The sequence below is a fragment of the Carcharhinus amblyrhynchos genome, chromosome 19 (assembly GCF_965287045.1).
Source record: "Carcharhinus amblyrhynchos chromosome 19, sCarAmb.v2.hapA, whole genome shotgun sequence".
NCBI classification, from domain to species: Eukaryota; Metazoa; Chordata; class Chondrichthyes; order Carcharhiniformes; family Carcharhinidae; genus Carcharhinus; species Carcharhinus amblyrhynchos.
In genome coordinates this window covers 24532800-24676978 of record NC_137342.1, presented here as the reverse complement: position 1 = coordinate 24676978, position 144179 = coordinate 24532800, and the positions used below count along the sequence as shown (strand labels likewise).

Below are 144179 nucleotides of genomic sequence, written 5' to 3'. Positions count from 1 at the left end.
AGTGCAGTACCCAGAACTGTGCTCAACATGCCAGCTGAGGCCTAATTATTGCGTTGTATAAGTTCAGCATAATCTCCTTGCTCTTGCACCCTACACCCCTATTAATAAAACCCAATATACTATGTACTTTATTATCTGCTTTCTCCTGTCCTACCTCCAATGATCTATGCACATATACATCCAGGTGTCTCTGCCCCTGCACCACCTTAACAATTTTACCCCTTATTTTACACTGTCTATCTTCTTACTACCAACATATGTCATCTCATACTTCTCCACTATTAAACTTATGTCACCTATCTGCCCACTCCAACAGTTTGTCTATGTTCTTTTGAAGTTTTGATTTACCAGAATGATATCCAGACAGCGAGATTAAATTACAAAATGGCTGGCAAAAGGCTTTGCTCAATTAATTCCGGATAATAATCAGAAGGTGGATAATTGGAATATGGATAATAGACATTCCACTGCACTATAAAAAGCAAACTGAATCTGTGAAAAGCACATCTTAAAGAAGCTGGAATCTGTCACACAGGGATGGTGAGATTATTAACTTGCTAAATGCTTTTGATTATAGATTTCAGTGTCTGTTTAATATTATGAAAATGCACTGATAGCATGACAAAGATTTTGCTGATGAACAAAAGAATGGCAGTTTTGAAACTGAAAATGTTGTGTAGGCTGTGAAAGGTTTTGCAAACTCTTCAGAAATGAAAATATCAACTTACTGTCAATGACACAGCTTGCCACCTAAGCTATGCCTTTAACTAGAATTATTTTTGAGCAGACATTGCAATTTAAAAAGAAAACATTTGGTTGTTGAAGCCCTACCCAACACTGAGTCACACCAGGATTCAAAATGATTCAGAGTTTTCTCATAAGATCAAACATTGTTGTGTAAGCAATGTAACTCTTCAGCCAGAAGATGCTTTGTTTTCCTGTGGGTACTTCATGGTTGCTAAAGAATGCAGCCCAGAGCTTGTGCTCATTTGGTGTTTGTACTTCTTCCATTTGTCTTGTTATGTCCAGTTTGATAGTTGGTTTGACATTGTTATTTGATCATCTCACTTATACCAGGAGCTCATTCAGCATTTCAGGTGTTTTGATGTGGTCATTGGCTTTCACTGTTGAATTTACCCTCCATTCCTCTGTGGCCAGCATCAAAAGAATGACCCAATGATGGGCCAATCATTGACCCAAATTGATGTGGCAAAACAGTCTATCAAGAGTGAAAGTTTTCTTTAAGTAATTCTCGGCCTTTTTGGCTAAGATCAAGTGTAGTATCAACATGCTGTGCTTGGTATTAAGTTACATTTTAGCTTCATTTGAAGCAATTTTTAAAAGCAGCATCTTGTCCTTTTGGCTAAGATGCAAATGAGATCAAGCCTTGGAGGAGGTGCAATGCCTACTCCAATCAGCTTGGATCATGCAGTTCAAACCCAAGACAGGAGGTGAGAGCCCTGTCTTGTCAGCTTGGATCGGAAATGTCTCAACTTGTTGAGACTTTGAATTGGACTTGATTTGATTGAACTGGAATAAAAAAAAGGAACTAGGGAAGTGTCAGTGACAATTGTATTATATCACAGCTTATAGAACCATACAAGGGCAATTGTAGAAAATATGGTTTTAAAAAGTGTACAATATCAAAGGAATGCTTAGACCATGTGTAAGAAGTCCCAAAGAGTTAATGAGATGGGCAACAACATACATATTAAGAAAGAAATTGCAAAAAATTGCAACATCAAGAAAGACACCAAAGTGATAGAGATATATAATGGTGAGAAGCCATCCATAGCCTATTAATAGAAGCAGCCTGTTGCTATAGCCACAGGTAACAAATATGCTCCTTTTTAAGTCAAAATCTAAGTGAGGCAATCTGCTCTCTCAAAGCTGTACTATATAAAGAGATTTTTAAAAATTTGTCAATGAATTGTTACAGAAGCTGTGAAAAACATTGAAGAAAAAGCTTTTATCTCTTGCACATAAAACAACATAATCTAATGTGAAAATCAGTGAGTGGGAACTTTTTAATGGCATACGGCAAAATGGAATTTGATGAGGAGTTGCAGATAATGGCCAGAATGTCACCACCGTTCATGCTGATGGGATTTTCCCATCTTGCTGCAATGAATGACGATTTGGCTGGGCGCCAAATTCTCTGACCTGAGACGCTTAACTAAATCAATTTGCTATACTATGCTTCATAGTATTTCACCATTGCTCTACTTGCTGTAGGCCAAGATGGAGTCCAATAACAAGCCATTGATCAGAAAGGGCGATGACTTGGGCCATGAGAACCACATCTCCTGTGAAAACAGCAGATGCTTGCACTTATTAGCCAAACTACTCAAGTTGGTCCCCTGTAGTTAGGAGTCGATCCAACACAAACAGCCATATGTGTTCCAGGGACATCTGAAAAGATGGCCAGTTTAATTGATCCTCAAATGCATGCATATCTAGTCCTGTCCCATAGACATCAGTTTTGCTGTGCATCCGAGTACATGGCAGAAATATGTTACAAGCTATGAAAACAGAAAGCGCTGAAAATATTCAGCAGGTTTCGTAGCATCTCTGGAGGAGATAACAGAATTAATAAGAAAGATTTTCAGCTCTTGCCAGGGTTGGAGATGGGCATAAGCAGCAGGTAGCCAATTGCTCTGATGAAGAGACTTATTAAGTGAAATTAAAAGATGGTGACTGGGATTTTACAGTCGGCCTTCAATTCCCTGCGCCGTTGGAGCCTGTTTGAGTGCTTGGGACAAGCGCTTGGCGGCACATTGTGGTGACAATGCTTCACGCAAGTTTTGAGATCCCCCCACCTCCCTCCCCATCACCACCTGCCCTGTCCACCTGAGTGTGAGAGCTGGTGAAAATACTTATCAATTCAAGATGAGAAAAAAGGACATTGAGGGAAAGTGTCTTCAAATGCCCTCTCTGTGACTTAATTGCCATCACAGCCCACTGTGCCTTTCGATTCTGAAAGGTCTCTGATTGACCCTCCCTTTTTGAGAGGCACCTGACAACCTTAATTGGACAGCACACTGTTTCCATGCCAATGAAGGCTGTGAAACACAGTAAAAATGCCGTGAGTTATTGTTTCCCCCGGGACCATGTTCGGGACTCAAAATCAGTCCCAATGTCAGTTTCTTATTCTCGGTGTGAAAATTCTGTCCTATGTTTTGGGTCGATTGCCTTCTGCTAGCACAGATATGACTTAAGTAACCATTTTTAAGCAGGACAGGGAAGGAGTATTAAAAGGCAATGCGGTTGCCGTCGTTGGAGGAAATGTGTTTCCAATGATTCTTTGAATGACGGGGTGGAAACTCTATCATTCGAACTTCCTAGCTCATTACACAGCTACCCTTCCCTAATAGAGATGATGCGAGGTTCTCACCAGCTCTCCAGCTTGTGACCAAGACATCCAACCCTCCATAAGATACTGACCTTGGTTTCAATTAGTGTCAGCTCTCAGCTGATGAAGACACCACATGGTTGTTATGTATGGCTGAGAATAAGGAGGTGATGCCCTTTGAACATCAACAGTCACCAAACTGTCACTGAGTGCTTCATATAGTCCAAGCAGCAAAATACTTCACTTCTGTAGACAAAGACACGAGTCGGAATTTTACCGCCTCACCTGCCCAAGGCTTGTAAGATCTCATCCAAGGCCAATGGAGAGAGCCGTTCCGTGAGCCTAAAGATCAGTTAAAATCCAGCCATGGATCACCAGTGGAGGGCAAGCAGAGCACCTTCAGGGTGGACAGGAGACTTCTTAAGGAAATCTCCTTCACGCATTGCCACGACTGAATTGTTTAAGGATTGAAACCCTGAGCGGCACATTTCAGATGAAAGATGCTGAAAAGTAAATCATGCATCTCAGTGGTACCCAGGTCATCGTGGAACATGTTCCTCCAAAAATTGATGGAGGGCTTTTCTCAGTGAAGCAACTAGCCTGTTTAAGGATTTAAAACTTCCAATCCTGCCCAACTGCAAATTTTAGAATTTTCCAGCCGTGCTTGCCCCAAAACTGGAAAATCCTGCCTAAGCTCAACAGACCTATCCATGATCCGCCCCTCATCACTATGAATCCTGTGCAGGCAGAAGAAGAAAACTTAGCTTTGTTTCTCGTGCTACTTTTTCACTGTTTCTTTTCCCAGTTTTTGAGTTCATAATTTTTCTCTCTGCTGTTAGTCAGATTTTGGTAATAATTTAGTGGTGTGCTCAAATGGAGGATGTGTCCATATACAAAGGAGATATAAGCTTACTGTCTAACACACCACAACACAGGGTGTTTTTGGTCTCAGATTACAAAGTGTTTTGAAAACTGATTCAAATCCTCAGAGGGAAGAATGGTGAGTCCCATGGAAAGAATGAAGCCACTGTGGAGGTCACCACTTCCTACTGAAGGAGACCCAATCAGTCCCTGAATCCTCATCTTTTGGTTCATAGAACAGCCTCTGTAACAGTTGGCACTCCGAGCAAGACATTGACATGGCCACAGCATTGGCAGTGAGTGCCTATTTCTAAAGCTCTGAATCCGTGTGTGTGTGTGTGTGTGTGTGTGTGTGTGTGTGTGTGTGTGTGTGTGTGTGTGTGTGTGTGTGTGTGTGTGTGTGTGTGTGTGTGTGTGTGTGTGTGTGTGTGTGTTTTTGGGAGTGGAGAGAGGGCAATAAGATTTCTGAGCAGTCTGGGACATTTACCCTAATTAATCACTTTCATCTGCCAATAATCCATCAACACAATGATGGCATCATTTGTAGGTATGAGAAGCACATAGGGGCACAATGTAAGGAAATGTCATTTGGTGCAGGCCACAGAGAGTGAAAAAGAATGAGGCTTCACATTAAAAGCATTGTGCCTGTTACATTTTGGGCTTTCTCCAGCAATGTAATGAATCTTTGAATAGACTTCCCACAGACAGGTTGCATCTCCTGAGTACTGAAACCTGTTTCTTTGCCACACTGAGTTAACGTCACCAGATCTAAGACTTAAACCCGATGGTGGGAAATTACTTACCAGCGGATACGTCAGATACCCACTGTGTCTGCTGTCAATTCAGATACTGTGAAACTTCATGCTGTTCGACCACCGTATGCCAGATCCCTGTCCAGAATTATTTGCAAATGAAATGATTCATCGAAGCAAGGACACAGGCTAATTATTGTACAGGTTAATCAGTTCACACTACTTCCCCGAGGTTCTCATTGACATATGGAGGGAGAATATGTACTCCAATGTGGCATTTTGGATCGCATTGTAGCACTTAGAAATAATGTAATAGCAGAATTAGCTCCACTTTCCAGGTATATTGGGAAGTGAACTTCTCTCACTTGTTTGCTGAATTTTGCTATAAGAGCAATGGCAACATGAGATAATTGTATCATTTCTCTGGGGCTTCTGCAGTCCTTCTGGCAACGTTATGTTGTATGGAGGAAAGGCACCCTGAAGAAATTAAGCCCCCAAATGATGGGGGAGCTGCAACAGGATGCAAATCCTAATTCCACCCTATTCGAAGCTCCTATATCATGCAAAAGGGTCTGAGTATTTTTCACGTAATAATCAGGTTTGATAGACTAGAAGAAATCAGGTCAACACATGTTAACTTACAGACATTGTAATGTTAGCCAAACTGGAGAGAATGGCATTAGTGTATTCATAAGTGAAGCATGCCTTTAATTGCTAGCAAACACTTCATAGAATCACTACAGTGCAGAAGGAGGCCATTCAGCCCATTGAGTCTGCACCAACCACAATCCCACCCAGATCCTATCCCCATAACTCCACATATTTCCCCTGCTAATCCTCCTGACAGAAAGGGACAATTTAGCATGGCCAGTTAACCTAACCTTCATGTCGTTAGTGTGTGCTTAAACTGGACCAGATGCTGGGCAAGACGACAGCTCAGTGACTATCACGGTTTGCTGTGCAGACACATGGATTTGGGCCTGTGTCTGTGGGAGTTTGCGCATTCTCCCCGTGCTTGCGTGGGTTTTCTCCGGGTGCTCCGGTTTCCTCCCACACCCCAAAGATGTACTATTAGGCTGATTGGCAGTAATAAATTGTCCTTAAGTTAGATTCCCTCAATGTGGATGGCCATAGAACAATAGATAAGGGTCATGGGTGGAGGGGGGGAACTGGTAGTGTTAAAATGGCGGCACGGGCTCATTGGGCCGAAGGGCCTGTTTCCCGGGCTGCTTCTGTTCTTTGTTAACCTGCACATCTTTGGCATGTGAGAGGAAACCCACACAGACATGGGAAGAACATGTAACAGACTACACAGTCATCCAAGGCTGGAATTGAACTTAGGTGCCTGGTGTTGTTAGGCAGCAGTGCTAACCACTGTCCCATTGTGCTAACCACTGTGCCATTAGTTGGCAGACGTTAACCATGGGAAAGGCCTTCATGTCAGAACTTTCCAAGAATTACATCCTCACCTAAGATTGAACAAGATAGGATGTAGAAACAGCAATAGATGATTCAATCTCATGTATCTGTCCATGATTAAATTTGATCATCTCTGTATCTCAACTTCATTTACCGCCTATACTTCATAACCCTTAATACCTTTAACAAATAAAAATCTGTCAGCCTCTGTCTTGAAAGCTTCAGTTGACCCAGCATCCACAGGTGGAGTGAGTTCTAGACTTCAAAGATTCTTCATAGTCAGGATTTTACCCTCGGGGCGCACCCAAAGTTGATGCAGAGAGAAGTAGATGTGAAACCCATTCCTGTCTGAAATATATTAATGGGATATTACACTGGATGGCCAACTAAGGCTCTTCCAACACTTAACACATCTGCTGATTGGGTCTGTGTGCAGCAGAAGCAGGAAATGTGCCCACATCATGATGTCCGGGGATGGAAAGAGAAGGTTGGCCTACCTGACTAAGAAGGCCTGAACAGAGTCACTGGGCACGACATTGTGTGTCACACTTGGCTGCAGTGCCTCAAAAGGCTCAACAATCTTCTGTGCTCAACAAGGGTAAGTGAGGAGCTGGCATGGAACTGTGCAGACACTGAAAATTGGCCAGAGGGCACTCCCCAAGGTCATCACCAGGACAGCAAAGCCATCAGGCTGCCTCCAATGTTATCAAGACACAGCACCCACTGACTAAAGCACAAAACGGCCTTGTCATGGATGACTTTATTTGTGTTTATTATTTTGAGTTTTCAGTTAGGTTTGGAATATCTGTATACCCTTTGAGTTTTGTGAAGTCACATAAACATTTTCTTTAATTCACTGGGCTGAGTTGGCTGCATGTTTTAAACACTGGCCAGATGTTGCACAGGCCTGTAGCTGTTGGACATTTTGTGGTGCTGGATTTCTGGTTTGGGTTCTAGAGGAAAGTTTTATTGCGACTAAGACTTTGCCATCAGACTGAGTCGTTCTATATGCCTTGGGTGCCGAGTTGATTGTTCGCTAGATCAATGCATCCCTTGTTTCCCTGCCCCCTGAATGTTCCTATTGTCCGTCTCAAAGTCCTCACCCTGTGTGATCCCAGGCTCATCCTCAGCCCATCACTGGAATCACCCTCCAGGCCTGTGGTCCTATTTCACTCTCCTCAATCTCCTTGTCAGAGAACAGTCCCCCGCAATTACCCTCCCTCCCCCGTCAGAGCAAGGTTGTGCAGGGTGCAGCGTATGTAAACTACGAGGGAAACACACACTGACGGCTATTCCAATGATTCCCTGGGTTCGTTAAGGCACTAGAAGTGCATCTTGAGCAGTCCGATTGTCCTCTCTCCACCAATGTTCTTCTGGAAGTGTGGCTCCTGTTGTGTTTCTCCTTAGCCTCAGTTCTTGGGTGATGGGATGTGGTGATCAATCACCTTTTCAAGAATTAACCTTCATCGCCCAGAAACCATCCATCCAAATTTGCAGGAGCCACAGACAGCCTTGGTACTTGTGAGTGTCACAAGATGTAAGAATTGTGTGACCCCTCTGGATAATGGGCATGAACTTGGAGAATCTCTTTCCGGTGGTCACGGACAATCTGAACATTCATTGAATGGCACCTTTTTTTGTTTATTAAAGCTCTCCTACAAATGTTGCCCACATGCATGCAGTCTGTAACACCCTGGATGTAGGGGAGTCCTCCCGTCATGGCGAACCCTCGTGTTCTGTCTGCCTGGCTGCCCTCTCTGTCCAGTGATGAAAATGATGAAAATGCAGGGCAGTCTGAAGATGACATTGGTCACTATCCTGACACAGATGTGTGCAGCAGAATTGTGAGATGCTGCACATTGAGGGCAACTGTGACTTTGACCCACCAGCATTAGATGCCTCCCCCCACACAGTTGGAGGCAATTTCAGGACTATAATGTCACAATCTGATGAACTGGTGTGGCGACAATAATCTCCCCTCAACAGCAACAGAGATAGCCATTGACTTCAGGAAGCCCACCAACGCCTCTGCTTTCTCAGAAGACTAAGGAAATTTGGCATGTCTGTTTTGACTCTCATCAACTTTTATAGATGTACCATAGAAAGCATTCTTTCTGTTGTATCACGGCTTGGTACGGCTGTTTTGATTAAGACCGCAAGAAACTACAAAAAGACTGAAGCCCAGTCCATCATGCAAGCAAGCCTACCATTCGTTGACTCTGTCTATGCTTCCCATTGCCTTGGAAAAGCATCCTACATAATTAAGCACCCTACCCACCCCGGACATACCCACTTCAACCTTCTTCTGTCAGGAAAAAAAATACAGAAGTCTGAGGTCACGTAGCAACTGACTCAAGAACTGTTTCTTCCCTGCTGCTGTCAGACTTTTGAATGGACCTACCTCAAAATATGTTGATCTCTCGCTACACCCTAGCTATGACAGTAGCACTATGTTCTGCATTCCCTCCTTTCCTTCCCTATGTACGGTATGCTTTGTCTGCATAGCGTGCAAGAAACAATACGTTTACTGTATACTAATATGTGTAACAGTAATAAATCAAATTAAATCAAAATCAAACAGATGTCACTGTGTCCCTGGAAAGGTGTAGCCTCCTGCAGTACTGCACCTTAAACATTTGCAGGTAGTTGGTGCCTGTATATCCCAGCCACTGGATAGTTGTGTCTTTGGCCTCCCTGCATGCACTACACCAAGTGAGCCAGGCCTCTCCTCCTACAGGTCTCTGTAGCTAAATGCTAACATTAAGGTTGTGTTCATTTGTCCTGGATCCCCTACCAGTTTTCCTGTGTCTACTCCAGCAAATCCCTTGATCATTTTAATCACCCCAATTTAGACTATCTCTCAATCATCTCAGCTCAAGAGAATACCGAGACCGAGTTTATGCAACCTATCCTCATAATCCTACCTCTTAAGCAAAAATATTGATGGTGAATCTGCACTAAAGCTCTGATGAAAACAGTATTTCTTTCTTGGAACACTGTGCCCAGAACTAAATGCAGCATTCGGGTGGGATTCGATTAACTCTCTCCTCAGCTGGAGCATCCATTCCTCGCCTTTTTTGACCTCCAACTCCATTAGGCTTTGCCAGAGATCACATTTAATGGGATTCCTTTCAGTGGAACAAGAAGATTTGTGAATTGAAGTGACTTTAATATATCTGAGGAATACAGAAAGCCTTGACTACATAGAGTGTTCTCAGAGTGAGGGTGAACTGTTCATGTGTTACCACAAGATGATTCGAAATGAAGTACCTCAAGATTGTGTAGATGTTAATGGGATGTATCTGTTTTTAATTGATTATGATATAAATATAATCTTTATACTGTAAATTCCATATTCCTTGTATTGCATTCATAGTATCATAGGATCCACGCAGTGCAGAAGGAGGCCATCCTGTATACATTTATATATATATATCATATATAATGTACACTTCACAATAAGACTCTGTCTATTCCCTGAGTTCCATGGATTGAATCTAATAGAAATCATTTGCACACGACCATGAAGGAGTGGTCTGTGCCACTGATACTCTGGACCAATTCATGACTTCAGCCTGAGAATCTCCAGTTTCTCACACTTAACATTTAATTTTTTTGCAAAATCTTGACCCAACTAATGCACTGCTAAGGACTGAAAATTAGTAACTTTATTGTGAACAATGTTCAGTCATTAGAAACTTGACTGGGAATGGCAGATTAGTAATTAATGCTGTTTCGGAGTATGTAGGCATAGAGATCTAACTCCCTCCAGATGAAAACAATGCTGAAAATGTAAGCAGTAGGTTCTTTTTATTGCTTGTCATGAATTGGAAGGCATTGACAAGGTCACTTTTGTTGCCCTTCTGGAGTAATACATAAATTGGTTCAGTCTAATAGGCATTAACATTCTTCAATGCAACCATCTCATGCCATGCTTCACTTTTGCACCACTATGCTCACAATCAATATTGGACCATTGCTGGCTGATTCAAGCTGGACTCCTATGCAATATGGTGGATGGCCTTTACTTGCCTTTTTCTCTTTCCTCCCACCTTGGCAGGGAATATTCTGAAAGACCTCTGTAGCACTTAATTTAGTTAGTTTGCAAATATTCTGAATGCATAACATTTGAGAGATCAGATAACTTATAGGTAACTCCTGAATCTATTGCAGTCCCTGATTCTAGAAGCTGCACTTGGATGTCCAGATCTAGAGAATTTGGTCATGAAAGTAATCTGTCCTCATGATTTTAAAATCTCATGTTCGTCACTAAATATTCATATTGACAATGCCCATCTCACTCTCTAAGATAATATTGTACTACCCCATAGTTTAACTCAACATTCTCACTTCTCAGAGATTCTAAGCTTAACATGGTGGAGTCTCTTGTCATCCAAACTCTCTCAACATTGAGCTTCCCTCTCCACAGACGCTGTCAGGCTTGCTGCGATTTTCCAGTATTTTCTGTTTTTGACTGAACTTACTCTGGGGGAGTAGTTAATTTAGTGTTTCTCATAATCATGCTTAAACATGCAATTATATACAGATATGCAGTTGCATACAGATCAGTAAACCTAGTTTTTAAACAGTCATATATTACTCTTCTATATCTGTAATAATAGTATACGTTATACATATATTATCCTTTCCAAGGCCAAACTCCTACCAAATGCATGCTTTGAAAGACACCAAATTGTTGACATTTGATAGGATTCTGGCTAGCATTCATCATATTCTTGACATTTTTTTCTTTGACCCAGGAAGGGCCTGGGGGCACCTCTGGTGCAGTGGATGTGAATTGCACCCCTTCCAAAGATGGATTAGAACATGTGCCATCAAAGCACCTTCAGCACCAGTGGATTCTCCTCACTAGGTCATGTTTCTGCAATTTGGAACAGAATCTATGGTCATATTGAAAAGATTAGAGCTTCTAGCAGCACTGAAGAAGTGCAACTCTGCTGAAATTTTACATCCAGCACAATCAGTAACAAAGGGTGGTGAAGTGGCACAGTGGTCAGCATTGCTGCCTCACAGCTCCTGGGACTGAAGTTCAATTTCAGACTGCCTGAGTGGAGTTTGCACCTTCTCCCCACTTTCTGCGTGGGTTTCCTCTGGGTGCTGTGGTTTCCTCCCACATTCCAAAAAAGAGCAGGTTAGGTGGATTGGCCATGCTAAATTGCGCTTGGTGTCCAAAATGTGTAGTATATGTGAATTTGCAATGGTAAATGTGCAGGTTTATGGGGTTGGGCGGAGAGAAGGGCTTGGTTATGATGCAATTTCAGAACATCAATGCAGTCTCAAAGGGCCGATTGGCCTCCTTATGTCCTGTATGGATTCTATGGTTCCAAGACATGAATGGGAAAAGCAGTAATGTTTCAGTTTTGATCTGAATTTTAAAGATTAAGTGTGCAACAACACTGACACCCAAATCACTGTTTAAGAGTGCAAAATCAGATTCTGAATAACATTTAAATATGTATAGAAATGTGTATTTATTTTGTGATTTGCTTGAAGAAACTGGGGAGGGTCTGAGTCAGGCCATAGATCAGATCTTTGCCATTCAATAACGCACCACAATAGCCGAGTCTGGATAAATGCTTCCAGAATCATTTAACTGCAGGGATTCAATGTGGAATAAGTTTTTCCAGTCTCAACTTCACTTTCTAAAGCACAACAGTAGACTGATTTCCCATTAAAAGGGCAATCACACCAAGACATACAATAGGACAACAAACACACAACATGAAGTATATGGCACACAACAGTGCAAAAGAGGGTGCTTGCTGAAGGTTGTGCCTGATGCCTGCTACTCAACACTAAGACAAAAAAGCATTCTGCACTTATAGTTGATCACTGGAGCACTGATGGCTAAGAGAGGTTTTAAAATTGATTATAGCTTTTTAAGGCTGAATAGTGAAAATTTGCTTTCATTAAACAAACCGATCAGTAAAAAAAAGTACAGTTATCATTAGGAAGGAGCATTCGGATTTTTTTTGCCTGCACACTGCCATCTCACAGCGCCAGAACACAGGTTCGATTCTCAGCTTGGGATAACTAATAGAGTCAGCACGTTCTCCCCGTGTCTGTGTGGGTTTCCTCCAGGTGCTCCAGTTTCCACCCACACTCCAAAGATGTGCGTGTTAGATAGATTGGCCATGCTACATTGATCTTTAATGCCAGGGAGATTAGCAGGGTAAATACATGGGGCTACAGGGATAGGGCCTGGTTGGGATTGTGGTCGGTGCAGACTCGATGGGCCAAATGGCCTCCTTCTGCACTGGAGGGATTCTATGAAATTCCATGAAACTATTGGGGCAAGTAATTCTTTATCACAATTAATTACTGAGGTAAAGGCTATAGCAACATTTAAAATGGAACCAAATAAATAATTGATAAGAAAAATAAAAAAAGGTACAGGCAAAAAGCAGGAGCGTGGAACAAAATACAGACCAACGTTTGAAGAAATATCAATGGAACAGACACAATGGGCATGATTTTACCATCCAGTTGCATCATTCCTCAGGAACGAAAAATTGGTAAAATCGAGTGTGAGGCGAGTAGCGTGATCTGTGCCCACCTCCGCGCCGGTCCCCTCTTTATCAAGGCCCGAAAATGGACGCGATCAGGACCGTGCCCGAAACGGGCATGATGGCCATGTAAATACATTTGCATGTATTTAAATTGAATTAATGGGCTGCTTGCCCAACCTTACTGGCACTTCCCCCTTTACCACCAAATTATTGTGAAACAGACATGTTCCATACAAGCCCAATTCGGGCGCTCCATCAGTGAAGGTTAGTGAGGAGGTAAGTGCACACTGTCCGAGGGCTCTCTGCTGTTCACGGTGTCCTTTTGTTGCGGCCATTTTCTTTCTTGGGTGGCGGAGGCTCTGCGAGTGGGTGGGGGTGGAAGTTGTTACTCTGCAAGATCTCTGATGTCTAATTTGCAGCACAAACCCGGGTCTCAGCTCTGACCTTGGGTCTTGCGGTGTTGCTGGGACCAGTGCACTCAGCTTACTTACAGCTGAAGGCTGTGCTCAAAATTCTTGCAAATTGCACTGCTACAGCCTCTCAACTTTGAAAGGAGCTGTGATTGTGGAGAGAATGTGGCTGGGGGAATTAGGGGTGGGCTGTGATTGGGGGAAACATGTGGCTGGGGGAATTAGGGGCGGGCTGTGATTGGGGGAAACATGCAGAAGGTCGAGGGACATGGAGTTGGGGGTAGCGTGTTAGCGTGGATAGAGGATTGGTTGTCAAATAGGAGGCAGAGAGTGGGGGTCAATGGGTGCTATTCTGGTTGGCGGTTGGTGACAAGTGGAGTGCCCCAGGGGTCGGTGCTGGGGCCTCAGCTATTTACCATTTATATAGATGATCTGGAGGAGGGAACCGAGTGTAGAGTGTCGAAATTTGCTGATGACACCAAGATAGGGGGAACGGCAAATTGTGCGGAGGGTGTGGAGAGTCTGCAGAAGGATCTAGATAGGCTGGGCGAATGGGCCAGGAAATGGCAAATGGAATTTAATGTTGGCAAGTGTGAGGTGGTCCACTTTGGTAGGAAGAATGGTAGGAAGGACTATTACTTACGGGGCGAAAAACTGCAGCAGGCGACGGTGCAGAGGGACCTTGGGGTCCTTGTGCATGAGTCGCAAAAACCCAGCTTGCAGATGCAGCAGGTGGTCAGGAAGGCAAATGGGATGCTGGCCTTCATAGCGAGGGGGATTGAATATAAAAGTAGGGAGGTCTTGCTGCAGCTGTATAGGGCATTGGTGAGGCCGCAGCTGGAGTACTGTGTGCAGTTTTGGGCACCACACCTGCGCAAAGATATTTTGGCCTTGGAGGGAGTGCAGAGGAGGTTTACTAGGCTGATACCGGAGTTGAGGGGGTTGAGCTATGAGGAGAGGCTGAATAAACTGGGCTTGTACTCATTAGAGTTTAGAAGAATGAGGGGAGATCTCATTGAGACGTATAAGATGATGAATGGGATGGATAGGATAGAGGTGGAGAGACTCTTCCCGCTCAAAAAAGACAGTAGGACTAGGGGGCACAGCCTCAAGATAAAAGGGGGGCGGTTTAGAACGGAGTTGAGGAGGAACTTCTTCACTCAAAGGGTGGTGAATCTCTGGAATTCTCTGCCCGTTGAAGTGGTGGAGGCTGCCTCGCTAAATATTTTTAAGACGCGGGTTGATGGGTTTTTGATAAGAGAGGGGATTAAGGGTTATGGGGAGAAAGCGGGAAAGTGGAACTGAGCAGCGACAGATCAGCCATGATCTTATTGAATGGCGGGGCAGGCTCGAAGGGCTAGATGGCCTACTCCTGCTCCTATTTCTTATGTTCTTATGTGGCTGGGGGAATAAGGGGTGGGCTGTGATTGGGGGAAACATGTGGCTGGGGGAATAAGGGGTGGGCTGTGATTGGGGGAAACATGTGGCTGGGAGAATAAGGGGTGGGCTGTGATTGGGGGAAACATGTGGCTGGGGGAATTAGGGGTGGGCTGTGATTGGGGGGAGCATGTGGCTGGGGGAATTAGGGGTGGGCTGTGATTGGGGGAAACATGTGGCTGGGGGAATTAGGGGTGGGCTGTGATTGGGGGGAGCATGTGGCTGGGGGAATTAGGGGTGGGCTGTGATTGGGGGAGCATGTGGCAGGGAGAAGATTCAGGGAGGCTGTGACTGTGAGGAGCATGTGGCTGGGGGGATTAGGGGGTATGGACAGTGACTGTTAATATGCTAGGGGCAAGCAGCACTCCTAAACACCTACATGTTCCTCTCCATCTCCCCCCCACCCCCACACTCCACCCTCCCCCCATCCTTAGAGTGATGGGATGGCTTTTGCAATGCAACCAATCAATCTTGCTGTTCTTTTGGTTCCTGCTGGAGCTGAGGAGGAAGAGCCGGAGGAGGAATTTTGGCACAGGATGCCTGGTCCTTACCATTTACAGGAGTAGAGGGAAATGACCACCAGAGGCAGGAGGTGGCCGCCATTCACCCAGAGGGGGGCACAAGAGAAGAACAGAGTAGAGACCCCGGCAGTTCCATACATGAGTGTCATTTGAACAGATGTTGGACACCATGTGCCGCCAACACTTCTTCCTCCGAAAGGAGACAGTGCAACACCTGTGCCACGTTGCAGGACCTGGAACCTAGAGGGCAGGGGGGCACCCACTCTCAGTGACTGTCAGACTGATGGCTGCTCTGAACTTTTATGCGACTTGCTCCTTCCAGACCCTGAGCAGAGGTGTCTATGGCATCTCAAAATCAGCCATGCACACCTGAGTCAAGCAGGTCACTGAATCCCTGTATACCCGGGCTGGGCAGTACATCAAATTTAACCTGGACCAGGCCCATCAGGAAGCCCAGGCTGCAGGCCACTGCGATGATGCCTACCATACAGGGACCATCGACTGCACACACGTCACCCCCAAGGACCCCCCTACAGAATCCATGGAGATTCATCATCAGAAAGGGGTTCCACTCCCTGAATGTTCAATTAGTGCGCGACCATAACATGAACATTATGCACGTCTGCGCAAGACACCCAGGGAGTGTGCATGACAGCTTCATTGTCAGGAGCTCGGATATCTCGGAGACACTTGAGAAGGAGCCCAGGCTGGGCGGGATGGCTCATGGGTGATAAGGGTTACCCACTTTGGACATGGCTGATGACACCTGTGTGAAGATCAGTTCTGAGGCAGAGACCAACTACAATGAGGTCCATGTAGCCACCCATGCGATAGTGGAGAGGTGCATTCGGCTCCTCAAAGAGTGACTCCGGTGCCTGCACCGATCTGGCAGGGCCCTACAATACAACCCAGTGATCTCTTCCTGCACAGTGGCCGTGAGCTTTGCCTGCACAATCTGCTTCCTTAGAGAGGACAAAGAGGACGTGAAGACTGACCAGCCAGGCGTCGCTAGGGAGGATGACCAGCAGGAGAAGGAGGAAGATGAGGAGGAGAAAGAAGAGAAAAAACTTGCCGAGGAACATCATCCAGGCGCTGGAGAGCTGGCAGCTCAAATGAGGCATGGGAGGGCAGCAAGGGATGCCCTGATCACATAAGAACATAAGAAATAGGAGCAGGAGTAGGCCATCTAGCCCTTCGAGCCTGCCCCGCCATTCAATAAGATCATGGCTGATCTGTCGTGGCTCAGTTCCACATTCCCGCACTCTCCCCATAACCCTTAATCCCCTTGCCTATCAAAATCCTATCAACCCGCATCTTAAAAATATTGAGCGAGGCAGCCTCCACCACTTCAACGGGCAGAGAATTCCAGAGATTCACCACCCTTTGAGTGAAGAAGTTCCTCCTCAACTCCGTTCTAAACCGTCCCCCCTTTATCCTGAGGCTGTGCCCTCTAGTCCAGGCGGTTCACACTGGGGGGAGAGATAGAGGTGTCACACAGCCATTGGAGTCTGGAGGAGATGGGGGCCTTGTGCAGGAGGGTCCAAGGTGAGGGTGAGGGGATCACTCCGCCTGATACCTGTAGGGTGGAGAGGGGAGAGTGGATCTCTCTGCCTGAGATCAGTCGGGGGGAAGGGGAGGGAAGGACCCACAATCGGTCTGGGTGGTGGGGAGATGGGGGGATAAGGGTGTCAGTAATGTTGTGGAGTTGGGGCAATGTCTGTGAGGGCCAGGGGGAGGCATTATCTGGCCCGGGAGTGATATGGCAGGGGACTGTTTTCCTATCTTTTTTCTCTTGCACATGCACAGTTGGAGACGCCGATCAGAGCTGCAGGATTTTGGACGTGTTAAGCCCCAGGCTTGTGCAACGCAATTCAGAATCACTGATATCTTTTCAGGCAGAGTGCATTTGGGAGCGCCTGAGAACGGGTCTAAAAGTCGGATCTGAAACACTCCCAGGTTGAAGTCCACCCAGCACTTAGAATCAAAATGGTAAAATAGGGCCCAGTGGGTGAATTTTCCCATTCCCCCTACCACGGGAATCATAGTGAGCGAGGGGCTTACCAATGGAAAGCTCTGTTGACCTCAGGCGGGATGTTCCAGTTTCAGGGTGAGCGCAGCAGGAAAATCCTGCCCAACGGGCTTGATTTTACCTCCCATTCATACCACACTCCCACTGCAGCAAAGTTGGAGAACGAGGCAGCAAGGCAAATCTCCGTCCACTGCAACGGAATGGAAAAATCCCGCAGACGTGATCACTTGGAAAATTCCGACCAACAGGTCTTCTGTGCTGAAATTGGTGTTTCCATATTATAATCCATATTATGCCTGACTTGAGACTGCTCGACACTGGCACTGAGTATTTTAAAAGGAAAAACTATTCCATTTACCAGTGCTGACATTCCCCAATTCAAAGGGCTCAAAATCCAACAAAAAAATCAAAGTGAAAATGTTTATTCAAACATTGTTACCTCAACGACTTTGAGGGAGAAAATGTTTGGAAGCATTTCTTTTGTGTGCACACTTGGACTAGAACAGTCATTGCATATTTCGGAATAGTATTGCTGAAGCTTCAATAGCATGTCTGTCTTTTCAGCAACATTCAAACTATCTTTGCATTGAAACACAAATCAGACATACAGTTATTATTTTCAGTTGTAAAGAAACAGGTTTACAATTTGCAACAAGAAGATTTGGTGATGTGTGCATGGCCTGTTCCATCTGTTCGGCTGGCAAATCAAATAGGAAAATTGGATGGAAGGTATTCAAACTGATGGTCCTTTAAAGTTTATTTATTATGAATCACACATAGGCTTACATTAACACTGCAATGAAGTTACTGTGAAAATCCCCTAGTTGCCACACTCCTGTTCGGGTACATAGCCAATGCACCTAACCAACATGTCTTTCAGACAGTGGGAAAAAAAAAACAGAGCACCCAGAGGGAACTCACTCAGTAACAGGGAGAACATGCAGACTTCACACAGACAAGAACCTAAGCTGGAAATCAAACCCGGGTCCCTGGTGCTGTGAGGCAGCAGTGCTAACCACTGTGCCACCGTGGTCCTTCTTTGATATCAGTCTAATTCATCGTTCCCTTGTTCATTCTTCCTCCTGCCGGTGGAATTCTGCAACCAGTATATAGATCTTCCACTAACATCTGGAGCTATCACAAAACCACTTCTCTGCTCATTCACAAAGCAGATGCCCATAGGGAAAATTAAGCTTTTTGTGCCACATTTTTTTCTCAGTTTCATTCATGCAATATCTACAATGAAACATATCTGCCCCATCGTGGAAAATCCCGGCAAGAAAAGCATTTAGACATTTGTGAGCTGTTGAGGACAATTTGGCGAAGCATGAAAAATCATAAAATATCATTAACAATGTTCAGTATGACGCTTTCAGTGATAATGGAGCCATTTTAATGGAGAGTAAGGAATTGTAAAATTTGTGCTGTTTTGTCTTAATGTATCTTAGAAGAATCATAGAATCCCTACAGTGCAGAAGGAGGCCATTCAGCCCATTGAGCCTGTGCTGACAACAATCCCACCCAGGCCCTTTCTCTGTAACCTCATACATTTACCCTGTGAATCCCCCTGATGCTAAGGGGCAATTTAGCATGGCCAGTCAACCTAACCCTTACATCTTTGCAGTGTGGTAGGAAACTGGAGCACCCGGAAGAAATACATGCAGTCACGAGGAGAATGTACAAACTCCACACAGACAGACAGAGGCCGGAATTGAACATGGCACCCTGGAGCTGTGGGACAGCAGTGCTAACCAAGGTGGCATCATGCCACCCTGGTTAATTTATACCTGACATTGTTAAACCAGGTAGAAAAGAAAAAGATGCAGATTTCAACTAGTGAGGCATGCACCTTACCTGCAGCATTAGATGTTTTGATATTTCTTTGAATGAGAACAACATGCTTCAAGAAGACAAATTCTAAGAAATTTGATTTATAAGACATACTTCATGAGTTTATGATTTGTACTTCACAACAAATTGAAGTCATCTAAAGCACTGACAGTGTTGTAGTGTGGGGAAAATAGCAGCCAATTTACATAAGCAAAGGTCAAAACGCAGAAAAGAGATTCATAAACTAGAATCCTTACAGTGCAGAAGGAGACCATTTGGCCCATCAAGTCTGTACTGACCACAATCCCACGCAGACCCCATCCCTTAGCCTCAAGTGTTTACCCTGTTAATATTTACCCTGACACTAAGGGTCAATTTAGCATGGCCAATCAACCTAACCCACACATCTTTGGAATATGGGAGGAAACCAGAGCACCCGGAGGAAATCCATGCAGATATGGGGAGAATGTGCAAACTTCACACAATGACCCAAGACAGGAATCGAACCCGAGCCCCTGGTATTGTGAGGCAACAGTGCAAACAATTGTGCCACTGTGCTGCCTGATAAATGGCTTCATGGTGTGTTATTAACAATGTGGCTGATTGGGGCATTTACAGTTGATCTTCTTTAGATAGTACCTCCTACCTCCACCTGAGAGGGAAAACACAAGATTGGTTTAATTTCTCATCCAAAAGGTGGCACTTCTGACAACCAACACTTGCTTGAGTGGAGAATTAAAATGCAATCATCTGAATTAAAAAGGCAAGAGTGCAATCATTTATCCAAAATAGATATCAAATTTCAACCTAGCACACATAAATATTTCCATTTTCTGTTTTTCTTTCCTGTTTCCTTTGTAGTGTTCACATATGGCTTCTTTCATCATTTTATTCTGCTCAATGACTTATGTAGATGAATATACAGAGAAAAGTTAATCCACTTCCAAAAACTTAAAAAATGGTAGCAAAATACAAGTCAATTATTTGTGAAATGAAGGTAATGGTGGTTATTTGCTTTCAGTTTCCCTATCCTGTGACCCAGTGCAATGTTCTCAGGTAGTAATATTGAGATTTGAAACACCACAGCTTGGTAGGGCTCCTGCTCTGACTTAAGACTACAAGAAACTACAAATATTTGTGAATGTAGCCCAGTCCATCGCAAACACCCAGCATCCCAACCATTGACTAGATCTACACTTTCCAGTGCCTCGGGAAAACACTCAACAAAATCAAAGACCCCATGCACCCTGGACATACTCCCTTCCACCTTTCTTGGTCAGAAGAAAGATACGAAAGTCTGAAAACATGTACCAGCAAACTCAAGAATGGCTTCCTTCCTGCTGTCATCAGGCTTCTGAATGGTCCTGACATATATTAAGATGACTTTTCTCTGCACCCAAACTGTAACTGTAACACTATATTCTGCACCTATCCTTTCCATTTCCTCTCTGCACTTTATGAATGATATTATAGCATGCAAGAAACAATAACTTTCACTGTATCCCAATGTATGTGACAATAATAAATCAAATCAAATCAATGTCTGAATACTCTGAGCTTCACAAATTTGTTTCACAGTATGGTGGCACAGTGGTTAGCGTTGCTGCCTCACAGTGCCAGGAATCCGGGTTCAACTCCAGCCTTGGGTGACTGTGTGGAGTTTGCATGTTCTTCCTGTATCTGCGTGGGTTTCCTCCAGGTGCTTTGGTTTCCTCCCACACTCCAAAGATGTGGAGGTTAGGTTGATTGGCCATGCTGAAATTGCTCCTTTGTGTCAGGGGGATCAGCAGGGGAAATACGTGGTGTTACAGGGATAGAGCATGGGTAGGATTGTTGTTGGGGGATGCTTGGCCTCCTTCTGCACTGTAGGAATTCTATGATTAACTTTGAATTCAAAACACACGTGCATAAAATGTGCAGGATTCCAGGCCACCAATTAACTGAAAACAAAAAGTCAGTCAGAAACTCAGTGACCCCTCATAAGTCAGAGATTTATGTTATATAACACAGACAGGCTAAGCAGAGTATGTCTGATTTTCTGGTTCTATGTTGGTCACCCCATCACCCAAACATTCCAGTTCGCTTACATAAACTTGAACTGAACCTGATTTTTGTTATAATTTTGCTTTTTTCAGCCCTTAATCTGTTTAAAACTAAAAATGTGTCATTAGAATATTGTTTTTGTATCATTAAATATAATTGCATACTAGAAGAAAATCACCTCTTAATGTTTTTAAATGTTAAATAACAGTTATTTAAATGAATTGTAATGCTTAATGTTGATAGCAGAGTAATATTAAATATCTGGAACAAAATTGATAATATATTATTCCTAAACTCTTTTGTTTCATGCTGTCTACTCCATGCAGACTGTTTTCTTGCCTTGGCTAGATTAGAAGTTGGAGATTCTTGAGCCAAAGCAAACATTGGAACGTTCAATATCTTCATGACACTTGTGTCAAATTATACTTTCCTTTGTCTTCTTACAGCATGTCTCCAGCTGCAGATCCTGGAGGTCTAGAGCAGCAGCTGCCGACACTGTGAAGCATCCACGAGGCAGAGAGTATCATGAATAGTACGTACAGAGAAGTAGTCACATCGCAGGCTAAGACTCCACAGGCAGAAAGAGAATGAGTCACCATCAAGCGAAGTAGCAGACCAGGAAGGCAGTGCATGAATCTCCTGGGGCCATTTCCCTGCAACACAGCCTCTTGTCTTCAAGCCCTCCCATCTTCTGGCCAGCCCCTTCTAAGGTGATTTAACTTGAGGGTCATCACACCTCAGACACGGGACAAGATTGAGAAGGCTGGGCCTTCATGGATAATTCAGCTGGTATGGGAATCGAATTCATGGTGTTGGCATCAGTTACCGCCCTGACCTCAAAATTGAAGAGCCAATGTTTGGGCACTTGGAAGCTCCAGTTAGCAAGTAAACTGGAGCACATGACCAAAGTAAAAAAAAGTGTTAAAAGTCCTGCTTAATTAGAAGGGAAAAATTATTTTTATCAGAGAAAACGCATCTACTGATAGATGCGCAAGATCAAAAGATGCATACAGATGAGGTGAGCTATTCATCGTAGCTTACCCCATCTGGCCAAAAAGTAAGCCTCATACTCCTTCGATTATCTTTTCCAACTGGATGTTAAATATACATTTTCACTTCCCTCGCTGGATGCCTTCTCCAAATCTTGATATGGAAAGACATCCTTCCTTGTATCAGACCTAAATTTGGCATTCAACAGTGTGAGACAATCCCATTCCCATGTTTATTCTGAAGTAATGCTCTGGATTTACCTATCCGACATGTTTAATGTTTCATATACTTCCACAAGGTTTCAGCTCTGCTTTCTCAAACTTGCTGCCACAGCTTAGTTGTGGCTCAAAACAAATGATCGTGTACAAGGTGAAGTCAATGGAACAGACGGCTAATCCAATATCTCTCGTTTCACACCATCTCCCACAGTCAAAATTATGCGCCATTAGTGTCAACCTGAATATCACTGTATCTTTGTACAAATTTGTAGCTATCATTGTGCAATTAAGTGATTACATCTGCCTGGCATGAAATGTTTGTGGAACGATGATAGCACAGAGGAATAGGCCACAACAAATTCTATAGCTGTTAAACGAAATAGCTGCGATAGTTATGTAAATATCCCATTCAGAAACCAATAACGTCACCCACCACTCATAGGAAATAAAGGCAGCCATTCACAACGAGCATGCTAATCATGATCTGATCTGAAATTTGGAAGTCTGGTATTCTGCCTCCCTGTTAGTGCAAGTTTTCCCTAATGCTAATTTGGAGAATGTACTTCAACAAGTCTAACATGGTTTAACTTAGACCTATTGATATCATTCTGTAAAGATGTTACGTAAAGGTTAAAAATGGTTCAGGGCTTTCTTATTATCTCTCCTATTCTCCCTCATTTACTGGACTATTTTTTGGTAAACTGCTTTATGGTGCTGTAATTCTGCATCTGAATCCACTACTAAATAAAGGTATCTATGCCTGTTGATGCCTTTTTTTATTCTAAAGGAGCTAGTGTGAACTGAAAGTTTGTGTCTTGTTAAAACACAACTTTGGATTATTTGTTCTGGACTGCTTTTGTATTATCTGTTTACATGAATATTAAATGATAAATGAAATGTGAGTCATACTTGTTAAGGTGATGACTTTTCCCAGTCTAGTTAGTCTTGCTGGGATAATGAGCATTTTCCTTCAAGTCAGACTAACACAATCTAGTTGCTGAGGAGAAAATTATGGTATTTTGTGTGAGTGATGAAATAACTCACTAGTCTATTTATTAGTGTAACAAGTAGGCTTACATTAACACAGCAATGAAGTTACTGTGAAAATCCCCTAATCGTCATACTCTGACATCTGTTCTGGTACACTGAGGGAGAATTTAGCATGGCCAATGCACCTAACCAGCATGTCTTTGGGCCTGTGAAAGGAAACTGGAGCCCCTGGAGGAAACCCACACAGGTACAGGGAAAACATGCAGACTCTGCACAAACAGTGACCCAAACCAGGAATTGAAGCTTGGTCTCCTGGCACTGTGAAGCAGCAGCACTAACCAATGTGCTACTGTGCCACCCTCAACTGAATAATGTTCAGAAAAAGTTTTGTTTCTGAAAGCATGTGTTTGCCAGTTATTGGTGGGTAATTCTCAGTGGGAATGGAAGAGGAAAAGAGAAAGAGTTGGCTGTAGGCAAGGAAGATAGCAGAAGTGCCCCAAGCAAAGAATGCAGAGTCACTTACTTAACCATGGCAAAGGGACAAAGAATTAGGAGGCTTCAGCTCACCAAGAAGATTGTGACTGAAATGTGCCATCTGGGCTACAAAGTCCAGCAGGGATAGTCAACCATCTGCCATGGTTTATCAATAGCAATGAAGGTCACCACTCCCCTCACTCTGTATAACAGTGTGTCCATTGCAAGAATTAGACACTTGCTTTTGGTATTTGGATTTATAACGTTTTCACTTCTGCACAAAGAAGCAGAAATTGAAAGAATGTTATCTATTTTTGCAGAGGTCTAATGAATTCTAATCACTCATGTTCCTACAGTACAACAGTTTATTGGCTGAGAAGTATTTCAGGATGTCCTGAGGATGTGAGAGAGGCTAAATATCTATATTCTGCACCCTATCCTTTTCTTCTCCCCTATCTACTCTATGAATGATTTGTCCGTACAGTGCGCAAGAAACAATAATTTTCACTGCATCCCAATACATGTGACAATAATAAATCAAATCAAATAATTGCAGGATTATTTCTTTCACTGTGTCACAAGTCTCAGTATTGCTGGCATGTGCATCTTAGTAAGAGTTGATCCCATAGGTGAGGAAGTAACATTTGTATATGGTTGTCAAGAAGGTCCACTGTATGTTCCATGACTATTTGAGATTGACTTACCTCAGTATGTTTTGTAGGAATTATAAACTCATTAATTGCACAGGAAGCACCGACAGCTATTTGTGCAGGAATACCGAGGCACAGAACTACTTCTAACACAAGTGTCAATTGGCTGCCCTGACAGTCCGTGCAAGCTGCTGGTTCAGTGCATTCCCATCGCCCAAATTTTAATATAACACTCCCAGCAGGAACATACCCAGTTTGGGGGAGGCACATTCGCACAATGGCTCATGCTGCTACCTCACAGCGCCAGGGATCTGGGTTCGATTCTGTCCTTTAATGTTTGTCCATGTGCAGTTTGCAAGTTCTGCCTGTGTTTCCATGGGTTTCCTCTGGGTGCACTGGTTTGCTCCCACAGTTCAAAGATGTACAGGTTAGGTGTTTTGGCCATGCTAAATTTCCCCTAAGAGTCCAAACATGTGTAAGTTAGAGGGAATTAGCCATGGTAAATGTGCAGGGTCGCAGGGGTAGGGTGAAGGGGGGCCTGAGTGGGATGTTCTTTCAGAGAGTCGGTGCAAACTGGATGGGTGAAATGGTCTCCTCTTTCTGCACACCAAGGGCTTTATGGATCAGATACCTATTTGAAATCTGGCCTGCTTTTATACTCCATTTTTCAATGGGATACAATTAGGAGGATATCAAATGGGTGGCAAACCCACAAGCATTCTGCACACAATGCAGGCTTAAGGCCCAGTCATACCTATGTCTACAGAAAGTATTGTGTTAGAACATGGGCCCCATCAGTCAGTATTTGAATGCCAATTGATTCCAGGCTAACCATTGGGAGAAACAACTTTATCATCAGCTCATAGGTCTGTAGCACTCAGTTACTACCAGTAACCATGATGTGGAGGTGCTGGCATTGGACTGGAGTGGGAACAGTAAGAAGTCTCACAACACCAAGTTAAAATCCAATAGGTTTATTTGGAATCATGAGCTTTCGGAGCATTGCTCCTTCATCAGGTGAGTGGCGAGGTGGGTTCACAAACAAGGCATATATAGAGAGAGACACAATTACAAGATAATGGTTGGAATGTGAGTTTTTATAGGTAATTAAGTCTTTACAGGTACAGACAATGTGAGCAGAGAGAGGGGTAATTACACGTTCAAGAGATGTGAATTGAATCAAGCCAGGGCAGTTAGTAGAATTTTGCAAGTCCAGACAAAATGGTGGGAGTTACGTGTAGTGTGACAGGAGCCCAAGATCCCGATTGAGGCCGTCTTCATGCGCAGTGATTCTGCGTTGTCATATGCTTTGAAGGCCGCCTTGGAGAATGCTTACCCGAAGATCGGAGACTGAATGCCTTTGACTGCTGAAGTGTTCCCCTGATGTGGAGATCCAGCACTGGATTGGGATAAGCACAGTAAGAAATCTCACAACTTTAACCTGGTGTTCTGAGACTTCCTGAATGTTCACCGACAGGAAGGGAACACTCCTTCCTGGTGATTGTCGCGTGGTGTCCGTCCATCCATTGTTGACAGGAAGGAAATACTCCTGCCTGGTGCTTGTCCCACGGTGTCTATTCATCCATTGTCGTAGTGTGTGCATGGTCTTGCCGATGTACCAAGCCTCGGGACATCCTTTCCTGCCACGCATGTGTTAGACAACGTTGGCCCAATCGCATGAGTATGTACCGTGTACCTGGTAGGTGGTATTCTCATGTGAGATGATGGCATCCATGTCGATGATACGGCACATCTTGCAAAGATTGCCGAGGCAGGGTTGTGTGACGTCCCATCACGACCACAGCAACCTTATAATGGTAGTCACCACATTCTGGAATTTGGTGTGGGTCATTTAAGAATCAGAGCTGTAGTTGGGGAGGTCTGGCGGTGCTAGAATTTAATCCCTTCTAAATCTGCTATTTTTAGTGAAAGTGGAAACACAATTTTTTGTTTGGCACAACATTGGGTGCGAACAGAGTTTGTACCATAATTGCCCAAAGAACTTGACAAGGAGTCCATGACATTTTCACTGATGCAAGTTCAGCCAGTTTGTCAGCGTGAGTTCAACCCCCTGTAGGCATCTTACCGAGATGGAGAGCGGGAAATTCAATGAGATTGCTGATTTTATTGGTCCTGTAGTAGTGCTTAAAGGGAAGGCATGGCAGCATCAAAACCAGGATGTACAAGTTACAAACAGCAGCACAATTCTGTAGCATTCATAGCAGCATAATCATCAGAGGCAGTAAGCTAAATAACCCACAAGCGACCATGCCAAATTGGCATCTAGTTTTCCCAGGCTTTAGCTGTAGAATTTCTTTAACACGTGCAAAATGACCACTTCCTGACTTCTACTTCCCACGTTTGGTGAACATGAGAACAGAAGTTGGCATTAATTTACAGGGTGTTGCGAGTTTTCACTTGGTCATTTACTCCTAATTAACATGTATTATATGTGAGGCCCTTTTCATTTTTGCTGTTAGATCAGGCCACCTTGGATCAAGGGTTGACTGGAAATTGGAACAGAAGGGAGGCATGTAGTAACTAGGCACTTGTTATCTAATCAAACTATTTGGGTTCACAGAATCACAAAATCACACAGTGCAGAAGAAGCCCAGCCAATCTGCACCGGCACATAAGAAACATCTAACCTAGCTACCTATTCCCATTTACCAGCACTTCATTCATTGACTTGAATGTTATGACATGCCAAGCGCTCATCCATGTATTTTTGAAGGATGTGAGACAACCCACTTCTATCATCCATCCAAGCAGCGCAGTCCACACCACCATCACTTTCAGGGTATCAAATTTTTTCCTCACATCCCGCCTAAACTTCCTGCCTCTCACCTTGAACTTGTGTCCCCTCATGACTGACCCCTCAGTTAAGGAGAACAGCTGCTCCCTATCTACCCCGTCCATGCCCCTCATTATCATAAACAAAGAACAATACAACACAGGACCAAGCCCATCAGCCCACCAAGCGTGCGCCAATATATAGTTTCTGTCCCTCTGTTCCCCTCCCGTTCAGGTGTCCATCAAGATACACCTTGAACGTTACTAATGTGGCTTCTTCCTCCACTTTCACTGACACTGCGTTCCAGGCACCCACCAGCCTCTGTGTGAAAAACTGTCCCCGCATGCCTCCCCTAAACTTCCCACCTCTCCCCATAAACCTGTGACTTCTTGTAATCGACCCTTCCGCCCTGGGGAGAAAGCCTCTGACTATCCACCTTATCTATGTCTCTCATGACTTTGTAGACTCCTAACAGTTTGGCTGGGGCGGAGGGGGTGGGCAGAGGGGGGAGGGTGCAGGTCAGGGGAGGGGAGAGGGACACTACGTGAAACATTGGGACATGAAAATTGCCCCCTTGCTCTTTATAAATAATGATGTATTAATAATATAAGATCCCAAATACATTTAGTTCGTATGCAATTGGTCAGCAAGTTTTCACTTTAGAGGGTAGTAAAGTTGGTACAATACATCAAAACACACTAAACTTTGGTATAAATATATTGAACCCAAAATTTGTCATCTTTGAATCGTCTATTAGTCAGCGCTGAAAGATACTCAGAACAAAAATATCTGAATTTGTACGGAGGATTTTTGATCCAATACTGAAAAACACTGAGCAATAACTACCAAGCTGACACTTGCATAAACAATGATTGCAGTTTTGTCATATCTTTGCAATACTGCAAAATTTGTGGTTTGTGTAATGCTTTTTAGCTTTAACTGAACAAAGTTAACAGGACAGGAGAATGGGGGTGCTGTAGTCTTTACTCACAGATTAGTCATCCCTGAACAACGATTGAGCAATAAGAAGAAATGTATGTGAATATTTGTCACTTGTAGAAAAATAATTAATATTCATTGTGTATCTAAGGTTCCCTCAGGGGGTTGAAAGAGCATCTGCCAGAACTTGATGTGCAGACTCTCAAACCCCATTGAAAAAGAATTGCCAGTAAATTGGTGACTCAATCATTAGAAGGTGCTCTTAAAAAAGTGCAGCACGTACATACTGGCAGTGTGACTGGTCAGTGTCTCAACAGAGTGACATCTTGCTGATATAATTTTAGATGAGTGTTCATTAGTCGTTTGTTCATGTGTCCGACTGCATTCCTACTTTTGATAAAGAGACCAGATAAGTTACTTCGCATGCCTTCTCGAAACTCCACTTGTGTTCTTTCTTTGGGCTGATAAAGAATTCCAGGTTTGTACTGGGCTGGATTTTCTGCTGGTGAAAAAGGGAGAAGGTTGACTGTCAAGTGTTCACCCAATTTGGCGGTCATTCTAAAAAGTCTCATTTAAACTCTCAATTCTCAATTATTCTCAATCTGTATTGGGCCACAGACTCGGAAATAATTGCAATGCACCTTGTTTTAACCAACATACCCTTTTACTGGAATAAAGGAGGTTTTTGGGCGGCACAGTGGCACAGTGGTTAGCACTACTGTCTGAAAGTGCCAGGGACTCGGATTTGATTCCCAGTTTGAACTGTCTGTGTGGAGTTTGCATGTTCTCCCTGTATCTGCGTGGGTTTCTTCTGGGTGCTTTGGTTTCCTCCCACAATCCAAAGATATGGGTTAGGTTGATTGGCCATGCTAAATTGCCCCTATTTTCAGGGGGATTAGCAACGTAAATATGTGGGGTTACTGGGATAGGGTGGGATTGTTGTTGGTGCAGCCTTGGTGGGCTGATTGGCCTCCTTCTATACTGTAGGGATTTTATGTAACTCTATGTAAAGTAAGTGTCACAATTAGCAGCATGTTTCCTTCCATAGATTCATAGAACTATAGAAGCATTAGAAAGAGACCATTTAGCCCATCACATCTGCACTGGTCAAAAAAGAGATAAAACTAGCTTCCCATTCTAACCCTACCTTCCAGCACCTGGGCTGTAGCCTTGCAGGTTATAGCATCTTTTAAATGAGATGAGCGTTTTTACCTCCAACGCCAAACTAGGCAGCAAATTCCCAATAACCACCAGCCTCTGTTGAAGAAATTTTTCCTCATGTCCCTCTCTAACCCTCCTACCAAACACTTGAAATTCTGGTCTGCTCCAGCACCTGTGTTTCATAATGTCTTCATCCTGTGAAGCATCTTGGAAGTTTTAATCAAACAAAACTTGACACCAAGTGAGGAAAGGAACTATTAGGACACGTGACCAAGAGCTTCAGAGAACAGGTAGGTTTTAAGAAGCTCGTCAAGGATCAGAGGAGCCAAGAGTGGTGATGCTACAGGAGGGCAAGTTCAGGCTTCTGAAGGTTCATCTTGGATGAAACCAATCAGGCAGAGGGCTGTCATATTTTTCTCCATGGCAAGATTCCCTCAGGTGCAGGGGTGATGAGCTGCACCCATTTTTTTAGGAAGACACACACTCAGGTCTTTTGTGAATTGGAAGGGCGTCCATGCCCTTCATGTTCAGCTTATCCATGAACACTGTAAAGCTTCATATGTACTTCTGCAACGTTCCCAGGTAGCCTGTCACAACTCCTTCATTGTGAGGCAATCTCTGGTGACCCAGCCGTTAGCCCACCACAAGATCTGAAGTGATATCGTTCCAGTCTAACAAGGAATATCCACTGAAGGCATAGCTCATGTGGGCCATCTGGTACACAGACAGCCCAACTGTTGCCATTGTTCCATAAGGTCAACCATCAAACAGGCTGGAGGATGACTCAAGGTATGTTTCAGATGTCTTGATGGGACAGCCCTCCAATAGAGTTTCTCACGTAGTGGTCGTGTACAACACCTTGCACAACATAATGATGCAGAAAGCAGAGGAACTGGAGAAAGCTGATCAGTTTGAGCCTTGGATATCCTTGACTGAGGAGGCTTGAGAGAAGCTGCACTTGGGGAAAGCTGAGGTTTTCTCTGGGACATCAGCAGTTGGGCATCCATTGCCAGAACACTCGGGAATTTATGCCAAAGCTTCTTACAAGGGGTTCATCCTGCTCTCAACAGATTTTGACATCTCCTCCATTGATTCACATATTAGACATTATATATTAACCCTCTGCCTGATATATCTGAAAACAGAGCCTAGTGCTTCCATATCCATTGCTTTCCACCACCCCATTGCCACACTTGGGCTCAACTTTATCATCAAGTTGTGCCCGTTTTCAGGCACAATAACTTGATAAAGTCAGGCATGAGGCAAATAGCACGATCTGTGCCTGCCTCCACACCGGTTCCCCCTTTATGAAGGCCTGAAAATGGCTGTGATCGGGACCATGCCCAAAATGGATGCAATAAGCATTTAAATGCAACCTTTCTGGCACTTCTCACTTTGCCACCGTGTTCGCCCATCCAGAATCGGCGTAAAACAGACATGCTCTACAAAAGTCCGATCTGGGTGTTCCAGTGAGTGAGGAGGAAGGTGCCCAGCATCCGACAGGTTGTCTGCTAGAGATCAGTGGATGGAGGGGAGGATGGTTGTTCTGACGGCTCTCTGCTAAAGATCGGTGCATGTGGGGGTAAGGTGGGGTCTACTGCCACTCTGCCTGAGATCAGTGGGAGGGAAGGGGGGGTTCTGCTGCCACTCTGCTTAAGATCAATGGGTGGAAGGGGGGATCTGCTGTCATTCTGCCTAAGATCAGTGAGGGGGCGGGGGGGGGGTTCCGCTGCCACTCTGTTTGAGATTAGTGGGGGGAAGACGGGGTCCACTGCCACTCTAAGATCAATGAGGGAGAAGGGGGGATCTGATGCCACTCTGCCTGAGATTATTTAGGGGGAAGGGGGAGGTCCACTGCAACTCTGCTTGAAATCAGTGGAGAGAGGGGCCCACAATCGATCTGAGTGGTGGGAGGATAATAGGGTCAGTAATGTTGTGGGGTGGGGCTATGACTGCGGGGGCCAGGGGGAGGCATTATCCAGCCCAGAGGGGATGTGGCAGGGGAGCCGGATTGTATCTTTATTTCTGCGCATGCCTAGTTGGAGGCGCCGATCAGAGCTGCAGGGCTTTGGTTGTGGTAAGCCCTGCCCATAGGCTTATTATGAGCGCAATTCAGAATTGCTGATATTTTTTCAGGCAGAGTGTGTATGGGGGCATCTGAGAACGGGTCTGAAAGTTGGATCTGAAACAATCCCAGTTTCAAGTCCACGCAGCACTTACAATCAAAATGGTAAAATAGGGCCCTTTATGTCAGCACCATATATAATACACATGAGAAGGGCTTTTAGGAAAGGCATTAAACTTACAAGGCTGGAAACAAATGAGTTTTCATTCAAATAAAGCATCAGAGCATTTAACACTCAATGAAACATGCAGACATGTGTGGCCCTTGGTAAAACGACAGTAATTTGAGGTCTTTGACTTGGACCTCTTCCTGGTGCTCTCCTGTGGCTAAGGTTGACACAGAGAAAGTTCTTCCATTTCCTGATGTAGCAAAGGAAATATCCATAGCCACTGTTCCCTGGGTTGCTATACCCATGAAGGATCAGCCGCATACTGCCCCACCATCCTCAGTCATGGAGGAAGGAACCAGATTGTGTATCGCGGGTAGAGAGGCCCAGGGGCTGGCCAATGACTTCTTGAGGAGGAGCCCCATCACCAGGATGCTTGCCTGCATAAGCCCTTTCAGGGCAGAGTTACACTTGGTGCTGTGCAGAATCAGAGGAGCACCTACCAACATTTCTGTTCATTTGCCTGGCATCACAGCCACACCACTCTCAAGGCTTCTGGTTGTCGCAGTCATTCACAGCACAATGCCTCAAACCTTTAATGATCTTCCCAGGTCTGGAAAAGTGAGTGTCATCAACCCACTAATGACAGATATAAGGGCCTTTTGACATCTACTGAGCTGGACATTGTGAATGTTCAGCTGTGAAAGTCCCAGCAGCACTGAGCCTTGTGTGCCCTGGGCCATGTAATGTATGAAACAGCACTGGCAGCATAGTCACTCATGGAAGATGCCAGGATGATAGCATGACAGCAACAATATGTAAAGAGTTCTTTGGCATGATAATATCTCTGAGCTTAACATTATCATTCATGAACATGCAGAAATAGAGAGCATATAATTCTTGGGAAAGAGGGAAAATGCACCACTAATCCCTGCAGGTTCAGGAACAGGAATGGTTCTGACTCTATACTTACATCCAGATAGCACAGGATTCTGCCTAATATCTTTGCCACTGTGGAATGGACACTTTCTCTATGTGGTTACACTTAGACAATTGTGGAACATAAAACAATACCTATGACAGGAAGTCCAGAGGTCAGTCAGTATCTGGAAGAGAAAGGAAATGGGATCAGGTTTTGTTTAAGTCTGCATTCTTTCACCTCCTCTCCAATGAAAACGAAAAAAAAAAATCAATCACTCACGTTAACCATAATACCTTGAAGCCAGGAAGAACCGTATTGCTACATTGCAATCAGTGATAATTACTGTTTGGTTGTAAAGTGGTTTTCTCAGATAATTCAGTGAATGGAGTTGATGTCTCAATGTTATACGTGAGTAGCTACACACTGTACAGATCATCCCATCATTAATTGTTTGATTAGAAAAAGGTGTCAGTGATGAACAAAAAACAGCTGACTCCTTTAATTCAGCATGGGGAGGAATTCAGTTCTGGGCAGACAACTGAACAAATCTTCACAAATATTGGAGCTTAGAAGGCATTCCAGTTAAAGTCAAAGATTTTCCGGCCTCGCTCACCCCAAGGCCAGAAAATCCTGTCCGAGGTCAATGGACCTTTGCATGGTCTGTGTCCCGCCCGTTACAATTCCCATGATAGGCGGGATGGAAAAATTCCGCACCGCATGATTCTAATACACACACTCAGCACGGAGACCAATTCCCTCCAGAAATAATAATTATCTTCACTTTAACAGGCAAACAAAATCATCAATGCAGACAGTTGGATCTCAACACTGAATTCAGAATTAACTAATAAATCACTGAAATCTTTCCCTTAAGTTAATGTCATTCCCAATAATTTCTGTTTGTTGTGTAGCTAAGTATCAGATTAATCGTGGACCCAGATTTTAACACCGTGCATGACCATAGACAAGTGAATCACAGGATGAATTAGCTGTAAAGGCAACAGAAAACAGGCTCAGAAAATATTAATCCCCTTGCTCCCCGCTCCCCCCCCACCCCCCATTGCTTTGTGCCTCTTGCAGGGTGGAAAGGCATTCCCAGCCTTTGGAAAACCAGCATCTCTTGGCCAATTACAAGCAATTGAGTAAATGTGGAGATGTGTGTTTCTGAAGGATCTTATGTTGGGGAAGTGGTGGGAGGGCAGAGGCTGTGATGGGTCCCATCAGAGGAGATTCCTGTATCTCCTTGTGCCAAAAATCATACCCTGGCAATGGCCTCTACTTCAGCCTATATGCAGCCTGATATCATCAAACCCCAATCTGCACAATTAGAGAAGACTGGCTTTGGACAGATGCTAAATCTCTTAGCACCGAGGGGGTCCCCTCAGGAACTACTCCACAGCCAGGCGACAGGGAACACAGGTTTTTATTCAGTCCACTCATTCCACACTCCAGATGACAACTGCCCTCTCAGAGCAGTTCCCGGCCTGCTCACCCCAGGTCATATGACCTGTTCCCTTAAAGGGGCTATGCCCCAACACACATAACAGTGCCATCTTAACTTCTTATCTAGAACATGGAGAGAAAACAGTATTTGAGCTACAGTTTCCAGCAGTTTAAGTAACTGGGGGGCCTTTTTACTGCCTACCCATCTAATTTCCATGGGTACGGTTAATATAGTGCACTGTTAATCATATAAATATTTGTGTCAGAGTTTGGTATGAGGCAGCTTAAAGGCTTTTATCCCTTGAAACTTATTTCACAAATGTGTTGTTGGCAGCAGGACAAACAGCAGCAACAGGTTGAGGACAAATTACGGTGACCTACTTATTCAGATTGGATTTCAGACAAAATGTCACAGCAATGCCCAAAATATTGCCTGGGACTGTGAAGTAGGTTTGTACCCAGCAGGTATGTGCCTGATGGTCAGGTCCTGCCAGTTTTTGATGGAAAGTGAAACTCAGTTGGGCAGGTTATTGAATGCTTTTATGGCACGTTCGTTTGGGGCTCCCCTCCATATTAACCTCAGGGGATCACGTTCAGTTAAGGTTATCCTGGCCCAAGCTGAATGCTGTCTCTACAAGAATAATGTATAAATGAGGCCATTTACTTCTAATTCAGGAAAATTGCAACTCCAGGGATTGTATTACAGTTATTTAGACCAGTTCAACAATCTATCTTTGCTTTAATGGAGCCAAGGACTGTTTGAATTGGAGTTAATATTGGTTTCATGGTCCATGCCTATCATTTCTCTGCTCTGCTCAGTGAAACATTCATAATTTCACCTTAAAGTAAAATGCTGGTCCTGCCTGTCGCAATGCGTTTTGATCCAACTTCAATAATTAGATCAATTAGCTTGTCCCATAGTATATTGGTACAGTCATCACGTGAGATGATTTTCAGACATGGGTCCCAGGTTTGTTGTCATTATATTCCACAATATCCCTGAGTCAAGTAAAAGGACGATAAGCATTGGGGCATCGTAACAGATCTCAAAAGAATGGAAACCTCCATTGGTCAGAGGTAGAAGGCCATAGATCTGTAGTTAAATGATTTCTTTCATGGTCTAGATTTATATTGGAAGAATATTTGGCAATGAACTTTCTTACCTTGGCATTTGGATTGATCTGGTGGACCCAAACTCCTCGATTAGAATCTTCCACTTTCCTCCCCCATGACAAGTTTGGAGGTGAGACGGATGGTTGGAGGTGGGGCCCCTGCTACATTCCCACCTCCATTCTGTTAAATCTGTGACAGGGAGACTCGTGGATGTCCTTTCAGGTCCAAAATGAATAACCACACACTTGCTTAGATTAAAATTGGTTAGCACTGCTGCCTTACAGTGCCAGGGATCCTGGTTTGATTCCTGCTTGGGTGACAGTCTGTGTGGAGTTTACACCTTCTCCTCATATCTGCGTGGCCTTCCTCCAGGTGCTCCAGTTTCCTCTCACAGTCCAAAGATGTGCGGGTTAGGTTGATTAGCCATGTCAAAATTTCAGGGAGATTAGCAGGGTAAATATGTAGGGTGATGGGGATAGGATGGGATTGTTGTCACTGCAGGCTCGATGGGCCAAATGACCTCCTTCTGCATCGTGGGGATGCTGTGAAACCTGCTTGTTAACCTTTGTTGTTGGTTGTGCAAAGTCTCGATGTTTAAGTTCTCGCCCTTGTTTTCAAATTCCTCCATGGCTTTGCTCTGTCCTTTCTCTGTATCTCCTCTAGCCCTTCAGCTCTCCAGGAAATCGACACTTCAATTTTGGCCCTTTGCATTTCCCCAATTTTAATAGCTTCACCATTGGCAGCCATATCTTCTATTGCCTAAACATTAAGCTCTGGAATTCCTTACCTAAACGTCTGTGCCTCTCTAGCCTTCTTTTCTCCAAACTAAGTTCTTTGGGCATGCATTTTGTTACCTGTTCTCATAGCTCCTAATCTGATTCAGTGTCTAATGTTGTTTGCTAACACTGCTATAAAGCACTTTGGGATGTTATACTATGTAAAATGTGCAACATAAATTGAAGCTTTTGTCGAATACATTAAATGCTTGCCTGCTAGTGGTGCCAATGGTACGTACTTAGTAACATGAAGTAAATCTGTTCGGCCCTGATGGCTAAATGGGGCCTTGAACATGACTAAGAAGTGTCAAACATTCCTGCGTATGCTGCCTGTGATGACCTGTTATGTGCAAAACTCACCAGTGGCTCAAGTGACAAAATTCACCACGTGACACCTTTAAACACGTCCAAAATTCTAACAATGCTCTGCCAACCTATTTTCTTTCTTAGTGACATTATCATTTCCAAAGGTCTTAATTTATCAATATCTTCACAGTAAGGGTGTTTTCCAGATTCCAATATTCTTCATACAGTCAGTCAGTTTTATCAGAAAAGGCTGCATCATTTAGGCATTCACGCCATCACATGCCAATTTGAAATCACGGTCATGCTATGTGATACGATTTACTGTCACAGCTTTGCAGGGTGCTGAGCTATCTCCCATTTCAGTTGGCTGTCGAAAATAGATGGTGGAGAGTGCCGTTTGCTTTTTAAATATTGCGAGCTCTACAAAGCGGTGCAAGTGAAGCCTTTGAAAGTGCTCTCCACAGGGGAGCCCCCCCTTACTGAAACATGCTGTTATATCTACTGATTGCCTTTATGATTCTTTGATGTGTAATCACAGCAGTCCTATCTGATTAGCATAAGCATGTCAACTGATGCTCATCACTTTTCTTTAAATGATTGCCTCTGGGGTTAGTGATAGAGATTAAAATTAATCCCTACTCTTCGGTTATATAGTGCAGTTGATATTTGTTATTTGTTGTGGAATCCCTGCTCATGTCGCTTCTCGTTCATGTCTAATATACATCAGCAATGCTTTATCCTGCTGCAGGTGTGTATGAGAACACTGAGAGATGCATGCGATTGGATATTTGATTGCACTATAATCGTTTGATCTGAGTCAAGAAGTGAACTCTGGAAGGCCCACCATGATGGGCATCACACCCAACTGTGCTCAATCCCAACTACAACTGTGCCACATGGTATGTTGTTGAGAGCAGCCCCATCTCCATCCAGGGTTCCAATCTGAAACAGACACTAGGCCCATTGCCTTTGTAGATTACAGGTACAATGCCTTTATCATGGACTTGAGCATGATCATGGAATCATAGAATCCCTACGGTGCAATGAAGTCTATTCGGCCCATCGAGCCTGCACTGACAACAGTCCCACCCAGGTCCAATCCCCATAACACCACATATTTAGCCTAGCTAGTATCCCTGACACTAAGGGGCAATTTAGCATGGCCAATCCACGTAACCCACACATCTTTTGACTGTGGGAGGAAACAAGAACATCCTGATGAAACTCATGCAGACATGAGGAGAATGTGCAAACTCCATATGACATGTCATGACGTGCGCTGTTTATTTTCTGGGGTGCACAGTATCCACACCAGTGGTCCTTGGAAGTGCAATATGTTCTACTGAGCCACCGTTGCAGGAGCTGCCCCTCTCCCCCGAACACCTACTCCTCCACTGCCCACCCCCCACCCTCCCCTCGCTCTCCAACTAAGTCCCACCTTTCACTTCCCTGTTCCTGAAATTTCCTGCAGTGCTCGGCCGAACTTCGCACAGACCAATCCCACCATTTTCCAAAATGTTCGATTGGCTGCCTCCCAAACTGTAATGCTCCTCCCAATAAACGATGGCACAAGTTGGATTATTTCTTATGTGAAGCCCCATCCCCACAGACTGTTTCGGTTTACGCAGTGACTGTTGCACCCACATCGTTTGCAAATAGACCAAATTCTAAGCTGCGATTTGTGAGTATTTTTCTCATAGGTTTAATTTACCGACATGTTTGTAGGGCATTGGAAGGCCAATGAAGAAAGAAACAATTCTGTTTATATAGAATCATATCATGTTCCCAGAGCCTTCCAAAGCACACTCATTAATGCATTGCTTTTCAAAGAGCCAAGAGTCACAACAAAGTGCTATTATCAAGGCAAATGGGACAGTCCACATGTACACAGCAAGCTCCCACAAATGCCAAAGTTGTAAATGATCAGATAACCAAATTATTTGGTGAGATTGGTTAAGGGAGGAATATAATGAAGCCACCGGGAGTACCCCTTGCTCTTCTGTCACTGTGGATTTTGCAACAACCTGAGCATCCAAAAAAGGCCTCAGCTTAATGATCCTGACCCCGGCTGGAATAGGGCATCACACGCTGTTAATCCCCTGGAGTTGATGGACAATCTATGTATTAAAAATGATTACTTCTCCTGCCCCCCCATTCACCTTTGCTCTCCCAGTCTTGCCACTCCAAATTTGCTTGCCCTCATTGCCTTCCCCTTTTACTTGCAGCTGGGATGCAGCAGTCTGGAAGTCAAAGTCCCCTCCTCACCAACTGTGTTTCTGGACTACCAGCAGGCACCTAGCCTGAGGCCCAATGTCAGTTTGTACCTTGGATGCCCATGGAGGTGCATGGATTTTTCCCTGGATCAAGTTTGCACCAGCAGGCCATTGTGAAAAAAGTTTTAGGCTTCAACATACAGCACTCACACTTATCTACCTGCCTCAATATTGAACAGTTCTGGCACAGAGCACTGGTATGGGTATAAATGTATTAATTTTCAAGTCATAATGATACCAACTAACCAAGCTGAAATTTGCAGGAATTGTAAAGATGTCTGCACTTTGGCGCTTCTTTTCTCAGGATGCATGGACATTGGGTGCTGCATAGCATTGGAGGCATTTCCTTCACACCAATAATGTACAACAGGGATGGTATTACACTACAGCACATTCTCAATATCAATTTACATACCAGAGTCATTCTCAAATTTGTTCTCAGCAGTTACCATGTTCGTACATGTTGTGTGCCATATGTATCTGTCACCTGGTAGATGGGAGATCCTCATCTCTAACAGTTTGGCACACTGAGATTCTACTTTATTTTCTCTGCAGTTGTTTGCAGTGAGATCTGTGAAGTTTTGTTTTGATTTTCTGTGCTCTCTTCTCCTGTAAGGAAAGAAAATAGTGACCTATGAGTGAGAATTATGACATGCTGTACAGATAGATGGAGACCTTTGCTCATTGAGGTGCCTGACATTGTATAAGCCTGAGGGTGTCTATCAATGGTGGGTACACAGATGAGAATGCAAAGAGGTGCATAGATGGGGAATATATCGGAAAAACAATTTGGTGTGAGGAGTGATGTATGGAATATGAGCTTGAGAAGGCAGCATGAAGAGGGTGCAGTGATATAAATATCATTATGTAGATGCGTGTGATATTGCTTTACCTTTCCTCCTCTGCTTAGGTCTTTGAACCATATCCTTTCTGTGCCTGCTGCTGATCTCCACCACCATGTCAAACTGCATCTTCTTGATGTAGCCAGGGGTTTTTACCTCTGCAGCTCAGGCACAGTTTATATTGTTGGTTCTTCATAAGCTGCCTGTCCAGAGAACCTTTGCCTTTCTTGACTCTATTCTCCCACTTCTTTCATTTAGGCTCTTCACCCCAAAGGGGAGGTGATGGTCCAGCAGTATTACGGCTCGACTATTCATCCAGAAACTCAGCTAATATTCTGGGGACCTGAGTTCGAATTCTGCCACAGCAGATGGTGGAATTTGAAATCAGTAAAAAAATTCTGGAATTAGGAATGATATTGTAACATTGTGGCATAGTTTAAAGCTGAAACACACTCCATTAACTATTGGGTTTCCTGCATGTGATGGACTGACACAGCCCACATCCCCAATTCCACCCTCACCATCCAAGCCACTGCTCCCAGTGCAGTACAGTATTAAATTTCAGCCCATTGCCCATCTATGACTCTATCCTAAGCAATGTTATCAGATAAGCAAGAGAAAATAATGCCTCTGATGACTCCTTGATACCTATTGTTCCCACCCCAAAAGGTCTTAAAGAAGAGGAAGGTACAGATGCTTTCGCCAATCCCGCAAAGTTGTCACAATTCAGCAACTGTCTTGAGAGTTACAAATATAGCTTCATTAATTAAGAAAGATGAGAGAGACAGAGACAGAGAGAGAATCAGGAAACTATGGAGATTTTAGTTTAACATCTGTTGTGGGAAAGTTATTGGAAAACTTAATTAAGCATAGAGTGACTGAGCACTTCGGGAAATCTCAGCTGATTAGACAAAGCCAACGTTGATTTGGAAAGAATAGTCATGTCGAACAAACTTAACTGAAAGGTTAGTTTGTGAAAGTAAATAAAGTCGTAAATAGGGGAATGTCTATACGGACGTAGTTTGTATTGACTTCCAAAAGGCATTTGATAAAGTTCCACACAAGAGACTATTAGATAAGCACATGGAATTGAAGAGAAATTATTGACTATGTTAGGTGATAATAGACATAAAGGAATAATAGTTATGTAATCAGGAAGGGAGGGACAAGTCTGGGCAAAATGGTGGCACATGGGTAGCAATAAAGATAAAATTTCTGCTCATATATTTCAGACTATAAAGGATAGATCTGAGAATTTTTAAATGGTGAAAGCTACAAACAGTGGAGGTCCAAAGGGATTTATGGATCCACGTAACATAGATCACCAAACTGTAGTATGTACTTGTAACAAAAATCAAAACTGACAATGGAATGTTAATCTTTATAACTACAAAGCTCAATTAGGAAAATACGTTTTGCTACACTTAAGCAAGCCCTCATTGGATCTCATTTGAACGTGTACAGCTCTGGACTGGGATGTATTAGCCTTGGAAGTAAGCAGAAGCATCCAAATGCCATCAGGGCTCCAAAGGTTAGGTTATGATGGGAGATTACAGAAAGTAGATTTGTATTCCTAGAATATAGGAGGTAAAGATGTGATCTGAAGGAGGATTACTAAAGGAATTGTAAAGTAAGTTTGTTTGCTGAAGGTTAAGACCTTCAAGGTGTTTTGTGAAGTTAGCCTAGATCCTAAATTTTACATTTTGTTTTGCAATCAGTGACCATAAAATATTTCACTCCAGGTATGATTCAAATGACCCAGTAGGAAGCTTTATATGAAACACAGAACACAGTTAGAATATAACAAAAAGAATTAGCATAACATTTACCAATTATAAGACTTAAACATGATACAGAATAACTCTTAACTGCTAGCTATCCCTGTTATTCCAATGTAAAACAATGTCTCACAGATACACATCCTTCTTCAGACTTAGCACAAAAACAAGTATGCTCACATGATGCTAGGTTTTCAGCTTTGTAGCAATTACGGACAGAAATCCAAATCAGCAGTTTTCAGAGAAGGATATATTCTTTAAATAGCCAAACTTCAGAGAGGTAAACCCAGTCTCTGGCAGCTTCCAGAAACATTCATACAGACAACAGAACTTTCAACTCCAAAGAAGGGGAAAAGTACTGCTGTCTCTTCCAGCTTTGATCAGCTTCTGAAAAACAAAACTAATACTGGAATGCTCTGTGAAAAATAGCTGTCCCCTGGCATATCACCTGACCTGTCAATTATCCTAAATCAAGCTCTACTCTGCAAACCCTGGAGAACATTAAAACCACAGAAGACTACATTTGTTCAGATTAAAACAACTATGATGTCAATGATATTGCTTCGGTAACAATAAAGACACCAGCTACAGATGACACAGTGCTGCTAACATCCCAGGGACTGCTAAAACATTTTGCAGAGAAACATGATTAAAATACATTTCTTAAAGGCACAGTACAGTCACACCATAGAACCATAGAAAATTACAGCTCAGAAACAAGCTTTATGGCCCTCCTTGTCTGTGCCGAACCATTTTTTGCCCAGTCCCATGATCTGCACTTGGATCATATCCCTCCACACCCCTCTCATCCATGAAACCATCCAAGCTTTTCTTAAATGTTAACAGTGACCACGCATTTACCATTTTATCTGGCAGCTCATTCCACACTCCCACCACTCTCTGCATGAAGAAGCCCCCCCTAATATTCCCTTTAAACTTTTCTCCTTTCACCCTTAACTCATGCCCTCTGGTTTTTTTTCTCCCCTAGCCTCATTGGAAAAAGCCTGCTTGCATTCACTCTATCTATACCCATCAAAATCTTATACACCTCCATCAAATCTCCCCTCATTCTTCTACGGTCCAGGGAATAAAGGCCTAACCTATTCAATCTCTCTCTATAACTCAGCTTCTCAAGTCCCGGCAACATCCTTGTGAACCTTCTCTGCACTCTTTCAACCTTATTTACATCCTTCTTGTAACTAGGTGACCAAAACTGTACACAATACTCTAAATTCGGTCTCACCAATGCCTTATACAACCTTACCATAACACTCCAACTTTTATACTCGATACTCCGATTTATAAAGGCCAATGTACCAAAAGCACTCTTTATGACCCTATCCACCTGTGACTTCACTTTTAGGGAATTCTGTACCTGTATTCCCAAATCCCTCTGTTCAACTGCACTCTTCAGAGTCCTACCATTTACCCTGTATGTTCTACTTTGGTTTGTCCTTCCAAAGTGCAATACTTGTCTGCATTAAATTCCATTTGCCATTTTTCAGCCCATTTTTCTTGTTGGTCCAAGTGCTTCTGCAAGCTTTAAAGACCTTCCTCACTGTCCACTACACCTCCAATCTTTGTATCATCAGCAAATTTGCTGATCCAATTTACCACATTATCATCCAGATCATTGACATAGATGACAAACAACAATGGACCCAACACCGATCCCTGCGGCACTCCACTAGTCACAGGCCTCCACTCAGAAAAGCAATCCTCCATAACCACTCTCTGGCTTCTTCTATTGAGCCAGTGTCTAATCCAATTTACAATCTCCCCATCTATACCTAGCTACTGAACCTTCCTAACTAACCTCCCATGAGAGACCTTGTCACACAAAGACAATGGCATAACATTTTAAACTCAGTGCCATTCTATTCAAGCAGTATGATGGGAAACAGTTCTTCACTCCAGAGAAGTGTGGAGCTCTCTCCCACACAAAGCCCAATTAATAATTTTAAGTCTGAGATTTTACTCGACATATAAATGGTATGTAGCTAAGACATGGAGTTACGATACAGATTAGCCATGGTCTAATTGAATGGGAAAACATGTGCAAGTTGTTAAATTGTCTAGCCCTGTTCCTATGTACCTTAATACAATGGTGACTGAAACGATTATCAATTTGTCAGCTTCAGAGTTAATTATTCCAATTTTTTCAATGCAGGTTTTCATTCATCCAAATGCCACATTCTGTGTCGTATCATGTCTGCATTAAGCCGAAAAGTCCACTACTCCAGTCTTTCTGGAGCTACACTGACTCCCTATTCCCAATACATTCAATTTTAAATCCTCATCAGTGTTTGCAAATGCTTCCCTACAAGGTTTTTAAAACCAAGTTAAATTGTACTGATATTTTATACATAAATAAAAAAGCAGAATAATTACCTTCAATACTGATACCTTTGTTACAGTAAAAATAGCTAAGCAGTTTTTCAACTGGTGTTTTGCAAGGCTACATCTTCACAAGTATCTTCCACAGAATAAGTCACCAAGTACAGCATCTAAAACAGCCCATATAATTGTGCAAGGAATGTTCGCATCCCTGTGCCTCATTTTAAAAGGTGATAGACAACAAACCACTGCACTGGGAGGTGATTAATGAGAATGCATTAATCAGCTAACTTGTGATGCAGGGATGCAGTTCAATTCTGCAACAGTTCCTAAGCTTGTACAATCTCTGTCACTTGCTGGAGGTGGGGTGGAGGATGTAGAGAGAACTGATGGACTTCTTTACATTTTCCAGTCACAATGATAGACATTTGATTTCTATTCAAGAGATTCATACAAGAAAGATATGTGGCTTCAGGCTTTTATTCTGCCAGATATGCTGAATACTTTGAATGTTTGATTGAATTCCTTGGTGCAAATCAAGTCCATTCTATTGTCTTCATAATCTTTCTCAGAAAGGACATCTCTCCATTGAAATAACCATCATAAGAGATATGGATTAATGATCAGCATGAATGAAAGAATCAATTCTGAACAAAACTTGCATCATGAGATACATTTTGTTAAAAAAAGTACTTTGCTTATGAAACTTGTGAAAGAAACAAATTAAGTATCCTTAATATATTAGGTAGTGTACCACAACATTTCATTAATTGATTTATCACACTAAAGATGCCATATACATGTAAGTTGTGGAACTATTCAGTAATTTCATCTCTGTAAGCTTCATTTTTGTTGGATTTGAGATAGTTCTGCAGTTAAGGTTCATCTTTCACAATCTCACCCGTGTGAAGTTTTGTTTTTGCCATTTTGTATAATGTTAAACCATTACTATACAACAAACTAAAACTTTTTTTAAGAAAATTATTCTGCTCACATTTTCATCCCCAGCTAAACTTCATCTGTATACTCCAACTTTATTTTGCTGTGAATGATTTTAATGTGATTTATATTCCCTGCTCTTAATCTCCTGTTTTGCTGCCTGTGAGAATTCATCATTCTGATTGGCCGATTGGCTTGCCTGCTCCCTGCCCTGCTGTTGGAAGCCCTAGATCCCCTACAGATGGTGATAAGATGAAATTAACATTGGAATGAGGAAATGTATACCGTTGTGCTTGCTAAATCTTGAGATGCTGCTTTTAGAGGTCAGCCGTGGGTGTAATCATTTTGCTTCTGACTACAAAATCCGGACTGATTTTCCCAGAAGTACAAAAAATTCATTATAATCAATTACTATACAAATGTTCAAAGCAGATATTGAAGGTCATGAAAGACTTCTAAAGCTAGATTTATGAAAATAAGGTCAAGATCTCTGAGTCAACTCTAGATAAAAACTACGAAATATAATTTATTTTGTTTGACCATAAAAGTGAGGGATAAGAAACAGAGTGGTTATCTTAAACAAACGATTTGCAAACACATTAATCTTTTCAATTAAAGTATTTTGCTGAAATTAGATTATTTTAACACTGAAGCAAATTTGCTCAAATTACAGAATGATCCTGCTAAATAGTTTGACACAACATGGCATTCAAACAGAAAATGCTCAAAATACACAGCAGGTTAGACAGCATCCGTAGAGACATAAACAGAGTTAATGGCCTCAGCCTCAGCAATGATTATCTGATTTCTGCTGCATTTGTAAATGCTCCTGACTGGACATAACTGTGCATTTCGTGCTGGGCCTGCCGTTTCCAGTTTTGACAGAAATGCGCAGTACAGTTTCCCTAAGAGGACACTATCAGATCACAGGAGGGCAGGGTACATCCCTATTTTACGGTACTAGATGATATAAACTAAGTTCAAATGTGCAGTCTGGAAGTTAGTGAGTGAATGGGTGAGTGAATGGGTGGCTGGCTGTTGTGGGGTAAGTGAGTAGGGGGTGAGATGGGCAAGTGGGAAAATGGGTAGGAGGGTAACATGGGTGGATGAAGCTGATAACTGGGTAAATGAGTTGGGATGAGTGGGTGAGGTGGGTTGGAAAGCGGGGTAGGTGGATAGGTAGGTAGGGGATAGGTGGGTGAGTAGTCAAGTCAGAGGGAAGTCAGGGAAGGCAAGTCAGCTGGTTGGGAGGGTAGTCGAGTCAGGAGAGGATCAGGAGAGAAGGGGAGGAAGGGGTTGTCAGGGGTGGTGATTGGGGGAACCAGTTGTCTAGTTACCAAGGAGTTAGACTGGGTTTTAATTTTAATTTTCTGGGTAACTATCCAGGTAATTGCATCAGAACTATCCCAAGTATCCAACTCTAGCTGAGAGTCAGAGACAGGGTAGTGGGAATCTGGAATTCACTGCCTGTGAAGGTAGTGGAGGCTGGAAACCTTACAACCTTTAAAAAGTATTTAGAATAACACTTTAAATATCATAACATTCAGGTGTGGGAAAATAGGAGTAGCATGCCTTTAGTGGCAGTTATTGTCAGCGCTGACTTGAGCAGCCACAGGGCCTGTTTTGTGCTGTTTGACTCTATGATATTTGCAGAGCATTCTGGAGAGCAGGGGGAAGTGCCTACCAGATGTTTAAACTTCCTGGGCAATTTACACAAGTCCTAACACACATTTCAATCGTATGTCCAATTTTTGACAATGTGGAGATCAAAGGATTTGGCCCAATATTTCAGGCTAATGACCTGTCATAGGAACTGGAAATGTTCGAGGTTTAACAGATTTTCAGTGAATAGAGAGGAAAGGAAAGGGATGGGGAGGGAAAAGCAAAAGAAAAGCTCTGCAATTGGATAAAAGGCAGAAGAGGCTAAATGGCAAATGGAATAATGGTATCAGGCAAAATGAGATGATAATGGGATAAGAATCAGAAGGTCTGACCTAGAGGAGGTGTAAATGACAACAGCAAAATTGTTACCAACAGCTGTAATTTGAAAAAAGGAGCAGTAGTCATGCTCTGAAATTGTTCAGCCTGTAAGGCTATGAAGTCCCAAATCGATAGATGAGATGCTTTTCTCTGAGTTTCATTAGAATGGTGTGGCAAGTCAAGGATAGAGAGATCAGTGTTGGAGTGGGTGGAACATTACAATGACAAGTGGCCAGAAGCATAGGGTCACACCAGCATACAGATGGAGATGTTTACCAAAGTGATTCTCATTTGCTGCCCTCGCCCCCGTCTTGTGTTGAAGAAGTTACATAACAAACGATGAATGGCACAGAGTAATTTGAAAGAAGTGCAAGTAAATAACTGTATCATCTAGAAAGAGTGATAGGGATCCTGAACAGTGGGAAGCAATGTGAAAAAGCATGCGTTGCATTCCCAGAACTTGTATGGGAAAATGTGACTGTACTTACTGAGCAGTAGGCCAGAGGTAATGGTCCTTCTGCAATCCTGAAAAGGAAGGGGAAGATTTGTTTTGTGGTGATGTTACGTTGGAACTGATGGAAGTGGTGGAGGATACCCCATTCAATATGGAGGCAGCTGGGATGGAAGATGAGAATGAGGTGAGCATGATTGTTGTTCTGGGACGGGGAAGGATAGAGAAAACAGTAGTGCTGGAATTAGGATGGACGCAGGCATGGGCTCATTCAATTACGATGAAGGGATATCGTCTGTTGAAGAAAAAGGAACTGAGAGCATTGGTTTGAAAGGTGGCAACATCAGAACAGGAGACAGAGAAACTGGAGTCCTTATCCCAGAGTCCTTACAGGAAGTGAAGTGGGGTAGGAGAAAGTGTAATCCTAGAATCTCTACAGTGCAAAAGGAAGCCATTCAGTCCATCGAGCCTGCACCGACAGAAATCCCACCCAGGCCCCCTGTAGTTGTATAAGTAGCCCCCTGTAGACCCACATATTTATCCTGCTAGTCTCCATGGCACTGAGAGGAAATTTAACATGGCCAATCAATCTAACTCATACATCTTTGGATTGTGGGAGGAAACCAGAACACCTGGAGGAAACCTACACAGACACGGGGAGAACGTGTAAACTCCAGTGACCCAAGGCCAGAATTGAACTCAGGTTCCCTGTGCTGTGAGGCAGCAGTGCTAACCACGGTGCCATCATGCCATAATGAAGGTAGCTGTGGTTGTCAATGGGCTTATAACAGACACTGGTTGTCAGTGTAAACCAAGAAATGGACATCAAGAAGTTGAGGACAGGAACAGTTATAAAATAATATCCCACCCCTCTCGCAATATCCTCTTGGCAGCTTAACAATCTCAGTATGATCTGTCCTGATAACACCACCTTACATAGCTAAATGTGCATTGATCTGCCTCTATTACGATCAGAAATGGGTGTGTTCAGTACAAGTTGGTTCCCTATTTCAGATGTTTAACTTTTTACCTTCCAACTGGAACTAAATTCACCCACTCTGGAATGGGCAAGATGGGAGTTTGGGGCGAGTGGGGTAACATCACCCCCATTGACTGTTTCTCTCTCCACAAATGCTGCCTACCTGACTGAGTGTTTTCACCTATTTGCTGTTTTTATTTCCGGCTTCCAACATCTGTGACAATTTATTTTTGCACTGAAAAATATGAGGCTGTACTTGCAAAGGAATGGTCTCAACTGTCATCTTTGTTAAGTGCTGCAATTAGCAACAAAGCTATGTTAATTTCACAGCCAACACTTTTTAATTATAGAACAATGCTTGATCACCTCAATCACTTCACTCAACGTACACATAATTTCAAGTCTATTTCATAACATTCAACATTTATAATTTTCCCTCAGGCTGCTGCAGCCGAGGTTCATTTTTTTCCCCTAATATAATGTGCAGAGCTCTTAAGAAAAGAAAATTGAATAATGTCAGTGCAACACATTTGTTTAAATTCAGGTACAGTTTTCTCATTCATCTTAATTCTTATTTCTAATTTCTAGAGATTTGCAATTAAAGTTCAGCTCAAATATGCAATGGATGAGCTGAGCAGAATGCGAAAGTGGATAAGAAGAGCTGGTGGCATGATACATCTCACAGTAAAGGATTATTTACATGTCAGTTCGGTTCTAAAATCCCTGCAGCTAAATATCAAGTGTAGATATGCCATTTTAGTCTTTCTTCTGGATCCCTACTCTACAGCCCTCTAGGTGTTTCCAGATTTTATGCTTACACTACTCCTGTGTGAAGTAATGTCTCCGGCCAAGGTTAGCACTGCTGCTGCACAGTGCCAGAGACCCGGGTTCAATTCCAGCCTCGGGTCACTGTCTCTGTGGGATTTGCATATTCTCCCCATGTCTGCTCGGGTTTCCTCCGGGTGCTCTGGGCTCCTCCCACATTCCAAAGGTGTGCAGGTTGGGTTGATTGGCCATACTTAAATTGCCCCGGAGTATATGGGGAGATTAGCTGGGTAAATACGTAGGGTTACTGGGAAAGGGCATGGGTGGGTTTATTGTCACTGCGGGCTCAATGGGCCAAATGGCCTCCTTCTGGACTGTGGGGATTCTATGATTCAAAGAACTGCTTATGTCCAGTTATGCGAGCAGTTACATTTTTACTACTGCGGGAATTTTCCTGTCCCGCCCACCACGGGATTCATAATGGGCGGGACAGGACGATGCAAAGGCTCATTGACCTCGGGCCTTGGGGCGAGCGCAGTCGGAAAATCCTGCCCTTGAGTTTGTGTGCGGTAAACATTGTGAGAAAGGTAGATTGGATTGTGTGATTGGATTTAAACTTGTCCACAAACTGATCTCAATCAGATAGCTTCCACTGTCAGCCTCCCGTTGGTCTGTTTGGTTGCAACAGCCTTCAATTCTGCATCAAATCAATCTGATTATTTAAAACTAGACAGGTTGGGAGTGACATCCTTCTCTTCAATCGCCATGAAGATATTGGTTTCTTTTCCAGTAAGCCGGTTGAAATACTGACCCAAAAGCATGATATTGTGGATGCTGGAAATTTAAAATGAAAAATGGAAATATCCTGATGAAGAAAAAGCAGGAGTAGGCCATTCAGCCCTTCAAGCCTGCCCCACTATCCATTTTGATGATGGCTGATCATCAAAATGAAATTCCTGAACCCTCCTTCCCCCCATATTCTTTGATCATTTTAACCCCAAGGGGTATATCTAATTTCTTCTTGAAATCACACAACATTTTGGCCTCAAGTTCCACAGATTCACCGAGGTGAAGAAATTTCTCCGCACCTCAATGAAGTTTATTTATTAGGGTCACAAATAGACTTACAATAACACTGCAATTAAGTTACTATGAAAATTTCCTAGTTGCCTGTTTGGGTGCACTGAGGGAGAATTTAGCATGGCCAATGCACATAACCAGCGCATTTTTCAGGCTGTGGGAGGAAACCGGAGCACCCGGAGGAAACCCACACAGACTCAGGGAGAACCTACCATGACCCAAGGCAGGAATTGAACTCTGGTCCCTTGCGCTCTGAGGCAATAGTGCTAATGACACTAGTCAAGCAACAGCCTGACACAGCCATTCTCATGTAATTGTATCTTTCAGCCATTGCCCCAGGCACTTTCACTAGCAAGGCCAGTGGCACAGTTGCATAAAATCAGGAGAAGTGGCATTTACTACACTTCCAAACTTAATTTGCAAATTTCAGAATTGTGCCCTGTGCTTTAAAGTCCACGGCCAGGATTTTCGATCTCACGATTTCCCTGGCGAGATGTTTTTTTCAAACTCTCTCATTTTGAGCCTGCGCCATCATTTCCGGGCATGAAAAGAGTGGGCTCAAGATCACCCCCTTAATCCATTATATCTGATTACGGCATCTTGCTGCGTATAAACTAGCTGCTGCTTTTGCTTACATTATAATGACTCTAATTTAAAAGTACTTCATTGGTTATGAACAGTAATCTTGCTCGAGTTAGAAAGCCATGGATTTAAGGCCCACTTACACATTTAATCTTGACTGGCACCAAGGAGGGAAGTACAGCAGTACCACAGGAATTCTGCATTGTCAGAGGTGTCATCTTGGATGAGATGTTAAACATTTCTGTATCTGTACTCTTAATGTGGATTAAAAGCAGGTGACTCTATTTGAAGAACAGAGAAGTTCTCTTAGGCAACAATTATTTGTCAAACATCAAAAACAAGTTAGCAGGCCATTCATTGCTACTTGTGAGACTTTCCAGTGAATAATTTGACAATCACACTTCCTTAGAAAAATATTTTGACTACTCTTCAGAATTATCCATCGGTTACAAAGCATTTTGGGGCATTCTGAAGAACTGAAAGACATTGTATAAATATCTGTTTTTTTTTCTTTCATCACATCAACGGACTGTTTCAGCAATTAAAGTAATGCCTTAATATTAGAACAAGTTATTTGATCTAGCTGTGAATATGCAGTAAAAGACAAACCTTCGTTAAAGGGGATGGTCTTGCATGAAAGGAGTGGCTCCTTTTTTAGAAAAAAAGGAGTCAAATAAACCTAGGCAATCTAGCTATACAGCACACATCCTTGTAAACATGCGTTTGGATTTGGCACTGTGCTGACAACTCTCCACGTGCCCAAAGCTAGATTACCGATGCTTGCAAATAAAGGTGAGATACTTCTCTACAGCAGCGATGGGAAAAATTAGAAGACACGTCACATCCAGCCTATCCCCTGCATCTCCTAGCAGCTGTCTCAAGAGTGAATTGAACTGAAGTCTGGTATCATATGTAGGATTAATCATTGTGCCGAGAATTGTGAAGGAGGTGAATTCGCAAAAACACAGCTGAAACAACAAGGTTGCTATAGCACCTCAGCTTTATAGCAGTGTCTTTATGCTGTTAAAACTCAACTCTTTCACACTGCCACTCTTGGTAGCTCCTCCAAGCTATTTCCTTTCAATATGTCATTTGCACTTATTAAACAAAAATATTAATAAGACATTTTAAAACAATTAGCAGCAGTCAGAATTCACATTATCTCATTTTTTAGAAACAGGTCCTCTTTCGTTTCTTTCAAATTTGATATTTTCCACATAATAATATATTTGGGAAAAATACTTTACATTGCAGCTACTTCTCACAGTCAAAATATGTACGTTCTATGGGAAAGCAACCAATTGTTATCCCCTCGAAAATTGGGAAAACAATGAAAGAAGTGTCCCTTTTCAAACCTCCATTTGTCATCAAACACTTCTATAAAATTTCAAAGATTATCAAGATGTAAAAATAGGAAATCAAAAGAGAAATGGGGAATATTTAATGTATTCGTGGGACATGGGCATCGCTGGCTGGCCAGCATTTATTGCCCATCCTTACTTGCTCATGAGGGAAAAGATTAAGTAAAAATTTTGTAACCGGAAAAAAAAGTATTTAATATTTCAGACGGGATGCATTATTTTTGTATTCAAAGGATGCTTTAGAACACATAAGTGTTTTTTTTCCAAAACAGTTGCAGGAATTGAATTGTTACTGTTAAATATTGTAGCAGAGTTTTCCAATAATATTGACATCGGCACTTATCCTGCAGTACTCCTCCATAACCTCGATACGAACTTAGTATGAAAATGAACTGTGAAAAGTCCTATCAACAGCCAGTCTGAACCAGCTTGGACTGGGTAAGAGGGCAAGGACGTTGTGGTATTTTGCAACAACATACCATTGAGGAACAAAACTAGTTTACAAGCATCATTTTATCTGAGAGTTCTGAACGTATTCATGTCTTTGTGTTTTATAATGAGTGCACAATAACAAACTGAGCTCAGAGGCCTAAACGGCAACCTCTCTCATTCCAGAGATTCCTCTAGCCTTATTGGTGAAGGCAGACAATTCATCTTATTGTGGTAACAATTTGAACAATTTGCAAATCAATTATCCAGGAATGAATGTACGGTATTTCAAACTCCCTTAAAGGCCACAAGCAAAATACCACGGATCTGAAATTAATAACAAAACAAAATGCTGGAAATACTCAGCATCTGCGGAAAGCAACCTTTCAACCTGTCAAAGATCACGACCCGACGCACTAACCTTTCCTTCTCTCCCCACGGATGCTGCCAGGCCTGCTGAGTATTTCCAGCATTTTTTATTTTTGCCCCCTTAAATGCGATTTGTGGTTGCCCCGAGGTTTTGCTCTTCCCTATGGATTCAATGCGAGCAAAGGATTTTGCATTTAAGGAGCCTTGACACATTGGAATTTGGTGTTTAGGAACAGGAGGAGGTAACGGCATGGTGGCACAGTGGTTAGCACTGCTACGTCACAGTTCCAGGACCCAGGTTCAATTCCCGCCTTGGGTCACTGTCTGTGCGGAGTTTGCACATTCTCCCCATGTCTGCGTTGATTTCCTCCGATAGTAGTCATGATGTGGGTATGCCGGCGTTGGACTGGCGTAAACACAGTAAAAAGTCTGACAACACCAGGTTTTAGTCCAACCGATTTATTTGATAATACTCACAAGCTTTCGAGGTTTCCCTCTTCGTCAGGTGAATGGAGAGTTCACCTGACGAAGAGGGAAACCTCGAAAGCTTGTGAGTATTATCAAATAAATCGGTTGGACTAAAACCTGGTGTTGTCAGACTTTTTACTTGATTTCCTCCCACAGTCCAAAGATGAGTGGGTTAGGTTGATTGGCCATGCTAAATTGACACTAGTGTCAGGGGGATTAGCAGGGTAAACAAGTGGGTTATAGGAACAGGACCTGGGTAAGATTGTGGTCAGTGCAGACTCAATGGGCTAAATGGTCTCCTTCTCCATTGTAGAGTTATATGATTCTATGGCAATGGGACCCGTCAAAGGTATACTTAATTGTCACTTCCAATCTGTCGGCTCAGCTCGCCCACTGAGGCAAAGAACATCTGAGGACCAGGATTTCCATCCAGAGATTAAGGTCAGGTTTAGTAGGCAGCAGTGATGTCCATACTCCTATACGCTTTGGAGTTTTGGACAAGCTACAGCTGGCAGTAGCAGTACCATCTGCAGTGTCCTCAAGATCCTTCAAATCCAGTGGCAAGGAAGACAGTCCAACAGATGCGTCACAGTGCCAGGGGCCCGGATTCAATTCCTGCCTTGGGTCACTGTCTGTGTGGAGTTTGCACATTCTCCCCATGCCGGTGTGGATTTCCTCCCACGGTCCAAAGATGAGTGGGTTAGGTTGATTGGCCATGCTAAATTGACACTAGTGTCAGGGGGTTTAGCAGGGTAAACAAGTGGGTTACAGGAATAGAGCCTGGGTGGGATTGTGGTCGGTGTAGACTCCCCCCCCAGGCCAATATACCCAGCATCAAGATACTAATCACTCATAACCAGCTCTGCTGGGCGGGATGTGTGGTTCCATTGCCTCACACGAGACTCCGGAAGCAATTGCTTTACTCTCAACTCAGTGGCAGCAGGAGACTCGCAGGCGAGCAGCAGAAACACTTTCAGGATGTCTTCAATGCATTCCTGAAGAGGTCCAACATCCCCTTTGACTGATCGGAGTTCCTGACCCGTGACTGACTGGAATGGAGAACGCTCATTTGGGAAAGCACCAAACACATTGAGAGGCTTTGTCAGAAATGTGCCAAGGTGAAGTTAAGGCACTGGAGGGAGCACACAAACCTCCAAACAATCCATCTATCTAAGCCTTCAAGCATCTGCCCAGCATGCAGCGAGTCTGCAGATTGAGCATTGGGCTTAGCAGCCACCTCAGAACCCACTGAGCAGAAGTGGAAACAAATCATCCTCGATTATGAAGGACTGATTCTGAAGAAGACAGTGGGGTCATTTCATGTGAATATTCTGGCAATTTAAATGTTTCAGCCCCACGCAACTACATAATATTCTGTCTCCACAGACTCAAGCTGCAGTTCCTATCCTGACTTATAATATCATAGAATCCTACAGTGCAGAAGGAGGCCATTCAGCCCACTGAGTTTGCACTGATCACAATCCCATCCACACCCAATCCTCATAACCCCATGCATTTACCTTAGCTACTCCCCTGACACTAAGGGGCAAGTTAATATGGCTAATCCACCCAACCCACATATCTTTGGACTGTGGGAGGAAACTGAAACACCTGAAGGAAACCCACATAGGCACGGGGAGAATGTGCAAACTCCACATAGACAGTTATCATGGGCGGCACAGTAGCACAGTGGTTAGCACTGCTGCTTCACAGCTCCAGGGACCTGGGTTCGATTCCTGGCTTGGTTTATGTTGATTGGCCATGCTAAATTTGCCTCTTAGTGTCCTGAGATGTGTAGGTTAGAGGGATTAGCAGGTAAATGTGTAGGAATATGAGGGTAGGGCCTGGGTGGGATTGTGGTCGATGCAGACTCGATGGGCCAGATGGCCTCTTTCTGCACTGTAGGGATTCTATTATTCTATGATACCCAAGCCAGGAAATGAACCTGGGCCCCTGACACTGTGAGGCAGCAGTACTAACCACTGTGCCACCGCGCTGCTGTGGAAGATGTATGCACTTTGTCCCTGAGTGGGACGAAATGATTGCACGTACAATAAAAATAGGTGTTGGATTGACTTAAACAATACTTACATTGTTTTCCATGTTGGTGTCATTGAATCATTGAAATAAATGCTGTTTCTGTTCATAAATGTTTCAGTGATTACAAATTCACAGAGTATGAAAAAATTGGCCGTTTTGCACTTACTGTATCTAAAGATGAGCATTGCCCACAACAGACAATGAAACAAGTATGCATTGTTCCAGACTCATGTTTATGAAATGATTGTGTTATCATTCTAAATTGTATGTACTAGATACTGTTAACTTTGAATGATAAGCACAGTACACAGTGTCTACTGACCAAAAGGAATGAACAGAAAATTGTTTTTCCAGAACTCAGTGCTCATAGAAAAGCAACATGTAGGCAGGATTAAACAGGACAACTCTTGGCAAGCATTTGTTTTGTTATGACATCAACCTAAACATTACATTTTACCTTCTCATAAATCAGACAGTTTAACATAAGAACAAAAGAACTAGCAGCAGGAAGTTGGTGTGTTCCCTCTAGCGCCTTAACTTCACCTCGGCACATTCCTGACAAAACCTCTCGATGTGTGCGGCTCTTTCCCAAATGAGTGTTCTTCATTTCGGTCAGTCGTGAACCAGGAACTCCGATCAGTCAAGAGGGATATTAATCCTCTTCAAGGATGCATTGAAGACATTCTGAAAGGCCCCTCGAGTATGCTCCACCATTCAGTAAGATCATGGCTAATCTTTTCATGGACTCAGCTTCACTATTCCCACTGGAGAGGCCGGCTGCATAGCGCTGAGCTGACCCTGAGCATGCTCCTGCATTGCCAGCAGTGCAACCCTCCCATGGCCTGATTTCTGACACCGCCCCCCACCACCCCGTCCCCCCCACCCCACAATGCACAGCCCTGATTGCTGGCCTCCCTCCTTCTATTACTCAGCCTGAATGTAGAGTGGCAGCGGGACCCCCATGCCACCCTCACTGATCTCCCCCCAGCGACCCTGCCACTCCATCAGGCCCCACCCCCATTAGGCCCCACCCCCTTGGCACTGCCCAATGTCCAGTGAGCAGTGCTAAGATGCCCCCTGGACATTGTCACTTTGTCCCTGGGGCAGTGGCGGGGACCCAGGCTGAGACTGCCAGACTGACAATTCCCAGGAGGCATATTCCCTGACCCTCAGAGGGGCCTCGATGCCACCCCCTCCCCCCACTTCACTTCAGCGGGGCTGGGTTGCCAGCTTCTGGCAAGTGGGGAGCTATGTTAAATCCCACTGGAATGAACCATTCCAGTGGGGGGGTGCTGAGTGGGGGGGGGAGGGTAAGCTAGCGGGCCCAGAGATTTTAGACCCCAGGCCCATTATTGGGGTTTAAATTCGATTTCAATGTTCATTAACATAAATTATGCAGACAGCACCGGAAATTCAGCTGCTGGAGACTCACAGAATCCGTGGCACCCAGCGGGGAGTCCACAAAATGGCCTCTGCTCGAGTCTCCCGGCCCACTACACTACAAATACAGCGCAGCTGGATGGAAGAATTGCCCCCTATACATTTGAAGTATTGTCACTGTGGTAATGGAGAAAATATTGCAGCCAATTTGCACACAAACGCAAACAGCCATGTGATGACGACAAGATAATCTGCTGTTTGATAATGTTCACTGAAGCATAGGTATTGGCCAGGTCACTGGGAATAATTCCCCCAGCAGTGCTCTCCTTCCTAATAATTTCAGAGGATGTTTTGCATCCACTTGAGATCAAATGGGGCTTTGGTTTAAAATCTCATCTGAAAGGATGACACCTTCCAGTTGCAACACATCCTCAGGGTGGCAAACTGTAACAAGTGAGGTTCTACAGGACTAGTGCTGAGGCTTAACCTATTTATAGCACACGTCAATGCAAGGATTGAGTGTATTTGAGCCAAATTTGCTCGCAATAGAAAGATGGGTAGAAAACCAAGTTGGGAGGAAAATGCCTGCTAAGGTATATAGAGAGGCAAAGTATAACTTTTGACAAATGCTGTATCATTTAGAAGATGTGAGGTGGCAGGAAAAAATAGAACATATTATTCAAAATGAGAGAGGCTAAAGAATGCTGTGAAACAGAGAGATCATGCATGAAGCTATCCTCGCATATGAATCACAATACGTTACCGTGCAGGTACAGCAAGTAATTAGGAAGTCAAAAACAATGTTCGCCAAGGGGAATGGAATATAAACATTGGGAAGTCACACTACAATTTTACAGGACTTTGGTGAGATTATACCAAAAGCAATGTGTATAGTTTGCGTCTCCAAAAATGAAAATACCTGCATTGGAGGCAGTTCAGGGAAGGGTCACTGGGCTGATTCCTGGGACAAAGCAGTTGACTAATGAGCACCTTGGGCCAATACTTCTTGGAGTCTAGAAGAATTAGATCTTAGTGACAAATATAAGATTCTGAGGGAGCTTGGCAGGGTAAATGTAGAGAGGCTGTTTCTCCTCATGTGGGAAACTAGAACAAGATGGCACAGTTTCAGAGTAACAAGTCACCTTTTCAAGACAGCAATGAGAAGAAATTTCTTTTCTCAGAGGGTCGTAAATCTTTGGAATTCCTTGCCGCAAGCAGTTGGCTCCTTGGATATATTCAAGCAGGAGGCAAACTGATTCTTGAACTTTAAAAGAAGTCAAGGGTCAGGATTATAGTCAACATGGAAGGAAGTGGAATTGAGGTCAAGTTCAGATCAGCCATTATCTTATTGAACGATGAAGCAGGTTCAAGGAACCAACTCCGGCTCTGATTTCTTACGTTCCTCAGCAGAGCTCTGGTGTCAGCCTATATTCTTGCGCTCAGGGTCCTGGAGTGCGATTTGAACCTGCCATCCCCTGACCGGTGAGAGTGCGATCACCTGGGCCATTGGCAACACCACAAGGCTAAACAACCAGTCACAGCCATCAACAGTGAATCTATAAACACTAACTGCTCCACCAGCTTTCAAGCCAGCAGGCCAACAACATCAGGTAGCAGCCGATCAGCCTGCCACCACTGGAAATCAATCGCCTGAAGCCTGATGTTAAAAACCACCAGTCGCCAGCAGCAGCTTTTAATTCCCAAACCGTCACCGATGTGATCCAGGCTGGGGAGGCCGCAGTTCAGGAATGAGTGAACTGATTAAAATAAAGGCAATGACTGGCCAAGAGTAAGAGAGTGAGAGAGAGAGCAGTAAGTGAGAAGTGAAGGAAAGGAAGAACATCTAGAATGAAATAGGAATAGCAAAGTACCAGGCAAAGATGGAGAAAGTTTGTAGACCAGATAACAAATCAGAGGCGTGCACAGGCCGGAACTGTGAGCAAGGCAGTGAGGATGGCAGGAGAACTGGCAGCAAGAGAGGTAAAAATATCTGGAGCATCATAGGCACATGAGACATAGCTTTACAGTAAAATTAATGATTAAGTATTTAAATAGTAAGGTCAGCTTTGTCTCGACACATGTTTCACAGCACTAACTGCATTGTGTATAAAGTGCTTTGAGACATTTCTAAGAGACCTGACTATAGCACATAGAACAGAACAGTACAGACAGGAACAGGCCCTTCAGCCCCTGATGTCATGCCGAACATGTCGCCATATTGAACTAATCACTTCGGCCTCCCCTTGCTGCATATCCGTCATTCTTGCATATTTATGTGCTTATCTATAAGCCCCTAAAAAGACCCTATTCTATCAGCCACCCCCCGCCTCCTCCCCCCCGGCAACATGTTCCAGACAACTACCCCTCTCTGTGTAAAAATACTTGCCCCTCACATCTTCTTTGAACTTTCTCTCTCTCACCTTAAATGCGTGCCCCCGAGTATTAGACATTTCAACTCCGGAAAAATTATTCTGTCAACACTATCTATGCCTCTCATAATTTAATAAATTTCTGTCAAATCTCCCCTCAGCCTCCACCGCTCCAGAGAAAACAATTCTAGCTTGTTCAGCCTCTCCTTATAGCTAAGACCCTCTAATCCAGGTAGCACCCTGGTAAACCGCTTCTGCCTGCCCTCCAAAGTCTGCACATCCTTCCTGTAATGTGGTGACCAGAACTGAACTCAATACTCCATGTGTGGCCTAACCAAAGTTTTATAAAGCTGCAACATGACATCCTGGCTCTTGTACTCAATGCCTGGATCAATAAAGGCAAGCATGCCATATGTTTTCTTTACCACCTTATCTACTTATGCGGCACTCTCAAGGAGCTATGGACTTGAGTCCCAACATCCCTCTGTCCATCAATGCCATTCAGGGTCTTACCATTAACTGCATACTTACCCTTAACATTTGATCTTCCAAAGCGCAGCATCCCATACTTGTCCAGATTAAACTCCATCTGCCATTTCTCCGCCCGTACCCGCAATTGGTCTATATCCTGCTGCATCCTTTGACAACTTTCTACACTATCCACAACTCTACCTATTTTTGTGTCATCTACTAACCTACCTATCTACATTTTTATCCAAGTCACTTATATGTAAGTGACTTGGATAAAAATGATGAAAACAGGGCCTTTGCCCTGTTTCTGATCAGAACTCTCCACTCACCTGACAAAAGAGCAGCGTTCCAAAAGCTTGTGGCTATCAAATAAACCTGTTGGACTTTAACCTGGTGTTGTGAGACTTCTTACTGCATGAACCTCCAGCCAGAAAAACACCCTTCCGCCACTACTCTCTGACTTTTACAGACATGTTTCTTTTGGATTCAAAGTCTGATTTCTGTCTCAAAGGACATGAACATAAGAACATAAGAAATAGGAGCAGGAGTAGGCCATCTAGCCCTTCGAGCCTGCCCCGCCATTCAATAAGATCATGGCTGATCTGTTGTGGCTCAGTTCCACTTTCCCGCCCTCTCCCCATAACCCTTAATCCCCTCTCTTATCAAGAACCCATCAACCCGCTTCTTAAAAATATTTAGCGAGGCAGCCTCCACCACTTCAACGGGCAGAGAATTCCAGAGATTCACCACCCTTTGAGTGAAGAAGTTCCTCCTCAACTCCGTTCTAAACCGCCTCCCCTTTATCTTGAGGCTGTGCCCCCTAGTCCTACTGTCTTTTTTGAGCGGGAAGAGTCTCTCCACCTCTATCCTATCCATCCCATTCATCATCTTATACGTCTCAATGAGATCTCCCCTCATTCTTCTAAACTCTAACGAGTACAAGCCTAGTTTATTCAGCCTCTCCTCATAGCTCAATCCCCTCAACTCCGGTATCAGCCTAGTAAACCTCAAACATATCCACTGTGAGGAAGAAAAGCAGTAAATATGTAGTGTATGCTACTAATTAATCTTCACTTTACTCAGAAATGTACTGAAAAAGACATTTCTTAAAAAACCTTGGAAGGAATTGATAACTTGTAGCTGATAAGAATTGAAAATAAAGTACACATTTAACTCTGTTGCTCAGAAAACTTTAACTTCCTCTTGGGATTTGGGGAAACAAAGAGTAATGCACTGTAGCTGCTCTTCCTAGAACTTTGTGGAATGTGTTTCTGTATCAATCTGTTTGATAATTGGTATCTAGAAATGCTGGATCGAGTAGCGTTTGGCAGAGCAATGATCCCCCCCACTCCCATGCCTATGCAGATTGCCACAGGCCTGCAATTTGGCTTTCATCTGGACCTGGTAGCCTACTTGACCATGGGGTCCATTGCAGTTCAATGTAGTTGTGCTCATACACAGCCTGCAGCAGGATTTCAATCCTAAAGAGAAAACCTAGCCTATTCTCTCCTTAGGTGAAGTGTGACTTACCTCAGCAGCAGGGATCAGCTAACTCAGTGCAGATCAACTAGCTTGAATACAAGACACTGAAGTAGGGAAAGGGTCAATGGAATCTCCCAGATATCAGTGGACCTCATTACATCCCTTTGTCTTATAACTTTGTGTGAAAAGTTCTGCTCAAAAAAATTATGATTGAATGTTTTGTTGAGAATTAGTGGTGTTCCTTCAAATGAGTTTCCAAAGTTAGGCAGTGGCCTAATGGTATTCTCAATGGACGAAATGGCCTTCTGCACTACAGGGATTCTATGATTCTATGAATTAGGAACACAGGCCCATCTGCAGTGGCGTGATGCTCTGGGGACCATCACACAATGGCAGATGGCGAAATATGAATTGAATAAAAATCCGGAATTAAAAAGTCTAATGATGACCATGAAACAGTTGTCGGAAAAACCAACCTGGTTCACTAACATTGTTTAGGGAGGAAAATCTGCCGTCCTTACCTGATCTGGCCTACTTGTGACTCCAGACCCACAGCAATGTGGTTGACTCTTAACTGCCCTTTGAAATAGCGGAGCAGGACACTCAGTTCAAGGGGCAATTAGGGATGGGCAATAAATGCTGGCCCAGCCAGCGATGCCCACATCCCATGAATGAATAAAAAAACAAGCTTTCTTTGCAAGATGGAAACAAAGACTGAGATAGCAAAGGCAAATTGTTATAGTTATGGAAAACTAATATGTTCAAACTTTGAGATCAAAGCTAAAATAATATAGCTTACATCAGGGCAGCACCATGGAACAATGGTTGGCACTGCTGCCTCACAACACCAAGGACCTGGGTTTGTTTCCTGGCATGGGCACTGTCTCTGTGGAGTTTGCACATTCTCCCTGGGTTTCCTCCCACAGTCCAAACGATGTGCTGGTTAGGTGCATTGGCCATGCTAAATTCTCTCTTAGTGTAACGAAATAGGCACAAGAGTGTAGAGATCAGGGGATTTTCACAGTAACTTCATTGAAGTGTTAATGTAAGCCTACTTGTGACACTGATAAGTAAACTTTAAAGTAAACATTGCAGTAAGGTAGTTCAAAGTTGTAAAATTGTTAAGAGTGTTGCAAAAGCGCAGACTAATAAATTGATTGACATAATCAGTCATTCTGTAACTGGGGGCATAGACTGAACACCAGAAGAAAGAAGATTTAGATTTACTTAATTTACACAGAAAATGGTGAATGTATGGAACAGATTATCTGTGCAGGAAGGCATAAATACTGCTGGTGAATTGAAGAAAATGCCAGTTAATGTTTGGGAAAAAGAGAGATGGAATATAAGAGTAAAAATCCTTTCTAAAACTTAGAGATGATCTAGCTGATGGTTTTCTCCAGTATGTTATGTAAAACTCATGAGGAAAGGATCTTATTTCCCTTTATGGGCTATCTTTCAGAGTGAATTCCCTCAGCAATCACACCCTGCCTTCCAATTTCTTCCAAAGTTGTAGCAGGGGAATGGGAGGTGCTCAAACAAAATTCATCCCATTCCTCACAACCAATAGAACTGCTCAGCTGAGTCCTCATGGCGAGAGTGTGCCAAGAAAGGCAAGAATGTTAAGAAATATATTGAACAAAGGAGAAAGTACCAAATTAAATCTTCATTATAGAATCACATTGGAAATAATATGCAGAGCCCGAAAGCTCAGCATTAAACAGTATGCTGATATGATTGATATGCTACAAAGATGGCATTAAATCTTTATTTCTGACGTCTCCTAGTGATCCAAGGGCAGGGATATTGATTCAAATTGCAAGAATCCACAATGGAAATAAAGATGTTATCCCCATGGCGTTATCACTGATTGATCTATTCAAAGGAATAATTACTGGGAAATGGCCAACAAATAACAAGAACAAATATGTGCTTTAGATTTAGTCAGCAAAGTCAGCGATACATGTTTTGAATCCTATATATTGAACTGTTCATGATGATGGAGTAGAGTTTTTTTTCAGGTTATCGTGGTTAAACAGATCATTATCACATCCCGGATTAGGAAAAGTGTCATGACAGGTGCTTGAGAGGTAGAATTGTGGGAAAAGTATTCATCATCATTGAAATTAGGTTTATTTGCCATGCCAAATTGACCCTAGTGTCAGGAGGATTAATAGGGTAAATATAGGGACGGGGTGGGATTGTGGTGAGTGCAGACTCGATGGACCAAATGGTCTCCTTCTGTACTACAGGGGTTCTATGATTCTATGAATTAGGAACACAGGCCCATCTGATGTTACGTTCCAAACCCCAGCCGATCAACACTCTGACTGCCAAAGTCAAGGAAATTCCTTTTCTGTGTACCATTGTAGAAGATAAGATATGGCAACATCAATATCCAAGATCAAACTGCCAAAATTCTAATTGCATCAAGAAGCTTTTCTTCTTGAAATAATCACATTAAACTCAAGCAAAATATTGCAGATGATGGAAATGTGAAATACAAAACCCTCCAGGCAAACTGGACGATGGCAGCAACTCACGCAGCATCTGTGGAGAGAGAAACATTTACTAGCCAGAATTCTCCCATCCCGTCCGCCACTGGAATTTAGCGGGCGGGTTTGGAGAATGTGAAACATCATTGACGGTCAGGTGGGAATTTCCGGCTTTTAGAGAGCGCGGCCAGAGAATTCCACCCACTGTCTGAATTTCTGATGAAAGGTTATCAACCTGAAACATCCTGGGCGGAATCTTTCAGCCGTTCACACTGCTGGGATTTTCTGGTCTCACTGCAGTGAGAGGAGATTTGGCTGGGCACCAAATTCTCCTTCCTTGCTGTAGAGGTAGTGAGGCTGGTAAGATCATGCCCTCTGACTCTCAATCTCATGCTACATATTTGCCACAGTTTCTGGGCAGGATCTTGAGGTCGCACTGTCTGTCTGTCTGCAAGATCACTGGTGGGGGCTCCAGATCTGGTGAAACACGGAAATCGCAAATCCTGTCGGCGAGATCTCAATGTCCGATATTTACTGCCCCTTGCCAGTGATGTAATTGAGTTCACATTCATAATGGCCAAACTGTGTATTTACATGGTGCCTTTAACATAATGAAATGTCCCAGGGCACTTTTATAGTGATATTATCAAGCAAAGTTTGTTATTAAGCAACATGAGGAGATAATTTTTTTTTCTTTAATTTTTGAAGAGGTGACAAAGATAATTGATGAGGAAAGGGCTGTGGATGTAGTTTGTATGAATTTTAGTAAAGCGTTTGACAAGGTCCCACGTGGCAGACTGGTACAAAAACTAAAATCACATGGGATTCGGGATGGGCTGTCTAGATGGATATAGAACGTGTTTGGTTATAGACCACAGAGAGTAGCAATGAAATGGTGTTTTTCAGAATGAAGATCTGTAGCTAGTGGTGTTCCGCAGGAATCAGTACTGGGACCTCTGCTGTTTGTAGTATATATAAATGATCTGAAGAAAAATGTGGGTAGTCTGATTAGTAAGTTTGTGAATGACATGAAGATTGGTGGAGTTGCTGATAGTGCCGGGAATTGTCAGAGAATGAAACAGGATGAGATAGATTGGAGACTTGGACACAGAAATGGCAAATGGCATTTAATCCAGACAACTGTGAGGTGTGATGCATTTTGGAAAATCAAATTTAGGTGTGAATGACACTGTAAATGGCAGAATACTTAGGAACATTAACATACAGAGGGATCTGGGTATACAGGTCCACAGTTCCCTAGAAGTGGCAACACAGATGGCTGAAATGATTAAGGTGGCATGTGGCATGCTTGCCTTCATTAGCCGGGCATTGAGTACAGGAGTTGGGAAATCACATTGCAGCTATATAAAACCTTGGTTAGGCCACATTTGGAGTATTGCATGCAGTTCTGGTCACTACACTACCAGAAGGATGTGGAAGCTTTGGAGAGAGTGCAAAAAAAGTTCACTAGGATGTTACCTAGTCTCAAGGGTGTTGGCTATGAGAGAGGTTGAATAAATTAGGATTGTTTTTACTGGAAAGATGGAGGCTGAGGGGAGACCTGATAAATGCCTGTAAAAGTATGAGAGGCATTAACAAGGTGGACAGTCAGAGGCTTTTTTCCCAGGGTGAAAGTGTCAATTACAAGGAGTGTAGGTTCAAGATGAGAGGGGGAAAGTTTAAGAGAGATTTTTGGGGAAGTTTTTCAGAGAGTGGTAGGTACCTGGATCATGAAGTGGTGGAAGCAGGCACATTAACAACATTTAAGAGGTAACTAAATAGAAAGAGAATAGAGGGATATGGACTGAGAGAGGGCAGGAGGTTTTTTTTAGATTAGTTAGGGCATTATGATCGACACAAGCTTGGAGGGCCAATGGGCCTGTTCCTGTGCTGTAACTTTCCTTGTTCTTTGTTTTTCCATTTATTCTTTGATGGGATATGGCCATTTGTTGAGCTGAGTGGCTTGCTAGATCATTTCAGAGGGGCTGTTAAGAGTTAACCACATTTCTGTTGGTCCGGGTCACATGCAGGCCAGAACAGGTAAGGACAGCAGATTTCCTTCCATATTAGTGAACCAGACTGGTTTTATGACAATCGATGTTCATTCCATAGTCACCACTAGGTTTTAATTCTAGATTTATTAGTTCAATTTAAATTCCACCTGCTACCATAGTCCGATTTGAACCCCTGTTCTCAGAGCAAGAATCTGGGTCTCTGGACTAAGTGCCCAGAATATTCATTTTGGGGTTTAGATGTATATTAAGTTAAAGTAATAATCTTAAAATATAAAGTAGCTAACCATCAGTTCACCAAAGCTCCTCACATTCTCAAGAACAGTGGGTGGGATTCTCCACCCGCGCTTGCCCTAAAACTGGAGAATCCCAGCTGAGGTGAATGGACATTTGAGTGATCCTCCCCCCCCCCCCCCCCCCCCCCCCCAGCCCCCCAACCCCCCCCCCCCCCCCCCCCCCCCCAGCCCCGATCCCGGCCTGATAAATTCCTGTGGCGGATGGGACGGGAGAAATTCCCCCAGTATGTTTTCTAGAATTCTATTACACTGGTCTCTGCAATCAAAGGCACATCTCCATGGCAACTGTCTTGACATAGTACAAAACGCTGAAAATGTATTCAACTGATACTATTCTTTTCACTCAAACTGAAGTACATTCACAAAAGCAAACCATTTGTAACATGACTGAAAATAGTTGTAAACATGATCCTGCCTAACATAATGCTTCACAACAAGAAGTACTTTGCATTCTAAAATTAACCCACTCAACAGCAACAGCAACAACTTGCATGTGCATAGCAATTGGCCCAAGTCATTTCACTAATCAGTATCAGACAACAAGGCTTGTCTAGCTGTAAAAGTTTTGAAAAATATAAACAGGATGTATATAGGGGAAACAAAACCAACTTTCATTTCTATACTAGGCAAGATTTGGTGAAAGGATACAAGTCCCATTATGGGTGTTTTGTATGGTAAAGGAGGCAGCTAATTAAGGATGTGAGTGAGCCTTTAATGTTGCTGGTCCATTTGCAGGGCCAGCATCACCACTGAGACATGTTGCCACTTCTGAAGCAGCAAGGAGAATGTGAAACCACCCCCATTTTGAAGCACACATTTTGAGAATACATAATAAAGTGTGGAAGATAGCCCAGAAATCTATTAGCCTATTGAAACTCCTAAGCCCTAGATAAAACAGTAAGAAGTCTTGCGAGCTTTCGGAGCACTGCTCCTTCATCAGGTGAGTGGCAATATACTCACCTGATGAAGGAGCAACACTCCAAAAGCTTGTGATACCAAATAAACCTCTTGGACTTTAACTTGGTGTTGTGAGACTGCTTTCTGAGCCCACCCCAGTCCAATTCCAGCATCTCCATATCTAGATAACATTTACTTGATTGACTATCCTGACTCTCTGATCTATGCTGCCAGTTACATCAGGTTTATTAACACAAGGTAAAGAGGTTTCAGCTTTTAATGATGAAATAGTTCAAATGATTGATAATTTTATTGGAGTGCAGTGAAAAGGATTTTTTAAGAGGTTGCAAAGTTATCAATAAGTAACTTCTAACAACATATTTTACACGTCTTGCTGTCGCTGAAGACTTTATTGCTGCTATGCAGTATAGAGTGGGTGAATGCACATGCAAGTGCCGTTGCTTGATATGGGGCTCATGAGCAAGCATGGATGGTGAGTGGTGGATGTATATTGACATGATTGGTGGGGGGCGGGGAGGCATACAGAAGACCATTTAAACTTACCTTTCAAATCGTTTTCCCATGCAAACTGTAGTTCACAAAATAACTCCAAAAATCTGGGAACACCAGAATCGGCAACTGCCCTCCATTTTTAACTGGCTCTCAAGCCATCTTGACTTTGAGAAAATCCAGCCCATGATTATAGTTGCAATGCTGGGAAGAATTGTCATTCATTTTCAAACAGCAATGTCCCACAAGTAGGTAAAGAACATAACAATATAAGAACATAAAAACAAGAGGCGGGCATAGGCCACCTGGGCCCTCGAGCCTGCTCCGCCATTCAGTACAATCATGGCTGATTTTTTTGTAGACTCAGCTCCACTTACCCACCCACTCACCATAACCCTTAATTCCTTTACTGTTCAAAAATGTATCTATCCTTGCTTTAAAAACATTCAATGAGGTAGTCTCAACTGCTTCACTGGGCAGGGAATTCCACAGATTCACAATCCTTTGGGTGAAGAAGTTCCTCCTCAACTCAGTCCTAAATCTGCTTCCCCTTATTTTGAGGCTACGTCTCCTAGTTCTAGTTTCACCCGCCAGTGGAAACAACTTCCTTGCTTCTGTCTTATCAATTCCCTTCATAATCTTATATGTTTCTATAAGTTCTCCCCTCATTCTTCTGAATTCCAATGAGTATAGCCCCAGTCTGCTCAGTCTCTCCTCATAAGCCAACCCTCTCAACTCCGGAATCAACCTAGTGAATCTCCTCTGCACCCCCTCCAGTTATTTACTTTATTCATTCATGTCATGTGGACATTGCTGGCTGACATTTTATTGACCTTTCCTAATTTCCTTTGAATTGACTGGCTTATAAAGCCATTTAAGAGAGCATTGAAGGATCAGCCACATTGCTCTGAATCTGGAGTCATATATAGGCTATACTAGGTTAATATGACAGATTTCTTCCCTTAAAAGATATTAGTGAACAAGCTGGCAGTCTGCTCCCATGATTATGTTGGCTAAAACATTGAGTCATTTCCCCACTGCTATTCAGCAAAAGCTGGATGGTGTGGGATCTTTTACATATGAAATTTCACAACTTACCAGACTCGTTTCAGCCCAATGGGCCCTATTAGACCAATTTGCACTGGAGGGAGGCAGGGCCAAAGTTAACATTGATCCATTGAAACTGGAAGCAGATCCTAGGCGTCTAGGGGAGCGCACGTGTGCCAAGGTGGGCTGGTTACGCAGTTCACCTCAGTTCTCTGGGATTTTGTCCCAGTTACTTTAGAAGTTGTTAGGCTCTCTAATCCTCAAAAACCTCTCACACCCGTATCCTTTCCCCCAACCCCCACGCCCTGTCATATCCCTACGAAACCCCTCTACAACCACCTACCCAGTGTCAAAATGAATTTGTGTATCACAGAAAGTCCTAGCGTGAATCCGGTGAAATATTAGTGAGCTGGGCCTATTCCCGCTGGAGAGGCAGGCAGTATAGCACTGAGTGGGCCATTGCACACGCACTGATATGTCAGCGCCAAGATCGGCGCACGTGCAATGGCCGTGCACTGCCGGCCTCCTAATCGCTGGTCTGCTCCTTCTATCACTGCTGAGTGCAGAGTGGCAGCAGGACACCTCACTCCACTGATCATCCCCTCTATCCCTTATGGGCCCCACCCCAATAGGCCCAACACCCTTGGCACTGCCACTTTGCCATTTTGGCAGTGCCAGGGGACCAGGGTATCACTGCCAAGCTGGCACATTCCCCCTTATGCCCAGCTTCCAGGGGGTGGGGGGGGGGGGCCTTCACTCCAGTGGGGTTGGGCCGCCAGATCCGTGTAGTGGGAAGCTGTTGTAAACCCCACTGGAGTGAAGCACTCCTGGTGTTGTGGGTGGGGCAGGCGGGTGGGAGGGGGTGGGGGGCGGGAGGAGGAACTCTAGCAGGCCTGCTAATTACATGCAAATTGTGACTTAAATACATCATGCAGCTCCTCAGCGATTTCTGGCACAAAGCTGATGGTGCCCAGAAATCTGGTGGCCAGAGACCAGCAGAGGCCTTGCTTCCACTTGGGAAGCCCGTTACATGCCCTCCACCTGAGTCTCCCTTCCCCCATACATGAAAGACAGCTAATCCTTTGATAGCCCCTTTAACTTGAAAATCAAACTGTTAACTCAGAATCATCTGCCAATATAAGTCAAACTTTTGAAATATAGCCTCGCATTCAGAATTACACAAAAGCCCTTGGAAATTATAAATACAAGGAGTAATTGAAAACTTTATATTTATATGAGGAAACAAGAATTTTGAGAATTTAGAGACCACAATATTAGCTGGGGGAATTTGATTGTGCTAAAACCAATTGAGTAAAGAGAAGCTTGTTTAAAAGGAGACTGAAACATTTCCCTTGGCAAAGCGAGAATAGGGAATCTCTTAATACCGGTAATAGTTAACCTTCAACTTAAGAATACATGGCTAAAGAGGGTACTGTATAATGTAAAATGTGATGTAGGGTTATAGGGACGATACCTTTTCCGTAGTTTAGAATATCAGTTGCCTACTAAGTAATATTTAATCAATGTTGATTTTAGTTTGTTTGTTGTTTTAAAAGTCCGAATATGTAAAATCTTGTGTGATCCTTTAAGCTGGTCAGTGGGGAATTGATAAATCTTTTCAAATGTTACCAGCCTATTCAGAGATCAATAAACTATCAAAAAGAAGAACTGTAGCAGCTTAATTTTTGCACCTTATATCCACATCACTCTGACAAACTATTATGGAAGAATTTATAATCTGATTTTATGGGAATCATTCTTTACACTGAATATAATAAATATTGAGCCATAATATCCTGCATACTTCGGGGTTAACTTCTGTAGTTCCATATCGCTGAAACAGCAGAAACCTCCCAGAAGAGAGAACCTCCATCCATCTTCAAAGACTACATAGAATAATGCCAACAGGAGATATCTTAAAAGGAGGCCTGGAAACATTGTATACCGAGGGAATAGTTCATTATTTAGGCTGCTGCTCAGTGTTGCTCATTACTGATGTTGACTCTCCCTCCAGCTCTTAGTATTCATCAGGGAAATGATAATTGACAGTTAAAATATTCCCAAGTTCCATAAAAATGAAAAAAAAAGGGGAGGTCAGAACATACGATCATGCCTGGAGGCTGAACATTTGAAGGACTATAGTACAGAAGTTGAGGGAAGGAACCACTTTAAGGAGAATATAAATTCTATCTCTTGAGTCTTTATCTTTTTCTTCAAAACACTGCGTCAGGAAACTTCTAGTAGAAGTTGGAAAATTCACAGGATTTATGTCGCTGAAGTTAGAAATTGGTAACAATAGCCTTGCAGCTGGATGTCAGTTTGATATCTGCCTGTATGCCATCCTTCTTTCTATATTCCACATCTCACATACACGGTACGTATTATATACCAGACTGATTTTATATTCATAGTTCCTGGATTGTAGAATTGTAATTCTCCAATTCTGCTTGATAGAATTAACAGGTTCTAGGTAGTCACATCAGTCTTGCCTTCAATAGATATACCAGGATTACTTTTTTAAATTCATTTGTGGGACATGGGCTTCGCTGGCTGGGCCAGCATTTAGTGCCCATCCCTTGGTCAGAGGGACAGTTGAGAGTCAATCACATAGATGTGGCTCTGGAGTCACAGATAGACCAGACTGGGTAAGATGGCAGATTTCCTTCCCTGAAGGGCATTACTGAAATAGATAGGTTTTTTGGACAATCAACAATGATTTCAAGCAACAGGTTTGTAGTATTTCAGCACCAGTCAGTGTACTTCCTGGAGATATTGAAATTTTAACCAAATATAGAAAGCACTCAAAAAATGTACAGTTGCAACAGCAGCCAGAGGAAATAAGCCAACAACTAACCTGGAAGTAGGTTACGATTCTTTCAAACAGGGCTGGTGAGGGTGGGCGTGGAGAGGGCGTCTTTCATGCCATTCACTTTAATGTTCAACTATAAAGGCTAAAAGAAGCAGTACCCTGGATCGTGGAGGAGGATGCTAGCATCAAATCTATGTTGCACACTAACTGATGTCACGATTTGCTTGCTTTGCAGGCTGTCAGTGGGCCTCAACTGTGCAGATGCCAACTCCTTTGCCAAATGGGAGTCTGGAGCACTTCCCATTGGAAATATTCACACTTGCCGATGGATGGCATTTTGAAATCTCACGGGGTCATGTCCATTTTTGCCCCATCTTCCCTCAATTTGCATTCATACATTTTGTTTGCAATCATAACACTTAAGTTAAGAATTAATAATCTTTTCCACAACCTGTTGAAAGAATAGTCAATAGGTGCCAAAATACGGTAACTGGTTTCTAAATAAACGTCTCAAAATAAACTGTAAATATCATACCATCATGGCCGGAATTCTCTAACCTCATCCGTGGCTGGGTTCTCCAGTCCCACTGCAGTGAATGGAGTTTTGGCTGAGCGCCAAATTCTCCTTTCTCGCTGGCAGCGATGGCAGGGCGGAGAAATTCAGCCCATATTTTTCTGCTATAAGTTGTGTCTCTTTGGGTTTTCTGCTCTTTTCCATCTAACTCTTGAATTTTATCTGAAATAAATGCTAACTACAAGGGTGTTTCAATCCAGAATTCTGTCTTTAGTGAACATTACTTTCGAAGAATACATATTTGGCCAAGTGGAAAAACTCGAAGCTCAATTTAATTTTAAATGCAACCTATAGTGAGAATTATGATTCCTGTGCTTGAGTTTATAAAGGGAATTGATATTGTGGGTGATGAGAAGTTCTTAATAAAGGGAGAAGAATAAACCACCAACAGCTACAATTATATGTTTAGAAGAGCAGGAGCTACTGTGACGCAAGTTCTTAGGTTCTTCACATGTAACACTGTAAACATAGGGAACAAGTACCCACTAGATAGGAAAAATATAGCACAGTGTTTCTTTTTGATAAAGAAATTGACAAATTTCTGATGAGGAAATTATAGGAATATGCACCCGTATTATCATGTGTATATATAAAGTGAAAATATTACTCTGTGGTGCTAGACCACTCTACTGATACTAAATTCTCTCCACAGCACAGATGAGCATGCTGGCACAGTGGTTAGCACTGCTGCCTCACAACATCACTGACATGGGTTCAATTCCAATCTTTGGTGACTGTATGGAATTTGCACATTCTCCCCATTTCTGCATGGATTTCTTCTGGGTGCTCTGGTTTGCTCCCACAGTCCAAAGTTGTGCGGGTTTGGTTGAATGGCCATGCTAAAATGGACCCTTAGTGTCAGGGGCACCAGCAGGGTAAACACAGGGATAGGACCTGGGTGGGATTGTTGATGGTGCAGGTTCAGTGGGCTGAATGGCTTTGTTCTGCACTGTATGGATTCTGTGCTTCTGCGATCACAAACAAACTTCAATAAAAACAAATTGTTTATCTAATGCTATATTTGTATAGGTGAAATTAAGAGCACTCCTGCAGGATATGTTTGATGGATTCTATTATTTCACAATGCCAAATAACTTTGGTAAAACAATTACATGAACCAGTTTGCACTTTTACCAAGTTTGAATTTTCAGTAAGCTCTCAATATGAACAATTTTAGAACACCTATAACATTTTGCTTTGAATTTCAGTCAACTGGAAACATCTTGGTGGATGAAGCCATTGACCTGGAGTGAAAGTAAAAGCGGTAACCAAATCTACACTAACAAAATAAATTGTTCCCACGTCCTATAGCTACTTACACTCTACTTCATCTAATTGACATCCGTTCCCTCCAGCTAGTTTGGTGTCCAGTGTCAGCTGTAAATTTACAACCCAAAATAAAAGTTGCCCAACTGAATCAGTGAACAATAAATGCCATTATAATTAACTCATATTTTGTGGTTCAAAGTATAAAAGCATGAAGTACAAGATTCAAATTAATGTAGAACAGGTCTAGACTACATACAAAATTACCCAACCATTCACAAACATTAAGACAGTTATAGTCAATTGTGTCTTTATTCAATGGCACTTGACTGTGGTGCTTCATTCGATGCATTAGTCATTGTAAAAAGAGGAAGGCTATGCAAATTATAAATAAATAAACGTCAAATTTTCTGATGACTGGTGAAGTAGAGAAGACAATGGGCATCATCGTACCTGCCATTCATGTCACGTACCCACTGCAGCAAGATTGGAGAACTTGGTGGCCAGCCAAATTTCCGTTCACTGCAGCAGGATGGAAAAATCCCACCGGTGAGAAAAGATTCCAGCCAATGGCTGAGATTTTTCGACCCCCTTGTGGAGGGAACTGCCCGCCACATGAGATTTGATGGCCCAGCCAAAAATTCATTGACTTATGGCAGGACTGGATAATCCCGGCTGCAGACGGGGCCAGAACAGCCCACTCAATGGGTGGGATTTTCCGCTGACGCTCCCCCCCCCAAAACCAGAAAATCCTGACCAAGGTCAAGAAGTGGGGCATGGTCCACCCCCTCCCACCTGCTACGATTCCCGGGCAGGCCGGACAGGAAAATTCCGTACAATGTGTATTGTTACTTCCAGAACAATTTCATCCTTACTTAGCTCATAAAGGAAGTTTCATCTTTGGCAAAATGTCAAATCGTCAGACTTTGAATATTTTGACTGAATCATCAAATATTAGATGTGCTCACAATTCAAACATCTGGAGCAGGATTTTCCAGAAAATTGCTGCCCTAGGTCAGCGGACATTGAAATGGCTCACTGGATTTTCTGTCCTGCCTATTACAATTCCCATTATGGGTGGGACCAGAAAATCTCATCCTTGGAGTCTCAGAATTGAATACCCTCCCCCATGGCACATTTAGTTGTTGGGGGGACATTTCATCAGGTAGGAGGTGGCAAATGGGGGCCCCATCACATTCCCGCCTCCACTTTAGTTAAATCCATGTTGGGAAGGCCTTCTTCCTATCCCACTGTCAACAGCTGCCCACTTCAGGGATTCATCTCCATTCATATGGAGATATTAGCCCTGTGATGGGCAGTACAAGCGAAGTGGTGCAGTGTTTCCTGCAGACACCCGGGGGTGAGGCAGGATGAAGGAGGGGCAGGGGAGTGGGGAGGGTGGAGATGAGGCCCTCATTCAAAAGGCACTCAGTGTGGGGGTTCAGAGCCATCCCTTCTGCCCTTGCCACAGAACCCCTTCTTCCCCTCTTTAGACCATCCTACACTGCAATCCCCCTCCCATCATCACTCACCTGTGGCCTGTGATCCAGTGACAATATTGGGCCTAGAGTGTGTGTCAAATTGGCAGCAGCCACCACCTCTCCAATAGCACTCTCATGTAATAGAGCTGCCAGCCTCAGATTGGGCAGCAGTCTCGAAGGATGGGACTTCTGGCCTAGGGTCCTCTAACCGCCAGAAGGCCTGAGTGGCACCTAATATAGTGGACCATGTTTAATGGAGTCAAGCAGGCGTCAATAGTGAGACCCCTGTCATCTCCTTTAAATACTGAGCCAAGACTAATTCAGTAAACCCATTCAAAATGACTTCAGGATAGAGGTAAGAATACCACGTGATTACATGGATTGGTTTCGCAACCATTCATCTTTTTTCCTAGTGAAAAATTCTTCTTAGGGAACCCCTCTGAGTCAAGGATGACTTGCTTTCACACCAGAAATGTTCCTAGGTGATTGAGGAGTCCAGTGAGCAGAGTGGGAGATGGGGTGCCTGGGTTGCATTGAGCTCCTTTTGCTCTCAATGTTTGGCTTCAGCTTTCTCCCAGCAATGACACTCATTGTTCCGCTCCTCCAAGGTGCTTTTCCTCTATTTTGTGATCTTGGGCCAGGGATTTCCAGGTGTTGGTGGGATGTTGCATTTTTTTCCAGAGCCACTTTGAGGGTGTCCTTGAAGCATTCCCTCTATCCTCCTGGGGCTTGCTCATTGTGTCAAAGCTCTGAGTAGAGAATGCGTTTCAGGACTCTTGTGTCAAGCATTCCAACCATGTGGCCTGCCCAATGGAGCTCATCAACATTGGCCAATGCTTTGATGGGTGACACGGTGGCACAGTGGTTAGCACTGCTGCCTCACAGTGCTATGGACCCAGTTCAATTCCAGCCTTGGGTGACTGTGTGGAGTCAGCAAGTTCTCCCCATATCTGCGAGGGCTTCCTCTGGGTGCTCCAGTTTCCTCCCACAGTCCAAAGATGTGAAGGCCAGGTAGATTGGCCATGTTAAATTGCTTCTTAGTGTTTTAAAATGTGTCAGTTAGACTGATTAATGGGGTAAATATGTGACGTGGGCCTGAGTACAATGCTGTCAGAGAGTCAGTGCAGACTCAATGGGCCAAATGGCCTCCTTTTACACTGTAGGAATTCTATGATTCTCTGATGTTGTGGATGTTGGCCTGAGCAAGAATATTTATGATGGTGTACCAGTGCTGCCAATGGATTTGCATGATCCTGTGGGGGCCATGTTGGTGACTTCTCCAGAGTTTTGAGGCGTCTGTTGTACATAGTCCACAGCCCTGAACCAAAAAGGACGGCAGGTATTACTACTGATCTGTAAACTACAGAACAAACAAAAGTCTGATAAAACCTCCACTGCCTGCAGGTCAGATCCAAGGTCATCCCATACTCTGTCATTGAAGATGTATGGAGATGATGCTTGTGTCTGCTCACACATGGAGGATGAGCTCCATCTCATGATCAACATCTTCACCGAGACATGGATGAGCATGGGGCTTACACTAAACATCCATAAAACAAAGGTCCTCAACCAATTTGCTCCTGCCACACCGCACTAGTCCTCCCCCAGTTATCAAAATCCACGATGAGGCCTTGGACAATGTGGCTCACTACTTCATAGCATGGGAACCAACTCTTAACAAGGGCCAAAATTGACAACAAGGTTCAACATTGCCTTCAGTGTGTCAGCACAACCATTGGTCCCCTGAAAAAAAGTGTGTTTGAAGACCAGGATCTCAGAGCCAGCATAAACTCATGGGAAAGAATAACATTACAGAAGTAAGGGCCAAGAGCTTCCAACTTGATGCAGCCAGGAATCCAGTGCAAATTGCATCTAATATTGCACCATCTTTAAGAAGTTTATCCTTCTCAAATATCAGCTCAAATCAATTTGCATATCACCAAGTGTAAAATTAGCTGCAATAAGCCAGCTAATATTTACTTTAAAAATATTCCTTGATACAATTAAGGATGGGAACTTGGTGTGGTTTGATTAAAACAGCTGGAAACAGATTTATTATATAAAAAATAGCATTTTTAATCAGTGTCTGATCAACCATCTGTGAATAACCCAATTTTAAATCATTGGAAGATGGCTTTGAAGAAAGATATAGAGCTAATTACTAGTTGGATTGCTGTACTGTTGTTGGTATATTCAAAAGCTTTTAAAACGTACCAAAATATACTTGCACAATAAAAAATTAACTTAATTTGAGGAGCTGCATCAAAGATTTGCAAACGAGGACAGTTCGTAACAACTTGCAACATGGTTATTAATTCAGTTGGGGATGTGGCCATTTTGTGGGTGGAGCCAGTTTCTAGCATGTTTTATTTTAACAAAACTTTTGGTAAACAATGTGGAAACTCAGCACAACCTTAGACACAAACTGCGCTCGATATTCTGAGGAACATTGCATTGACTTGCCTGGGTGAGTTCAGTATCAACACTCAAGACGCTTGACACCATCCAAGACAAAGGATGCCACTTGGCATCCATTCATCACTTTCAATATCCACTCAATTCATCACCAATGCACAGTGGAAGATGTTGGTACCATCTTCAAGAGACACCGCAATAACTACACAAGGCTCCCTCAACAGGACCTTCCTACCACTGAGAAGTATACGGGCAGCATGAGAACACCACCATTTGCAAGATCCCCTCCCGTTCTGACTTGAATTATATCATGGTTCTTTCACTGTCTCTGGGTTAAAATCCTGGAACTCTCTCCCTAACAGTACCTACACAACATGGACCGTAAATGTTCAAGAAGGCATCTCACCAACATTATCTCACAAGGACAATTAGGTATAGATAATGAATGCTGGCCTAGCCGGTGACACCCATGTCCCATGAATAATGAATAAAAAACAAACAGGAATGTCTAAACGCATCGAGAAAGAGGTCAACGTTGAAAGAGTGATCGTAGAACCAAAGAATTTGAACACCTTTAATTTGATGTGTCTATTTTAGAAGCATGAAGCTCTTTAAAACTGTTGGGGAGGTGGTTTTCTAACATGTACATACCTGCTGCTGCAGCTTCTATCCGAGATGAATGCTGTTGAGGATCCTACCACACACTGTTTCCTGTCTCCCTGTCCGACATTCTCTTAGTGGTTCACTACAATCTTAATTGCCACACAGATGACTAAAAATGAGCAGCCCCACGATATCAATGCTAATAAAGAGACAAGCATGAGCGGAAGATGATGGATTTTCTTGAGAGAAAATTATGACCATTGATGAAACTCAATTACTGCTCCCTGCTGTCTTCACACTGATAACAAAATGCAATTGGCATTAAGCATCCTGCCTATTCTGCACCCGTCAGTATTGTATTACCAGCTTCCACAACATATAAATCAATGACTGTTGGCTGATCACAATTCACCGATCCATTGAAAGAGTCAAGTAGAAGTCTGTTGGTGTAAAATTTTTATGGGCATCTTTACCAAACTCAGCTCAGCAGTGACGAACGGAAAGTCAAACTGGCTCACACCTCCTTATCACGGAATAGGTGGGCTGCCAGCAGGAATTCAGCCCATCTAATTGGGGGCTTGAACACACTAGTGGCCGGAATTTTACTGCCTTGCGTGCCCCGATTCCGGGGCGGGTAAGGCCCGCAGAATGGAATTTTCTGTTGGCCTCAGGAGGGGCTTTACAAGCCTCAACTGCGCCAGGTCGTAAAATCCGAGCCACTGTGTTTGTCTGTACTTAAAGGTTACCTTCACTCCTGAAAGGGAGGTGCACTTTGGTTCCTGGTAACTGGAAGGAATCACAATAAATTTCATGATAAGCTTTTCAGATATTGGACTATTGGACTGGAGAGCATGGTGGAGGTTGGCAGGAGGAGGAAGCCTGTTCTTTTTAATGTGTGCATATCCCGTCACGCTATGCAGCAGCAGTGGGTCTATTTGCAGAGGGTTTCAGCAGCAGGTTTATTGGGTATGGAAAATTAAAATAAGTTTGATGGTCTGATCATCACTAATAAGGTATGTTTCCCACTATTTTGAAGCATTCTCTGCATAAATGCGTATTATCTGAAGTTCCAACTCTAATCATCCTTCCTTCCCCCTGCGCCCGTTCACTCTTCCATTGAGGAAAGCATATTTCACCCCTCAATGTTACTTCCTTCTGCATCTGCTACTCTCTTCATTGTTACAGCCTGCACCTCTGCTATCCTTCAGACTCATTGAATCATAGAATCACTACAGTACATAAAGAGGCAACTTGGCCCATCAATCCTGCACTGACAACAATCCCACCCTGTCCCTGTAACTCCGTGTACTTGCCCTGCTAATCTCCCTGACACTAGGGGGCAATTTAGTATGGCCAATCCTCCTAACCTGCATAACCTTGGATTATGGGAGGAAACAGGAGCCCCTGGAGGAAACCCACACAGACATGGGGAGAATGAGAAAACTCCACACATTCACCCAAGGCCAGAATTGAACCCAGGTCCCTGGCGCTGTGAGGCAGCAGTGTTAACCACTGTGCCACTGTGCTGCCATGTTTCAGAGTCAGTCACAGTTCAGTGAACAGCACCCTTACCTCTGAATCAAACCATGAAACCTTCTGATTCAGAGGTCAGGTGCCACTAAGGGACTGTTATACTGTCAGAGATACTACCTTTTGGATAAAGCATTAAGATTGGGCCCGATCTTCTCTCTCAACTGGACATGAAAGCCCCCATGACACTACTATAAAGAGGAAAAGTAGTGTTTTCCCAAAGTTCATGGCCGATATCTATTCATCTATCAATATCCTCCCAAAAGATTATCTGGTCATTATTACATTGCTGTTTCTGGAAGCTTACTGTGAATAAATTGACTATTGCTTTTTTTTACATTGCAACTGTGACTACACTTCAAAATTAGTTCATTGCCTATAAGATGCTTTGGGATGTCCAGTGGCCATGAAAGGTACCATCTTAATTCGTCCTTTCTTATTCAATCTTAAAATGCACATCCTTAACAGCTCTCCCTGGCTACCACAAACACTCTTCAGATCAAAGAATAATTTATTACAAGCTTATAAATGTGTCAGTCAACCAAAGTAAACAGCCCTCTCCTATCTGTGTAAACATAACACAGCTGTTGGTTCCTTTAGTAAGGCTTGGGGGTCAGCCAAACATTCTTAATGAGGCCATCTGGCAACTATATCAACAGAAACAGATGGCAAGACATGGGCAGAGCATGGTGAGGGCATGGAAGACATGGAGAAGACATGGGAGGCATGGAGAGGGCATTGGCAATGTGAGGAGACATTAAGTGGTGAGGAGAAATGAGGGGTGAAGGATAGAAAGTCTAACTGCCTTTACTATAACTGGCCTGAAGTCCCAGAGAATTCAGGAGGGCTTTCAAACCATTGGCATCCTCCTGCTTCCATGGCATCCTCCAAACGGCCTCCAAAGGTGACAGGCCTAACTCCACCCTGGTTCCATGCCTTCTGGAGAAAAATAAAGCAGGAAGGGTATTAAACTTAAAACTATTCCCCCCTCAGACTGTAACATTCTTTAGTGGGGAGCTGCAGTGATCGCATCAAACTGTCCTGGCAGCCAATTACATTGAAGAGCTCACACAGAAAGAAAGCCAGAAAATTAGAATTAATGTTAAAAAAGAAAGAGACGGCCTACCAGGTCAGGAGATTTCCTGACTCAACCTTCCTGCCTCTGTGCAAGAGTCAAGTCCTTGCTCTCTTTGAATGGTATCAACTGTTCTACATGTAGCAAATCAATGCAAATCTGGAGACTCACATGAACCTCCTGCAGGCACCAGGCTTCTCCTTGAGGATTTCTATGACTTGCACAGTACAACCTTTCATTTGTACTTGGCTTTCATTGTATCAGTGTCTGGTGGCTATGCCCAGATTTGTGAGCCTACAGCAAGGACCCACAAACAGAAATCGTACCATGCTCAGATAACCCATTTTTATCTATTTATTGTTGTCACAAGTAGGCTTACATTAACGCTGCAATTAAGTTACTGTGAAAATCCCCTAGTCGCCACGCTCCAGTGCCTGTTTGGGTGCACTGAGGAAGAATTTAGCATGGTCAATGCACCGAACAAGCATGTTTTTCAGACTGTGGGAGGAAACTGGAGCACCCGGAGGAAACCCACGCGGATATGGGGAGAAGGTGCAGACTCAACAAAGACAGTGACCCAAGCTGGGGATCAAACCCAGGTCTCTGGCACTGTGAGGCAGCTCTGCTAACCACTGTGCCACCGCGTTGCCCTTGTGATTAGTGATGATGATTGATCAATACTGACCAGGACACTGGGGAAAACCTCCCTTGCTCTTCTTTGAATAGTGCCGTGGATTGTTTAAATCCAACTGAGAGCTGACAGGTTTAGTTTCCTCAGAAAACTGGCACTTCCAACAGTACAGCTCTCCCTCAGCACTGCATTGAAATGTTAGCTTACAACAATCTAACTGCTAGTCTTGCTATAGTGGTTAAACTTTACAACATAATTCATCGTCTGTGAAGTGCTTCGGCAGTGGAGTTAAGGCCACATTAGATCAGTCATAATTAATGGCTGAGCAGTCTCAATCGGTCTTATCCCTTATGATTGTAGATCTGAAAGAAGCAACACTTACTTACAAGTTCATGAAAGAAGTATTTTTTCAACCACCTTGACATACTCGAGGACAGGTCCTGTTGCAGGGTTATCACAGTCATTTGTTCATTTAATTTTTCTTAGAATCTGGGAATCAGTGTATCAGGAAATTGTACTTTTGACTGATTTTAAAAATAAACCTTTCGTTCAAAAGTTGTCAAATCTTGTTTGTCAATCACCACTGTGCAACGCCTTGAGTCTTTTACACGTTAAAGGTGTTATATTAATGCAAGCTTCTGTTGGGTGGTCATAGAATCAGAAAATTCCTAGAACCCCTACAGTGCAGAAGGAGGTCATTCAGCCCATCGAGCCTGCACCAACCACAATCCTACCCAGCCCCCTATTCCCTTAGCCCCACATATTTACCCTACTCATTCCCCCTGACACTAAGGGCCCGATTTTGCCATTTTGATTCTAAGCGCTGAATCTGGGTGTGATTCAGATCCGATTTGTAAACTCTGTTCTCAGGCACCCCCGTACGTACTCAGTCTGAAAAAAACTCGCAAATCTGAATTACATTGTGGACAAGGCTTATCGTGCCTGAAATGCTGCTGCTCCGATTGGAGCCTTCAACTTCGCGGGCACAGTTTTAAAAAAATTGAAAAATGCTGCCCTGCGACATTGCTCCCGAGCTGCAAAAAGCGGATAAAGCGCCTGGGAACGATGGCCCCCATAGACAATGTCACACCCCCACTTCATAACTGTCCCTCCCCTTTATCCACCCATCCCCCTGCTACCCAAACTGATCATAACCCCTGCCCCACTTCCCCCCACCCATTCACCTGCAGAGTGGCAGCGGACCCCTCCTTCCCCACCCCACCAGAGAGCGAGCTGGCCTCCCTCTTCCCCCCCCCCCCCAACCCCCCACCAGAGAACGATCAGTCCCGCCTCCTTCCCCCTTCCCCACCAGAGAATGATCTGGCCTCCCTCCACCCACCGCACCAGAGAGCAATCTGGCTTCGCTCCTCCTCCACTCCCCTGCCAGCACCCCCCAACCCCTCCACCCCTGCCAACCAGAGAACAATCTGGCCTCCCTCCTCCTCACTCCACCAGAGATACATCTGACCCACCTTCTCTCCCCCCTACCAGAGAATGATCTGGCCCTCCTCCTCTTCATGTCCCCCCCACCCCTCCTACCGCCACCAGAGAATGGTCTGGCCCTCCTCCCTCCCCTCACACCTCTGATCTGAGTTAGAGAGCCACCGGAAGCTCTGAACTTACCTCTTCAGAAGCTGGAGCTCCCAAAACAAACCTTTGCCAAGCATGTCAGTTTCGTGCTGAATCTGGACGGGCAAACGCGATGGTAAAGGGAGAAGGCAGATAAGTTTGGGTGTCCAGCTTATTAAGTCAATTTAAATGCATGCAATTTAAATTTACATCACGCCCGTTTTGGGCCTTGGTAAAGGGGAAATCGGCATGGACGCGGGTGTAGATCACGCTATTTGCCTCACGCCCAACTTTAACAAGTTTTCACATCCGCATCTTTGGACTGTGGGAGGAAACCGGAGCACTCGGAGGAAACCCACGCAGGCACGAGGAGACGTCCACACAGACGGTGGCTGTCTGCTCGAATATATTTCTGAAAGAAGTTCAGAAGCCCGAAAACTGAAGGCCAAGTCCCAAAAAGATCAGAAAATCTCAACCTACAAAATTGATGAAGACACAAGCAAAAGGTCGGGGTCGGGTTCTTCCAGAGTTTTCATTACAAAATACATTCCCTTAACCACTGGACTAGCATCCTACATTAAGGGAGGTGGGCTATCTTTATGACCTACCCATCTCCCCCTATTGTCCATTACATCTCATGTCAATTATTGATGTTATTATCTCATTGTTTACCCGAATAATGAAACTGTTTCAACAATCGTGCTTTTAAATTGCAAAAGCTAAAATAAATGGGAGAAAGCAGGCAGTGGAAACAGCTTTCCTGTAAGGATAAGCATTCATTTTCTCCTCCCTCAGTAGAACAATTCATAACAATAATGTTAATTCTGTCCGGACAATAGCTGACTCTAGAGTGCATGTATCATGAGCTGTAATGAAATAATTCACAAACACCACTTCAAACCAATAAACTTCAACTTGCTTTGTGCTGACACGGCCATTGTACAAGCTGGGTTCTGAGAACCATTACAGCTGAACTCTCATTTACGGTTACTTTTATCTCGGTTACTTTGCTGATGGTTCACTGAGGTTAAAAAAAAGGTCATCAAATGCTAATTTTCCAAAAGCAAACTTTGAGCAATGCTGAACTTCTGATTATTTCTTGGGGAAAAAAAATATGCTTGTCCATGAAAGCAGAATCTGTACTTACTTTGATTTTCTCTCTGGAACTGAAGCAGACAAGGATTAAATTCACTTGGAAATTGGCTACCTGAGTATCAATATTTTAAAAGCTTGAGCGAGGATCAATGCAGTTGATTTGCAATCAGTGTTGTACTAATTCTTAGTCCTTTGTGGCTGAAAGAGTGAAAAAACACAAAAGCAATAACTAAAAAGGAAAGTCCTGAAAGGAATGAACACAGAACAATCTTACAGAGGGAAACAAATATTAAGAAGTTGCTTTCTGTCCCATCTCTTTGTTCTAATATGCTCTAATGTTCTCATTAGAATTAAATTCTACTTAAAATAAAGATTCCAGTCCAATGAAACGATTTCAAATAAAAAAAGGAAATGCTGAAAAAACTTAGCAGGTCTGTCACTGGAGGTCAAACATCACTGGAGATTAAAAAAAACGACAAACCCTTCATTCCTGGGACCATTCTTGTGAACCTCCTCTGGATCCCCTCTCAGGCCAACACATCCTTCCTTAGGGATGGGGCCCAAAATTACTCACAATTCTCCAAATGGGGTCTGACCAGAGCCTTATACAGCCTTAGCTGTACATCCCTGCTCTTGTATTCTAGTCCTCTAGAAACGAATGCTAACATTTGAATTTGCCTTCCTAACTGCCAACTGAACCTGCACATTAGAAAGAGGGACAGAGTTAACGTTTTGAGGCCATATGACCCTCATGGATTGGAAACATTAACACTGGCTGGGACTTTCTGCTCCCAATCACGTTAAGTGGGTTCAGTGGTGGGAGCAGAAGGTATCACAAAGACAGCCAAATTGCATCATGATGAAATGATGACGTGAACTTGCCCTCTTCCTTTCAGTGACATTCAACATCATGAAACTCACAATGTGCATTAATGAACATGTAATTATCAGGCCCCCTACAACTGAATCATTGCCCCCACATCCCCATCAGAATGTCCATTCATGTCGGTGTGAGAACAGAATGACATGAATCATGACTGGTCTCCCAAAGTGTGCACCCGGCTAGCTGACCTCCCAGTGGAGCTCCGATGAATGCATTGCTCGGGGGGAGGGGAGAGGGCCAAGCTTGGGTGCAGTCCAGACTTTACCCCTTGAAACTGCCCAGTCACTGCCCCTGGCACTGCCCAGGCTGTGCTAGGGCAGTGTTTGGGTAGTGCCAGGGAGCAGTGCCGGGGAGGTGGGAGGTTCTAAGTTGAATTCCTTTGCACTAGGACAACCTTTAAAAAGGACACCTCAATCCTTGAGGTACTAAGTTGCTGGTGGGGCAGGTGAGTCATAGGCCACCTGGCCAGTGACACATCGTGAGACCTTGATGTTTTTTTCTCCCCCCGTGTCCTGCTCTATATAGTGGAGAAAGCTGCTGTTGCTGTCGGTGACTTCAAAGCCACTTTTCCTGCTTGCTATTAGTCTTTGCTGATTTCCAGGAAAATCTCTGTTTCTCTCTCTGAAGATGCTGCCAGACCTACTGAGTGTTTACAGCAGTTTCTGTTTTATTTCAGATTGTCAGCACCTGCAGCATTTTGCTTTTATTTTGAAATGATTTTGAGTTTTTCCTTCCTATCTGTGCATTTATTAAAATTGTGGCTGCAACAATTTTTAAAAAAAATTCAGTTAAGATCTTCTGTCTAAAATTTCATTGAAGACCAGTTCTGGGCATGGGGTCCATGTTTCATTATTTCCTCACGCCTTGTCCTGTTGAGGTACACAATGTGAAAACATTGTGTTGTGTCCTCATTGCAATGAATGTGGCATTGTGCTGAGTGAGGCCTGCACTGCTGGCTGGCTTAGCACTCAGCAGGAGGCCTAGCAATGTGTGTGCTGATGGCAAGTGATGCTGATAGCCAGCAACTCTTAAATACAACCTGTCCCTCTTAAAGGAGAACTGTACATATTGGAAGGAACTGCTGCTGTCTGTCTGTACTGAAACTGGCTGCAAGAATGAGCAATACAAATGGAGCAACAGGGGAGCAGGTGCCTAGATTCATGGATGTGATTCATCTTGACAGTATGTTACTGTCTTATTCCAATTCTCAACTGTCAACTCATCTTCATCCTGCCAACTGATGTAATGTGCAAGCAGCAATGGAAGGCGTGATTATTAATAACCTATTTTACCTCCAAAACCCCTTCTCTCACCCCAGTCATCCCCTTCTGACTTTACGTTTTCAGATACTAAGAACTGTCATCTGGCCTACAACAGCAGTCCTGGGGGCAGAGCAAGCAACGCCACACCAACAATGAAAAAGCAATGTTGCTTCAACCCACACTCACAGCCGGCAGCTGAGCTACTGATGCTGCGTGAAATTTAAGGGCTAGTACAGAGTCTGAGTATGTACTTGGTGCGTCACAGGACAGGAACAGGCTACAGCCAGGGTGAAGGGATGGCTGGTGTGCCAACTTATCATAGGGTGCGATGGCAATTGAGCTCTGCCCAGGATGAGGTCTTTGATGGGTGGTAAACAGGGAAAAAGGTAGTTATCTTGCTGGTGGAACTGCAGATCTGCCAGCGAGTCTCCTATCAGTGTCTAGGGGAACCAAGAAGTTCAGCTGCAGCAGGACAGAGGATATCGTACAGAGCTTAGATCTTATCCTTTCCAGTGTGGCAGTGTTAGCCAACACCATGACAGCACTTGATGCAGGCTTGACACAGAGTCTGATCTTGCTGTCTCAATTTCCACTAGCACAGACAGAAACCAGCCAATGTCTGACAGCTGCTGTGGAAGCTCAGACAGAAGTCCAGGGATCCATTTCTGCTGAGCTCAGGGTGCTGCCACTATGGCTGTGGATAGCTGTGATCAAAGGCTCTCATAGCAGTACACAAATTTGTCCTCTAACAGATTATTAGAATGTTGAGGTACTGCTCAGTGTGGATGGCAGTGACTCCACAGCGCACAAACATAAAAACTAGGAACAGGAATAGGTCATTCAGTCTTTCAAGCGTGTTCCACCTTTCAATTTGATCACGGCTGATCATTAAATTCAATATCCTGATTCTCCCCTTCCAACCATATCCGTTGGTCTCTTTAGCCCCAAGAGCTTTCTCCAATTTCTTCTTGGATTCACACAACGTTTTGGCCTCAACTACTTGCTGTGATAATGAATTCTGCACATTCATCATTCCCTGGCGAAGAAATTTCTCTTCACCTCAGTTTTAAAAGGCGAAGAGAACTATGGCCCCTAGTTCTGGACATTCCCCCCACCTTTGTGAACATTCTTTCTGAATCTACCCTGGCTAAACATGTTAGAACCTACTAAACATCAGAAGATTCAACTTCTCAATACTACTTCTTCATTAATGACTGTATTGCTTCTTGTCAGCCAGTCCAGATGTCTGCCACCCATGCTGAGATGGTACAGTCTGACTTGGGCCCTCAAGGAGCAAGTTGACGGGCAAGGAAGGGAATGCACAGGGGTCAATAGTAAAGTTACAATTGTATGGTTGGATGTGTTAAAAATGTTACAGCAAGTTCTTGCTGGTGTCTTTTATTGCAGGATTCTGGCCAAGAGGAGGATGTGATGGGACATAATTTATGAAATGTTTTTAATGAAGCAATGGTAGGAACATAGAACTTAGCAGCAGGAATAGGCCATTCGGCCCTTTCAGCTTGCTCTACCATTCAATAAGACCATGGCATATCTGGTTGTGGTCTCAACTTCACTTACCCGTCTGATCCCCTGTTACTCTTGACTCCCATGTCCATCAAAAATCTATCTAACTCAATGATCCATCCTCCACTGCTTTTTAGGGCAATATAATCCTATTTTCAAACAAGTTTCTGAAAGAAAAATAATTCCCTTCTCCATCTTAAAAGGGTGACAATACTGTGTCCCCTACTTCTACTCTCCCCATAAGAGGAAACATCCTCTCGGTATCCACCCGATCAAGTCCCCTCAGGATTTTATATATTTCAATAAGATCATCTCGCTTTCTTCTAAACTCTAATGGGTATGAGTGCCAATGATTCAATTTTTCTTCATAAGATAACCACATCCCAGGAATGGTGGTGATGGGCTGGTGTCCTAAGGGAATCAGATCTTGATGAGTAGGTGCTCATGGCAGCCCATCCAATGTGAAGGTGTCTTTTCTCTCTCTCATCCATCTCCTGACCCTCCTCCTTTCAAACAGAGCTTCTCCGTCTCACAGCTTCTGCTCCATCCTCACCTGGCATCCACAGCAGTGTTTAATGGACAAAAATGAAATCTAGAAGCCCTTGTTGACTTTTGTCTTCTTAGCCCAGAGACACAGGCATCAATTGTATCACCTACACCAGAGAAGATCAACACAAACCGAGAATCAAAGCTGGAACTTCCCATTGAGGTCTCACTCATTGGTTTCATACTTCACCTTGGCTATTGTGCAGAACCTAACTGGAGAAACCTTCTGTGAAAAGGCATTAGAGATTTTTTGATAGATCAACATATTTGGGAACTAAGAATTCAAGTGATACGCACAGTGTACATCCCAGATTCAGTCTCAGGTCTCTACTATAATAGTTGATCTAATCTGGATCGTGGAAGCATATTTGACGAATATTGGTCACTAACAATCAATGGGTCCAACACAATCTTTTCAATCCATACTTTAAAATGACTGTTCAGTCAATGAAACTTGAGCGAGCGAAAAGAAAATAGTAGGCAAAAATATTTATAAAATGACTGCTACTTTGTAGTGAAAGTATTACCTCTTAAAACTTTCCTTTGCCTTTCTCCTGCCAGACTGCGCAAAATGTATTCCTCCCTGTGGTGCAAAATCCCGTTGATGAAATTGAAACTCTTTGAAAGGCAATGTAAACTAGCGCACTGTGCAAGTGATTGCTCTCTGTCGCAGCTGGTGTACCAGGTACCTGACTCTTGCTAACCAAAACAACCTGAGTGTCTGAGTTTCCAGAAGTCTGTGACATAATCATGTTAGTTTTTTTAATGCATGATAATGCACTGCCTGCTGAATTGTTTCCTGAACTGGGAATGGCCCAATTCATAAGTTCAAGAGTGCGGTGGCTACTCAAAAAACCTATTTGAATACGATAGCAATCAGAAGCCCATTATTCAGTGATCTTAGCTTCAAGCTTGTTCAGAAAAAATGCTTAGGTAAATAGAGCCAGCTTAGTGTTTATACCAAATATAATTACTTTAAAAGACGTTGATTTTAAAAAGTCACAATTTGAATGTAAATTATTTTCTCATTTAGAAATAATGTCCTAAAGAATAGATTGCAGGATTACATGATAATAGCCCACAGATTAAACCTATCATTTCCTGTGGGAAGAATGTTCGCTTAGCTGAGCTGTCCGGCTATGGGGGTACTTGTTCTTATGCTATAATGAGAGTGATGCTACTGTAAACTCAGCAGACTATATATATTTTATGCACCGGTGCACACCACCTGAATTCATGGATTTTCATCTGTTCTATATACTGCTTGGATTGCTGTAAGCATCAGCAAATCTAATGTGACATAAAGGAATTGGAAACAGGGTTTTAATGTATCCCAATGATGCCCAAACAAAATACAGTGGATGGGAGGAACCGGCTGGAGACCCTCTACATATAATGCAAGCACCGAATCGTAGGATCCCAAAACAACAGAAGGAAGCCATTCAGCCCATTGAGTCTGCAACAACAACAATCCCACCCAGGCTCTATCCCTGTAATTTACCCTGTTAATCCCCCCAACACTAAGGGGCAATTTAGCATGGCCAATCAATCTAACCTTCAAAAACATGCAAACTTCACACAGTCACCCGAGGCAGGAATTGAACCCAGATCCCTAGCACTGCGAGACAGCAGTGCTAACCATTCTGCCACGGTACACCCTGTTTGACTCCAGTGGCAGTAGTAAAAAAAACTGATCTATGATTTTCTAGAGAATGGCCCTTCTTTTAAAGTTAAACTTTATTTGTTAGTGTCACAGATAGGTTTACAAAAACACCGTAATGAAGTTACCGTGAAAATCCTTTAATCGCCACACTCCAGCACCTGTTCAGGTACACTAAGGGAGAATTTAGCATGGCCAATGCACCTAACCAGCACATCTTTCGGAATGTGGGAGGAAACTGGAGCACCCAAAGGAAACCCACACAGACACAGGGAAAATATGTAGACTCCACACAGACAGTGATCCAAACCAGGAATTGAACCTAGGTCCCCGGCACTGTGGGGCAGCAGTGTGAACCACTTTGCCACCATGCTGCCCATTTTTTTTCAGCACCTTACACAAATTATGCAATATTTCAATTGAATTTCTGTCTTAAAATGACCGTGAGCTTGATCAAAATGTTTGGTTTGTCACCCTCAATGTAATATGAGGTGGGCTCTTTCAATAAGAGGTTACGTGGTTCAGTGATCATCAGTCACTACGCCAAACTGCAAACATACACTTCCAATCAATTGATTAATACCTTGACAAAGTTAACACATATGGTAGTCACCTCACAACTATGTCTTATGTCAGCATTCAGTTCTGCCAAGCACTTTAAAACCCAGTTAAAAAATAAAGAGGGTTAATTCTCACAGGGGATTACCTTCATCTTCCACTATAACTCAGCGGAGGAGCAGTGGATACTCAGCGTAACCAAAAGTGACTCTTTCCATGACTCTTCTACCAAAGGTACAGCAGAAGAGCAGAAGCCCCGGATACAACTTCTGTGAAATACATAGGGATGTGAAATATTTAAAGTTTATTTATTAGTTTCACAAGTAGACTTACATTAACACTGCAAAGAAGTTAGAGTGGAAATTCCCTATGTGTAAGTATACTGCACAGATGCAAGTTGTTGTTGCTGTTAAGCCTGATGGAAATTCAGCCTTTGTTCTTGCTCACAGCCTTTTTTTATTCTTCACCACTTTACCCTTCCATTTTTCTCCTGTCACCTCCTTCCCCAAAGTACTGACCTCTTGAAGAGGTACAGTTCAATAAGCACTAAGCATCCTGCCATGCCTAACCCCAGTGGCCATTATTCACATGCGAGTCTTGATGTGAATGTCAGTAGGCCATTTAAGCACAGGGAGTGTAACATCCTGAACGTGAACCCTGACCTCAGGCAGCATTCAGACAGGCACACAGTCACTAGAGACCAGAGCTGTCATTTCCCCTTTGCAGTGTGCTTGAGTGAACCAGGACTTCGGTCTACCCCTGCAACATGGAGGGGAAGGCCTCTATTTATGCAGGGCAGGCTTTTACAGCTTCGCTCAGGCGAGACCAGGAATTCCCATCCAAGTTCAACGGACATTTCCGCTGTCCGCCCCTCGCCTGCTTCAGTTCTGTGGTGGGCAAGGCAGTAGAATTCTGGCAATTCCGCCTTTCACAACCTCAGGACCTTCCTAAACACGTCACAGCCAAAAAAACACCTTTGAAGTCTCAACGCAGTTGCAACATAGGAAATGTGGCAACAAGTTTGCACATAGTGGGTGAAGTCTGACCAAAAAATGGCAAGATGTTGTTCCCAGTGAGGAAACTGGTGTATTTCTCTCCAGATCTTAGGACATCCTGCCAAAAAAAAGGTGCGTGTTTCACACCGTCATTCGGGGCAGAGGGGGGCCTCAACATGCTGGCAGAATGCGGCTGCACTGAGATCGTGACACTAGTCTTGAAGGGTGCCCCGATCTGAACGTGAGTAATCCACACCCCACCCCACCCCCAATCGGAGTCGGTATCCATCATCGCCCTCCAGCCTAATCACCATCGCCTTCTCTCCCCCCACCACCACCACCTCCACTCCTCCATCATCAACCTCACTCCATCATCATGCCTCCCCCACCGCCGGCGTCGGCCCCTTCTCAACCCCGATTCTTGGCATCTTCCCACTTTGTCTCCTTCCTGCCTTCCCTACAGCCTGAGCCAGAATTCACCCCTCTGCAAAGACTATTATTGGCATCACCCTGCTCTTCTGTCTAAGCTACCAGTGATGAATCCTCCTCCCCACTTCCACCAATGAGGCTTGCACTGGGGCCTGTTCATTGGCACCAGTTGGCAGTGCCTGGCAGTGCAAATCTGTGCCTAGGGGCACTGCCATGGGGGGCATTGCCAGGTCACTGCCAGGTCTTGCCCCTCTCCCCCAGGAGTTATACTTGCCTTTACAGTTAGGACCCCCATCTGAATAGATTTCAATGTCATTGTCAGGTCCTTTTGCCATAATATCATGGCTCCTGTTCGCGATCCCGTTGGCTTGAATCTAGTGAGCTCTACCTGCCGGAGGCACACAGATAAGTATGACTCCCGGAGGGGAGAGGGTCAAGCCCAGGCAATCTCCTGGCAATGCCCCTTTACACTGTCCCCTGGCAGATTTAAAATCTAAATTGCTGAGGGGCAGTAGGGGTGGGGGAGTGTAGAACAGAATCTGCCTCTTAACCTCTTTTGCACTGAGTGACTGAAACTGTGGCAGAGGAGGCTGACAGCTTCACCCTGATCTTCCTGCCCAGTGTGTCATTCTGCAAATAAAATCAGAAACCTCTGCCCAGGGCCTTTAACAAATATTCAGTTCAAAACAATCCAAAGAAACTGTGACATGAGCACTCACTGATTCCACACAAGGATTTATTGAGGTGTCCCAAGTGCCACACCATCTGGAATTCTGATACAAAGCAGGAAGGTCAGAGTTCAATCCATGGCCTGTGTAGAGTTAGAGTATCTGAACTAAGGAAATATGAGGAGAGTTAAGCTTGTCATTTAGAAAAATATTAATTTACAGAATGGGCAACACGGGCAAGTCATGATGTGGAGATGCCGGCGTTGGACTGGGGTAAACACAGTAAGAAGTTTCACAACACCAGGTTAAAGTCCAACAAGTTTATTTGATAGTAATCCCACAAGCTTTCAGAAACACTATTCCTTCGTCAGGTGAATGGAAAGTTCTTTCCACTCACCGGACAAAGGAACAGCATTCTGAAAGTTTGTGGGTTTACTATCAAATAAACTTGTTGGACTTTAACCTGGTGTTGTGAGACTTCTTACAACACTGGCAAGGCCAGGATTTATCACCTATCTCTGACCTCCTTTGAGGAAGTGATGAACCATTGTGGTCATGTGATGTGTGTACTCCCATAATGCTTTTAAACAACATGTTCCAGAATGTTGACCCAACAGCAATGAAGGGAAAGCGACGTATTTTTGAGTTTGTGCAGTATATAGCCAGGAGATTGCTGTGTTTATGTGTATCTGCCTTGTTTGTACTTCTAGGTGGTAAAGGCCACAGGATGTGGGTGGCACGATGGCATAGTGGTTAGCACTTTTGGCTAACAGTGCCAGGGACCAGATTTAATTCTGGCCTCAGATCACTCAGTCATGGTACATATGTGAGGTTATGGGGAGAGGTTGGGACAGAGGGACTGGGAAAGATACTGTGTCAGAAAGTCAGTGCAGACTCAATGGACTGAGTGGCCTCCATCTGCACTATCGAGATTCTCTGATCTATGAAATGATTGGCAAAGGTGGCACAGTGATTAGCACTGCCACCTCATAATACCAAGGATCCGGGTTCAATTCCCGGCTTAGGTCACTGTCTGTATGGAGTCTGCACATACTCCCTATCTCTGAGTAGGTTTCCTCTGGCTGCTCCAACTTCCTCCCACAGTCCAAAGATGTGCAGGTTAGGTGGATCGGCCATGCTAAATTGCCCCTTAGTATCAGGGGAATTAACAGGGTAAATACTTGGGGTTACAGGGTTAGGACCTGGGTGGAAATGTTATCAGTACAGGCTCGATTGGCCGAATGGCATCCTTCTGCAGTGTAGGCATTCTGTGATCCTATGTGCTGTCCTGGACTGCATAAGAGAAAATAGATAGTCAGATTTCTGCTAAGTTGTGCTGGAAAATGTACGCATAAGGATATTGTGCAAGGACAAGATTAACGTTAATTGTGGTATTCCCCTTAGTTGAATTTCTTTCTGATTCTCATTGCCCATGCTTACTGATGATGAATAGCAGTCAAGTCCTGCTCGATGAATCAGACACTTCATGAGATGAGAGGGAAAGATGGACTGAGGAATTGGGCAAGAGAAATAAATACCAATGTGTTAGTGAAAATATTAAATAATTTCTTGACATTGGAAAAGGACACTGGTGCTGACTTGTACTTCTTGCTACTCAACCAGTTAAACCTACTATTAACAACAAACACTGGCATAAAATCTTGAACATCATTGAAAGAAAAGCGTGACTATTACCATACTTGGACTGATATCAGACCTGTTGTTACATGTAATTGTCCATCAGTAGCTCGGAGAGAAGGGTCAATAAATCTCACAAAAACATAAAACTGACAAAAACACATCTTTTCAAAAAATATGTTGACCCAAATGCATGAAAAACTTGACTGTGATTCTCAGACTTCAAGAGCTGATTGCTTCGGAGGCTACACAAATACCTCAATTGTGAAGTAACCCCTTTAAGCTTCCAGCATGATAACACATACTCTGCAATCTATGGGGCGGTGCTACATCAATGTAACCTTCAATTACTGTCAATATTTGTAAAGTGTGTGTTAAATGTGTACAACCAATACTTTAATCGGTGAATACATTTTTCTTGTGCCAGTAAAATTCTTAAGAGTAAATGAGCTTGCATGCATCAATCAATGTTTTGAGCCATTTTAGTGTACACATATTATTGTATCTATTTCATTAATGGTTCTGGCCACATGCTGTTAGCACTAGTGAGCTTTAGATGTTCAATCAACCCCATATAATCAATCAATAGCTTGTTTAGTTGGGTTTACTGATCTATGTTCCCTAAAAGGAAGTGCGTTATTTTTAAAACAAAGAGAGTGTTAGTGAACTATATTTTCTTAGTGAGCACACTTTATATTTTGTATGCTGTTTATTAATATTTAGAGGAGCTGGTGGCATGGTGGTATTGTCACTAAACTATTAATCCATGGCAACATCTGGGGAACTGGGTTCAAATCCCATCACAACAGATGGCAAAATTTGAATTGAATAAAATCCTGGAATTAAAAGTCAGATGATGCCCATGAAACCATTGTCAATTGTCATCTGGTTCACCACCACCCTTTAGAAAAGGAAATTTGCCATCCTTACCTTGACTCCAGGCCCACAGCAATATGGTTGACTCTCAAATGCCCTCTGAAATGGAGGGCAGTTAGGGACGGGCAATAAATGCTGATCCAGCCAAAGAAGCCCACATCCTGTGAATGAATAAAAAAATATATATTTTATGTTGTTAAAAATCAAAGATCAGTTTATTACAAGATGGGTTTGCAAGTTCCCAATAGCTTCAATAACTGTGATTAGCAAAATATGAAAACGGCTGCCCATTTATTTCTTACGGATTTAAAATATTTAAATATCTGCAACTTGATTTATTAGTGTCAAAAGTAGGCTTACATTAACACTGCAATGAAGTTACTGTGAAAATCCCCTAGTCGGCATGCCCCGGTGCCTGTTTGGGTACTCTGAGGGAGAATTTAACATGGCCAACGCACATAACCAGCACGTCTTTTGGACTGTGGGAAAAAACCAGAACACCCGGAGGAAACCCACACAGACAACATGCAAACTCCACACAGAGAGTGATTTAAGCCAGGAATCGAAGCCAGGTCACTGGCGCTGTGAGGCGGCTGTGCTAACCATAGTGCCACTGTGCTGCCCTGTGCTAGATTGCATCAAAAATACATTTTTATTTGGTAACAGTACAGCAGTTTTTTTTAGCACTATTAGTGACCTGTATTTAAAGCTCCACAACAGCTATAATAAGGTTAAAATATAATGATGGCCAACTTATGTTACCTTGTGCCAGTGAAGCATTTCAGATGTCTGCTGGAACAATTAAGCATCAACCAACCTGCAATGTGCAAAGCTTTTTCTTTGATTGCTACTATCCCGCTCAGGAGCAGTTCCACTGGCCGGAATTTAATCATGATGGCGTTGGTGTTACCCATCTGGTGGAGAACCTGCCTTGCCTTTCCATGGGAGATCCAATGCTATTCCGAGGATATCAGGCACTTAACTGTGCTTAAGGCCACAATGAGACAGAAATCCACCTCCCAAGAACTGCCAGACAATCAGAGGTGTTGGTGCTAGTATTGCACTGGGGTCTACCCGGGTGATCAACAATGTATCGGTGACAGGTAAGTAGGGCAGGTTAGGGTTCCAGTTTCTTGAGGGAGTGAGGGAGATTGGACCAGGGATCAAGAACATGGGTGGGGGTTGATTTTCTCCTGTCTCTCTCCCTCCTTCCTGATGTCAGTTCCCTCGATCGGGCACAGATTGCCTTTGAAAGAGACACCCTCAGGAGACTAATGGAAAACCTGGCAGGATTTGCTGGGCGGCTTCTCTGGGTGGCAAGTTCCCCCTACCTGCTGCTGATTAATGCCAGTGATGGCAGAATGAGGCCCTTAAGTGGAAGGCTATCTAGAAACCTTCTTGCCCAGCAATTAGTTGGAGGCAAACCAGAAGATGGCACCTGCAACTTCCTGTCCACCTCAGAACCTACTCGAAGGGTTGTTGGGGGGAGGGGGACAGTACATTCCACCCACCATCTTTGTAAAAATGCTGTAGAAGAAATGAAAATCTAAGCTACATCTAGTTACATTCTAATTAGGCCTAAAACTAGAGGGCACAGGTTTAAGGTGAGAGGGGAGAGATAAAAAAGGGTCCAGAGGAGCAATTTTTTCACACAGAGGGTGGTGAGTTGCCAGAGACAGTAGTAGGGACAGGTACAATTCAGTGTTTTATAAAGTATTTTAGACAGTTACATATGTAAGTTGGGTCTCGAGGGATACGGGCCAAACTCAGACAACTGGGATTAGCTTCGTGGTAAAAATTAGGCGGCGTGAACAAGTTGGGCCAAAGGGCCTGTTTCAATGCTGTTAACCTCTATGACTCAATGATTACATTTACTCTACAAGGCAGAAACAGACCACTTAATCCAGATTTCAGCATTCTTGCTCCACATAAGCTTTATCCGCCTCTGCATCTAACCCTATTCTTTACCCTTCTTTTCCTTTTCTCCAAGTACTGATTTGTTCATGGAATAAGGGCATCACTGGCAGTGCCAGCTTTTGTTGCCCATCCCTCATTGCTCTTGAACTGAGCAACATGCTAGATCATTTCCGAGGGTATTTAAGAATCAACCACGTTTCTGTGTGTGGCAATTGTGGTGATTGTCCCTTTAAGTACAACACAATAGAAGAGGGTCACCTGGCTTGAGGGACCATTTGGAACACAGCGTAGGTAATCACCCCATGGGCTGGAGTCCTCTCTTAGGCAGAAGACATCTAGAAGGCATGTAGAAGATATGTAAGGACTGGGGCAGCCAGTGAACTGCTGGCCTTCATACAGGTTTTCCTTATTAATAAATACCAGTTGTGCTTCTGACAAAGTCATTACACTGTGGGGTACCGGAGTCAGGCCAGACCAGGCTAGGATGGCAGATTTCCTTTCCTAAAGGACTTGAGTGAATTAAATGGGTATTTAATGACAATTGACAATTGTTTCATGGTCATCATCAGACTTTTAATTCATGTTTTAGGTTCCCCTTAAATGTGTCTATATTAACAGCTTCAACTACTTAAGAAACATGGAAACCCTACAGTGCAGACTTATAGGAGCATATTTCATTTTTTTTACCACTCTTTGGATAAATAGATTCCTCCACAAATTCCCTGCTGAATTTAACAGTTTTTTATATTTATGATAGTTTTGGACTCGCCCCAATTGGAGACATTTTCTTTTGCATTTACGCTATCAAATCCTCTGATTATCTTAAAGAACTACAACTTTCTCCTTTTTGGAGAAAAGGACCCCAATCTGTTCAGCTTTTTCTGACCAGTATATCCTCTTGTTATGGCATTATCCTTGTGAACTTTCTTGGCACCTTTTCAAATATCTCTATAATCTTTTTATAATGTGGAGACTCTAAATGAGGTGTGACTAAGATTCTGTATAAGGTTCACATAACTTCCCTATTTTTCCATTCTGTATTTTGAAATGAGTTATTAAATTTGCTTTTTATGGCCTTGTTAACCTATTTAGTGATTTGTGAATCAGTGGCCCCAGATTCCTTTGCTCCTTTGTTGCATTTAAACATTAATTTTCCAAAACTGTATGGGACAGAATTCTCCCCCACAAAAACTATCATAATGGGAAAAATAATGGAGCGATCCATTCTGGCCTACCAGGCACACTCCACACTGCAATTGTCTCATACTCAGTCACTTTTTGGGAGAGTGGTGAGTTACACACAGTGAGGCTGACTTTAGAGCACTTTGGAAGCCATTTTGCAAGGGTGCCGTGATCTCATAGTACATTGAAAGACTCCCCCCTATCCAACCCCACCGCCCCTCCCCTCACTTCTCCCCCGCACCCCACCCCCCCAACAGGCACCATGATCCCCACCCCATTCTCAATACAGAAATCCAGCATTTGGCCCTTCCAATGGGTTCCCCTGCCTGACCCCCAACATGCTTCCCTTTCATGATCCATCCTTCCATGACCCCTCTGCATAGCTCCCCTCATCATAACTCTCCCCAACATAGACTCCCCTGTCATAGCCCCAACCCCTTTGCACTTCCAGGGTGCTCAATTGGCACTGCCAGATGCTCGGTGGCCATTGCCAGGATGTCCGGTTGGCACTGCCAGGAAGTCCGGTGGGCACTACCAGGTGGGCACTACCCAAAGGGTACTTCCCAGCCATGCTTCTGACCACCCGGGGGCCCTGATGGCCTTTGAACCTGCCGGCATGGCCATTGTGCCATGTCTCTGCTAGTGGAGATCAGTAATGATCCTTGCCATTCTTGCGCCATTCCCAAAATCCAGAAAATTCCATGCACTGGGACTTGAACGGCTATGCATATTTAACTGCTACTTTAAGTACAGTAATTTACTGCGCAGTCCAGTTTGCGCCTCTAGGAAGGGGCCAAGAAGATTGCAAACTGTTTGGGGGTCGGGCGCAAAAATGATGTTTTAATGCACGCGCTATTCTTTGGGATTGTGCAAACTGCACCAGGCACGGCGAGTTCGGAGAATTGCCCCTATGTCATCTCTTTATTCTTCTGAGCTGAATGTACCATGTCGCACTTAACTGAAGTTGAAATTCAGTTTCTAATTTGGTGGCCATTCTGCTAACATGTTTTTGTCACATTCTTCCTTTATATTAACTATTCTTCCACTTCAGGAACTGTGGCCGCGATTCTCCCATCCTGACCCGTAACTTTTCTGGTCGCTCGGATTGGGAGATGTGTGTCGCCGGCCTTGTTCTGGGATTTGCACATGAGCCCGGAACGCATGTGCATCTCCCAGAGCCGCCAGTCAGACCATGCCGGAAACCAGCAGGAAGGCGGCTAAGTAATTTGAATCTGTTTCTAATATGTTTTAAATGTCTTTTACATTTCATAATCAGGAAATTACCGGTCCCGATTGAATCTCCTACCCCACCAGGAGTACTTCATTCCAGTGGGGTTCAGAGTAGCTCCCCACGTTCGGGGAATGAGTGGGATACCCCACCGGAGAAAGGGGGAGTAATCAGCGCCCCCCAGGGGGTTGGGTGGTGGTGGAGGATGGTGCCCCCCTGGGCATGGGCACCCTGGCAGTGCCAGCCTGTGCCCCTGGACACTGCCCTAGGGGCAAAGTGCCCATGCCCAGGGGCACCTTGGCACTGCCCACCAGGCATTGGGCAGTGCCAAGGGGGTGGGGCATATTGTGGGTAAGGCCTGGGGCGATTGGTGTGGGGGGGGGGCACTACCATTTTGCATGGTGATCGGTTTGGGATGGCAGGAGGACAGCAATTGGTGGGACTGGGGGTGGGTTTGTCATGGGGTGCCCTGCCTCCCCGGGGGGTGACAGCAGGGGGGTGTGTCTGCCAGGGTGAGAGGGTGGGGAGATCGCCACTGGTGAGTGGGGTGGGCCTGACATTGGGGCGCTCCAGGACGGGGAGGGGTCAGGGCTGGCCCGGGAATTGTTGTGGGGCCATGATTGGCCGTGTGGGAGGGGCTGGAGGGGCAGAACTGCAGGGGTCCTGGGCTGGCCAGCAAACAGGAAGTCTGACAGATCGGGACCATTGCACACGCACAGAGTTCCAGAACTGTCAGTCTCCGACAGAAATAATCCACACCCTCCGGGGTTTTTAATGAGATTCATGACGGTGGCCTCTGCAGTGCACAGAGTGCAAGATTCAAGTGAGAAGCTGACAAAACAGTCAGGATCTAGAACAGTTTTCCCACCAATTCAGCGCTCTTGGGAGAATGGCGGCCCATGTTTCCAATTACATGGTCCAAATCATTCATAGGAATTTGAAATGGTTTCAAACCCATGTAGAGGAATTGTTGCATGGTCCTTCTTTGTTTGTGGTAATTAACTGGCTTTATTTAAAGGTACTGAATACTTTCCTTTGCCCTTTCAATGTTTTCAGTGTTTCCCCCCATTTCATGCTGAAATATAGTTCTTAGAACAATGGGTGTTTTCTAACACTGTGCCCCATAGAACGTCCTTCATATTTGTTATTTACTTAGAGATACAAATCCTTGATGACATGTGATAACCTCCTCATTTATTAAGTTTAAGGTCCACTATTTAGTCTATAGAGAGGATACTCCTTGTTTGTGTCTCTCTACAATTGCATGAAGAGTTTGTCTTGAGGTTCTCGTGGTGGAGGCTGGCTGCACAGGGGTCCTGGCATGTTCTGACCTTGAGTGGCATCTCATCCACCATCTTAAACATTCACTCCCTCCATCACTGACACATAGTGGCAGCAGTGATTACCATCTACAAGATGCATCCATTTACCAAGGCTCCATTGAAAGCACCTTCCAAACCCATCACCTCTACCACCTAGTCTAACAAGGACAGCAGATATATGGGAACGGCACCACCTGCAAGTTCCCCTTCAAGTGAGTCACCATCCTGACTTGGAAATATAAAACTGCTTCTTCACGGTCACTATTCTGGAACTCTCTTCCTCAGCACAGTGGGTGTTTTTGCAACACACGGACTGCGGCAGTTCAAGAAGGCAACTCACCACCATCTTCTGAAAGGCAAATAGGGATGGGTAATAAATGCCGGTCTAGCCAGTGATGCCCACATCTATGAACAAATAAGCAAGTGGGGTTTATCACAAGAAACTTGTCAGTGACTTCCTGTGTTTCTCCTTCCTTGATCCAAACGATGTCTGCTGGTAGATCCTTCATAGGAAGGTCACTCTACCTAGGCCCCTGAGATGGAAGGTACGTAGTAAGTGTGATGAGCAAAATATAATAGAATGGTAGGTGAGGGGAAGCACAGACAGTTTCAACTAACCTTATGGTTTTTTGTCAGTCGGCAGATGTCTGTGTGTGTGCTGTTTGTGTGTGTGTGTGTGTGTGTGTGTGTGTGTGGGGAGGGGGCGGGGGGAGTTGGGGGGGGGTTGCGGTGGGGTGGATGTCATTATTTACCAGTACAGGAGAGTGATAGAAGAAAGCTGAGTTCCAGGTATAATGCAGAGTTTGATAGGGCACATACTGAGATCTGGAGTATTATGGCAGCAGTGCCCCATGTAGATCCACCATTCTTTATACACAAGACCAGCCAATTGGTGTCAAAAGACCTTTTACCGGTGGTGACATCACAGCAGAGGTCAATCTTGTTCCCACCCATCATCCGGGGACATGGCACCCATGGTGGTTGCTGGGCTATTGTTCTCATTATTAACCTGCGATTTGGAGGCTAAATACAACATTCACTCTGCTCTCAGGGCAGCTCAGAGATTAAACATAGAACCTTCTTGTCAACATATTAGCACCCAATGCAGTACATAGTCCCAATGACTTATGAAAGTAGTCCTGCTGAACCTTTTTAACCTAAACTAGTCTCCAGGCCACGTCCAAACATGGGTTATAATGTGGATTACAGCTTCATATCACAGACACCATCCAGCTCGTTACAAAATTTTAACACGCAAATCATGTAATGCATGATCTGTTTCAAAGTGTTTATCAGACTTCCACAAAGGTAGAAAATAATCTACGGTGGCACGATGGCACAGTAGTTAGAACTGCTGCATCACTGCACCAGGGATCCGAATTCAATTCTGACCTCAGGTGAATGCCTGTGTGGAGTTTACATGTTCTCCCAGTGTCTGCCTTTGGGTGCTCAGGTTTCCTCCCACAGTCCAAAGATATGCAGGTTAAGTGGATTGGCCGTGCTAAAATTGACTATTAGTTTCAAGGGGATTAGTGGGGCAAATTGGTGGGGTTGAGGGGATAGGGCCTGGGTGGGATTGTTTGTTGGTGTACGCTTGATGGGCCAAATGGCCTCCTACAATGTAGGGATTCTACGATATTATAAAAAAGTAATTTTGTATATGATATTTAATGAACTCTGTGGGTATTACTTCAGGTTAGATTTGGTGTATGGGACTTACAGAGCTCCTGAACTGTACCAATTCTCTGTGTTGATGGAGTATTTGTTTTATATATAACAGATTCAGAGGGTTCTGGTGATCACACCTCTTTAATCATTTCTTGCAAAGAAACTTCATTGCCAAATTCCATGACGTTTGAAGGCAATAATTAAATTGATTCACGTTGGAATGAAAAACAGAATTTGTAACCATTCCAGGACTCAATGATTTATCAATGTTTCCATATTCCATATCTGCTGATTATTAAAGCTAAATTCGGTATCTCTACGTTTAAAGACATAGCCAAGGTTGTACAAGTTAAGGACAAAATAATGATAGGTTTAACATGTGACATTATAAAGGTCTCATGTGTTAGACAGAATTATGATCATTTGCAGCTGAACGCGTAACATTTTCACATCAAATTAGTTAGCACGTGCTCTATGTTGGGGAGGAGCTGGTGTTGCTGGGGAAAGAAGCTTTTGATTAGCATTGGTACAATCATTCTACAATTTCTAAATGATCAAGATGTACCATGTCATATATATTTGCTGTCCCCTCGAAATATGGGCCAGAATTCTCTGGTCATTCACATCAGCCAGATTCTCCAGTCCCGCCGGCAGCACACCCACCTCCCACCCCCGCAGGTTTCCCGCCAGCGTGGGGTGACATCAATAGGAACTTCCATTGACAGTGGCGAGACCAGGGAATCCTGCCGCTAGCAAACAACACGCCACCTCCCGCCACCAGGAAAATCACAGCTGGGAGCCTGGAGAATCTCACCCATAAAGTAGGTTTCTTGATACTCAGCAATAGCTTATATTTAAATAGCAACAGTGACAGAGTAAAGCACCCAAAGGTACTTCACTGGAGTGTTACGAAGCAATATGTGATGCCAAGACACATCCAGAGATGTTAGGGCTAATAGTCAAAGCTTGGGGAAAGGGTTAGTTACATTATAAATGCAGACCAAATGATAGAAAAGTGGAGATGTTTAGGCAGGGACATTCAGAGCTAAAGGGCCCAGGCTAAGAATGGTGGAGTATTTAAAACTAGGGGTGGCCAGAATTTGGAAGCATGGTGGCACAGTGGTTAGCACTGCTGCCTCACAGAGCCAGGGACCAAGGTTCAATTCCAGCCTCGGGTAACTAACTGTGTGGAATTTGCACATTGTCTCTGTGAGCCTGCGGGTTTCCTCCGGGTGCTCCGGTTTCTTTCCACACTCCAAAGATGTGTAAATTAGGTCAGTCGGCAATGCTAAAATTGTCCCCAAGGTGTGTAGGTTAGATGGATTAGTCATGGGATAGAACATGCTGGTGGCCCAAGGTAAGGTACTTTGATACAGAGCTGGTGCATCCTCGCTGGGCCAACTGGCCTCTTTCAGCAGTGTAAGGATTCTATGATTCTATTCTGAGTGTATTTCTTGCATCTTTCCCGGCTGGCAGGCTGATAAACTGATAGATTGTTACTCGGTACATGATTGCAGTGCAACAGTGAATGCGGAACCCCATAAATATGTTCACGTAACAGTTAGTTCCTAGCATTTTCTAAATCAGATAACAATAATACAGGCAGACAAAACATGAGGAAGGCTTGATGCACTGATTATCAACTGTTAGGAACCAATGTCACTCCACAATGTCTAGTCTACACAACATTGAAATCAAGATTAAAATTAATTTTGAACTCTTGAAAAGAATGTATTCAAATATGATTCATCTTTCCCACCTAGTGTCATGAGATGAGCAAAACTTTTATTTTTTAGGTTCATCCTCTCAGAAAATCTTTAATTGAGCCAAAAAAGGGTGGCACAATGGTTAGCATTGCTGCCTCACAGCTCCAAGGACCCAGGTTCGATTCCGGCCTCGGGTCAATGTCTGTCTGGAGTTTGCATGTTCTCCCCGTGCCTCTGTGGGTTTCCTCTGGGTGTGCCGGTTTCCTCCCGCAGTCCAAAGATGTGTGGTTTCGGTTGATTGGCCATGATAAATTGCCCCTTACTGTCAGTGGGAATAGGAGCTTTAGGATGTGGAGTTATGGGGATGGGACCTGGATGAGATTGTTGTCAGTGCAGGCTCGATGAGCCAAGCAGCCTCCTTCTCTACTGCAAATTCTATGATTAAATTGGACAGAGGGAAACTCACTGCCTTTCTCTTTTGCCTTAGTGAATGAGGTGCAGAGAGGGAGTGGGGTTGGGGGTTGATAAGACAAACAGGCTGAGAGAGATGAGTTATGGATTGACTTTGATTAGGTAAACATTATTTAATATTACATGTGTGCCACTACCCTCCCCCCATCCCCCACATCCAACCCCCACCGCCCACCAATGGCGCTCACATGAAGTCCCAGGGATCTAAGGGAAATAGAGAATAACTTTCTGATGGGTCCTGGGAGCTGCTTTGGTCTTCACATTACACTTGATGCTCACATTTATGGTCATAGCAGCAAACATGAGCAGAGCCGTATGCTTCCCAGAGGCAATGTACCTCTGTGCACCACCCTCCCGGGACTGGAAACAGATTACAAAACTGCTTTAACATTCCCACAGATCAACTCGTGGTGCTCTGAACTCATGAGACTGTTGTGTTTTTTTCCCCAGAGCTGCACCTGATCAAACGCCAGCAGCTGGGTTCCTAAGAACCTGGCAGAGACTGTATGTGCAAAGTGGAAAATCAAACAGTGGGAGATCAGAAAGGAATCCTGGGGCCACAGGTGACAGGACTCTCACAGTGTGGAGAGCTTGTGGAAAACTGGTGTCAGATTGAATGTTGACAGAGTAACCGCGCATCATTAACACTTAAAAGGATAAAGGTGGTATTGATTTATGATAACACTTCGCAGATTTCTTGCTTTTCAGTTTTAATCCATGCTCCACTCTGAAAAGGACAGGGCTAAAATGACAGAGATTCATAAACACTTTTCATTCATTCACAGGTGGCTGGTTGTAAAGGTTCTGACACAGATTGTGAGAATTTCATGTGGATGCTTATGTTGTGATTTTGTTCCGTATTTTTAAAGAAAACTGAGTTTAATACAAAATTTTGCAATATTTTGAACTCTCAGCATTTCCCATAGCAGCTGCACCAGCAACACCGACAGTTCCTTGATGGAGAGGGATGCAAAGATGATGCCCAGACAGGGAGAGTACTAAAGCATTATGCTCACCATACCACCAAAGACGCAGCTTCCTGGATATGTCAGTGGAGCACTGCAGTCGAAACCTGTGGTTACAGTGGTTGCAGCAGTGCAATCAGAAGCATTGTGGCACAATGGTTAGCAGTACTGCCTCACAGCATCAGGGACCCGGGTTCGATTCCCAGTTAGGGTCACGGTCTGTGTGGAGCTTGTGCATTCTCCCTGTATCTGTGTGGGTTTCCTCTGGATGCTCCGGTTTCCTCCCACAGTCCAAAGATGTGCAGGTTAGGTGGATTGGCCGTACTAAATTAGTATCAGGGAGATTAGCTAGTGTAAATGCATGGGGTTATGGGAATAGGGCCTGGTTGGGTTTGTGATAGATGCAGAATCAATGAGCCAAATGACCTCCTTCTGCACTGTAGGATTTTGTGATTTGTGTGTCCTGGTGAAGGAGACCTTAGAATCCCTACAGTGCAAAAGGAGGCCATTTGTTGCATTGAGTCTGCACCGACCACAATCACAGCCAGGTCCAATTCTTATCACCCCACATATTTACCCTGCTAATCCCCCTTACACTAAGGGCAATTTAGCATGGCCAATCCAGCTAACCTGCACAGGTGCTTGAATGTCTGAGGGAAACTGCAGTTGCAGGACACCTGGTCACCTGTCCATGGATCTTTCCATCAATGCAACTGGCCAATTAATACTACAGAATGTGATATGTACTCTGTGCATGGCAGTGTATGCACTCTGATTGATGCATGTGTATTCAGTGGAGGGACTCATGTTATCCCATTGTTGTGAAGGCATTATGGCACCAGCATGATAAAGTACATGAGTAATGCAAAGCTGTGTATTTGGGTACTCTGTGTAGCTGATGGCCTGCTCTATAGTGTTCTTCTTGCTGAAGTGACAGGTTATAGTGACTGTGCCTCTGGTTGCACATGGAGGCAGTAGTCATTTCTTCAATGGGTAACCCCTGTCGCCTTACAGCTGTCCATGAAGTCTCCCTGGTGGCACGGATATATGCACACCGGTGATTACCCCTGGATAAAGGCATCATAGTAAAGGCCAAGAAACCTTGCAGACACCTGCAGAAATCACTTGTTGTACTCTGTGCATGGCAGTGTATGCACTCTGATTGATGCATGTGTGTTCAGTGGAGGGACTCATGTGCTTGCAAACCTGGGACATTGTTGAACACATCTCAAAAATGCTCTCATCCAATCCCTGCCCAATTTGCCTGAGGGAACTCTGACATTTGGCATCACACATCTCCCATTGCTGCCTCCAAAAGGCCCACTGTGTATGTGACTCTAAAACTTGTGCAAATCCACCCAGTTGAGCATAACTGGAGCTGTCCTGTATCCTTCTGGGGGTACTGGCCACAGCTACTGACCTCCCCCAATTCACATGTGAACTGCTGGTCATCTTGTGTTACCTGTTATAAATGGGTGTGTAGCCCCACCAAGATGACTGCATCTGCGCTGGTGGTTGTGTGCTTGACTGCTGTGGTGGTGTTGCCACAGCCGCCTCTTTCTCCTTTTAAGGTGTCACTGACTGAGGAGGCAATGGCCTACTGGTATTACCACTGGACCACTATTCCAGAAACTCAACTAATGTTCCTGGGGACCTGGGTTCAAATCCTGTCAGGGCAGATGGTGGAATTTGAATTCAATGTATATTTTAAAAATCAGGAATTAAGAATCTACTGATGACCATGACACTGTTGTCAATTGTCAGAAAAAACCCATCTGGTTTACTAATGTCCTCTGGGGAAGGAAATCTGCCGTCCTCACCTGATCTGGCCTACATGTGACTCCAAAGCCACAGCAATGTAACTGACTCTTAACTGCCGTCAGGCAACTCGGGATGGGTAATTAATGCTGGCCAGCCAGTGATACCCATGTCCCACAAAGTAATGAAAAAAAGTGACAGGGCACAGTAGTAGGCTGAGGCTGCTCCACCACAACTGGCCCTGTGGGAAGTATGAGATGTTGGCCAGGAATTCCCTCCCATGTCAGTGACTGCTAATACAGAGCTGCAGCAGCCCAAAACAATTTTTGTATGAGGCATTGCCTTCAGTTATGGCTCATAAAAACATCGATTTGGTATTGCTGGCACCTTCTCAGATAGGAATAGCAAGTTCCTAACAGAACTTAAGCATAAATAATCACTCAAAAGTTATTCAAATAATATAATTGAATCCACATTTAGAATATGTAATAAGTGAACTCCCAAGTCTCAGTTTTTATTTCTACTGCAACTTTACTTTCCAACTGAAACATTGCTACTCTTGACAGATTCTCCAGATATGCCTACAGGTAAACCACATACAATGCAAAAGAAACTTCTTGAATGTAAACCAATAACTGAATGAACAAAAGCATTCAAAGATAGCTTCACAACAATCAGAATGTGGTGTCACCAGGGAGCTGCTGCATTATTGCAGACGAAAGGGTTAAAAGGAGCATTCCGTCCCTCTGATTGCGATTAAAAATACACAGAAACTCACAAACTAATAAATACTGCACGATCCTCCCTGTTCACTGTTCTCAATGCGTCAGCCCAAATAATGACCTTTACTTTTGAGATGAAATTTCAAAGGATGTCTTTGATCCACAATACCCTCAAGTAATAGATAATTAATGATTCCGCTATTCTGCAAATGCATTCAGGCTTTCGAAACAAACCAGGAAAATGGTGCAACTGGCCAAACTGCACTCCTTGATGCGTTCAGTGCCATTAGCACAGGAACCATGGTGTCATTCCAAGGATCGATGCGTCTTTGCCACTTGTTTATATTTACCAGTGGGAAAGAAGAGAAATGAAAGAGAGAAAGAAAGATGAAGAAAGACAAAGATATATTAGTTTTCGTAGGGTATATACACCATTGGTTCCTGAAGCATGGGTAAAATGTAACTATCAACAAATACAAAATGAAGATGACACATCCGTTACCGTTGGCGTTTATTAGGTGTTCTCACCCCTTGGAACATAAACCTTTTTTTAATTCATTTGTGGGACATGGACGTTGCTGGCTGGTCAGCATTTATTGCCCATCCCTAGTTACCCTTGGAGGGCAGTTGAGAGTCAACCACATTGCTGTGGCTCTGGAGTTAAATGTAGGCTAGACCTTGCAAGGAAGGCAGGTCTCCTTCCTTAAATGACATTAGTAAATCAGATGGGTTTTTCTGACAATTGACAATAGCCTCATGGTCATCAGTAGATTTTTAATTCCAGATTTTATTTTTATTGTATTTGAATTCCACTATCTGCTGTGGTGGGATTCAAACCCAGGTCCCCAGAACATTCGTTGAGTTTCTGGATTAATAGTCAAGCGATAATACCACTAAGCCATCACCTCCCTCTCAGGACAGAATACAAGCTGCTCTTTCCTATTTTTTGCATTGTATAGGTATAGTGAAACCTGTAATTATATATACTTGCTGCTGTACAGCAGGTTCAAAGTGCTACCATGGTCATGACCAGTGGAACTTGGACAATATGTTTACACCACATTACGAAACAACAGCTGTCCACTGCCTTGGACAATGAATAAGGGTCAGGCGGAAGTGACAGTAAGAATATTAGCAATAACTTCTATTACAAACAACATCAAAACAACCACTATAACGTATAACCATCAATGAATACAGGAGCTGTCCCAATCAAGCCAATCCCTTAAACAAGCCTCTTCAAACAAGTTTACTACAGCAGAGTCTAATGCTCATGTAATACTGAAATTGAGCCCTTTGGATGAAGTCTGCAGTTCCCTGGATAGATTCAGAACAGTTTGAAGTCAGAACAGCTCCTCAAAACACCAGGGGACTCTAGGCAAGCCACCAACAGCAGATTCAGCTACCCACCGCACCACACCACCCCCCCACCCCACCCCATTTCAGGAAAGCAAGACTTTGCTTTCAGATGCCCAGCAGAATTTCCAAAACTAGAGAGAGAGAGAGACTTTTTTTCAGTTTGATGACACTTCTAAAACTAAAACTCACACTGCAGCTCCAAACTGAGAATGAAAGAACTCCTATCATCTGACCTGCCAACCAGTTTTTCTCCTAACAATGCAGAGACATAAACATCCAGTCAAAATAACCTCCCTTTAAGTAGCAATGAAAAGGCTCCTCCAGACAAACCAGTGCCATAATTACATCAGCTCAGGCTGTGAGTTGAGAAACGTTGAAGCTGTGAAAGCTGCAGAGATCATGCTTTCAAAAAAAACTCTTAAAGGTAGACTGATGTCACAGGCTAATTGCAAGAACACTTTTATGGGAGCACCCATAATGAAATATCTGATAGTGAACACTTCAGCTTCCATTGAAACAGAAACAGAAGCTATTCTACATCTGAGTGAAAGTTTGGATTGAAGTCACACAAGCTCAGCTTGTTGCTGTGCAGGTCATTATGTCTGCACATAACAGTGAGCAATGGATGTCCAATAATCTCTACTTAGGCACACTGCTAGAATTGCTCTGTTGTAGCGGCAGTGGCTCTGTGGGATATGGACCTGTTCTCCAAGGCTGCACTTATCTCCCACTGTTTCCATTCCAGCTGTGCTCTTTGCCATTCAGCCCAGTCTACTGCTGCCCATGCTGTCCAAAGATGGATTTTCCTGCGTGAGAACTATTTGAGATTATCCTGCCGTCCACAGTTTTCACACTCAAATTTGAGTTTTGGAAATTAAAAGATTTAATCAAGTTTAATTGTTAGATAATAGAATGTGGATAGTTTGAAAACTAAATTTAGAATTAGAGTTAATGATTACTATTATTACAAACTGGGTGATAAATAATGCACAATCATACCTCAGTTGTCAGCATTCTCACTTAAGTCGGAAAGTTCTGGTTCAAGTTGCATAAACTTGGCAGATGGAGTGTAATGTGGGAAAATGTAAACTTGTCAAATTTGGCAGGAAAAATAGAAAAGCAGAGTATTATTTGAATGGAGAGAGACTGCAGAACACTACAGTACACAGGTGCCTGCGGTGTCCTGGAAGTGACTGGAGTACAAAACTCTAGGCTGCCAGCCCAGTGGCACCAGAGCAAGGCAACTTCTTGCAAGCTGACAACAGCATACCCTCTAATTGCATCCTTTACTCCCATTCCACACTTCTAAAGCTGCATTCCTTTTAAACTATCGAATAACATTTTGAATTCTCTTACAGAGTTGACAATCCTCCGGACTCCAATACCACTTTCTCCTATTGGGAAAAGGATACAAAAATCTGAAATCACGCAAATCTGAAAACAAACAACTTCCCTGCTGTCATCAGACTTTTGAATGGACTTTTCATATATTAGGATATCTATCCCTTCGCCCTACCTGTAACTGCAACACTATATTCTGCACCCTATCCTTGTCCTTCTCCCCTTTGTACTTCATGAATGGTATGTTTTGCCTGTATAGTGCAAGAAACAATACTTTTCATTGTGTCCCAGTATGTGACACTAAAATCAAACTAAATTAAATCAAATCAAATCAAATCCGTGCTGTATTGAGGGAGTTCTGCTGTTGTTTGGATGAGATATTAAATAACCTGCTTTCAGATGGATATCTCAGAACACCAGGTTAAAGTCCAACAGATTTATTTGGTAACAAAAACCATCAGCTTTCTGAGCGTGCTGCTCCTTCATCAGGTGACTCAAATAAACCTGTTGGACTTTAACCTGGTGTTGTGAGACTTCTTACTGTGCTTACCCCAGTCCAACGCCAGCATCTCCGCATCTCAGATGGATGTGTCAGATTCTATGGTACATTTTCAAAAACAGTTATTATCCATGTCTCCCTCAGTCCACAACAGTTTATCTGATCATCATCACATTATAGTCTGTGGAAACTTGATGCAAGCATTGGCTGCTTACATTATTACCGCACTGACTGCACTTCATAAAAAAAATCTCAATGACTATAGGTTGCTTTGGGGCATACTGAGGTTGTGAAAGACACTATATAAATGTAATTTTTTTGGTGCAGAATTGTCACTCAGTTTACTTCCTCACTGATTATCTGCCAGAATGTTTAGCTTTGTGTGCCACAGTCTGTCACCAAAACAGCTATCGAAACGAAATCGATCTTGCACTGCAAGAAAAATAAATTTGTTATTACGTACATTGCATTGATCTTCACTTATTGCTTGGATTATTACAATTTATTTGCAAGACCAGAATTTGACTTATTTTTACTATCTGCAGAGAAAAATGGTAGAGATTCCATCATGTTTAATATATTAGTACCACAGTACTGGAAGAAAATAGTAAATCAACAATCTGATTTAATGTTGTATCAATCCGTTCTTTGGTAGTACTCTTAATTCATTATCTCACATTTATTCTATCGCTGACATTGGTCGTGACAGACCCATATCAATACCTCGCTGCAATGTTAACTAGTTCAAAAGGTTCCCTGCAGACAAACAGCTGGGTAGATTTCTGATTTGAATTGGGCATAGCATAGAATTTCACATGCCTGTCTGTATTTGTTACAAAAATCTGGTTGGAAGAAAGCAGCTGCAGTGAGATTGCACGTAGATTTCAACCATCCACTCTTAAGCTTTACTGAAATTTTAATGACAATGCTGATTTATTTATGATGATGATTACTGATTTGTTCAGATAGAATATTAGTTGTTTTGGCATGTACAGTAATCTATTCCAGTCAATTACCAGCCTAAAACAAAGTGCAAACATTATGTTCCTCTGCCCCGGAGGATTTTCTCAGTGTCATGGAGGTAAGCGCCAAAATCTGCACTGAATGAGGCACAATTGCATCTTGAGTTCTGGCTAAGCATCTTTGAGATAACTGTAGGCTATCGCATAAGGTGACCTTGTGTTCAAGTTAAAGAGAGGGCACTGGCCCTTCATGACTGCATCATATCTAGTTAGCATGAATATGAAAACATGGAATGAGATTGGTACATGCATGGCTTCTAAGTGTCCCGTGCACATGAAGACATTTGATGGTTCACATCATGATTAAAACCAAGTGTGGAAACAAAACCTTTATTTGAGATTAACGCCAGTGATGTGACGGAGGAAAGGAGCTAAAAGCTGTTACAAAGAATAAAGACACTTTGCTCTAATTCCAAACCATTTTGTAATAATGTATTTTACACCATCTCTCCTGTAAAAATACCCCATAGCTACAAAAGGTTCCTCATGTCACACAGGGACAGCTGAATACTTCATTAATGACTGAGTGGATCAGAGCGACCACAAAGCTTTCTTGGGTGGACCTAGACTCATTCAGATTCAATTATCTTAAACTAATTCAATTTGTTCCCTTCTGTCTGAATTGCACCCCATTCTCTGTTTTTTTTCATTCATTGCCTATTGTAATGAACATTACTTCTTTACTCATCACTTAGGGAGAGAAAATAATGCGTTGTGTACTTTGAAACCCTTAAATAGAAACTTGAGAGAAAAATAAATTTAGAAAAAAGTACAGATGTACAATTTTAAAAAAATGTACAGATGTATCTCACACTTTAAAGTGAAGTGTTGTGTAATTACTAAGAAGGCTACCTTGAAACCCAAAATAGGCATGAGGAACATGTATGGTTAACCCGTACCCATTGCTCCCAATGCAGACAGTATACCAAATTCCTGCTGCCTGAAAATTTGCATGATTGCTGCATGCAACCAGTCCTAAGTACATGGTGAAGTGTCTGCAGTAAGCAGCCAAAGTTCAGAGACGTTAGCACCACTTAAAGCTAACTTGCATCTGTTAAAGGGGAGGTGATTTCTGGCAGTGGTAAGTACTAGGACCATTTGTGGAACAATATCTGAGGATGAAGGATTAATTATGATGCAACAGGGCAGTGAGCATGCTTCAAGTTTCTTGAAAGGTGACCTGGATGCCTTGCTGGAGGAGATGGCAAAGAGGAGAGATGCAATCTACTCACAAAAGTCCATGAGGCTGCATAGAAAAGCTCTGCAAGGGATCAGATGATTGTGATGGTCAATACCTGGAATTTATCTCCAAAGGCTTACTTGGATGCTGTGTGGCAAGAAGTTCAATGACCTCACATATGTTGTCAAAGTCAGTGCGTATATCTTCAAATACAACATGCCCCAGAAGCATTAGCCACACACTTATGGCAATAGTAAACAAGCAGCTGCATTTTGTGGCCAAATTGTTCAAATAAAATTAATATATCAGTTCCAACTCTTGTTATATTCGAGGTCCACTGACTCCGTCAACACTTCCACCTGCCTCAGAAAAGTAGCCAGCATAATCAAGGACCCCACACACCCGGACATATTGTCTTATTCCATTGAGGAAAAAAATACAAAAGTCCGAGATCATGTGCCAACCGATTCAAGAACAGCTTCTTTCCTGCTGCCGTCAGACTTTTGAATGAGTCTATCTTATATTAAATTGATCTTTCTATGACTGTAAAACTATATCCTGCACCCTCTCCTTTCCTTTCCCCCATGTACTCTCTGAATGTATGCTTCATCTGTATAGTGTGCAAGAAACAATACTTTTCACTGTATACTAATACATTGCATTGAATTATCTTTAATTTAAATTAGAAACATGGCAAAATTACTGACCATGTTTAAATTGCTTCATTCAAATTTCCAGGTCTTTTTTCTTCAATAAAAAACAAATTCCTATTTAACTTAAGTAGCCAATGTTCCACTCCTAATTGTTTGCAATTGAGACGTCAATACTCAAATGTTTCCTTTAATTCTTCAAGTCATTTGTCAATTAGACTGATGCTCCAGAACATAAGGTGAAAGCTTAAGTGCACCTTTCCCTCCGATTAAAACATTGCAGAAAAACATTGTGCAGATGCCTGAAGCATTTTAGTGGTGCATTGGCTGCTGAGAGGCAGATCTGCTTTAGAAAATCAGGATGTCAGCTGGGTCTGGTGAAAGCTGGACAGGATGTTATAATTGGGTGAATGTCAGTAGCCCTCCATTAGCTTTAAGGCACTGAGCAATATATTGCTTTAAATGCGGTGATGGGGCATGATGAGGGCAAAGAGGAAGATCTGGACTTCTATCCTTCAAAGAGAAGACAGTGTTTTTGGAAATGGAGTCCATAATGATCATTTAGGGAAACAAAGTGAAAACAGAATCAATTATCCATTACGAAAGGCAAGATCAAAATAGAAGCATGGGCTGCCACTAATGAACAGTGTGAATAGCTATCATTGCACTGAATAATGGGGAGGTATGATGGTTTGCCATATTACTTAGAACATTACAGGAAATGCCACAAAACATGTGACAGAAATCTTCTGCTTTATTTCGTACGTGTCATTTTTCCTTATGTTTTCAATTTATAATTTATCTTTTCTACTCCCAGGACATTTGCATATATTCATTTTAAAAGGAATTTTGCAATTTTATCATCAATGTTGTTACTAAACAAGATCAAAAGGAAATCAATCCCCTCATTTAATTTTTTTTTTAATTATTTTTACTTTATTCCATTCACAAGCACACAAAACAGAGAACAGAGAGTAAGAGTTGAAGTATTAAAGGAGGTAAAACATGGTGTTTACAGGAATGATGCTAGGACTGCTATGGTTCACCATTTTTATAAATGACTTGGAATCAGGAACCAGAAGTGCAATTTTAAAATTTATAAAGGCAACAAATTTTGGTTTATGGTTAACAGAAGAGGACTTCAACAAAAACAGGAAGATTTTGATGAACTGGCAAGGTTGGTGGGTAGCTGGCAAATAGACTTTAACATACATATATACCTCTATATCTGTTGAGTTTAAAAATTGGTAAGTCATGTTGCAGCTTTATAGAACCTTAGTGAGGCTGCACTAGGAATATAGCGTTCAATTCTGCTCACTACACTACCAGAAGGATGTGGAGGTTTTGGAGAGGGTACAGAAAAGATTTACCACAATGTTGCCTGGTATGGAGGGCATTAGCTATGAGGAGAGGTTGGAGAAACTTGGTTTGTTCTCATTGGAGCAACAGAGGTTGAGGGGAGACCTGATAGAAGTCTACAAGATTATGAGATGCATAGACAGAATGAATCGTCAGAAGCTTTTTCCCAGGGTGGAAGAGTCAATTACTAGGGTGCACAGGTTTAAGGTGAGAGGGGCAAGGTTTAAAGGAGATATACAAGGCATATTTTTTACACAGAGAGTAGTGGGCGCCTGGAACTCATTGCCGGGGGAGGTATTGGAAGCTTATACAGCAGTGACTTTTAATAGGTGTCTTGACAAGTACATGAATAGGATGGGAATAGAGGGATATGGTCCCCAGAAGGGTAGGAGATTTTAGTTAAGTTGGGCAGCATTGTCGGTGCAGGTTTGTAGGGCTGAAAGTCCTGTTCTTGAACTATTCATTAGTGGCAGCCCATGCTCCTGTTTTGATCTTGCAGGGCCGGAAGTCCTGTTCTTGAACTGTAATTTTCTTTGTTATTTGTTCCATATTCTATATCAACACAAGTGTTAGCACACTGAGTCAAAAGGATGTGAGTTCAAGCCGCACTCCAGGAATAGATCAAGCCTGACATTCAAGTACAAAATTGAAGGGCCCATGCACTGCTGGAATTGCCACCTTTTAGATGAGATGTTAAACCAATGGCTCACCTATCCTTTCAGGTGGATATAAAAGATCCTGTGACACTATAAAGAAGCGTAGGGATTTTCTTCCCTAGTGTCCACCAATATTCAGCCTCCAGTCTACACAGCATGAGCAAAATGGTATTTGGTCATTGCCAATTCGTGTTTTTGGAAGCTTGATGTGAACAAACTGTCTGCCACATTTTCTATATTACAACAGCAACCACACTTCAAAGTTACTTCATTGGCTGAAATGCAGTTCACAATGTCCTGAAGTCATGAAACAGTCTGTGTCCAAGTGCAGCAAAACCTGGACTATATCCAGGCTTGGACTGCCATGAGGTTGGACTGGGTTGGACACAGTAAGAAGTCTCACAACACAAGGTTAAAGTCCAACGGGTTTATTTGGAATCACGAGCTTTCGGAATGCTGCTCCTTCATCAGGTGAGTGATCCAAAAGCTCCTGATTCTAAATAAACCTGTTGGACTTTAACCTAATTCTGTCAGACTGCTTACCAGGCTTGGACTGACTAGTGACAACAGCCAGACAATGACCATCCGCAATAAACAAATACCTAGCAATCGGTCCTTCACAGTCAATGGCATTGCCACGGTTAAATCCCCCACTATCAACATCCTGGATGTTGCCATTGGCCAGAAACTTAACTCACCATATAAGCATTGTGGCTACAGGAGCAGTTCAGAGGCTAGGAATCTCAATTTGATTTGATTATTGTCACATGCATTAACATATAGTGAAAAGTATTGTTTCTTGTGTGCTATACAGACAAAACGTACTATTCATAGAGAAGGAAATGAGGCAGTGCAGAATGTAGTGATACAGTCATAGCTAGGGTGTAGAGAAAGATCAACTTAATACAAGGGAAGTCCATTCAAAAGTCTGACAGCAGCAGGGAAATAGCTGTTGTTAAGTCGGTTGGTATGTGACTTCAGATGTTTGTATCTTTTTCCCGACGGAAGAAGGTGGAAGAGAAAATGTCCAGGGTGCGTGGGGTCCTTAATTATGCCGGTTGCTTTGCCAAGGCAGCAGGAAGTGTAGGCAGAATCAGTGGATGGGAGGTTGGTTTGCATGATGGACTGGGCTACATTCACGACCTTTTGTAGTGGTCTTGGGCAGAGCAGGAGCCATACCAAGCTATGATACAATTAGAAAGAATGATTTCTATAATGCATTTGTAAAAGTTGGTGAGAGTCATAGCTGACATGCCAAATTTCCTCAGTCTTCTGAGAAAGTAGAGGCGTTAGTGGGTTTTCTTAACTATAGTGTCAGCATGGGGAACTAGGACAGGTTGTTGGTGATCTGGACACCTAAAAACTCAAAGCACTCAACCCTTTTTTTCAAAAGAAGCAAACAAAGAACTGGGCCTCATTCTTTCGGAAGGGTAGAATGGAGAAGCAGAGAGGTTATGTTAAACTTACATAGATCACACTTGGTCACTTTGTTCACTTCCAGTCCTCATATTATAAAACAACATGGAGAAAGGGCAATGAAGAGTCATTAGGATGACACTAGAAATGAGAGACTATGCTTACCAGATGGGACTCTTTTTATAGTCAGAGAAGATAGAGGGTGGGCTTTTCCTGCTCTTCCCGCTGATAAGATGGTCCAGTCTCTCTGATGGTCTCCCTAGGCATGATGTGGAGAAGCCGGCGTTGGACTGGGGTAAACAGTCTCCCTAGGAGAAGATGGTGTGAATAACAGGAAACATTGTTGACAGAAGAAGCTGCAAAACACACCACAAGTGGGGTGGAAAATCCCACCCAGAAGATGGCTTGATAAAGGTTTTTCAGATTATGAAAGGATTTGCTGGGGTAGGTTCAAAGCTGATTTATCAGGAGACCAGGTGAGAGGGCATGAATATAAGGTAGTCACTAATAAGCCCAATAGGAAAATCAGAAGTAATTTATTTACACATGGAATGGTTAGAATGTGGAACTCATTACCACAGGGAGTTGCTGAGGTGATGAGCATAGATGCATTTAACAGGAATCTAGATATACGTGGGAGAAAAAGGGAAGGACCTAATAAGGTTAGAAGGAGAAGGGTAGGAGGAGGCTTATGTGAAACATAAACACTAGCATGGCATGTTGCCTAATTCTGTGCTGTAAACATAATGTAAAGAAAGACAAGGGCAGCAGATGCATGGGAACATCACTACCTGAAGTTCCCTTTGTCATTATAGAGTGGCACAGTGGTTAGCACTGCTGCCTCACAGCGCCAGGGACACGGCTTCAATTCCAGCCTCGGGTGACTCTCTGTGTGGGGTTCCTCCCACAGTCCAAAGACGTGTAGGTTAGGTTGATTGGCCAAATTAATGCTAAATTGCCCCTTAGTGACAGAGAGATTAGCAGGGTAAACATGAGGGGATAGGGTCAGGGTGGAATCGTTGCCCATGTAGGCTTGATGGGCCGAATAGCCTCCTTCTGTACGACAGGTAGTCTATCATTGTGACATCTTGATCAAATATCGCAAATTATTTTTAAATAAAACATTGTCTCCAAATCACAATTATCAGACCATTAGATGTACCAGTATTTTAAAAGGAAATATTAAGGATATATAATGGCATAACCTCTGGAAGCACATCAATTTCAGGCAATGTTTTTCCAGAACAAAAAGTGTGTCTTATGGACTAGCAAATATGGTACTTTACATTTTAAGCATTGTTTTGATTTGTTTCCAAAAAGGTTGTGTGGGATCATTTAGTCAGGCTTCAATGGACACGTCCAGTCTTCCCACCAATGCTCCAGTGCTCCAATCAAGCTCTTTCTGGAGAAGCCTGACTCAAACATCTGGCCAGAAATGGAGGCTAGTGTTAGGGTGTAATACGAGCAGAGGCAGCAATCTGACGATTATCGCTTCTTACAAGATGCAAGCCATCAGGTACAGACTTTAAAAACTTAACTTTAAAAGTTGACCTTTTGATGTTGGACATTGACGTCCATAAAGTAAGAACTTCAAGAAGTTGTACGTTTTACTACAGGACTCTTTACTGGAATTTCGAATGGATCATCAAATATATTTCTTATTCAACCTGTGTGTGGCTTTAACAATTAGGTCCAATTAACTTCAAGATTTTGGAGCAAACTTGTATTTGTCTGTGGTCATCAGTTAAGCACTAGGGTAGGGTGGCGAATGCCACTCGTATTAGCCTGTGCAAGGGAGGGCACATTGACTTTGTCTGTTGTACAGCCAGAAATCCCGCAACAAGATGAACTGTATTGGAATATAATTCAAAGCCAGTTTATGGTCAATTTACAGAGAATCTGTTTCATTAAAATTAATTGCAGAGTAACATGATCTTTGAGCTCAACTGATGCATATAATGATTATCCTATTTGTTCCTGTTAGTGCATTTTTTTCCCACATAATTCATGAGCCATATGGGTAAGCAGTCATTTCTGTTTGGCCTTTTAAATTGTCATCTCCTGCCAGCAGATATTCAAATTACAACAATTACTGCTGTTTTGAATACTTAATTCTGTATAAAACTTGTACTCAAGATAAGGGACAATGCACTGAGGAGTAGAATGATTTCCTTAACCAAAGCTCTTTTGCTCAATGTCTGACATTAGTATCAAACATAGGGCAATTGGAGATATCTGCGCTCTGTCCCAGTGTATTTACTTTATGCTGAAGGAAAATGCCACACTTAACGTAGTGAATTTCATCATTTTCTATACAGTCTTTTAAGATTAACAATTTCTGTAAAATTCTTGAAGGCTTTATGCCATGAAACCACGCCTGCTAGGAATATAGTTAGGATTGTCTTAAAGTTATTTTATTGCACCTTAAAGAGACTTATCTCATCACTTTACCTGTTTTCAGTCTCAATCATTTTTAGGTTCATATGGGCAGCATGGTGGCACAGTGGTTAGCACTGCTGCCTCACAGCACAGGGGCCCAGGTTCAATTCCAGCCTTGGGACACTGTCTGTGTGGAGTTTGCGTGCTCTCCCAGTGTCTGCATGGGTTTCCTCCAGGTGGTCTGGTTTCCTCCCACACTCCAAAGATGTTTCGGTTAGGTTGATTGGCCATGCTAATTTGCCGCTATCATCAGGGGACCTGGCAGAGTAAATATGTGGGATTACAGGATAGTGCTTGGGTGGGATTGTTGTTGGTGCAGGCTCGATGGGCCGAATAGCCTCCTTCTGCACTGTAGGGATTCTATGATTCTATATCATCAGTAATTACAATTTGTAAAACCAACCATTTTGCTAATTCTTCACCCAAAAAATACCAACTATTATGAATGCGAAATCCAAATTAATTTTCATATCAAACATTCAAATTAAAAAAAGATAATTGTGACAGTCCTATTATTAGTTCATTTTATGCAATCAATATTCTATTAATCACTAACAAATGTCAAATTTTTTAATAGTTGTTCCTGCTTGACTATAATTCTTCTACTAAAACCAATAATTTAATGCAATCATGTGTAGCAAATTAGAGATGGCACAGGCATATTGTTTCATTTGGTGACCTTCGTAAGAGAAAAGAATGCTCTTATTCAACTGTCAGTGTGTTAAATGTTCTTTTTTTAAGTGCATTTATAGGAAAGCATTACTTTGCTCTATATAGATTGCCAGCAAGATGATTCACATTACAGTTGAAAGTTAAATTGAGAATGAGTTGAAATATACAGGCAATATTCCTGATTTTGCATTCTAATTGTCTCAACTGGAAGTACATAAAATCTAATATCTCCAGAAATAACTCATTCAATTGGTAAAAAGCAACGGTTTCTAAACAAAGACTGCACTCTCTATTAGGCTTGCTGTTTGCTGATGCATTTTGCACTATTTATTTAATAAGGTTTATTATGATGACTAATGAACATGTTCACTAACTCTAGGAACAGGTTACTTACTAATTGTTTGATGGTTGGAGGGGTAAATTCCATGACACACCCTAAGAAATATCATTGTAATCTACAACACCTAACACAAATCAGTTCAGAACATGATTCACAGCACTGTAATGATCCATGTGCTTTTCGGGGGGGGCAGGGGGGTGTAGAATCTTATCCTAGGGTGATGGTCCTTTTAAGAATCTTGGAACTGATTTCAGGTTTAAGACAAGCATCTTTGAGGTGATGTCTTACCTCTTTGTTCTCCCTCATTTAAAGTTTAGAGTTTATTTATTAGTGTCACAAGTCGGCTTACATTAGCACTGCAATGAAGTTACTGTGAAAATCCCCTAATTGCCACACTGCAGCACCTGTTCGGATACACTGGTAGGGAATTTAGCATGGTCAATGCACCTAACCAGCACATCTTTGGACTGTGGGGGTAAGTGGAACAGGGAATATCACGTCTCAATAATATGCCTCCTTGTAATAAGGTAGGTATCCACAAACATCGGTGCACAGTTTGCCAAGTCCCTGCTTTTCAGGACCTGCACCAATTCATGACCGTGTGACTTCCACGTGGAGGATGTGGGAGCATCTCGACCGTCCATTGAATCGGCCCAATAATGAGGTGTTAAGAAGGCTATTTGAATATAAATAAGCTTCCCAGTCATTGCCTGGGAACCCAATCAGGGCCGGCAGCACAGTCTGGGAGGGTTGCAGCGGTTTGACAACTGGCACAGAACCCATTTTCCCACCAACTCCCGATTCTTTGGGCAAGTGTGCCCAAAGAACCCCCTCCTCCCCTATATGTAACTCATCTAATTGTAATTTATAAGTTTTGACATTACTACTTAAGATCAAGTAGTTAGTAGCTTTCAGGTTCTTTGAGTTATATTGCATCACAAATTAAGTGTCAGCAAACTACATCATAAAATCCCAATGTGCTCCATTTACAAAAGGGAAGTGCACTGTTCATCAGAAAATCACACCTCTTCTTTTTTTCCTTTCTTTACAGAGGAAGATAACAAAGTCTCCATTGTATCCAGTACTGGCAGCAATTCATAGTTAAAGTCATCACTCACTTAATCTTGCTCAGAAATGTCTAACCTGGGAGAGTTTTGAAAGTGACCGAGAGGGGAATACTGTGATAAACAACATGTAATTTCTAAGTTGAATTTACTTTTGTTGTGTGTGCAAAAGAAGACAGAGTGATTCTAGTTTCACTTGTTAGTTATGAGCTGTGAGTCCACTCACCTGATGAAGAAGCAGCACTCTGAAAGCTCATGGTTCCAAATAAATCTGTTGGATTTTAACCTGGTGTTGTGAGACTTCTTACTGTCCTACCCCAGCCCAACACTGGCATCTCCACATCATAGCATTTGTGGAGAGAGAGTAGAGCCAACATTTCGAGTCTAGATGACCCATTGTCAGAGCCTTCAACTGGGTTGGAACCATTGGCTGTGCTCTCTCTTCACAGATGCTGTCAGACCTGCTGAGATTTTTCCAGCATTTTTCTGTGTTTCTTTCAGATTCCAGCATCCGCAGTATATTCTGTTTATCTCAGTTCTTTTGGGTTTGTTTATCACATATATATCAAATATTTAGTGAGCTTTTACAACCCCTGAAGTTAAATAGAGGCTAAAAAAGGGGTTAGAAGTTTAATAATCTTGGGGGAAAAAAATAGAAAACGTGGCTACTTCTATATTTTATAATGTGTGCTTCACTGGCAAGGCCAGTATTTATTGCACACCCCTTGACAAGATAGTGGTGATAAAGAGGGAGTTCAAGGATTTAGATCCGATGACAGTGAAGGAATGACATTACATTTCTAAATCAGGATGGTGAGCTGTTTAGAGGGGAAATTCTAGAAGTTGGTGTTCCCATGTCTCTGCTGCTTTTGTCCTTCTATGTGGTAGTGGTTGTGGGTTTGGAAGGTGCTATCGAAGGAGCCTTGGTGAGTTTCTGCAATATATCTTGTAGATGACACAAACTGCTGCTCCTGTGTGTCAGTGGTGCGGGAAGTGAACATTTGTGGACATACTGCCAGGCAGGCAGGCTGCTTTTCCTGAACCAGTGATAGAGTTCAACTGACACATAGAGAAAGACAGGGGCTGGAATTTTTCAGCCATTCACCCCAATGGGATTTTCTGGACCCACCAATGGCACTTCCCTGCTGCAGTTTTCCTAGCGGTGATGGGCGCATTCAACTGGAAACCCCAAAACACCATTGACAATGATGAATCGAGAAGATCCCACCATCAGCCAATGGTGGGCTGCTTGTTGTGCGGAAAACCCTACCCAGAAGCTAGGAGACAGTTCAGTCAGTTGGTATCAGAGTGGGAAGACAAAAATTTTAAACTCTCCAGTAAGAAAAAGTATAAGTTTATGGAACTCATGCTTTGCTATTGAAGCAATAATGAGTTTAGAGTTTGGTTTTGGGTATACTGAGGACAAAAAGCAGCTGGGTGTAAAGTATCGAATAAATGCTCAGAAATTCACCAGAAGAAGTTTGTTGGCAACTGTGTCAGTCCAAGCAAGGAGTATTGGTGTCAAGATAGTGGTAAATCTTCACTGGCTTTTGTGTCTATGGGAAGATTGCTGGCTAAAGAAATATTGAGAAATTGAATTATCTTCTTGTGTTCACACTGAATCTTTCCAATCTTTTTGTTTGGTGTAACATTGTTTTTCTTGTTATAATAAATATTTTATTCTTTGTGTTAAAAGTTCGTCAGCAGACTCTCAAGAACTTGTTCAGTTACTTCCCTGCACGGTTTCTAAAAACAAGTTAGGATCTATTCATCCAGGTTTCGCTTTGGGATCTGATTTGTCCAGTATAACATGAGCCAGGATCGTAACAGTGCGCTAAATGGTATTAAACATGGGTGAACAGGACTAGCTTGGTGGCACAAGGAGAGAGATATTGGTGACTGAGGATAAAGATATGTTACCTCTTGATGGAAGAGGCTAGTCATCTTGACCACAATACTCTTGCAAAATATCCAGTTTTAATGTAGATATTGGGGCAGATATAAGTGTATTGGTTTGGATGGAGGATGAAGAACATGAAGTGCACTGCAATTCTGTTCATTTTATATGCCAGCTGCAGGAACATCTGCAGAGTCGCCATAACAGGGCTGCTAAGGGCAATCTGTCCTTCTACCATTCTCAAACTCCTGTCAAAGAGGTGAGTGATTGGAGAGAGAGAGCTATCTCATCTGGCTTTAATGGGGTTAGCATTCATTTACAGACAATTACAAGGAAGAGATTTGATGATCCCATTGGTATGAGTTTCCCAAAGATCAGTGGGCCCTGCTGAATAAACGCTCAGCACTAATCTTCAGCTTTGCCTTCTCATGCACAGAAATACTGTATGAAGGGAATATAACAGATGGCCTTAACACCAATGGTATCACATTCCCCAGCACTCACATAGGGCCCTTATAGCAAGTGGAGCACTTTCCCATCAAGACACAGTGTTTGCTTTAGCAATCTCTGATCTATTATACATTTGTTCCAATTTTCCTATTGTCTCAGATGGCAATTCTGTTTATCTTGGGACACTGTATGCATCTCTAAATGCTCTAAGTCATGTCTCCCTAATACCTGTCCTTTCGCTTGTGGGAAAAAAAACAGAATTTGACTAGCTTTCCTTTAATAGCTTCATCCATCGAAGGTTAAAGTCCTATGTGTAAAACCCTTCTCTCTACCAAAACATTGAACTAGTTCCATTCAAATATAATTACACATTTATTTTAAATCAAAATACACACACTTGCTGACAATGAGTTCTATCTGACACTTTTTAGCTCATTCCTCCATTTTATCAATGTCCCTTTTGGTCTATAGCTCCAGCTGCAAAATGTTGGCATGACCCTCCAGGCAAGTATCCAGAACATTGATATGAACAGTAGACATCATTGGATTCAGTACTGATCTCTCTGGGGTATCACTACCTGCTTTCAACCATTGTGCAAAATGGTCCTAAACTACTATTCTCCACTTTCTCCTTTTTAACCAATTTTTAATCCAATTTATTATCACCACCTCAAATGCCATACTCCATAACTTTTCTAGTACTTTCTCAGGAGGTTGAGGAAATTTGGCACATCCAGCCTGATTCTCAACAATTTTTACAAATGCATTGGAGAAAGCATCCTATCCAGATTTATCACAGCTTGGTATGGCTCCTGCACTGACCAAGACCACAATAAACTGCAAACAGTCATGAACAAAGCCCAACCATCATGAAAACCAGCCTCTCATCCATTGACTCCGTTGACACTTCCCATTGTCTCAGAAAAGCAACCAGCATTATCAATGCATCCCAGACATTCTCTCTTCCACCTTCTTCCATTGGGAAAAAGATACAAAAGCCTGAGATTATGTGCCAACCAACTCAAGAATAGCTTCTTCCCTGCTGCCATCAGACTTTTGAATGAATTTATCATATATTAAGCTGATCTGGCTATGACTTAACACTACATTCTGCACTCTCTCCTTTCCTTCTTCCCTATGGGCTCTATGAATGGTATGTTTTGTCTGTACAGCATGCAAAAAAAAATACTTTTCACTGTATCCTAATACATGTGACAACAATAAATCAAATCAAATATTGGGGTACCTTGCCAAAGGATTTATAAGAGCACATGAATTGAGAACAGGAATACGCCACTCAACTCCTTGAGCTTGTGACAGGTTTTATTGAACTGATCTTAAGATGTCTGCCTTTAGAGGCATCATCATGATATAGTCACACGACTACACAAAGTCAGAACTGTCAATCAGACAGGTTAAATTTCAAAACCCAAACAGAGCCTGCTCTGCCATTCAATAAGATCATGGTTGATCTGATTGTAATCTCAACTCTACACTTCCACCTTCCCTGATAACCTTTCACTTCCTGGCTTATCAAGAACCTATCGAACACTGCCTTAAAAATACTAAAGACTCTGATTTTACCACCTTATAATTTTGTCAAATAATTCAATGTGGCTTGTGCAGCACTATTATTCCCCTTCAAACCTATGTTGGATTCTTTCAACAACTTTCTCTTCATTTGGATATGTGATTATTTCATCCTTAATGGCATTCCAGTAATTAGTGAGGGAGTGTTAGCCTACAAGCGGGCCTATAAACTGAAGCCTTGATTGCCTTCTCAGTGGGTGCAAAAGATTCAGTGTCACTACTTCAAAGAAGGAAAACAGCTGTGCTCCCCCCACCCAGTGTCTTTGTCTTGTACACAGGTGATATTGTGGAAGGCAGGCAGTCTTGGTGGTAGATTTGCTAGGCAGTGGGATTGATGAACATTAATCTGTCAACTATTGTCGGCGTATAACTCCAGCTTCAAAATGATGCTATGATTCCCTAGGTAAGCCCATGAAGCATTGTGAGCCCGTTTGCAAAGAATGCAGACACTGTTTTGAAAGAGTGTCCCGATCTCACCGTGCACTAGGAGACCCTCTCCCACCCCCATGGACATTGGGACACCCCTCTCATCTGCAACAGAATTCCCCACCTCATCCCTAACATGGGTTGCTGGCATCAGTGAATTAGGCCCCTCTCAGTGGGTCCCCATTCATGACCCCCAACATATCCTGCTTCATGAGCTCTGACATAGCCCCCCTTCATGCCCCATCCCTTAATAGCCTTCCCCCTGCATGAGGCCCACTCCCACCCTGGCCCCATCCTCTTGACACTGCAATTGTGCCAAGTTGGCATTGCCAATGTGCCAAATTGGCACTGCTCGAGTGCCAGGTAGGCATAGTTAGATGGACAATGCCCAGCCATATAGCCGACCACCAAGGACTTCAATGGCCTCCACGTCTCCTTGCATGGCCATCATGCCTGGTCTCCAGTCGTAGAGACTAGTAGTGAACCTCGCTGGGCTCATACTTCACCCGAGGGTCAGAAAATCCCAGGAGCTTGATGAATCTGGGGTCAAAAGAGCCAAGCATATTTAAATACTACTTTAAATGTGCTAATCGGCCTCACTCCCTTTCTGGATGTGACCTGGTTTGCGAAAGGGACAGGAACGATTGCAAACAGTTTGGTGCCAGGCGTGAAACCCATTTTTAGGCCCATGTGCAATTTTCCGGGTTTGGCTCGAACTGCGATAGAGGCGGAGAGGCCAGAAAATTCTGGTGAAACGTTAGTGAATGTTCAAAATTGCTCTTTCATTGTTTCATAGGAACTGCAGTTGTCCCACAGTTTACAGGTTGGTGGATGTCATGGACTAATTGAAGGATTTTGATATAATTTCTTTCAAGAGTCGCAACCTCTCCTACAGGTATTCAACTGCTTGAAGCTATTGACACACTTGCTGGAGGTGACTGTTTACATAAGCATCAGTGCTGGTCAGGAACAAGATACTGTTATGATGTTAGCAGGTTTTAAATCTGAGCTGAATAGGGATACACCAAATCTGCCGTACCTTAATTCACAGTTAGCACAAGTACGATCTGTAATGCGTACAACAATTTTCTCCTTCTGTGGCTGTAGCATTAGAAGTTTTCAAAACAATCTCTCATAGAAAAATATTTTAAAACAAAATAGGTCCGGCGGCTGAATTAGTAAGTAGCTGAGTCATTTAGGCCAGCAACATCAACATAGATTCCCAAGTCTGAACTGAATTCACTTATCTAAGTAGATCAAGGAATTAAGGAGGGATTTTGATCAAAATCCTGGAACAACTTCTGGAAGTGAGCATACAGACTTTGCATGAGAATAGGATCCAACGAAGGGGAGGCGATGCCCTCGTGGTAATATCACTAGACTATTAATCCTGAAACTCAGCTATGTTCTGGGAACCAGGGTTCAAATCCCGCTACAGCATTTGATGGAATTTGAATTCAATAAAAAAAACTGGATTTAAAAATCTACTGATGACCATGAAACCATTGTCGATTGTCAGGAAAACCCACTTGGTTCATTACTGTCCTTTAGAAAAGGAAACCTGCCGTCCTTACCTGGCCTGGCCTGCATGTAACTTCAGACCCACAGTACTATGGTTGACTCTCAACTGCCCTTGGGCAACTGAGGATGGGCAATAAATGTTGGCCAGCCAGTGATGCCCATGTCTCACAAGTGAATAAAAAGAAGACTTGGCTTTGATATTCTCCCACTTAAAGTTATCTAGACTATTGCCAACATTGAGACGTCTGGAGGTATTGGAGCATGACCAGTGTTGGGGTTTTATACTTTATCAGGTAGTCAGTGCGATCAGAAGAGGTGGAAGAAATTAAGTGGTTTAAAAAGTCCTGCAATTTCAAGCGTATGTACTTTGACACTGAAATCTGCTGATTGCATGACAATAAAATGTTTGATTTATTCACTGTTCACCAGGCAAGGAAAGGTTCCAGAGGCCAGCGTTCTGCAGGTTCATAATGACTCTGTCCTATAATGCAGTGGCTTCTATTAATGAGGTCTGTAAGCACATAGATGGAAAGATATTTTTAAAGGAACAATACATCATTGAATCTATACAGTGCGGAAGGAGGCCATTCAGCTCATTGAGTCTGCACTGACTCCCCAACAGAACATCCTACCCAGGTCCTATCCCCGTAATCCCATGTATTTATCCCGCTAATCCCCTACCTACAAATCTTGGACACTAAGGGGCTAATTTATCATGGTCAATCCACTTAACCCGCACATCTTTGAATTGTGGGAGAAAACTGGAGCACCTGGAGGAAACCCATGCTGACACAGGGAGAGCGTGCAAACTCCAAGGCTGGAATCAAACCCAGGTCCCTGGCTCTGTGAAGCAGCAGTGCGAACTACTGTGGCAGCGTATCATTTCAATCGCCATCACAAGTATAGTTGTCAGCTCTCTTCGGCAAGATTCTGATCTTGTGAAGGTGCATGATTTCTTCTGGTATATAATGCTTAATCAAACTGAAGGGGCAAGTAAATGCAAAGCAAGGAATTTAGCCTATCCAAAAATATTAGTTTACCTGGCACGGGGAGAGAAAAGTTTCTCTTTGTTCTGTTCATTATCTTTTGGCTATATGGAAATTAGTCAAAAGTACATAAGTTCATAAGATCTAGGAGCAGAATTAGGCCATTCAGCCTATTGAGTCAGCTCTACTGTTCGATTATGGCTGATATGCTTCTCATCCCCATTTTCCTGCCTTCTCCCTATAACCCTTGAACCCATTATGAATTAAATATCTATCTAACTCCTCCTTAAATTTACTCACTGTCCCAGCATCTACTGCACTTTGGGATAGCGAATTCCACAGATTCACAACCCTTTGAGAGAACTAGTTTCTCCTCAACTCTGTTTTTTAAATTTGCTGCCCCTTGTCCTAAGACTATGACCTCTCGCCCTAGAATGCCCCACAAGAGGAAGCGTCCGCTCCATGTCTATTTTATCCATACCTTTTATCACCTTGTATACCTGAATTTCACTGATCAACGCTTAAGTATGATTGCATTCTCCAATAATTCAGTTTTGCACTGAGAGTGTATAAATTAATCCTTAAATGTGTATAAACACTTGATGGACCTGGTGACAGACCTTCTGCCACCCTTCAACACTCATCGAAAAGTATGGCCTGTGAAGAATGGACACTTAAGTCAGCAGGATCTGACTGATATTGTCCCCACAGAATGAGGCACTAAGCAAGAAAGTGGAGAATAATTTTTTGGGTGTGGGGGAGAGAAAAGAATTAAGAACGTAATGGCTGGAATTCTCCGATCTCACCTAGTGCTGGGATTATCCGTTGCTGCTGCCATGAACGGACGTTTGGCTGAGTGCCAATTCTCCGTCCTCAGTGGCACAGTAGCAAACGTACGGGATCTGAAAATCCCAGCCAATATGTTTTGGGAAAAAAATGCATAGCATTGAAAGCTTCAGGAGGCCTTGGAGAAGAGGACTAATAACCAGACTTTTACCCAAGTGTACCAGTTCATAAGAACATAAGAACATAAGAAATAGGAGCAGGAGTAGGCCATCTAGCCCTTCGAGCCTGCCCTGCCATTCAATAAGATCATGGCTGATCTGTCGTGGCTCAGTTCCACATTCCCGCCCTCTCCCCATAACCCTTAATCCCCTCTCTGATCAAAAACCCATCAACCTGCGTCTTAAAAATATTTAGCGAGGCAGCCTCCACGGCTTCAACGGGCAGAGAATTCCAGAGATTCACCACCCTTTGAGTGAAGAAGTTCCTCCTCAACTCCGTTCTAAACTGCCCTCCCCTTTATCTTGAGGCTGTTCCCCCTAGTCCTACTATCCTTTCTGAGCAGGAAGAGTCTCTCCACCTCTATCCTATCCATCCCATTCATCATCTTATACGCCTCAATGAGATCTCCCCTCATTCTTCTAAACTCTAACGAGTACAAGCCTAGTTTATTCAGCCTCTCCTCATAGCTCAACACCCTCAACTCCGGCATCAGCCTAGTAAACCTCCTCTGCACTCCCTCCAAGGCCAAAATATCCTTGCGTAAGTACGGCGCCCAAAACTGCACACAGTACTCCAGCTGCGGCCTCACCAATGCCCTATACAGCCGCAGCAAGACCTCCCTACTTTTATATTCAACCCCCCTCGCTATGAAGGCCAGCATCCCATTCGCCTTCCTGACCACCTGCTGCACCTGCAAGCTGGGTTTTTGCGACTCATGCACAAGGACCCCGAGGTCCCTCTGCACCGTCGCCTGCTGCAGTTTTTCTCCACGTAAGTAATAATCCTTCCTACCATTATTCCTACCAAAGTGGACCACCTCACACTTGCCAACTTGTCACAAGAACAAGGTGAATTATTATTAATACCTCATCCTGTCTCTTGGGAATATAGACCAGAATTCTCCAGCCATTCATGCCAGCAGGATTTTCCGGTCCCACCAACAGCGCACTGCCACCCATGGGTTTCCTGCCACCGTGGATTGATATCAATGTGGAATTCCCATTGGCAGCGAAGGGATCAGCGAATCTCGCCGCTAACAAGCAATGTGCCACCTCCTGTCAGCAGGAAACATGTGGCTGGGAGGCCAGAGAATCCCGCCCCTCGTATCAAGTTTCTCGTATTTCAAAAGTAGTTATTTGCATTCATAGCTGTAGTAGGTGTATGTGATACACATTTTATTATTATGGGGGCGGCACAGTGGCACAGTAGTTAGCACTGCTGCCTCACAGCACCAGGGACTTGGGCTCAATTCTGGCTTTGGGGTCACTGTGTGTGTGGGGTCTGCACATTCTTCTCGTGTCTGTGTGGGTTTCCTCCAGGTGCTCCAGTATCCTCCCACAGTCCAAAGTTGTGCAGGTTAGGTTGATTGGCTAAGCTAAATTGCCCCTTAATGTCAGGGAGATTAGCAGGGTAAATATGTGGGGTAAAGGAGATAGAGCCTGAGCGGGATTGTGATTGGTTGCAGGCTTGATGGGCCAAGTGGCCTCCTTCTGCACTGTAGGTATTCTATGATTAGTAGAATTCAACAGAGAGAAATACATGTTTTTTAATTTTCTTGTTTGGTGCTGTTTGAGAGAATATTGGCCACTAGGTCACTGGGAGAATTCCCTGTTCTATAGCATTGCATCATGGGATCTGTCAATCTGCCCAGGTAGATGAAAACTTGGCTTAACAGCTCATTCAAAGGAGTCATCTCTAATAACATAACTCTCCCTCAATACTCAACAAGATGCCAGCCTGGATTGTGCCAAAATTGTGGAGAAGCGCTTAAACCCATGATACTGCGCATTGAGGCAAGAGTTCTAGTAACGGACCAAGCTTACACTTGAAAAGCAATATTGGGACTGACTAAATTCAAATGGAATAAAAAGCTGAATAAAAGTCGAAGCTTTTACATTTTTGAAACCTGATCCAGATAGGTTTGCGAAGAAGCGGGGAAGAGTGTTCAATCAGAATTTCCTAAGAAGCTGGGGAATGATCAAAAAAATCTTCTCCCTTTCTAGCCATGAACATTGTAAAAGCAGTTTTTGGAAAAAAAAATCAAATACTTGACCAGAACTAATTGAGTGGTATTAGAAAGCAGAGTTGAGCAAAAAGGGCATTTTCAGGGTGGCAACCTGTAAATAATGTCATGCTGGAGGGTTCCCTGCTGGGGGCCACAATTATTTACAATATGTCTCAATGACTTGGACAAGGGAACTGAATGCATTGTTGCCAAGTTTGCAGATGACACAAAAAATGGGTAGAAAGGCAAAGTGATGAGGATGACACAAGAATCTACAGAGGGACGTGGATAGATTAAGTGAATGGGCAAACACTCGGCAGGTGGAATATAAGGCAGGAAAATGTGAAGTTATGCACATTGACAGGAAGAATAAAGGAGCTGAATATTATTTAAATGGAGAAAGACTGCAGAAAGCTACAGCACAGAGAGATTTGGGGATCCTTTATGCATAAATCACAAAACATTCAGTAGGTAATAGGGAAGGCTAAATGGAATGTTGGTCTTTGTTTCAAAAGGAATAGAGTATAAAAATAAGGAGATTTTGCTGAAATTATATGTGCACTTGTTAGACCACACCTGGAGATTTTGTCCTCATATCTAAGGAAAGATATACTGGTATTGGAAGCAGTCCAGAGAAGGTTCATTGGGTTGATCCCGGGTATGAAGGGAATTTTCTTATGAAGAGACGCTGAATATGTTGGGCATGTACTCATTGGAGTTTAGAAGAGTGTCTCAATAAGGTCCTTATTGAGACACCCAGGGTGGGATTTTCCAGCCAAACTCACCTCAAAACCAAGAAGTCCCACCCGGGGTCAATGGATCTTTGCATGGGCCATACCCCGACATCCTCCCCTCCACTAGCACCACCACCACCCCCCCCAACCTGCTATGATTCCCGTGGCAGGCAGAATGAAAAAACTCCCCCCAAAGGATCCCAGGGGGCTTGACAGGATTGACATTGAGAGATTGTTTCCCTTTGTGGGAGAATCTATGACCATAATGCATAATCTCAGCATAAGTGTTGGCCGTTTAAGACAGAGATGAGAAGGAATTTCTTCTCTTAGAGGGTGGTGAATCTATGGAATCCTTTAGTGCAGGGAGCTGTACTGGCTGCATTCTTAAGCATGTTCAAAATTGAGATAGACAGATTTGCAATCAGTAAGTGAATCAAAGGTTATGAGGATAAGGCAGGAAAGTGTAGTTGAGGATCATATCAGGTCAGTTATGATCATATTGAATGGCAGAGAAAACCCAATGGACTGAATAGCCTATTTCTGCTCCAGTGTCTTATGGTCTTATGTGACTTTGTTATTCATTTACAGGAGGTGGGCATCCCTGGTCTTAAAGTAGAAAAAACATAGGTTTAATTTTGCTACTCAGGCATTACAGTCAAATCACCAAGGACATCACCAACCCAATACAAGTAACTGGAGATTGTGGTTTAGATATAAGTTTGCATATGATTTTCCGTAACTTGCTTTAAAAGGACAGCATGTACTTTTTATCTTCAAAAGACACGAATAAAGGTCAAAAAGCAAGGAGATAAAATTAAAAGATAATGCTGGGCTTGCTTGAAGCAGAGGCTTTCATGTCCTAGTATAACCTTTGCTTGTACAATTATGTGGATGGAAAATATTGTTTGCATGGATTCTAAAATTAGATCATATTCCAAATGCACTCCTGCATGTTCACGACTGCAACCCATTTCTAACAAACCACTATTTTAACAATTATCATTATCATTAATGGCATGATGACACAATGGGTGGAATTTTCCCACCCTGCCTGACACAAGAATTGTAGGAGGTGGGACATGGACCATGCAAAGATCCATTGACCTCAGGCGGGATTTTCCAGCTTTGGGGTGAGCACAGCCGGAAATTCCTGCCCTGAGGGTTATAAAAATTAGTCTTGGGAGATTGTGCATCATGGGTAATAACAAATCAACAGTTCATTTTGCATGCCGTATGATTTTCTATCCAATGAATTAAAGACATATTTGTTCCAAAGATTGCCCCCAATGTCCCAGTTTAACCAACTTGGCCTATGTTTAGTCATGAGTTTTAAGCTGATGTAAAACTAAACTGGCAGCAAACACATCAATATGTTTGAGGGGAACTTAGAGCAAAAATAGCTCAATTTAAAAACTACACTTTGAAACAAAGTAAAACTTTATTGTTGGACTTATTTTGTGATCTATTGTTCTGGAAATTTGCAAGGAGTCTAAGAAAGAGTTCTTGCGATTATAAATATCACAGTTGAGCCAAAGAAAATAAATATCTGAAGCTGATATCAGCAATTAATAAATGTGTATGCTTGTGTGCACAAGATGAAAGAGGCAACTGCAATTTCATATAGTCTAAGTTCAAAATATTGCTTCTTAAGATTCCAACTTGATAAGGCTGTAAGCTTAAATAATGCTTAACATGTTTCTATGATATACCTTGTTGACCATATTAAATTAGCCCACTATTTGTCATTGAACTCATTTAAAATAAAGATGGTAAATATCATTCTGTCCCTGTAAGAAGCGTAGCGGGAAAAACATAGGAATATTTAAATAGCTCAGCAAATCAATCATGTGGTAAAGACAAATGGGAGAAGGCTCCCAGGTTCAGAGTCTGATCTCTGCTGTGCATTTTAATTTCTGCCAATGCATGCAACATTTGGCACACTACATTTGGTCTCTGTGCACAGGTCACTGAGGTGAAAAATGACAATGGGAGTGTTCTATTCCTGCATATTATCAAATGATCGCTGCTGGGATTTGCACGTATGGCGATGGCAAGTGAGGACACTGTTAGGTTTGGCTGCGAAATTCCCTTATAGCTGTGCAGCCAGCAGACCTTGATGTCTGCATCCACATAACGATGTGGAGATGCTGGCGTTGGACTGGGGTAAACACAGTAAGAAGTCTCACAACACCAGGTTAAAGTCCAACAGGCTTATTTGGTGGTAAACACCACTAGCTACATAACTGTAGTGAACGCCACTAGCTAAATAATGACATGCCACATAACGAAACAGCAACTGGGAGAAGCAGTGGGCCCCTATTGGAACCTATCTCAGCCGGACTGAAAGACTTCAGGATGAGAGAGGAATGGGGAATGAAAGGAACACTGAAAACAAATTAAGTTTGGCTATTTTTGCTTTATGATATAGAAGCAGAAACACCTTAACTCCACAAGACCATTATTTCCCCTTCGCTCACAATTCTTCTTTCACAATAGACTTCACCATTGAATACTGAATTTCCATTATGACAAAAGCACATGTTTTTCCTGTTCTTTTTGAAGCACCCTCCAACATCGCTGGTGTGAAATCATTGTAGCATGTTAGCAAACTATTCACATCCTTTGATAGATGTCTCAGCTTCACTAGTTTTCATATCTTTAGTCGGATCACTTTTATCCTGTACTTGCATGGAAATGCTTACTCCAGTCTTCGAGCCATCCCCTTCCTGCTCCATTCACTTCCCCTTGCATTCACTGTATGTAGATGTGATTGTGCCGGACTTATGCTGTAATTTGCACACAATGCACCCATACAGAATGTGAGGACAACTTATCCTACCCAGGCCAAATGTCCCATCAGATCCTTGAAATGTGACAGTGAAGGAAAACTGAGAACCAGGGAGAAGGGTGTCAAAATTAACTGTACCACTTAATTTACTAAGATAAAAGCAAAATCTGTGGATGCTGGGAACTGAAACAAAAATAGAAAAATCTCAGCTGGTCTGACAGCATAAGAACATAAGAAATAGGAGCAGGAGTAGGCCGTCTAGCCCTTCGAGCCTGTCCCGCCATTCAATAAGATCATGGCTGATCTGTCGTGGCTCAGTTCCACATTCCCGCTTTCTCCCCATAACCCTTAATCCCCTTGTCTACCAAAAACCTATCTACCCGTGTCTTAAATATATTTAGCGAGGTAGCCTCCACCACTTCAACGGGCAGACAATTCCAGAGATTCACCACCCTTTGAGTGAAGAAGTTCCTCCTCAACTCCGTTCTAAACTGCACCCCCCCCTTATCTTGAGGCTGTCCTCTAGTCCTGCTGTCCTTTCTGAGTGGGAAGAATCTCTCTACCTCTACCCTATCCATCCCTTTCATTATCTTATATGTCTCTATAAGATCCCCCCTCATCCTTCTAAACTCCAACGAGTACAGACCCAGTCTATTTAGTCTCTCTTCATAGTCTAACCCCCTCATCTCTGGTATCAGCCTAGTGAACCTCCTCTGCATTCCCTCCAAGGCCAAAATATCCTTGCACAAGTGCGACGGCCAAAACTGCACACAGTACTCCAGCTGCAGCCTCACCAATGCCCTGTACAGTTACAGCAAGACCTCCCTGCTTTTATATTCATTCCCCTCGCTATAAAGGCCAGCATCCCATTCGCCTTCTTGATCACCTGCTGCACCTGCAGACTGGGTTTTTGCGACTCATGCACAAGGACCTCCAGGTCTCTCTGCACCGTAGCATGCTGCAGCTTTTCACCCTTTAAATAGTAATCCCTCCTACTATTATTCCTGCCAAAGTGGATAACCTCACACTTGCTAACATCGTACTCCATCTGCCAGGTCCTCGCCCACTCGCTCAGCCTATCTAGATCCCTCTGCAGACTTTCCACACCCTCGGCACAATTTGCTTTTCCACTCATCTTTGTGTCATCAGCAAATTTCGTCACCCTACACTCAGCCCCCTCCTCCAGATCATCTATATAAATAGTAAATAGCTGAGGCCCCAGCACCGATCCCTGCGGCACTCCACTAGTCACCAACCGCCAATCAGAATAGCACCCATTGATACCAACTCTCTGCCTCCTATTAGACAACCAATCCTCTATCCACACTAACACCTTACCCCTAACTCCATGCCCCCTAACCTTCTGAAGCAACCTTTTGTGCGGGACCTTATCAAACGACTTTTGAATATCGAGAAACACTACATCCACCGGTTCCCGTCTATCTACCGCACTAGTCACATCCCAATAGAATTCCAATAAATTTGTCAAACACGACTTCCCCTTAACGAATCTGTGCTGCGTCTGCTCTATTAAACAATTCTTCTTTAGGTGCCTCGTTATTTCTTCTTTGATGACGGATTCAAGCATTTTTCCAACAACAGACGTTAAACTAACCGGCCTATAATTCCCTGCCTTTTGCCTGCTACCTTTTTTAAACAGTGGCGTAACATTAGCCGTTTTCCAATCTTCCGGCACTTCCCTGGAATCCAGCGAAGTTTGGTAAATAATCAATAAGGCATCCACTATCACCTCTGCCATTTCCTTCAGAACCCTGGGATGCATTCCATCCGGTCCTGGGGACTTGTCAACCATCAGTCCTGCTAGTCGATCAAGCACTACCTCTCTTGTGACAGTAATCGCATTCAGGCCCTCAACTCCTATCATCCTTCCATCTTTAATATCTGGCAAACTATTCGCGTCCTCCGTGAAGACCGAGGCAAAAAACTTATTTAAGGCCTCTGCCATTTCCTCATCTGCCACCACTAAATCCCCCCTCTCATCCTCTAAGGGTCCAACATTCACTCTAGCCAGCCTCCTCCTCTTTATATATTTGTAAAAACTCTTACTGTCCTTTTTTATATTTAGTGCTAGTTTAGCTTCATAGTCTATCCTTCCTTTCTTTATCAACTTCTTAGTCAATCTTTGTTGATTTTTAAACCTCTCCCAATCTTCTACTCGCCCACTACTTTTAGCCACTTTAAATGCATCAGCTTTTAATTTAATACTCTCCTTTATTTCCTTTTTAATTTAACACTCTCCTTTATTTCCATCTGTGGAGAGAGAATAGAACCAGAGCGTAGAACTAACGTTTTGAGTTGCATTATCCTGCATCAGAGCAAAGGGTCTGATGAAGGGTCATCCAGACTCAAAACATTAACTTTGTTCTCTCTCCACAGATGCTGTCAGACCAGCTGAGATTTTCTGTATTTGCTGCATTTAATTAACTCCTTGCAGTGACTTTGGTGACAGAATAGCTCATCTTAAATGAAATAACCAATGGAAGGATGTTGCAAAGGAATGGGGCACCAATACCATCATATTGTATCCTAGTTTGGTAATAAAAATAATAGGAGAAATTCAATTTGATTCAAAACTATCATGCTATCATGGTGCAATCAGCCATAGTTCAACAGCATAAAAAGCAAATAAGTGACGCACTTGCTGCCTCTGTAGCTAATAATAGCTACATTTTGACAGAACTGTAGTCTTCAGCATTTGGAATGAAGGCAGCTAATGCATCACTGATACATTCACACACTTCAGCCGTTTGAAAAAATTCCTCCAATTGTGACAATACACTTCACCAAGTTCTCTTCCACCCAGTTCTTTGTCACATTGCCCCGACCAAGTGTTACTTTGCTGTGGAGAATTTGTTTGTGCAACTTCATTGTTGTCATTTGTGACTCGTAACTTTGTCCTTTTCTACAGCAGTCCCTGTTAAGGGTGCTACAGGGGATAGGTATGTAAACTGTAAGAAACTTCAAGAAAACAAGGTTCAATAACCAGATGGCCACTTGTAAACTGCTGACGTTGGTAGAAAACAGAATTATCATTTTTGTTTCTTCTTTGATGGGATATCAGTGTCATTGGCAAGGCCAGCTGCCCATCACTTCAACAGAGTGGCTTATTAGGCTCTTACGGAGGGCAGTTAAGATACAACCATATGGCAAAGGTCAGACCAGATAAGGATGGTAGATTTCCTTCCCTAAAGGATATTGGTAAACCAGACAGTCTTCAATAAAGAAAAGGTGGAGAAGTGAAAGGAAATTTTACCCCATTGTGTTTCCTACCCTCCCAATTTTGGGATCTGGGACTTTCCCGCACTGGTCATGGCAATAAAATTCAGTTTTCTGAAAGGGTGATCCACTTTACTTCAGTCTCCTGCCTTTACACGTTCTTGTTATCTCACCCTCATTACAACTATATGGATCCCATCGAATCCACAATCCACAATCATTGTTTAGGACATCCTATGTCCTATCAACCTTCGGTACAATAAAAGACCTAGGCCGGAATTTTCCAGCAGGATTCTCTGGTCCCACTGCGGTGAACGGAGATTTGGCTAAATGCCAAATTTTCTGCCCTGGCTTGCAGTGGCAATGGGGCACGAACAGCCAGAAAATTCCGACCCTAACTTCTCCCTTTGTTATTTGGAAGGGAAGATCGGCTTATGGCTTCTATTTGTCAACTGAACTCAACATTTGAAATAGTTTTTTTCCTTATTTATCTTATTAAAACCTGACATTTTTGAAAATCTCAATGTTTGTTTTAATCTGGAGTTATGAAGAAAGGTTAGAGAAACTAAGATTCCAGTAAAATAAAGGCTTACACACTTTTTATCTTTGTGTAGGGCATCCAAACCTTAGCAAGATTCCAGCTGTAATCTAATTAATGGCCATGTATAGGCAATGCATTAACCTGTTTCCAGTTTAAAAGCTATCTAGGGTTACTTGTGGGAAGAACTTACCCTATTGTATCCAAAGACTTTTTGTATTCTCGGATACAAGTCATCAGGGTTAGTTGACTTTTTCATAGACCACCACCATTGTTTTCAGGAATGACAAACAAATGAAGAAATTGGCAACTTTTCCATGGCTTCCTCCTGTACCCTTTCATTCTTATTATCATACTCTTGTGAAAACCAAAGTACCTTCATTCGATATCCCAGTAATTCTTTCATTACTCATAAGTAATTATTTTCTTATCATCTCAATCTTTTCTTTCCACATTTCAGCTTTATAAAATCTTTTACTGGATTCCAGTCTTTATTATTTTTCACTTAGAATTGACATTTTTGCTCCTCCCTCAGTGTATTCTGAACAACATTCCATTACACGTCTTCGACCATAAGGTGTAGGAGCAGAATGAGGTGATTTCGTCCATTGAGTCTGCTTCATCATTCCATGAGATTGTGACTGATTTTGTGTGATAATCCTCAACTCCACTTTCCCGCCTTATCCCCATAACCCTTGATTCTTTTACTGATTAAAAATCTGTCTATCTCAGCCTTGAACGTATTTAATGATCCAGCCCCCACAGCCCACTGCAGTAAAGAATTCCACAGATTCACTACCCTCTGAGAAGAGAAATTCCTCCTCGTCTCCATTTTAAATGGATGACCCCTTACTCTAAGATTATGCCTTTTGTCTTAGGCTCCCCTACAGCCTCTCCGCATCTACCTGTCAAGCCCTCTGTGAATTCTACCTGTCTCAATAAAGCCACCTCTCCTCCTTCTAAACTCCAAAGAGCACACGTTCAACCTACTCAGCCTCTCCTCATAAGAAAATCCCACCAAAGCTCAGATCAACCGATTGACCTTCTCTGCATTACCTCCAATGCCAGTATATCTTAAGATAAAAGGACCAAAACTATTCATATTATTCCAGGTGTGATCTAATTAGTGCATTATCTATGTCTTACCCAATCATCTGGAAGTCTGCACAATATTTGGATCTCCCAGTTATAGCTATTCCTATGAATGATTCTTGTAATTATGGAACCCCACTATTATTGCACTTCTTTACTTGATCCCTCCCTTTTTGGTACTAATATTTATCCTCTTCCAATTGGTTGCTATCATCATAAGTATTCAGCACTGAATATCTATGTCAATTCAGCACAATTTGGGGGATCCCTACATTGCCTGCTGTCTTCTCTTACCACCCTGATAAATGATCATCACTTCCCTTTTTAGTAACGTACTTTGCTAAGGGTTAACCACATCCTGGAATGTGTGGCTTCCACAAACCCATCTGCCTCCTGCCTGTCCCAGCATGTGCCCAATGGCTACACTTGAGTTCAGACAGATTTCCCACATCTGGCATCACTCCAAACATTTGAGGCATCTGGAGAGCTTCCTGCATTGTGCAGGTACCACACATTATAACTTTCAGCTTTACCTCCTTCCCCAACACCGCTCACCCCATCTAATTTTTGTTCACAAAATTTTAATAAAGATCAAACAACAAGATGATTTAACCTCCTCAAATATATTGAAGCTACCTGCACCTAATGCTTATATTATAATTCACATTTGACTTTGCACTCTGCAGTCTACAGCTTCTCAGTGCCATAAAGGACTGTTTAGCTGGTAAATCAACTTTATACTCTCTTGATACACACAACAACCCAATTGCCAGAAGAAGCAGGCACTGATAGGCAGATCACTTAATTAATCAATTGCTAATTCAACCCAGCCAGCAAGTAAGATACCAAATTAATTAAGTCAGAATAAATGTACAGTTAAAATGAAGTAAATTACAGCTAAATTGCAGCATGATAAACAAAACTCAGCATTGCTGTTGTGTAATTTTATTCACGTTATCATTTCAAATATTAGGAGGACAGAGATGTAAAAGAAGAAAGATTTCCATTTATATGACATCTTTTTTAAATTCGTTTTGTGGTACATGGGTGTCACTGTCTGGTCAGCATTTATTGCCCATCCCTTGTTCCCTGAGGGCAGTTGAGAGTCAACCATTTTGCAGTGTGTCTGGAGTCACATGTAGGCTTGACCAGGAAAGGACGGCAGATTTCCTTCCTTAAAGGACATTAATGAACCAGATGGCTTTTCCCGACAATCGACAATGATTTTATGATCATTAGTAGATTCTTAATTCTAGATATATTTTATTAAATTCAAATTCCATCAGCTACCATGGTGGGATTCGATCCTGGGTCACCTGAGTTTCCGGATTAAGCCTAACGATAATACTACTAGGCCATTCCTCCCCTATCACAATCTCAGAATGTCCCACCTTTTGAAGTACAGTCACTATTGTGCTGTAAGAAATGTGGTAAACAATTTGTGCACAGCAAACTTCTACAAACAGCAATGCATAATAACTAGAAAATTAAATGCTAAAACATTGCAAGTAAATATACAATGTCATAGTTATTAAATATGCAATTCTGTATTTGATGTGTGAATGAATAACACAAATGACCTGACATTATCCTTCTCTCCACTCACATTGTCTTTACTTGAAAAGACTTGATTATCTGTAAAGACACCCATTCCAACCATTCTTCACATCCAATCTGTAGTTATCTTGCAATTGTGTCTTTGCCTATGTATGCTGTGCTTGTGAACCTACTTCTCTGCTCACTTGATGAAGGAGCAGCGCTCCAAAAGCTTGTGATTCCAAATAAACCTGTTGGACTTTGACCTGGTGCTGTGAAACTTCTTACAACACAAATTGGGAGAGTTATATTTATGATGTAGATTTGTCAAACCTTGTCCTCAAGGCCTAGATTGATTGGCAAACAAGTGGAATTGATTCCCATTCAATCAGAGGACCTTTTTTTGTATATTTCTAATTGTCTCATTTTCTGCATCAGGTTAGTATTCACGATGATGGGACTACTTTTATGACCCTATAGAGACAAATGCTTCTTAAAAGCAATTGAATTTTCCAGTGGCCAATAGAATTAACTGTAGGACAAAATTTTACATTTTAAGACACCTACTGGAACAAAAAACTATAATGAATTTTGATCAAATATTACTCAACAGGCAAGTAACATTTCAAATGAAAGAAAAGGTAATCTCACAATAATTTGCTGAAGTAATTGAGATATATCTCACAACATCTTTTGCTGTGCCCTTCCAACAGATTTGTAGCATTATAAGAACAAGTCAAAAGATACACCTTGCTCTCCAGAAGGCACATTTCTTTCTGCTGTACAAGGTCAAACCTTCCAGTGTCCTACAAAAGTCATTCTATTAGGTCTGAGTCTTCCAGGCCTGACTTTCACCAGCAAGGTCCACCTTGGTGACTCCTTGTTCCTTAAATCTCAAATGGTTCAGTCAATTCTGTCCTCTTCATTTTGAACTGAACCCAAACTCTCATTAGCATTCTAATTGGTTGGTAACACAAAAACACAATCTTTCTCTTCTCTTCATAGCAGTAGCAGCTTTGCTTCTCCACACAGCAGTATTTGTTGTCTTTCTCTTGCTATGTGTCACAAAAGCAGCTGTCCCTGTACAATGAGTCATGGTGGAAAGGTTTGGAAACCATGACTTGATATTTCTGCTTCTGTTTGAGCTTCTTTCCCTGCGGCAACCAGATCAATGGTCCTGTCTCTGAGAAGAGTTTAGTATGACCTCACCAACCCCCTTTCCAAAGCATTTTGTTTCACCTGAAGTTGAAGGAGACATATTAAAAATATAACTGTCCTGTGAAGTCGAGCATTCATAACACTGTAGACAAAGAGTAGCTTTGTTATTGTTATGCAATAGTGACGAAGCATAAACCTTTTTAAAAAAGTGACTAACTCAGGGAACTTAGAATTCATTAAACTTGTCAGATCTCTAAGTTTCAGGTAGGTTCATAAGTAGATGTTAATAGACAGTTGTTGGGTTGTGTTTTCCCAGTGGAATGGAAGCTACTTCAAATATAGAATGGTGTTTATTAAGTCCTAATTGATATAGAGCTGAAACTGCGATAAAACAAATATGTTCTTCTATTATCACTTGTGTTTTAAATGAATACTCTTATTTTGGCAATAAAATGCACATTAATCTTTCTCTTGAATTAAATCAATTCACGTATGTTGTGGTATTTGTAAGTTATATGTATCTTCTACTCACAGAATATCTTAAATTCTGAAGAAATTGTAGTTCTCCCTAAGCAGCAGGAATGAAGCAGGGGAGTTGTTAACATGGAAGCTTCATTTTTTACACAATTTCCACTGATTCCCCTTTTTAATATTCCTGATTTTGGTGGTGGTTGTGGTGCCCTCTCGCTGCTGTTGACATGCGTAAGAGCCCAACATTATTTTAACCTGCTCCTGAGTGGGGCATCTACAGTGCCAACCCAGCTGTTGGGCAATCAGTGAGTTCACTGTAGGTAATAGGAAACTCTTTTGTTCATGAGGCCAGGAGGAGCAAGAATGCTCCACTGGGCCGCACCAGAGGGAGATTGGTTCTATGCTGCCTAAGGCCCCCCGTAGCCCGCCACACACACTGCCCTACCCTCCAGCCCACACCATCCAACCTGTAAGGTTTTCAGAACATTACCAACACTTCCACAATCTTTGACTTGCCTTCTGTTTTCAGTCTTCTTGTTGTCAACTAGAGTCAATGGAGCTGCCGGATCTCCACATCTTCATAACTCATGTGCAGGCCAACAGTCACTCTCCTCCCCAAAGGGTGAGCAGCTGTGGTGGCGTTAAACATCTGCCAGGCCTAGAGCTTATAGCCCGAGGTGTCCATGCTCCTGCCAGCTTCCTGCTGCTAGATAAAATCAGCTCTGAAGTATACTCTGTTAATATTAATACAGTAATGCAGGGAGCGCACTCCAACTTTACTATTGCAAGAATAATCTCGACTTAACCTGAGAGCTCATTTGCAGTCAGGCCTTGTGGGGAAAATGTATTAAATATTAATAGGTGAACATTTCCAGAATAAATCATTCATGTTAGAGGATTAAGAAAGTGAGTAAAGTATTCCAAAATGTTTTCAATCTCCTTTAATCTTTTCTTCTTATTTGTCCCCCTTATCTCCCTTCTCTTGAAGGTGGCAACCTGTATAGAGGGATTAATCCTGTGGGCATCTGCAATCATTCTGGTATTATGCCCAGATATCCACTCTCAATGTTAAAACCAGACAGTGAATGGTGCTAAGCTGTTGAGATATAGGGTGCACTGCTGTTGTCACCAATCGAGTCCTTAACTGATTATCCACATGTGGATATTTTTTAAAATCATGTGTTACTGGATTGTGATCAGAAGCAAATAGGAACACCATCTGACCTTTCCCATGTATTGGTCAGGATGGTTAAGGGTAGATGTAACCTCCCTTATAACAGCCCAGGTTAAGATGATTGAAACAAAACTGAGACTACGGGAGGAATTGTCCCATCCTGCCTGCCACAGGAATCGTAGCAGGCAGGACATGAACAATGCAAAGACCCGTTGACCTCAGGCGGGATTTTCCGATCTTGAGGCGAACACGGCTGGAAAACTCCGCCCAATGCCTAGCCTGTATTCAACACAGTGGGTGTGCAGAAATTCTTTGCTAAGTGGTCTCGTCTTCACTTGGAGGAGGTACGTAGAAATCTAGGATGAAGAAAATATACATTCATGTAGGTTTCTGACATCCCTTTGCTGGCAATAGGTCTCATTGCAACCATGGGACGGAATGGTGACGCATTGGTTAACACTGCTGCCTCACAGCACCAAGAACCCAGATTCGGTTCTGGCCTCGGGTCACTGTGTGGAGTTTGCATATTCTCCCCTTGTCTGCAAGGGGTTTCCTCCGGGTGCTCTGGTTCCTTCCCACAGTCCAAAGGTGTACAGGTTAGGTTGATTGGACATGTTAAATTATTAATTAAATTAATCCCTCTAGTGTCAGGGGATTAGCAGGGTAAATATGAGGGGTTACCAGAATTGGGCCTGGGTGAGGTTGTGGTCAATGCAGATTTGTTG

General features: G+C 43.0%; 3 long non-coding RNA genes across 5 annotated transcripts; all 3 read right to left on the bottom strand.

The window, feature by feature from the left end:
- Nucleotides 1-27874: 27874 nt before the first annotated feature.
- Nucleotides 27875-37035, bottom strand: LOC145355375 (uncharacterized). Of its 2 annotated transcripts, none has more exons than XR_013888974.1 (3): nt 34836-37035; nt 32706-32737; nt 27875-28741 (listed from the first exon to the last, which is right to left on the bottom strand). It is a non-coding gene; the product is annotated as an uncharacterized LOC145355375 (long non-coding RNA). The 2 variants fall into 2 exon arrangements; XR_013888973.1 differs by having other exon boundaries at nt 27875-28738.
- Nucleotides 37036-40291: 3256 nt separating this feature from the next.
- LOC145355632 (uncharacterized) lies at nt 40292-79494 on the bottom strand. The gene is made up of 4 exons (XR_013889017.1): nt 79358-79494; nt 77020-77170; nt 50341-50478; nt 40292-41471 (listed from the first exon to the last, which is right to left on the bottom strand). It is a non-coding gene; the product is annotated as an uncharacterized LOC145355632 (long non-coding RNA).
- An 11981-nt stretch (nt 79495-91475) lies between these two features.
- LOC145355631 (uncharacterized) lies at nt 91476-142975 on the bottom strand. 2 transcript variants are annotated; one of them, XR_013889015.1, is made up of 3 exons: nt 142797-142975; nt 93965-94071; nt 91476-91563 (listed from the first exon to the last, which is right to left on the bottom strand). It is a non-coding gene; the product is annotated as an uncharacterized LOC145355631 (long non-coding RNA). The 2 variants fall into 2 exon arrangements; XR_013889016.1 differs by lacking the exon at nt 142797-142975 and adding an exon at nt 116497-116619.
- Nucleotides 142976-144179: the final 1204 nt, after the last annotated feature.